The sequence below is a fragment of the Pholcus phalangioides genome, unplaced genomic scaffold (genome assembly GCF_987345545.1).
Source record: "Pholcus phalangioides strain wild (caught in Gottingen) unplaced genomic scaffold, Ppha-v1.0 ptg000017l_1, whole genome shotgun sequence".
Lineage (NCBI taxonomy): Eukaryota > Metazoa > Arthropoda > Arachnida > Araneae > Pholcidae > Pholcus > Pholcus phalangioides.
In genome coordinates this window covers 45,785,464-45,923,164 of record NW_028301610.1, presented here as the reverse complement: position 1 = coordinate 45,923,164, position 137,701 = coordinate 45,785,464, and the positions used below count along the sequence as shown (strand labels likewise).

The following is a 137,701-nucleotide window of genomic DNA, read 5'->3' as shown; positions in this document are numbered from 1 at the left end:
AACTGCGTGTATACTTTTTGCTTTATTTTTCACCCGTAACACCCTATCCAGAAAATGTGTGTGTCGAGTCTAATGAGAAAGAAGTTTCTGTTTCTTTTTTTGGGTACGACATCATGGCTTTTTCTATACAACAAATTTTATTTTAGACTTGGAAATGCAGTGAAATTTTTACTTTGGCATTTACATTTTTTTGCCCGGTTGATTTGAAAGGATTTAAAAGTAAAATTATTTGAAGTTTTTTTTTCTTTTTGTTCCAAATGTCTTTTCAGAAACAAACTCGGGGAAGAGGGACAAAAGTTTCGTTGGAGGCGGGGATTTGATGATATGACGTTATTGTTGTCATGGCAACTCGTAGTTTTTTTAATGATTATCTTCCGGACAGTTCTGCCTCGTAAGGATTTCCTTCCCTTCGAATAATGTTTTTAATGGGATACATACCGCAAAGTATTTCAGCGAATATTGCAATCGGAACGTGGAACTTTCCTGTCCTGTGGGCCCAAGGAGAGACAGGACAACAATGTTCTATAATTGGAAGTTAGAGGACGGGGGACCATATGAAAATCTAGATTCTTTTATTTTGGGACACACCGTATTTTTAATTTCAAAACTGGTACAGAATGATTGCTGAATACATTTTGACCTCTGCGACGAACGGTTGACGAGACAAAAGCCGGATTAAGACTTACAGGACACCCTGTACATATATAAGACTATATATTAAATTATATTTATATATTCATGCCGTGATGAGTTGGAGAGTTGTTTTCTTCAGAGCTAAATCTTTTATAGCAGCATAAGAAAAGTTATTTTAACCATATAATCAAAATATTAAAGGCATCAATTCCTAAAATAATAAATAAATAAAAATCAACGTCGGTTCTTTTGAGAATCTGAATTCTATTATATTATTATTTTGGAATAAAAAAAAAACAAAAACAAAGGACGGTCTCAAAATTCAATTAAAAATGTCTGGAACAAGACAAAACACTGTCTGTGTTTGGGATAGAAAGATATACGGATGTGTTGTTAGCGTGTGTGTGTTTTTTTTGGAGTGGGTTGGGCAAGTTGGGTTGAGCCCAAGCCCAATATTACGATGTCTATTGCCCGCTATTACCTTGCTGCAGGGGGTCTCTAAATGCAGTTGTCTTTTAGCGGGAATACAATAAAAAAAAAAAAAAAGGATCAAAAAGGACTTTTTCGTATTTCAAGATGGGAAAATCATTATTATTATGGAATATAGGGTTTCTAAGCTTATTATATTCTTTCTCGGCAAACAATCGACGAAGATTTGGAGTCGTATAATTGAATTTTTAATTGAATATTTGGCATGGCGTTTTGTTTATTTTTTTAGTTTCACGTTCTTGTTTTGGAAACGTTTGTCCAATTTTATTTTTTTTAATTTTAATTTTTTTCCCCACTTCTTCCTCTCCATCAATAATTCAATAGACATAAAATGTGACCGGTTCTTTTCACATAATGATTCAAGGTCTTATGTTATAATATCTAGACGGGATTCTTTTCTTTGTGGATGTATGCTAGAATCGTAATGGGATTTGCCTGAATATGGTGGAATCGACAAGGAAGAATCGGTGGTCGTAAATACTATATATTTTGAAAATATATCACGTGGCTCCTACATAATCCCGAAATGATTATTTCGAAACTTCAAGATCTGGGTCTGATTTTCGCAAGACCAAAAGTGAGAGATTTGTTCAAGGTCTCTATTGTTTGGGGACTTTAATTTAAACAACATATATATATATATATATATATATATATATACATACACGCTGACTAACCAAACTTCTTTGATACTTGTCGGGGGGGGGCTTCCCCACAATGCATGTTTTTTCCAGGGCACCCTCAAGTCATAGTCGAGGCCTTCTTAACTCGTTTACTGTCTTGATTTATTTGTGAGAACTGTATATACAGGATGTGTGTGTCTTGTAAGTGCTAATGTGGCCTTTATATCATCAACCGTTCGTCGTAGAGGTATAGTTTCAATTTAAAAAATGCTCAAAAGGCGTTCAAAAACTACCCTGCACCAGTAGTGAGAGTGAAAATACAGTCTCTACTAAGGGCAAAAAAAAAATCAAAGTTTCTAAGTGCAATATTCGCTGAGATATTCGAATTTAAAAATCGGAGAAAAGTTCGGAAAGGACGGCGTAAATGAGGGAAGGAGCGTTGCGTGTGTCCGTTAGTTTATGCTGTTCTTTCATATTTTCTCTCCAATTTTTTTATCTCAAATATCTTATACAAATACAAATACAACGCCACAACAGGCAAATGCCCAACGAGATGGCTGATAAAAAGATGCCCATAGAAATATGGATGTCATATATTTCAAAAATACCCAATTAAAAATGCAATTAACACAAATTATAAACAATATATACACATGTGATAAAAATTATACAATGCCCATAAAGAATACTTATGGTTGTCTTATTCTAAGAATGGATAGCTTCTCGATTTACCCCAACATGTTTATCGTATTTCTTTTTAAACGTGTAAATTGTGTTACAATTTACTACCTCCGGGGGTAAGCTAATCCATTTATAAACAACCCTATTAGAGAAAAATTCCCTGCGACACCATAACCTTGCATTGTCCCTCACCAATCGATACTGGTGTCCCCATGTAAAAGCCGTCGATTGGCGGTGTACTAAAAGTACATTGTCCATCCTATTCATCCCATTGAAAATTTTGAACACTTCGATCATATCTCCTCGACACCTGCGTTCATCCAATGTAAACATATTCAAAAAATGAAATCTCTTTTCAAAACTCAAGCCCCGTGTGCCAATAAGGATACGCGTAGCTTTCTCTGCACCCCTTCAATCAAGTCTATGTCCCTCTGTAGGTATGGTCTCCAAAACCTTACAGCATACTCCAGTCCAGGACGAACTAAGCCTCGAAAAAGCGGAAGAATGACTTTAGGAGAACGCGAAGAGACCTTTTTGAAAATGAGACCAAGCATTCTATTCGCTATTTTGACCACCGCTGAACAATGTTCAGAAAACCTAAGCCGCTCGTCAATGAGAATTCCCAAATCGGTGACCCTAGTTGCATCCGGGATAGTGACACCATTCAACTCGTAAGAGAACCGTGGGTTGTTCGAACCAAAATGAGCGACCATGCACTTATCAACGTTAAAGGTCCTGCAACATTCATTTGCCCATGCTGCAATCCTGTTTAAGTTGGTCTGGAGCAACTCCCTTTCATTCCCGATTACCCCCATTAGCTTCACATCATCTGCGAATTTGCTAGTAATCCCATCGATACCCTGATCGAGTTTATCGATAAAAAGTGAAAAAAGTATGGGACCAAGGACACTTCCCTGAGGAACTCCACTTGCGACGTCTGTCCAACCAGAGAATTCCCCGTTCACCATAACTCGTTGCGACCTATCTTTTAACCACGATTCTATCCAATTCAGCAAGTTGCCCCCAATTCCAATCTCGTGTAAACGCTTCAAGAGTTTGCCATGTTGGACCCCGATCGAATGCCTTCTGGAAATCAAGGTAAAAAACGTCGATATTTTTGCTCCTACCCAAAGCCTTAGTCACGTGATCATAGAAGCAAAGGAGGTTAGTTACACATGACTTCCCCTTCCTGAACCCATGCTGATTATCCGACAATACATTATTCTCGTCTAGCCACTTCACAAACTTCCTTTTGATGATAATTTCCAAAATTTTCGAGAGGGAGCTCGTCAAACTCACTGGACGATAATTTGACACCGCTTCTCTACTACCCTTCTTAAATATCGGAACAACGTTAGCAAAATCTTAGCAAATATTGCACTCAGAAACATGAATTTTTTTCTGTTGGCCTCAGGAGATATAGGGGAACAACTTTCTAATTGCAAGTTAGAGAATAAGAAGACCGTATAAAAATTTAGATATTTCATTTTATCACACACTATTCTCACTCTCAAAACTGTTAAAGGGTAATTTTTGAACGCCTTTTGAGCATTTTTTGAATTGGAATCATATCTTTTTGACGGAGGTTGATGAGATAAAGGCCGCATTAGCACTTGCAGGGCACCCTGTATAGTGCAGTGTTTCCCAACGTTGTTCAGCCCATGGCCCGATTCAGACCATATTTTCTTCTCGTAATCCACCCTACCCTCATCCATTTATTATCATCATTTATAACAAACAAAAATAAATAAGATCGATTTCTGAAACCCTGGGTCAGGCATAGATCCAGAAGGTGGGTGATAATCTCTTCTAAGAGCCGAATTATAGAGCCTGGAAGGGATTCAGACTATGGGACTTTAGGATAAACCCGATTTTTTTATCCTTCCAAAGCTGCAAGACATTGTTAACCAAAGGAAATGCTCAAGACCATACTTCCCGCTTTTAAAGAAACTGTCCCATTTTGGTGCAGAGTACTTTCACCATTCTTAATTATACCAGAGAACTTTTCCCCATTACAGCTCTTTCTGATGAGACATTGTATTTTCCTCTTTTAATTATTCCCAAATCTCCAACATAGAGTTGAACCTTGTTAACGCAAAAATATCTACTCTTAGGTGCCCAGGACCAGGAACTAGGGTAGTGGGGGGGGGGGGTTTACTCTCTGGTGTTCTAGGCCCTGGACAAGTAAATACTGCTAATAAAACAAGTAAGTCTACTATCCGAATTCTTTCTTTGCCTTTATTTGACAACTCTTGAAAATTACTGGGGGCGGGGGCACAAGAATGCACACCACTTGTTCCTTGTGATAGAGTATATTCTTGTTTCTGATATTTATTACAGCCCCGGGTTTTCTATATCTCTTCCCTCAAGTTTTCTAAACATCTTCGTTGTTAAGATATGACTCAAAAGAGTGATAGCGCCAGTGCCTTATGAATTTTTATTAATCAAACATTTATGTATCTGAACAAAAGCCTAGGCTGCCTCCCGGATTCACCGCACCCATTGCATCCCTGCTTAAGCTGCCACTGCGTATTCATATACACCCAATGGCCAAAAAATAGGAGTACTCTACTACTCACCACTAATATCGTGTGAGACCTCTGGCTTTAATGACAGCTGACATGGCCCCCACATCCTATAGCGAGGTCCCTAGGCTACTTCACCAAACACCAACTCTGGCCATATTGCAATTTGCTGCCACTAACGAGATGGGTGGTCGTCTCAAGCTCGTTAGGGAAAATATCTTATCTGTATCCTCCCTCGGGTTTGAACCTGGTACTGTGATGTCAACCTTCATGGTGGTAGACGAGCATCTTACCACCACGTCAATCGGGCAGGTCCCCAAGCTGGGATCTTCGTGGGCACCCCCCCCCCGGTCAGACTTTCCATAGGCGCTTCTGTAGTTAATGTATAACGTGAAAAAGCAAAAAATGATGAGAATTGTCCCGGGCCCCAGTGTTAGAGCTCTGTCAGCCGGCCCTTGCGGGGGACATGGCCTCAGATATTCTTCTAGGCATGGACTTTACAAGTTACTGAAACCGATGAGGAGGAATATCAGCCTATGCTAACGAAATGGCAGCTCCTAATTCCCTCTGATTAGAAGGTGGTGTTTCTGAGATTTTAACAGACCTTTTAACTTTGTCCCACAAATGCTCAATTGGGTTGAGATCGGGTGACTGAGGGAGGCCATTGAAGCAATTGAAAATATGAATAATGTTCAAACCAAATCCGAGATAATTCCAGCTCTGTTGGAGAGTGCATTATCCTACTGGAAATAGCCATCATCATAAGGAAAGATTATGGCCATAAACGGATGCACATAGTCAGCAACGATATGGAGGTAGGCAATGGCATTGAAGTATGTTTCCAATGAAGAGTATACCAGGAAAAAATGCTCCGCAGACCGTGATTTTGCCTTCACCCGCTTGAAAGTTGTCATGTGGCATGCTGGATCCATGGCTTCGTGCTATTTGCACCACACACGGATCCTGCCATCAACGTCACATGGAGAAGAAATCTTGACTCGCCAGATCAGACAAACTTCTTCCATTCATCAAGTGTCGAATTTCGGCGTTTTCTAGCCCACAAAAGCCGTTTCCTTCGGTTTTGCAGCGAAATCAAAGGGACTCTTGTTGTGGTCGCTGGCTATTAAAACCATTTCGTTTTGAGATCCGTCTTGTAGAGCGTACGGACATGCTTTGCGATGATCCTGAGTTGTATTGCGCTGCGGTTTGTTGCGTTGTAGCACTTTGTTGCTGCACACAATGCGTGCCAGTCACCTGGCACCTCTTTCGTTCACAAGCGATTTCTGTCCACTACTCCGCTTTCCGCTAGAAATTTTTTGGCTTAGCTGCCATTCTTTGAAGACTCGAGATACTGTTTCTATCTCGAGGTTAGCGCCTCGAGCCAAAAAGGTTTACACCTTCGGAGATACTGGAACCACCCCTTCTGACACCCACAATCATACCGCGTTCAAAGTCACTCAAATCTCTTGTTTTCCCCATGAACAGGCAAATCGCAACGTTAACTGGTACTTCTGACCAGGAGAAAGCTTTTTATCAGCAAATCCAGTTTATTACGTCAGCGCACGTGCCGCACGGACGAGTCGAAGTTTGAGTGAGAGTTGTTCCTAATTTTTTGGCCACTGAGTGTATTCGTGCCGTCTTAAGAGCATCATAGGTTCCCAGGCCAAGTGATTTTTCTAAGCCTTACTTGACAAATTCTCGAAAAATTGAACTACTTCACATTTTCCTGAGGCCTCCGGGAGGACCCATGCGTTAAGACGGCGCTGGTATTTACCCATGATAATTGAAGAAACAAGTAATGGAAATAACACGTGTATACCAACATGCTTGAAAAGGGGCCCTTTAACCCGTCGAAGGAGTGTTCAAAAATATTTTCCTCAGCCGGGGGGGGGGGGCGGTTGATTTAGAAAAATAGGTTTTCTAACATTCAAATAAAGCTGTTAGAGGGCACCACACAAAAGAATTTATTTTATTGATTTGCATGTGAACAAACTTTAGTTACAGGAAGATGAAAATTTTTTATTTTTCTCATTTTCATCTAAAAAAAATGTGATCAATATAACCTGTGTGTGTGTGGACAAAACTTATAAATTTTTCACCTATATACACTCTTATTTTCTAAAATCATAACGCCAAGAAAACAATTTTTTATCGATAATTTCTATACATATTTTTCAAAATTTTTAGGTGGTTCCACATGCGTAAACCACCGCCCTTTTAGAGCTAAGAAGTATGAAATTTTCTTGTTTTGCTAAGGTATCATACCATATACATAATCAACCCATGACCTGAGCTAAATGTGGCCCTCGGAGTCATTGGCGTACCCAAAGGGGAGGGGGGGAGGGTTCCCAGCCAAAATTATAGTGTTATTTTGCAGGAAAAAACGTAAACCCCACCCTCAGAAGGAAAAAAAAATCTGAAACCCCACTCGAGAAAACTCTGCGTGCGACCGATGTAATCAATAGGTGAACCAATGCCGGTATATGGTCGGGATTACACTATAAAAGTTTTATAAAAGTTCGTTTATAAAACTTGAAAAATGCAACCAATAGGCGGATCAGTTGAGTTCGCTCGAATGTAACAGATGTGTTTATTGGTTGAATTTTTCAAGTTTTATAAAAGAATTTTTATCAAAGTTTTATGGTGTAATACCAGCCTAAGGTCGGTATTACACTGCAAAAGTTTGATAAAAGTCATTTTATAAAACATGAAAAATTCAAAATTCAACCAATAAGCTTATCGGTTGCATTTGCTCGAATGTAACCTCTGAGTTTTATTGGTTGGATTCTTTAAGTTTTATAAGAGCGATTTTATCAAACTTTTATAATGTAATACTGGCTTTTGGCAGAATAAGATATCAGAGAATATTTTTCTAAGCACACGCTTCATTTATTATAATTATATACTTATATATATATATTAATATATAATACATTATAAATATATAATTATATACTTATATATAATTATATATATATATTATAATTATATATAATTATACATTACAAATGAGAGAAAGCGGGGAGGACTTTCATAACACATCTCCATTAGTAGAGATAACGCATGAAGCCTCTTTATTGTTCTACATAATTTTGTTTCGGTGATTGACGTAATTGTAGCTTCAAAATTACAAAGTTTAAAAAAATGTTTTTTTTTGCAAAACATTTCTGTAGCTTTTTCATTGAAAAATTTTGTTTGATTTAATATTTTTATTAATTAAGAATTTTAATAAATTTGACATCTTATTTGTTAGAATTGAGCAAAGGAAAGAAATGTCAATCAAAATGTTACTATCACTTTTTGAATTTGCCATAATTGTACGTATGGAATTTATCCTTCAAAATTTTTAAAAAACACAGATCTTTGATTCTTATCTTTTGTTTTTAGTCTATATTATCCATAAGTACATGTACCCATAGGCGGAGATAGACTTGAAAGTCTGAGGATGAAACACGACGATTGCTGGGGGGCATGATGATGTCAATTCGCATATACACTGCTCAAAACAATTAGGGGAGCACATGGTTTTAACAAAATTACGCAAAGATGTATACCGATAAGTAACATAAAATGAATCATCCATAATTTAAAGCCTAGCAGGAAACGGAAGAAGAAAACTTCATATGCAAATCAAAGTTCATGACGTCAAAAACCAGAAAAAGGAGATAAGGGCAGAAATCGGGATGTTGCAGAAACGTCTGTTTTACTGCCGTAACTGTGAAATTCGATTGCGCAGTATTTTTTTTTGAGACAAGGTGACTTGAGGATGTCTCAACAACGTGATTTACCGGAATCCACGGCATGGCGTGTTATAGGCAGACTGGAATCCGGGCAAACACAATTTAGTGTCGCGGACGCTGTTGGAGTCGCCAGAAGTGTTGTTGCAAGGCTGTGGAATCGATTCAAAGAAACAGGAAATGTTAGACGTCAACCAGGGCAAGGTCGGCCACGCGCCACTACAACAACTGATGACCGGTATGTACGGTTAACAGCCCGTCGAAACAGAACAGAGAATGCTACGCAGCTGCAAAGACGGTTGCTCTTGGCAACAGGACGAAGGGTGTCCAGCCAAACAGTACGTAATCGGCTTCATGAGGGAGGGCTCTATGCACGTAGGCCAATGGTCTGCATTTTGTTGACCCCACGCCACCGTGCGGCCCGAAGAAGATGGGCTGCTGAACATCGAGATTGGGAGCAACATGATTGGAGCCAAGTGCTGTTTACAGACGAGTCCCGATTCAGTCTGGAGTGTGACACTCGACGTGTTCTGGTATGGAGGGACAGGGGCACTCGAAATAACCCCGCATTCGTTCGTGAAAGGTCACAATACAGATGAGCTGGTTGGATGGTATGGGGTGGAATGAGCATAGGCGGACGTACGGACCTGCATATCATTCGGAATGGCACTTTGACGGCCCGAAGGTATGCAGACGAGATACTGCGACCTCATGTCATCCCTTACGCTGGAGCCATTGGAGATTCCTTTGTTTTCCAGGATGATAATGCCCGACCGCATAGAGCTCGTCTGGTGGAGAACATGCTTGAAGCTGAAACAATACAGCGTATGGAATGGCCAGCGTGCTTTCCTGACCTGAATCCAATCGAGCATGTTTACGACGCATTGCTGCGCGACCAAGGCCGCCTGTTACTGTCCGAGACTTGCAGATTGCACTTCTTGAGGAGTGGAACAGTATTCCCCAAAGTCTGATCGATAACCTCATCGCATCCATGGCAAACAGGTGTGCAGCAGTCTTAGCTGTTCGAGGAGACCACACGCCCTATTAAAACTCATGCATCATGTCTAAACAGTACTTTTTTTTATCGTTTACATGTAACCAAATTGTTGCCCTAAATCATCTTTTCATGTTTTTTAAATATTTTCAAAGAATTAAAGCTTAATTCCAAATTTTTTTACGTCTTTTTTCTGTATTGCGCATTGATACGCGTGTACTACCCATTGTATGCCAATACGTGGCTGTCTCGCACAGTTTTCTTCACTTTTTTGCTTGCTTCTCTAATTGTTTTGAGCAGTGTACATTAGATCAGTCGGCTTTACCTTTGACGCTGGGGGGGGGGATTTTCGGTTGATTACTATCATCGGGGGTACTTTTCCCGATACATTTTCGAGTTCGTTTGCAATCTAAATATCTGGTGGCATTTTTTTTACTTCTCTATGGTAGATCAAACAACACAGTTGATTCACTTATGATCCATATCATATGGACCATATGCGGGTATATCTGTAGATTGCACGTTTTAAGTTCATGTCCTTATTCTGTAGAACTTGGCTTACTCGGTATTTTCTCGTCGCGGGGCTAACCGGGCACGCCTCGGGGGACTTTCAAGTGCCGAAAGGGACTTGTGACAATTAGATCTGGTTGCAGTTTACGACAGCAAGTATGCAAATATTGGAAGGCAGGTATTTTTAGCTAGATGGGGGCTAGGAAAAATCGCTTTGCCTGGGGGCCTATCAAGAGCATACACAGGATCGACCTTTCAAAGGGCACAAGGAATCTTTCCAGAGAAATTTTGAGTTAGAAACTACAAAAAAGCATTTTAAATTAACAGATATTGATTTGGTAACATGTAAAGGTATTTCATTTCGATACTTTAATTCTTTTTACAAAAACATTTTAAATTGACATTTGGGAGGTACGGGGGCCCCTACCTGCATAAGCCTCTAGAGCCTATAATACTGTTAAGAATGCCCTTGTCTTACTTTATGAAAAATTTGTGACATCCTATTCCAAAAACTCAGCATTAACGTGAACCATTAAGCAAAAGTTATGCTTAATAATTATTAATTTAATGTTATTTTGCTATTAGTTTGCAATACTACTAGTTTCTCTAGATTTGAAGATTTCAATATCGTTGCTGTGCAAAAGCATGGTCTCATCTTCGTCAGAGAATTTTTTTTCTTCAAGATACACTTTTTTTCATTACCAATATGATCGTTGAGGATTTTCTACCAAATGGTTGATACTGTGAAAAAATTGTAATTTGATAACATTTTGTGGTGCCCCTTTTCAGGGGCGTAGCCAGAAATTTCGTTCTGGGTGGGGGGGGGGGCCAAAGTGATAGAACAGTAGATTTGGCTATCTTTTCCCCTTTTTTCGGTCATTTTCTCACATTTCGGGGGGGGGGGCAGACCCCACCAAGTCCCCCTCGCTACGCCCTTGCTCTTTCTCTCCCGATGCCCTAAGCACGTGTTTATTTTGCTTAATGTTTAATCCGGCCCTGGCTACAAAGGCAACAAACCTCTCTCCTCAGAGCTATCTATGCATGAGCTAGCTGTTAAAATCTTCGTATGATCAGCGAAAATGATCATCATCTTCGGATAAGTTGCCCTATGGTGGAAGTGTCAGCAATTGTGAGCTTTGGTCTGTCCATGTACGGTATCGTTCAGCACACACGAGCTCTAAGGAGCGAGGTTCGTTGCCTTTGTAGCGTAGTGGTCTATCGCGCTCATCCGGTAAGGGAGAGATATGGGTTCGATTCCCCGCAAAGACAGTTGAATTTTCTTTCCTGAATCATCCTCGCATCAGCCAGCTGTTGAAACCTTCCGAATTGTTTCCCTTGTCTTTTCTAATAGGGAACAAAGGGCATCTGCATTGGTAATTTCCATAATCTTTCATCTATCCAATAATTTCACGTGGTCTTGCGATATATTTAATGTGTCATGCAACTTTTTTCTGTTTCAAGAATTTGGTCAAGAAAAAAAACAACGTAACGACATATATTGTTGGAGTGATTGAAAAAATTACCCATTTCTGAGTTTTTGCCCCCTTGCCCTGTTAAGCTTCCAGCGTTCCTGCGTTATCTGGTGATATGATACCATATCAACTTGATCCAATATGCAGAAGAATGAAATTATGCACTGTTTTTGATGAGTAGTTTGGGAATGCATATATTTTCAGTTTTATAATAATATTAGTTTACTAAAAAAAAAATGGAACAGAAACCAATAAATTCTGCAAAAAATACAGATGAAACAACAATTTACATTGAGATTTTTCATATATATTTATTCATATAGAAATGTTATGGGATTTCAAGTCCCTCGTTTTTTTTGTACAACATTTACTTTCGAAACTGTACAGCTGTCTTATAACAAAATCTTTGTCTACAGCTATAATCTATGATATTTACATAATATATAAATAGGGAGGGGCGGGAAAGACTGGCATACACAAGGAGATACAGCGCTTCCTAATAGGCACAGTTATGTGATACGTCCATATAGTTTCACTCTCTCATTCGTCTAGAGGCATTCAACAGAACAAAAAATGTGGTAGGTATTTGAACAACGAAAGTGTCAATGATTTACAAGAAAAATCTTATTAAGGAAACAATTAAATAATTAAGAAGTAGAATAATGACTTATGAATAGCAACACATCACATTTTTTAAAAGTATTGACAAAAACAAAGTAATTTAGAGAAAATTAAATACACAAAATAAAAGCGTGAGGCAAACAGAACCGGTATCACTCAAACAATAACAATATAACAGTTATCGCTTTAGGGAAAAAAATGACATTTTAATAAACACACATCTTGTTTTTCCTTTGAATTTAAATGGAAATTTGTGAAGGGGGGAGGGAAAGCAAAAATTGTGAAAACATCATAACATTGTCAAATGAAATATCTAAAAATGTATTGCTTAGTATAGCGCACTGTTTGTGCAGAAATTGGAGGTAATATTTGACCTCAATGACTTGGATGCAGGAAGCCATATTTATACAACAATATGATTTGAAGTTTATGGAGAGGGAGAGAGGTATTAGATTTGTACTTTGGTAAACAGTTTTCTGTACATAGGTTACATTGGGAAGAGTATCCAAAGTTACTAACAGATTTACTGAAAATGATAGGCATTTTTTTTACATGCTTCATTCATAAAAAACATTTTCATACTATCAATTTGCATATAATAGAGTATCGTCCTTTCTTAACAATGTAGTAGATAAGTAAAGAGAGTATATTTTCCTAGCAAGCTGATAATATATTAATCATAGATTATTTGAAACTTTTGTTACCCATGTTTGAAAACTGAGAAATTTTTTTTTTAAAAATGAAGTTCGGGTACTGGATGCACCCAAAGGCTTAAATAACATCATGCATAACAAAACTAAATTGTGAAACACAAGAAAAAATACCTCAACAAAAGTATTAAAAACTTTCTTAAAAACATGATATTCACATGTAGTTTAAACAAGGCAAAGTCAGCTAAAATAAATGACATAAACAAAACAAAAAAAAATGTATAGGAACTGAAATAGTCATATTTTTCATGACGATATAGTTGTCCGGAAAATTTCACTATAATTATGGAACTGTTTGTTAGGAGATGCATTAAAAAAATTACATTTGATTGCATCAGGAACAGCCCACCATACTCCTCACATAAATTATAAATACCAATGTACACATACCATTTTCTCATTTAACTTCAGGCTATGATATGTGTTTGCTGGATTTATATTAGATTATGTGTGAGTATAGAGTATATTTTCATTATTCTGCATAACATCTTTCATAATAAATACATGACTATAACAGTCATTAATGGGAAGTATTTCAGATAAGATTTTTTAAAGTGATGCTGAAGTATATATATATATATAATAAATATATAATTTGACCTAATAAAGACTTGAGTAATTTTCAGTTTTAACAATTTGAATATAACTTATTCTTTCACAGAGTTTGACACACCTGGAGAATACAACAATCAAGTTTATTATATATATTTCTTTTATCAGAACCTCATTCAACATGCAATAAATATAATAAATGAACTTTGAGGAGATTAAACTCAAAATTCAGTACTTTAATGCACATATAATTAAAAAAATATTTAACTCTTTTGAGTATTGAATTCACATCTTATGATCAAGAAAATAAATTATCAAAAAATAAAAAAAATCACAACAAAATATATCTTACCCTATCATCAGAGTTCAAAGTATTATTTGAAGTATTTTCAAAGTATTTATGGTATTTAACACAAATGCAGCGCAGACAAAACATAAAAAAAAAAAAATATATAAATATATTTTACTTCACTGAGTGCTATATCTGCATCCTACAACTCAAGAAATACAGTATCAAAACTATGCGACAGTAAAATATAGTTTACCCCATCAAGTAAAATTGAAAGCATATAGTGAAAGTATAAATTAAAATATTTCATTTAAATGCAATGAGATAAGTTATTGATTTATAACACACGCTTTGCAGATATATTAAAGTTATTCTTTATGCTGCAAACATAAAAATTAAATGCCAAAAGTTAAAGAGTAGAAATATTGAGGAAAAAAATCCCTATTAAAAAGTGAGATGAAACAAAGAGAGAGTAAAATTTAGTTGATCTCTACTAGAGAAAGTATATACTACTACATTCAAAAAGTTCTGAAGATTATTTTATTACTGAAGAATGAATACAGGTAGAACCTGTTTATTTGGTGTTTCCATCAAAGTAATTACCCTGTGCTATTATGCATTTTTGTCATCGTTCATACAAAGATGCAAATGTAGATTGCAAGCCATTTTTGTCACACCCACCAGTGCCTTCATTGCTGTTTGCTGCACTTCTTTGGAACCTGAGAATCATTACCTTCTAAGCAAATTCTTTATCCGAGGGAAAAGGAAAAAGTGACATATGGGGCAAGATCAGGGGAATAAGCTGGTTGTAGAAGTGTTGTAATATGATGGTTTGACAGGTAATCTGACCGCAGGATGGATCTGTGAGGAGCCACGTTGTTGTAGTGGAGCACTCATGACTTGGCCTTCCAAAGATCTGGTCAAACATAATATTCCAATGCTTTCACAATCAACGTATTCTCCCTGATCTTGCCCCATGTAACATTTTCCTTGGATAAAGAATTTGCTGCTTAAGGGGCAACGTTTCTCAGGTTTCAAAAATGTGCAGCAAGCAGCGACACAGGCACTAGAGAGTGGGATAAAAGGAGGCTTGCAATTTGAATTTACATCTTTGTATGAACAATAGCAAAAATTCATAATTGCACAGGGTAGTTACTTGGAAGGAAACACTAAATAGTTATAAACAGGATCGCTCTATCTGTACTCATTCTTCCATAATAATAATAAAATAAGTATAAGTCTCAACATTTTTGAATGTAGTAAGTAGGCTATATGTTAAATCAAACATGAGACAAAAGACAAAACAAATTTTATGGCAATAATGCTAAATATACTGACCGCAACAAACTGTCACACAAAATAGCAAACATTCAGTAATTCGGCTAAACTGAACTAATAGCACAGATAGTTATTTTAAAAATAAATGCTTCCTTTTCCAGTTCAAAGTAAATAAAAAATTATGTTAATTTTGTTTAATGCTGAAAGGAATAGAAGAGCTAAGAAAAGCTCATAACACTGCTCAAACATAAGTGGGGAGGGGAAGGGTCATATAAATTGGAATAAGGGGAAATACCTAATTAGAGAGATTCTACAGAAGCTACTGTTAAACTCAAAACTGAACAACAATAGTTTTAACAGCAAATGTAGATTGCAAAACATATTCATCATACAATCATTCACTAGCTTCTGTGTACAAACTGGCAAAAAAAAGTTTAACATACAAAAAAAAGTTGCACAAAACAATTTACCACATAAACAAACTGAACATTTAAAAAACTGCACACCTAATTGGCTTGCCAGGTACATTAGAAAAAAATGTGAGCAGCCTTCTACAAGAAGAGGAAATGTACACAAATAGAGTAATTCCCATTAGTATGACTTCAAATCCAAGACACAGAACCCACAGGCATTGATTGCATCTATTCTTGCGAATTAGAGAAGTATAAAGCATTTTTTTTTTATATCAAGAATGCTTGACAACAAGACACACAGCATTTTACAAGTAGTACAAAAAGGAGAACCATTTCAAGTATCAAAACATTTTTTTCCCTTTGTGTAACAATGCAAAAATGAGATATGTTGCGCATTTGAGGAAAATGTGACATGCGGAAGACTTTGTTTACCAAATAGACAGTGATGAGATAGAGTTCTTCATTTACACACTTCCAGTATTATGAAAGTTAAGGCAAAATAATATTACTTAATGTTAGCAAGCATATAAAATTAATATGAATTGATGTGGAATGTGTTTCAGCTTTTTTGTGGTATAAAGGCTCAGGATCATAAATTATAGTAGCGCTAAGCTCTCAAAACAGCAGGCTTCTCCCTTAAAGTTGCGATTCAAACAGGTGGTGATAAAAAGAAAAGAAAGCTCCTGTTAAGTGGTGGCAGTAAACACTATTTGCACTTAAGTCATTCCAATATGTACAGTAGAAATTTTTTGTTACCAAATATATTTTCAATGTCACACTGTACAAATGTTTTTTTTTTCCTTTTTTTTTCATAAATAAAATATAAATACTCTATAACAACAAATATCTATTCAATGATATCTCTTGGAAAACATGACATAAAGCAAGTGCATCATTTCCAGGGTTCATCATCAACATGTGCATAAATTTACAAAAGTGTAGAAGAAGGCACTCACAACAACAAGGCATTTCAAAAGCCTGGGCCATAAGAATGAGCGAACAATTGGCATGTCTTAGGTTTCAAGAAAAATTTTCTATGAGGCTTTGACTATATGTGACCAGTAATATAACTACATAAAATGCTCGCTACAATGATATATTTAGCATCACATCATGAAAATAGAAATATCTTACAGGCAAACTGTACATGCTTTACACATCTGGATTCAAAAAAGTTTATGCTTCAACCCATTCACAATTCAGCTGCTCGAACTGTAAATCACAGAATACTTATGATATGAAAATGTATGAAATAATTTTTTTCCTTCATAATCATGATGTGGCTATCTCACTGCAAAAGCATCATTTTCTTTCCCTTGAACTGCCAAAACAACCTAATAGTTTCCAATAGTGACAAAAAAGTATTTAATTATGAAGATTTTTTTATATTTCTTGTAAAAAATGATCATTCACATTTTGTATAAAAGTACTTATATGTACAAGATACTCTGAAATCATTGCCCAATGCACTCTCATTGAAAGGTTTCACATCTTCACTTATTTTAGGTTGAAATAATTGCACCTTCATTTATTTTCTATAATGCATTGTGCGTTTTAATTTTTGAACATCAAAATTACACTTGATTTTTTTCTTCCTAAAAAAATCCTGTTAACACCATAGCAAATGATATTGCTTAAAAAAGCAAATATTGGTCATCTCAGTGCTCTTCTATTAGTAACTATAAGTCAAAAATTCACACTGAAGAGAGTTTATTATAATTTACAAAGATATAGAGATGTTCATCAACTTATATGAAAAAAATTAGGGTTCTTTTTGGCACAGAAAGTAAAATGTGCAAAACACCTTGAATTAATTATGTTTTAAGATTTTTCTAGTATTCCACTAAAATATCAAGTGTTTGGGCAATTTAAGAAAATCCACTCACAAATTCATATTTGTCTAATCCACTATTCATATTTACTATTAAAGAGTTTTATTTAGATAACTATTAATTTATGACATTTGAATTACTAGATTTTTTCAAATTATGACATTTGAAGCATCCCTGATTTGAAGCAATGAAAAGCCACATCACAAAATATTCAGCAAAAATAATAAATGCTTCTTTCAAATATTTGTGGAGAATAAAGTCATTAAAAAAAACTAAAAAAATGTTGACAATGAAAAGAGGTTGATTGTGTTTATCAAGATCCAACAAACATTCAAAGGTGGTTTAAAAAGGAATACAGGCGCATATTTCTTTAAAATATATTAAAAAAATCAGGTGAGCGGAATCATGAAAGATTCATGCACATTTTGTGACAATTAGATAAGTCTGGCTATCTCAAATTAATATCCATCATGGATAGATAAGGAATAAAATTTTGAATGTTACAGTTTCACATATAGCATTGATCTTGGCCATTTTCTCCTTGGTGCATATCAGTTAAAATGTTATGGTAAAGTGATCAATGGGTCATAGAATATGTTGTAACAGAAGTGAAACAAAAATGAGAGTTAAAATACATCAGCTTCCAAATATCTATATAAGCCATCATATTTTACCAATCATTAACGTGCAATGGGATAGTTCTTTGAATTAAAACATATGAAATTAGCTCTTAAAAAATTAAATATAGGCACTTTACACAACTTTCTCAATCAAAATTTTCTGAAAAATTTTTCCTGTTGAGATACCCAGATAGCAAAAACATATTTCAGTGTGAGAATTTTTTGCAAATTTTATTACTTGTGGTGTTAATATATTTTTCTTATTCAATTACTCACGAAAAACTATCATTTTCAATAAATTTGCAGCTGATTTCTTTCAGAAGGCAAAGAGCAATGAGGACATGCAAGAGAGAACCAATTTTATGTTATAACTGCCATAATGATCAATTCAGAACCCAATCACCATTCATTCTCTTCTCACAGATTCTTAGACTTATTTGAAACATAGTTAACCAGTCAATTAGGAATCCAAGCATGCTTTGGACTCGTTCATCCAATTCATGAATTTCACTTGGCACCTATCTCATACTGCTTTGGAAGCAGCTTGCTGATGGCACAAAGGCACTAAGCTCGACTAGTGGCTACAACAACTGAAGAAGCTACAGTTTCTTGACATAGATTTGCACATTATGCAATAATCCTGCAGCTTCCTTGGCAACTCGCGCCATCTGGAACGAAGTATGCAACAGATAAGCATACTTTTGGACCAGATAATGAGACTAATACCACCTTCATCGTAGAGAAGGGTTGGTCACCTGTTCACCATGAATATCACTTCCAGCCAGCAAGGACAGGATGTAATAAACTGTCTTGAGTACTTTGATGTACCCCAACCCTTGGCAAAACTGACACGGATGGCGTGTGGATCAAATGGTCCTTGCTCTGGATCTTGCATGAGCTTGTTATATCTACTTTTCTCATAGTCAAAGATCTTGATAGAAAAACCTGGCAGTATTTTATACACTGTTAGCCGGCGTGTGTTGGGAGGATCTAAAGTTGGCGAGTTAACAAAAACAGGATACTCTGATCTGTTGTACAACCAAACCTCACGGTCGTCTTGGCACAGAGATATTCCGTGACCAATCTTCATGCGAGTCTGTTGAACAGACATATTGTCAGTGTAGCGCCCTTGAGCTAAAGTTCCAAGGCACATGCCATCTCCATGAGGTAGATCAGCAAACACGTTCACACACGGATCGAAAACAGGAAACAGCCGACCAACTCTTGTGGACAACTCCCAATAAGCTATATTACACCAGGGCATAGACGATCTTCTGCTATCTTCCGAGTCACACCCTAAAAAATACAACAAAAACCTGAATATTAGTATTACAGTTAAATATGCATATTATTGTTGCATCAAATAAAATCGAATAATTTTTTAAAAAGAAAACAAAATTATAGAATAATTTTTTTGAAGTATTCATATAAGGCAACTGAATTCATGACAAGTTGAATCAGAGAGAAAAAGCAGAAAATGAAACCACCTCCTCTCATCAAAAAAGTGGCCCTTAACTAATTTTTGTCACTCTTCCAATTTACGACCAAATTGTAAAATTTTTATATAAAATATAGTTACTTTATACAACACTAGCTACAATTCCTGGTGCTGTCTAGATTTTTTACAATTACTGGGAGGATTGAAAAAATGATAAACCATTACAAAGGAATAAACTATTATACATAATATTGAGAGTATAATATGTATATAGTATAATATGAAACTATTATACAGCATTAAGGAGTGACAAACTATTGTAAAGGCATATGAATGTCTAAAACACAATGCTAGGGAACCACAGTAACCAAAGTAAACATTCCAAAAGTGATTGTTGAGGCTCAGATACCATTGTTGCCGACAGTTTTTGCCTAGCTCTGATGAACTTTTAAAGTGGCCTATCATTAGAGTTGGGTCCCGTTTGGTATATATGCAAAATTTGACAATGATAGATCTAAAATTGTATATTTGTACAGAGAACACACACAGACAGAAAATCAATTTTATATATATAGATATTTGAGAAATTTAAACAGAAGTTACATTTTCCTTCTTATTAATCACAATTTTAATTAATACAACTCGATTTCACTCAATTATAATTAGTCATTATAATTTTATAAAACGAGACAAAAAATTGGAATTTTTTGTTAAATTTATTTTTGCTGACAGAAAATAAAAAACCTGATTAAAAAAATAGGATAAAAAATGATTAAGGTAGAGCATGTAAAAGTATTTTCTTTTGATATTTTAATTTTTAATAAGAATATTTTAAAATATTAATAACTTTTGGTTGTTTTGGGGGGTGTGACCCCCATGAACGCTTATGACAGAAGTGGGTCCTTTAATGGAGGAAAATTCCATATTCCGCCAGATGAAAGCGACAATTTAGAACACACGGTGGATTTCAAGTATTCCACTTTTTCTTTTGACGTCCTGGGATATTCTGAGGGGGGCCATGAATGAAAATCAAGTGGAAGGTGAGCTATTACGGGCATTTAATGGGACTACATACAGCTGTGAAAAAAAATTCCATGTGTAGAGAAATAAAACTTTTAAATAAATATAGTTGGAAAAAGTGTGACTAATCTCACAATCCAGCAGAACTGTCCATAGACCTAAGGCCATCGTAACCCATGTGCCCATCTAGGCAAGGCCTAAGGTACTCACATCCACAGGGAACCACAACCACTACTAATACTGTGAATTTTGAGTGTAAGTATGCTAATATATAAACTGTTACTTCCAGTTAAGTACAGGGTACCAGAACGTTGCTTTGCCTTGAGGCTCATGATGTTGAGATGAGATGGTCCTGCATAAAATCTCCGCGAGGGGGAAGCTCACTGATCCTTAGCCCAGGGGTCTGGGGAATGATCGTATTTATAAAATTCTTGTTTACTACATATTTACTGAAAAAATCAATCCAATAAAGGGTCTCGCTCATGGATGAGGGTCGGGGAGGGTGTGCTAGACAACAAACACACGGGCGAAAAAAAAAAAAAAAACTGCTGTAGAGAGCTTTTACTGTATAACACAGCGTTTCTTAACCTTTCTGGTCCCAAGCACCAGCAAAATGTCTGAAGCAATTCCACGTACCACTTCTGTCCCGTATTACGGGACATTCTTTCATTTTTTTAAAGTTGTTTTGAATTCGTTTACTACAATCGTAAATAATTACAGCGTTTTCATAACTTATATCTTATTATGATACATAATTTTATTGCTATAAATACAAATATTCATCTCACATATTTGTCACAAGTTCAACGTTTTTCCCCAATTTTTCAGCGATTTTAACCACAATTGGGGATTTTGCCGACTTATACGGCACTTTTTTTTATAATTCGTGACGTCTCGTATTTTAACGTATTTAAAGCCCCTTTCACAGGAGCACTAAAGGATACGGGCGTTCGCCCGCATCTTTAGTTTGAAATTCGTGCATAAAAATTATTTTTTTCGCAATTTTTGTGATTTTTCTCCTTCACCCCTGATTCAGAGAGAGTGCCCATAGGCAGCCTAGAGCCACTCTTTGGTGGTTTAATCTAGAGCCCCATAGAATGGGTATAAAGATGCCTTCAGTTCGATCCTCACGAGTAGTCGATGAGAGAAAATATCTTAAAATATTTTCACACACACACACAAAAGATTTTGAAAAAAAAATCTAAGATCTGTCTTTTTGGAAAATATGAAAGAAAAATTCCAAAAACATCCAATGATGTTCAAAAAAAAAAAAAAAAAAAATCAGGAGATATCAGACTTTGCAAGTAGAAAAAGGGAGGAGGGATGGAAAATTTCAAAATGTCTGTGCTTAGAAATATTCACATCACAATTTTGTCTTAGTCGGTAGACTGAATATCGAGTAAAATATATATGTAGGTATCGGGGGGAGGGGGGGGGGGGCACCAAAACTATTCAAGTGCTTAGGGCCTTCAAACGTCTTAATCCGGTGGTGAGTGAACGCCGTACGTGGATAACGTTGTTTAATAAAAGTATTTTTTTTTAAGTTTAAAAAAATTAACATTAAAAATTTAAAAAATAAAAAAAAATAAATATTGAAAATAATTTTATAAATATTTATATTTTTTAAATAATTTTAAATATTTAAAAAGAAAAAAAATTAAAATTTTTTAATTAAATTTAAAAGTTATTCAAGAATAATAATGAATTACAGAACGGCTTATAATTTTGGTCCCGTCAGTGGCCGTTGTTGTCAGGTTTTATTGTAGAAAATTGTAAAGCATGGACTAAAGGCAGTTAAAGTTGCTATATCTCCATCTCAGAAGGAAACGGGGGGATAGACGTATGTGGGTATGTCATATTGATGACCAGGGACCTTCATATGGTGTTTTTAAGGGTATTTATGACAAATATATATATATAATTAAAAAAATTCCGTGCAAAATCATCTTTAAAAGTAGCCAAGGATGCAGACGAATTCGACCCGCATCCGCGTCATGTGAATAGCTCCGAATAACCTAATGTACAAAACTTGTATGCGCGGATGCGGAGCCCGCACTTAGGTTTTGACACATGCGGATGACGTCCGGACCCGCATAAACACTTCGAAGTTGCGGGCGAATTTCGCCCTCGTCTGTGAAAGGTTCAGTATATACGGATTGTTAAAACTTCTTCCGGACCCGCGTCCGCTCCGTGTGAAAGGGACCTAAGATTCCAGTGCCCCTTATTTTTCTCAATGAAATATGGCCATCCTGGCGCTTGAATGTTTTTTTCGACAAATACATTTTCGTTTACTGCGACTTGCACCAGCCATCTACCCCCCCCCCCCAAACTTAGCAGTAATTAGCAAATTTGTCGTAAATGAATTTTTTTGGCTACAATTAGTGATATCCCGCATTTAGGATCGCAATTTCCTCAATTACGAAATAAATATTAAATATGTATTGATATAGAATTTTTATTTGAAAACATATGGATATTACTAATATCAATTAGAAAACAGTTGCATAATTTTCAACGTTCAGTTGGGTTGAACTATCAAGTCTGTCTGCGGCCCACCTATGTCATCGTCGCGGACCATAGGTTGAGAAACGCTGTTATAGCGCGAGTATTTTTTTTTTCAAATTCCCATGACGTCCTATTCGACGTAGTGTCCATTTTCTTTCCACTTCACCATTGCATCTAAACAGAAAATTAAACCGGTTTGTTCTATGACGATGAAATTCCTGCCTTTCCCTTTTCATTGCCAACTTGGAGTAGGTACCACATATAAATGCACTTGGCAAAAAAAACAAAAAAAGACCACCATCTAATCTAGAATCACAAAGGAAAAACAACGTTTTTTGATGAAGTCTGATGTCCACGAAGATTTACCAACAGTCGACGTCAAAAGCGTCCGCAAAAGTAATCTCTAATGCGTGAGTGCGTTTGTGCATTGTATCCATATACAGTGACACCTCGGCTAACGAACGTAATTCTGGAACGAATCACGTTCATTAGCCGAAACGATTTCCCATAGGTTTCTTTGATTCTTTCCAGGTACTGCCCAAAATTTAAAGATAAGTTTGTTTTTTTTTTAAAAAAAGCCAAACAAACGCTATGAAAAAGACAAAAACTGACTAAAGGCTAAAATGAACAGCTTCAAAATTGGATAAATAAAAGCCTATAGGTAGATGAGAGATACTGAATATCTTTCTATTTTACACTAATGTACACAGCCTGGTGTTGACACAACCCAGTCGAGATCGTAGTTGTCCCAATCCAGTTGTGATTTGGCCAGCTCATTTCTGTGTCTGATACATATACTGTAGATGGAGAAGATAAGCTCCTAGAATGCTTAGACTGTTCAGTTTGATGCTAAGAGTTTTACTGTAGAAACGTAGGCTCTTTTTTTTCACAATGCATTTTCTATTAGTTGAATCTTTCATTTTACATGAGATGATTCAAATACTTTCTGAAAGAGAAATAGAGGTACGTCTGGACAGGGCCACAACAGGGGGGGGGGAGAGGAGAGCAGTCGGGTCTGGGGCACCGGGCGCTAGACTAGAAAGGCGCCGAATTCATCCTTTAATTGCTCCTTCTACAGTACACGAGGGCGCCAAAATGCTTGCTCGACCCGGCTGACAAAATATCGTTGCGGCACTGCGTCTGGAAAAAGATTTCGAAATTGACATGAGTTAATGGAGCTCGAGTGACAGTAATTCTGATGATGATTGGAGCAAAAATTCAGCTCACAGCGCGGCTTTGTTAGTTTAGCACGAGCATCCATAATTATCAACAGAAACGTTCGTTAGCCGAGAGAAAATATCGTGAAAAAAAATCTTCGTCGGCTGAGTCGTTCGTTAGCCGAGGCATCACTGTGTACAGTCTTTTTCGTTTTATTCATCCAATACCGACACACACGAACACAATCTTTCAAGGCTATTTCTCGAGAGTTCCCATTCCATTCCATAACAGAGGTTTTTCTAACTCCAAAAACTTGAAACGAAACACCACGCTCGTCATCATGAATCATTGCAAGTAAGTATCATCATGTGAAGATAAAAAAAAAAAAATCGAGATGAATGGGATTCAAGTACGTATAATAACAACACTCGCAATGTAAAAATTGAGGGATGCACGTGGCAGTTTCCAAGGTGATGTTTTCCCCAGCAGCGCCTAATAATAAGACGCCAGACGGAACGGCGTCGGTCACCATCGCCTTAGCAACGGCCGATGGGTCACATGATCGACTGTCGACCACCCCGGTGTGATGTTGATGATCATCACAATGCCGGCCGAAGGCCAGGCGGTCGGTTGAGAGAAACAGGAACTGCAATATGCTAATTCGTGTTGTCCAATGACTCGATAGACACACACAGAGCAGCGGCAGCAACTCTAATGAGCTTCTCCAACTGCATGCGTAACCGAGGCCACAAGGTGGGTGCGAGGGCCACAAGGTAGTCAAATTTCTCTCCGCTCTTTTTCGCGCGCTTAAAATAATTTTATCACTGAAAAGACAGAAAAACAGCACCATTACGGCTAGCTGTTTATCGTCGATGAGTATTGCAAACAGTTTTACATTTATTGGGAGAAATGGAAACAATTTTGCTCACAACGGGAGCCCCCGTTTCTCTTCTATAGCAGTGTTCATCAAAAAGTGTGCGTTCCCAATCTTCGTTGGGGGTGTCGCGACGAGCTGGAAATATTGATGTGCGTGCCTATTTGTACTTTGAAGTGGTTCTTTTATGAATGCAAAATATTTATTAAACTATTCTGGGGAGCCGCAGACGAATCATGAATAGGGCGAGATGTTGAGAACCACTGTTTTGCAGTTTCGAGGCAATGTGTGCAGGGCCGCAACTACGGGGGAGCACGCGGGTCTGGTGACCCGGGTGCTGGACCAGAATGGGCACCGAATTCACCTTTCAACTGCTTCTTCTACATGGCAAGGGGAGCCAAAATGCTGGTTTGCCCCGGGTGATAAAGCATCTAGTTGCCGCCCTGAATGTGCGGCTATTGCGTCTTTCAATCAACACTCATCAGAGAACTCTTGGTCAAACCCCCAAACCTCGTGTTGCTATATCCACACTGGCATTTTAATGGGTCACTCTGGCCCATAGTCAAACAAGAGCCCAAAATTTGGATGATACTGTTTTATGATTTTATATACATATAAATTGAGCTAAAGCGGCCCCAAAATTTTTGGTTCCCGGGTCAACGAACTCATTGAGATAGCTCTGTATAGCTACCAGACACATCTTCATCTCATTTAAAAAAATTTATACTTCTACTGAAACATTTCCCGTGGAACCCTAGCAATTTTTTGTGGATCCCCGGGAATCCATCGGCCACTTTTTTTGAAAAACTGTTCTAAAATAACGACTCTGTTTTCTTCTGGTAAAATACTAGTTGTGATTTGTTTTCGACAGGTCTCCAACCTTATGGCGACAACACGAGATGGCCATAAAATCCAAAAGCGATAATTTCGACGGAATTAAGCAGGGTTTTCCATCACATAATACAGGGCCGTAACTAGAGGGGGCGGGGGGGGGGGCAACTGCCCCGGGCGAAAAAATTTAGGGGGTGGCAGTTTTAGGTGGAAACAAAGACGACCATTACAAAATTATCGGATTTTAAAGTTGTGTGGGGCACAACATACCACTATGACGCACACACACTTCTGGAACAATTCACCCCAGAGAAGAGCTAAAACGGTTATAAATTATCCAATGGAGATAGATCGTAGTCGAGTTACATGAAGTGTATGCTTGTCGTTAGAGAAGAGGACAAATCCCATATGATAACTCTTATCAAGGCTGGTCAGCCAGGGCAAGCATACATTTTTTAATTTTTAACATTTTTTTATGGAATTTTTCTCTTCAGCTACCTCATTGGGCAGTTAGCCTGTTGTGGCATTTGTATTTGTTGAAGAATGAATTCGGCTTAGGACACATCTTACACCTCACCCGGTCAAGGCCCACTTTCGGGAACCTGAGCCAATAATCTATAATAATCCGTGAAATACGGGACATCGCCAATTGTCATCAAAAACATTGTCAGAAGTAGGCGCAATCACACACAAATCGTAATTAAAATTCCATAAAAAAATTGAGGACAAAACGTGAAACCTGACAGATATAGGGATGAATATTATTCATAATTTTTGACCATACATCATAATATAATTTATACATTATAATTTATAATATAATTTATATTATGAAAACGCTGTGTGTGTGTTCAAGGCTTTGGTAAATATTACAAATTCAAATAAATATCGTTGAAAAAACGGGACACAAATGTATAAAAAAAAAACCAAACAACAAAAAATACAAGAATGTCTCGTAATACGGGACACAAGTAGTTCTTAAAATTATTTCTAAAGCCGAGATTACACTATAAAAGTTCGATAAAAGTCCTTTTATAAAACTTAGGAAAAACAACCAATAATCGTATCAATTACATTCACTCCAATGTAACCAATGCGCTTATTGGTGGCATTTTTCAAGTTTCATAAAAGAACCTTTATCACACTTTTATAGCGTAATCCCGACCTAAAACAGAAATTTTACTGGTCCTTATTTTCAGAAAGGCAGAGAAACATTGCTTTATCGGGAATCGGGAATCAGTAATTATTGAGCGGAGAAAGTTTGACTGTACTATGCTAGTACGGTAGTAGCAGGATCTCATATCGAGCACTTTTGGCGAGCAACAGGGTGAAGACGCCCGATATATTGAAAGTCCAAATATTGCCGAAGTCTCTCTCTCTCTCTCGTAAGCGACAATAATCTCATTACCACAGTGAAATATGCATAGTAAGTAAATAATAATAATATATCACGTGAAAAACGATCTTTTTTTTTTGCTGTGGCAAAAAAAAAAGGAACTCGCAGTTGAGGACAAAACACACACTAAACACTGTCCTAGATTTTTGCTCGCAGGCAAACTCGTGAGGGAGTCCGCCTGGCGGGCTCTCTCTCTTTCTCTCTCATAACAGACAGACCAACCATCATGTATAACACAGACAGCAAAGAAACAAGTCGTCACAGCAAAGGAGAAAGTCAAGAAAGAGCAAAGAAGAAGTAAAAAAAAAACACTTTATCAGGGCTGTCAGGACGTCGTCGTCTACCATCATAAAATAAAGGCAAGCGGTTCCGAACCCGAACACCCCCCCCCACCGCCTCTTTCTTTGGCAGCTCTTATTATATACTATGTACCAGGATGAACAAAAAAGGAAATCCAAACCCCCACAAAATGCTGCCTTCACAACTCGAACTTTGATGTCCATAAATTAAGCAAAATAAGTTTGTTGCTGGAAAAGATTAATGAAAAACATTGACTTTTTTTCAATCCGCGGACACTTTCCCTTCCCCCCACCCTGGTGGCCCCCCCCGGGATGTTCTGGGGGGGGGGGGGGCACGGGTGGGAATAATTAAAAAGGCAGCCGTGACAAGAGTGATTAAGGCAGTGGTTCTCGAACTTACGTCACCCGCGCACCTCTCATGTGCCCAATGTAGGGTACATCTGCAGTTCCCCAGAACACTTTAGTACAAGGGCGCGCTCAACCTTTGGGAGAGCGGGCCACTTTAGTGTCTATAAATGAGCTGTGGATCCAGAACTGTGACACGGGTCATTAGTGATTTTGTAAATATGCTGCGTGTCACTCTAGTGATTTTGTAAATATGCTGCGTGTCACTCTAGTGATTTTGTAAATATGCTGCGTGTCACTCTAGTGATCTGTAAATATGCTGCGTGTCACTCTAGTGATCTGTAAATGTGCCGTGGGATCACTCGAGTGATATGTAAATATGCCGCGGGCCACACAAGTGATCTGTAAATATGCCGCTTAGTACATTTTAACAAAATTAGGATTAAAGTCATTGGTCGTGGGTTGAGCATTGGCGATGGTTGAGCTTTAGCAGATATTTTCCCTCATAGAAGAACCACTTTAAGCATAAATAATCACACAAATTAATGCCTCCCCACCTCACGGCGACGCCCCTATAAGCCGCGACGCTCCTTTTGAGAAACACTGGATTAAGGGCTGGGTGGGTGGTCTCAACTGTTTTCTAGTTTCGTTTTAACTGGTTCTTGAACTCTATTTCTTTAGTTAACTCTGAAAATATATATATTTACTTCATCAATTTTGAATTTCTATTAATTCTGAAATATCTATCTTTGATTCTAAATTTTCATCAATTTTTGCTTGATTTGTACATATTTTTTGTGTATTTATTTTCCAGCATTTCTGCATAAATGTGATATGATTTATTTGGATGCTTGACCTTCTAAAAATACAGTATTAGTATATAAAATCGGTTATAAAAGGCATGCCCACATCCTGCAAAAGGGCCCAAAGCTGATGACAATTGCATTCTCAACGGGATAAGTTCGGCGGCAGAGTACTGGCATTCATTGATGAAAATTGGCGATGTCCCGTATTTTGCCGTTCATTTCAGATCACAGTTTCCCGTATTTATCTCAATGAAATATTCAACCACATGGTCATGATGATTGAAAAATTTAGAAAATAAATTAGTATAATGGGTTTTCTGTTCATGTATTTTTGCCATGTATGTTGAAATATACACGGGAACATAGAGGGTTAATGAAGGTGTAATTTTTATTTGAACCCATAAGGATATTACTGAGTAATTTTTCCATTCCGTTAGAATTAAAAGTATCAGATCTGTCTGTGGACCACTTGTGTGTGTGTGTCATCATCGTGAATCAGCACTGGTCCATGGACCATAGGTTGAGAAACGTTGAGTTAAAATAAAATGAATTCTCATCAGAGAAATCCCATATTATTCAATCACGTGCCCCCTCCCCTCCCCAGGAAGAGACAAAGCAGAACTCAGGGCCCTTGGTCAATATCCAAATAAAGTGGATTCTTCCAGGATAAATAATGATATTATAGGCAACAAACCCACAAAGAACGCAAGGGCGGATCGGAGTGAGAAAAGAAATACACGGAGTTCTTGGTTCTTTAGCTTTTAGCTTCGAAAGGAATGCATCTACGGGGAGGGACAGCATTCGCATACCTTTAGCCCCCCCCCCCCTCCCCAACTTTACCTGAAAAAAAAGGGGGGCTCGGAACGTAAATTTCCAAGAGACAGGAGAGTGAAAGAGAGAGAAATGCAAGAAGACAGGCAGGCACCCTGAAAAATTCCAAAGGGTAAGGGGCTGATTCGCGTCCTTGAAAACTCCCGTGGTCGGTTGAGGTGCCACGATGGAGAGTGCACACCATACAAGTACTCGTGAAGAATAATGGTGAATCCCTCAGGTACCTGAAGGCGGGTACCAGATCGAATTTGAATGCAAAACGATTACACGGATGGACTTGGTGAATTGAAAAGGGTGTTGAATTCAAAATAAATTCTTATGGATAACGAGAACGTATATGAGCGAAGCTAAGACTAATAAATATGTACTAATTCAGTTATTACGACATCTCAGCCATAGGCAGTTCCAGAACCCCTTCATAAAAAAAAAATAGATATGTATAATTGGCATGGGCGAGAGGGTGGAGGTGGGCATTCACCCCCGTTCACCATACACGCCTTCGGTGGTTCGCCCCCTCGTTCGAAGAGCATGTATTTGCTTATGCTCTCAGCTACGGGTCTCTGTTTACCAGGGGTTCTTAACCTCTTTTTCAGTCTCGACCCATAACCGACATCATGATCAAATTTTAATTCCAGATTTTTTATTGAATATTTCTGATTGGTTTTCCAAATTAGTGAAACTCTCTAGTGTAAAATTTTTTCACCAATTCTGAAATTCTCATTTTTTTTTCCCAATGATTCATTATTTGAAATCTATATTTCATTTGTTTTGAATTTTCACTAATTCTGAAAGTCTTTCATTCATTTTTTTTACATCCACTTTGAAATTATTTATTTGAAAATCAAATTCTTATTTCTTTCATTATTTTGAATTTTTCCGGTAATTATCTGTATAATCCGGAAATTATTTATTTCAGTAAATCCGAAAGTGTTAGTTTAAAGATCAAATTCAACGCTGTATTGTATGTCAAAATGCCTTTAAAAAAATTAATTAATTTGGGTCGATATATTTACTAAGACCATTTGAGTTAGGTACACATATATGTACCTCAGGTCTTAATTCGGAAAAAGAATCATTGCATAAAAACCGTTTAAAACCGTTAAAAAAAAAGAAGGTACGCATAAAAAAATTATGCGTGCTATAAAAAATGGGGGGTCCCGAAAACTTTTCGGGGCCCCGGGGTCCCTGAACTTTCAAGACGTCCCACTCTACACAAAAAATAACATTCGTCCCGCCCATAACGGTTCGAAATTCTCGGGACGGGCAAACAATAGCCAAACTCCAGTCGAGGAATACAATGTAAGCGAACGAGAGAAAAGTGTCTCTAAAATAAAAAAAATAAATAAAATTGACATCACGAAAATGAAGGATGTATTTTTTTCTTTCACTCTTTCCCACCGAAAACAATACAATGAGGAAAAAAAAACAGGTCACAGAGAATATTGGCGCCTACATTTACAACATTTCCGACCTCAAACTCTCTCGCCCTCGACGCCGTGGCGTCAAAGTAACAACTTGGAAGTTCTTCGGCTTCAGAGGCTTCATCATATCATCATCAACCCCAACAGCGAAAAAGATCGGGCCGTAACCGAAACTGGAAAATGAATGGAAGGAAAAAAAAAAAGAGCAAAAAAAAAAAAAATATATATATATATATAACATGAAAAAACACCACGTCTCTTCGCAATGAGAAACACGGCTGTCGCCGGTATAGCGAGAACCAGCGCCGTTTGGTCGCCAATGGACGAAGAAGTTGGCCGCCGAACAATACACACACACACACACGCATGATATAATCATTTATAAATTTCCACCGAAGTTATGCGACATGGCGGTGGCATTTTCAGTAGCGAGAAAAAACAATTTCTAGTTAGGATCTCTGACCATTCCCCGGAGATGGTCACCACAACGGACATACCGGAGACGTTTACAAAACCAAATACGACCAGAGAGAGTGTATCTACTTCCCCCAATTAATAATCAAAGTCACAAAAGAAAATGATTACTAGAGACCGGTAATTTGGGCACTAAAAATTGTCGAGAAAAAAGACAGGGTAAAAGGCACTGAAGATGATTAAAATAAACACTATGAAAATTAGGGCTGGTTGGATTAATCGATAAATTGTAGATGGCAGGTAAAATTTTCAGTTGAGTTAATCGACTCGATCAATCCAATTGACCCTTTAATTGGCAAGCACAGAAAAATTTTAAGGGGTTTACTAAGCAAATGAGGTACTCTGAATGCTATTACATGGCGTAAACTTTTTATTGTCAATATTAAAAAAAAATGAGATGTTGCACTTCAGGGAACACACCGATATGGTTTACGCAGATTTGAATAGTTCAAAAATGTCATTTATTGTTTGCCAATTTACTTTTATATCATTGTTGAAGAATGCAGAGCAATATGTCTCTTCCACACATTGTATTTCCTACAGAAATACAAAGACCAAAAATCGTTCTTGCTTGGCTTGTCAAGAAATATGGAGACGCGTACCTTTGCTGGTAATTATGGAAAAAAAGAAAAAAAAAACTTCATGAACAACTCACAAGCAAAAATCGAATGTTTAAGAGTTGCTTAGAAGCATCAACGTCGAAACGAGCTCAATATATACAATGCCTTTACTCGAAAAATATGAGAAAACCATGTTGTGCTTGAGAGCATTACGGTCGAATATAGGGTTAAAATTTTTATTGAAAGTTTGTAATTTAATTTGATTTAAACGAAATCGATTAGATGTCTTGAATTATGTTCTTATACATAACATTTATATAAATGACTATATTTAAGAACGTTTTAAATATAGTCTATATATTAAATAGTAAAAATCCCCTTGGTTGTTTTGCTTTTGTATGAGAATGTTTTATTTTTTGTTAAATATTTAAAATAAATAAATATTCTTAACAAATTTTTCGGCATGGGCAAACACAAGTCGATTCAACGAAAACAGGTGATGATTATAGTTTCAAAATCGAGTTTGATGGGAGTTCAAGAAAAAAGTTCGAGAAGACAAGACAAAAATTTATTATTTTCCCTATGAACAGCATATATTCGTATTCTGAAGCATCAGCAATACCATTTGCGAGAAATTTCTAGGGAAAACAAGCAATAGAGAGTATGAAGATCGAAAATAGTTTCGAAATCAGTGACTGATTTGGAATCACTTTTTTTCTGAAACAACGAAATCCAAATGAAGAAATTCGAGGATTCGACAAATATGTTAAGCATATTAAATTGCTTCTTGCGGGCAGCCTTAATTTCTTTTAATCTACTTCTATATATATTTGTTTATATCTAGTGAATAACTGCGTGAGGGAGAAATGAATAAAATATATTATTATATTATCGATTATATAATACGTACGTAGTTACAAATACTAAATTTGTTATAGATGATTAGCATTTGAAAATATTCGATTAAAATTTGAATAATCAGTCAATTAATCTATTAAAAAATAATGATTGACGATTAGAAATTCTAACCGATTCCCAGCCTTAATAAAAAGGCGTTTATAATTAATTGGAAAAGATAAAAAAAATAACTAAATACCAACATATATATGACTCCGAAAACTAGCTAAAATAACTGCCTGCACTTACTCTGTCTACTGCTCAATAATAGCTTATAATAACTGCATTATTAGTCAAGTTAAGTTGATATTATCATGCAAAAAAAATGTGTTTGTGGTGTCTGTATTGGATCAGTGGTGATTTAATCCAATATTGGATACGTAATTAGCCAACATAAAAATAATGTTAGCTAAAATCAAAGATAAATAATTATATTGAAATTATAACGCTATGGATTTATTTCAAAAACATATTTTCATAATAACAAGTTTCTCAGAATTTTCAAATGTTACGCTTTATATTCGGTTCAGACTGCATCGTTTTGAAAGAAGGTCTCTCAACTTCGACGGAGAAGGTTTTTGCATAACGAAAAGCAAATTACAGTATTATGTTTGTTTTCAGTGCATTTATGGTGTGAAAAAGTAAAATGAAAATACAGGGTGCTTCAAAAAGAATCACGCGATTTGAAATGTGCATATTACGAAAAATTTTGAACATAGACACTTAACATCAGTTTTATATTACATGGCTAACCATAAAGTTTTTTACAAACCAAATTAAAGGTGCTCAATATGTCCACTTTGGGATGCACGGCGTATGTCCATACGGTAGTCAAATTCGTCCCAAACTTTTGCGAACATGTTTGCATCGACTGCGAGTGGATTTCTGTAGACTACGTGCGAAATTTTGTCGGATGCGCTTCACATTTTTGTCTGACATGCGGGGACGGACAGGGTATTTCCCTTTACACAGACAACCCGTGTCTCGGAATTGTTTATACCATTGCCTAATGCTCTGAGCGGTAGGAAGTTCAACATCAGGGTATTGTCGACGAAAAGCACGTTGAACAGTTGTTACGGACTCACACTTCGCGAAGCTTAGAACACGCATCGATTTCTGTTGTGCAGTCGCCACCTTGACAAACACTGAAGTGGCGGCCGAAGGAAGAGCGTTAGCGCTACCTGTTGGCAACTGCGTCAAACTCGAGATTCCCCTTTTTCTACCTATACATTAATCGATCGAAACGGATTAAAAGCTGAATAGTTATTTTTTTAAAATCAAATGATTCTTTTTGAAACACCCTGTATATATAACATAGGCTCCAGAACTACAGCACTGTTACCCTCCCGCAAAATGGGAACCATGATATTAACTGTTGGACAGTGAAACAACTCTGAGGATATATAGTCGCCGGTCAGAGCTACCTACAATGCTGTTTAATGTGCGAGAGTGAGAGCAAGACACGTGTGAAGCATGCGGAGAAATAAAACTTACTATTCACATTCCTAGCTTTACTTATAAAAATTTATAACACTATGTATAGCAGAAATGAATTTTTTTTATCACTTCTATGCCTGACAACAAGTTTCATCAGATGACTATCTCTATAGGCCGCTACACATTAGTCTAACGTTACGTGGTCCCGCGTCACGTCAGAGTAGTGTGTAGCCGCCTGCAGGCTCTTACGCCCATTTGCGTGTAAAATGGGGTCGGGGGAACTTTGGGTATCTGATAAGAATTAATACTACGAATCGGAAGATTTTAAAAAGAGCAATTCTTTTATTGTTATAAATCAGGGTTGTCTTCAACCTTTATTGAGTCGCTAGCACTGCTTATGCCCATCATCAAACGAGGAGCACTTTTACGGCATCTTTGACATAAGTATGCCTGAAATTTGCATAATTGTAATACTTGGATGCAATTTTTACAGGATGTTTAATTGAAGCTTTGATGAAGTGCTCGCGAGCACGAAATCGGACATGAGCATAGAGAACTCTTGGTGATTCGGGGAGCACCATGAGAGATTTTCACGAGCAACAGATTGAAGACGCTGTTCTAAATGCTCAACATATCTAAGTTCTGTAGAATATGGCCTCTAAAAATGACGGATAAATATAAAACAATGTCGAAATAGCCATTCATTGCTGAAAAATTCTAATCGATTACCAGCGTTTATAATTAACTGGAAAAGATAAAAAAAATAACTAAATACCAACATATCGAAAGTCCGAAAAATAGCTAAAATAATTGCCTGCACTTACTCCGTCTACTGTTTAATAATAGTTTATACATAATAACTGCAGACATTTTTACAAATTTTGCCTGCACTTCCGAGCTTTGCTGTTTGCATTACTCAAAAATCGCATATATCGGGGATTCTTAATTGACCCAGGGGTCGTATGACCAGAACATGAGTCTCGGGAGCTTTTGTGATGGGTCGTAAATATCCAATGACAATTCTGTTACTAATCCACTGGTTCCACTAATTTCCAAAACCAAACATTTTATTGGTGAAGAATTTTTAAATTCAAAATAGACCCATGGGTCTTAGCATAGGTGGAACTATAAGGGGAGGGGGCAACGAGGGCAATTTCCTAAGGCGGAAAATTTTAGGAGAAACAAAAAAAAAAAAAACACCGTAACAAAATCATCGAATTTCACAGTGGAAGGGGCGTCAAAATTCGTCCCACCCCAACCGAGAAAAATCGCAGTTACTGCCCTGGATCTTGAGTCGTGAAGTTGGTCGTGTTGTTCATTTAAGGGTCACGGCTAAACAATGTTAAGAACCCCTAGTCTATATGCTCCGAAACAATTTGATAGAGAATGATAACATTCGTCAAATGTGCATGATCAAAGAAAAATTCATGCCGGCTTTCTGGAAATCGTGGAGAATCTTTATCATTCAGTCCAATCGGTCCATTCAAAAAGAAATCCAAACGAATTAGACGGCGTCTCTTAGACGGCATTCAAGCGGTTTATTTGTGAGGAGGGGGGGGGGGGGAGAGCAAATTTTCTTTTGAAAGTGCGTCACTGGACCGCTCTGGTCTGTTTTTGCGAAAGCCGGAAAAAACGAGTTGTGTTTATAAACACAAGCACCGGCTAACTAAAAAGACTAACCACACGGGGATAACAAGAATTTGGTGAGCTGTTTGGGCATGCCGAGATACTAAAAAATAAATAGAACTAAATTATTTTTATAGCCGTTGAAATGATCGCAACCCTTTGAGAACTATAAATTTTTCAATTTTAAGCATAAACACAGTGCTACCCTTCAGCTAATATATACTGTGTGTGTAGTACCGCCGATACATCCTTTCACTATTCTGGCGTTCCAATTAATGTGGCAGTCTGGTGAGTTATAGTTTCGTGAGCAAACACACATGGCACAAATACGTCACGCCGCTTCGGTTAATACTATTAACCATCAAAAGATACGCCGCAAAACCACGTGTTTCTGTCAAGCATAGAACACTTTGACAAAACGCGGAAGACTACCTTGAACACGATTAACGTTGATGGCGAATTTATACAGGGTAAATTTTGATCAAATGTTTAATCGTCTCTCAAAAGATTTTTTCCGTCCAACTAAATAAATATTGTTTTATTTCAGGAAATGCAAGAATAATGAATAAAAACATGGAAAGTTCTTGAAAGAGTGTGAAAAATAAATACTCCTTGAAGAACGCTTGTTTGGCCGAAATTTAAATATTGTGTATATATATATATACAGTAAAACCTCTCTTTTGCGGACACTGGTGGGACAAAAAATTCGTCTGTAAAATAGGGGTGACCGTTAATCAGGGGTTTGAAATGCATACTTTTATTATACAAGAGGAAATTATTATCTGGCCGTAAAAGAAGTGTGACCGTTAAGAGGGGTTTCACCATAATAGATATAAAAATGACAATGACATCGACAGACAAAACCACTTCACCCGACAAGAAAAAATACTTTACACTTACGTAGGATAAACTATTGGAGCGATTAACCCTGTCATATACAGGGTGTGCAAAAAGTCCGTAGAAACTTTAAAAATGAATAAAAAACGGAAAAATAACCGAAATAAAAAACGGTTTGTAGGGTTAGCATCGCTAGGTCACGGGAATTTTTTTAAGAGAGGAAAACCCCCCCAAAAAACAGCCGATAGGTGGCACTGGTTCAAGCGACTTCGGTAGAAATATGCAAATGAGACGGTCATAAGAACTAGCGCTCCTAATCCACAACCCGTTCACCGTTGTAAACCGTGCACGTGAACCTGCTGCACTCCGCCGGTGCTGGATTTGTGACTCGCCTGCAATGTGTTATCCCCTGTGGTGTTGGTCATGTGGAACACATACTACTGTAATAAACGATTTGGAGGCATTCTGTTCTTTATTTGCGTTATCTTTTCTTGTGCACGTCAGCGCCACCTATCGGCTGTTTTTTTCCTGTCTTAAAAAATTTCAAAAAATTTCCCGTGACCTAGCGATGCTAACCCTGCAAACCGTTTTTTTACTTCGGTTATTTTTCCGGTTTTTATGAATTTTTAAAGTTTCTACGGACTTTTTGCCCACCCTGTATGTTCATGCGGCTTGAAACTGAAATTAAAATATACGGAGTCTCCAATAATATACGGTGGATCCCGCCTATAAAGCTACTTCTTAGAATGTTTTTCTGCTTAGTACGACTTATTTTCGTGATCTCAACTCCTACTAATACTCATCGAGATTTCCCGTTTTATTCGTTTTTCCGCTTACAACGTTTTTATGACAATTTTTTGAAAAACGTTATAAGCGGGATTCACTATACTTGAAGAGTGCTGCTTGGCATGTGCTAGGCCATAATTTCCCAAACTTCTTGTTCCATCGCCCCCTCATCAGAATTTTTTTTTCTCTCATCGCCCCCAAACTCAAGTGAACCCATAGGATCCTATGTTAAATCCGTAGCTTCTATCGGCCCCCGGACCATCCCATCGCTCACAAGGGGGCGATATTTCCCACTTTGGGAGAACACTGTGCTAGACTGATAAACAAAACTTTTTTACATTTTTTCGATTAGTCCGCTATTACGACAGCCCCCCGTTCTGACTTCAAATGAACTGATGAATCTTACACTATGCCATTTTGCTGGACGATAGATTTTTCATAATAAAAAACTGCTTCGCCCTGAAACGCATCTCGCCGGCTCTCATACGACCACCTATTAAAAATAACTAGTCTAAACTAGCGCGCCCGTAAATATATGCATTTGTGTGTGTGTGTGGGGGGGGGGGGGGTACTATCATTCTATTCAGTTTAGAAACACAGCGGAAATAAAAGTTATTTTTGTCAGTTTTTCTCCCAGAAAATGAGCGCTAAGTTTGAGTTAATAAATATGTCACTAAGAAACAAACTTCAAACAAGTTTTTACCGAATCGTTCTACAAGTTTTCATAATCGGAAATGTACAGCGGAAACCATACACGTAATCAGTGTAATTGTACACACAAACACCAGACGCCATTCATAGGTCAACATCCATCGGTGGTTTCGAAGCATCGGAATCTAAATCTGGTGCAACGAGAGAGAAAACAAGGTCTTCGGCAAAGCAGCCGAAAAGGGGACCTCCACTTAAAACCTTAGTAAACTGCTGATAGAAATGCAGCTAATAAGAAAGTCAAGCCGCTATCGCTGAACTCTAAAATAAAGAAAGAAAGAAAAGAAAAGCCACAATAAACAGGAGGTGGTGATGCAAGCAATTACCAAGATAACAACTGCCTTCTTGTGTTTCGCAAACAGTAATTTTTACTAGTGCTATTCTTTTATAATACACCACAATGAATTGTTTCTCGCGAAAAATTTTCAACGAATGACCTTATCCTATCATCATCATCCTAATGGAGCAAAATATACGCATTTCAATTCCGCTAGAATTCTCTCAGAAACGAGAATCAAGCATGACTGCAGATTATTTTCACTTGTCAAGCAGCCGTTGATGGAATCTTTATTATATCAAATAATATATGAGAGCTAATCTTATGTCATTGACGATCCACACGTTAAAATTTGCAAAACGTATACATTTGCCTACCCAAAATACATGAATGAAACCTCACTCCTCACTGCGACTCTTATTGGACTTAATTTTAGGACTGAAAAATTTTTTAGTGTTGGGTTTCCTGAAGTATTCTTAATGGGCTTCCAAAAAAAGTTCCGTTGAAAAGATGACGGCAATGTTTCGTTAAATATGAAAAAAAAAAAAATTTTAAATATATCGCGCACCTCTTCTCGATCACGAGGCACTTCAGTGGCTTTATAAGCTGGGTTCACACTCGTAGAATTCCGCAGCGCAAAAACCGGTTTTGGTTTGCAGTTACGCAAAAAACGACCAGTAAAATTGCCCGGGCTGTGCTAGCTACACCTCAAAACCGGTTTTTGTGCTGCGGAGTTCTGTGTGTGTGGACAAGGAATTGAATGTGAACGTCACACACTGGTTGAAAAACACAGTTCTGTGTGTTACCAACGTTCAATATACTATAATTTCACCCTAGAAACATATCTCGTGGTAACCCCCTCCCCCAGCCCCAGTTGATCCGGCGGTCCCCTCAAACACCACGGCACATCATTTTGAAACCACTGATTGACAGTACATATCATAAATTTTTTTTCCGTCAGTTATAGATCGAATTTGTTTAATTGAGTTGTATATTAGGGATGCCAAAGCCACCTCTGGTTGAAACTACCTTCCAACTGGAACTGGTCCGGCAGAAGATGATGGTCCTGAGATGGTATAAAATTTTCATTTATCCAAAATAGAACATTGAAAATTTTGAACTTCTTTATTTCGTTGCGAATCTTGAGCCAAGATTCTTAGCTAAACTCACTGAAGTGGCCATCCCTTACCAAGACATTAAGCCGTCTCTACTATCGTACTTTTTCCTCATAAAAAAGGCCCTAAGCAACCATAAGCAAGCATATAAATAATTTACTGAGCACGGCTCCAAACTTCAGACACATACTGTGTGCAGAACTGTAATTAATAATTAAGATTTCAGTTTACGCAAGAATTAATAAAAAAAGATACACACTATTTTTCAACGAGTAAATTAGGCAGTAATTTATAAATATTATTGAATTTTCCAGCAACATCGTCCAGACCAGTTTTACCGAATGGGCTATATCTCATCCCAGGAGGGAGGATATGGCCTATATGAACCTACAGGTACAATATAGGATCGCTGAGGAAAATAAATGTTGGAATACTCTGATCTAGACATAAAGCATGTGTCGTCACGTCATGACGCGTCCTTTCTCATTGTCAGCGTGTAAAAAAAATAAAAAACAAAACACCTTTCGAATTTTGAGAGGTTTCAACCACGAGAGATCCCCCACGAGGAAGTCCGACTACACTCCATTTCTGAAGTCACGAAATCAATAGAATTTTCTCTTCGAATTCTTAATCTAATGCGATGACAAAAATTCTATTCGACTTCAACGATTTTGCAACACCACAGATCGTCATTCATTTTGACTGTCACCTGTTACCATACCATAAATTTCCAGTCACCACCTTTCATTAAACACATTAGAGAGAAATCGAAGAGAAAAAAAACCATTTTCAAGCACTCACACTCAAAAAAAGAAGAAAGAAATCCAGAAAATATCAATACGATGATTTTTGCCACGAGAAATCCCACACATCCAAGAAGTAAACAATACCTCATCAAGGTAAGAAACATACACACACACAACGGTGGAATTTTTTTCCACGACACATGCAACATTGGTGCCACCTGGCGGTATCGATCTTTCACACATCCACGAACTTTCTATTTTCTTGTCGTTAAGAAGAAAAAAAAAAAATGCAGCTCAGGATTACGACATCGGATCCAGCCAAGGCTAAAGCGTCGGCGCTTTTTTCTCTTATTATCATAAGCGGTGTTGAGAATTAACCCCTACATAAACCATAATCAAGTGTTGCAGAGTTTCCAGAGGAGAAAAAAAACATGATCCTGAGGGAAAGTGTGCGTGTGAGGAGATGCTAAACGAAAACACACGCTTGCATACAAACACACGCGCCTCAACAGAACCAAAAAAAGAGCAAAAAGGATAGGACCTATCACTTGATATACACATGGATAGCCCAACGCTGTCGTGAGCACAAGCACGTATACACTTAAGAAGCGAAAGTCTTCCATCTCATGAAAGACGGGATTCATGCCAGTTCATCTACACGTTCAAGAAGTCTTCGGAAATATCCCACCACCCTTCTCATTCCACCACTTACACAAGAGACTTTTATTTTTTGCTTTTTTTACGTAAAACCAAGCAATTTGGTAAACTATATATATATATATATATATATATATATATATATATATATATATGATATTTATATAGAACACCAACAGAGTGACGCGTACTTTCAATTGATAAACTTCCGCGTTTATTGATCTATAAACTATATGAGAAGACGGAACTCACGAACAGTGCCTAGCACAGGGCCGCAAAACGGGATTAAAATACATCAAATACTTTTTTCCTTTTGACTGTAACTGCTTAACAAGTCCTTACTGGAAATTCAGATGTATCCTGAAAAATATGACGTTTCATCAACAAACATGCACACAGATTGGGCCTCCTAGGCGATGGTTTTTGATACGGACCCGAGCCAGCACTATGTGACTCCTACATAGTGTGCGATTTTCTATTAATTTATAGTAAAAAAAATAAATGAAGTGTGTGGATATGAGGTTGATCCCCCCCGTAGACAGTGCCGTTTTAACGCATGGGCCCGGAGGCCTTAAGAGAAGGGAGGGGGGGGGGGCTCAGAAAAAGAGAGTTAGTTGAATTTTTCAGGTAGGGCCTCAGAAAACAGAGAATTAGTTGAATTTTTCAGGTAGGGCCTCAGAAAACAGAAAATTAGTTGAATTTTTCAGGTAGGGCCTCAGAAAAATCACTTGGCCCGGGGGCCCATTATGCTCTTAAGACGGCCCTGCCTGTAGACTAGAGTCCTATCGAAATAACTCGTGCTGGCCTTACATATTTACACGTGGTACTATGATTTTCGAGAGTACATATGTAAAGAGATTAACCAGAGCCATCTTAACGTATGGGCTCATCTGAGCATGGTTTTGCGATCCCATGGCAATAGGGGGCCTACTTGACGAGATTCGAAAATCATAGCACCGGATCTCATCCGATGGTGGTTCCTTTTAAAAAAAGTAGTAAATTTTTTTTCCCACCATATTTTACTTAAAAACTTTTTCTTTACATCTATATTTTTTATCACAGCGCTCTCTATGTGGCCCCCTTTTTAAACCCTTTAAAACCTTTCGTGGCACCCCTTTCACTTTAGTTTCACCCGTGGCTTCTTAAAAGGGTGCCATACAATGTCCTCCATCATCGGAAGTCAGTGATGGTAATCTCGACGAGCAAAATTTGGCCGAGCAACTGACAACATCAACTCAAGGGCTAAAAAAAACTGCAATCAGAAAAATCTCAAGAGAAAATTAAGTTCACGTTTGAAAAATCGGAGGAAAGATGCACCTGCACCAGGGGCGGCTCGTAATGATGGCGCGCCCCTCCCCAAGAGAATTTCCACGCATCAGTTTGATGCCCTAAGTTATCTGAATGTTAATTTAATGTCTAAAAACTGATACACATCCCGTGGGTTTTATTACTGTTTGATTGAAAAAATATTCAGAAGCGAAATGTTGTTTCCAATTTGCAGGAGAATAATATAGAACTTTCAGCAAGAGATTCTACTAAACGGCATGTTCAGCTCATATTTTCGGCGAAATGAAAATTTCTCGACATTTGCGGAAATTTTGAGTTCATCAAACAAAAAAAAATTATTTTTTAATTATATATGCAGTTTAATAATTTACTAAGGGTGCTTGACTACATATTTTCACCGATAGCTGGCAGCACATTTAACATAGTGTGTGTGAAAAATTTATTCGAAAAAGAAATTTTTGAGGGAAATTTTCCTCGAATAAATATCGATAAGGTGATAAAAAGTAAAAAAAAGTAATAATTCATTAATTCGAAAAACACAAACGATTTAGTTTGCACACAAGGACAGGATTTTATTAAATAACAAAAATTTGTTGTAACAATAGTTACCTTTATTGCCGACAGGTGACAAAAATTAAAAATGTTTTTTACACCGTCATCTGTAAGTAATAATTGTAACTACTGTGGCGGTGAAATTTGAATTTTTTTGAAAATTTTTTTTATTAAATTTTATTTAAAAAATTCATGCCTTTTCGTGAATAAACGTTAGGATATCATCCGCGTATATAATGATTGTATATAATGAATAAAAATATGTCGGTTTTAGACTAATTTTATTCAAATTTTTGAATAATTCCCTGGATGAGCACTCATTTTGCAATTATTCGTGAAAAAATCCAGTCCTTAATCCTTCTCTACACACACATGCACTACACACACATGCACTACACAACTCACGCACACGCACAAACTTGTCTTTCCCCTTCACATACCACCCCTGGTGATTTGTAAGTCACCAGGCAGCCTGCGAGGGTTGGGCAGATGTGTCAATCCCGTAAAAATTTTCCACGTCCAGTTTTGTGGACTTGCGGAGTGGATCTCCTGACTTTGACAAAAGCTCTGGAAAAATTCTATTTAGTGAGCAGCCGGAAGCAGCCTGGTCTTACTGACCTACATTAAATACACCTTCCTAATCTGTTTACTAGCCCGTCTGTAAGCAGCTCCGAGAGCTGGGCATGAAGGCAAACATTTGAGTCTGGTCTAAGACTATTTACGCAATCATTACACTTCACTCATAGTTCGATAAATTTATGGCAGATGGCAGCACTATAGCAAGCATTATACAAATACAAATCTAAATTACACAGAAACAAACCACGTTAGCTTCAGAACACGGACACGCACATTCCAACATGTACCAATTCGTTAGAAGTTTCGCAGAGGAATATAGATGAGGTGCATGTATGGTTTAGTAGTAGTAGCTATTTACGCAATTTTCTTCTGCGTTTATGGCCCGCCATGCCATAGCAAGCAATCATACTGGGTGCGGCTTATATACTGGAGTTTTATTCCTGGTGCAGCCCGCGACACTGCACCTGACCATTATGTTGGCTCTCGAACAGAGAGAAGTTGGTCACCCCTGACGTATATCATAGAGATGTAACACCAAAAGTTTACACCATCACCAGAGCCGCAACTAGAGGGTGGGGCAGGAGAATCTGGGCGCTGAATTTACTGCTTTGCCGTTCAAAATTATGGGGAGGGGCGTAAAAATGGACACCGGCCCCGGGCAACAGAGGGCATTTCAATTCCTAGTTGCGGCCCCGACCATCACGAATTCTTCACACTTTCGATGAGAGAACGCTAGTCTAACTGAAAAATACTGCCTTAGATCTAAATATACACACCAGGAGCGACCCCCCAGCCGAGACCAAAACCCAAAGATCCAACCAAACTCCACAGCTTAAACCAACTACCAGGAAGTCTAGCAGACAGACGGACTAAATTAAGCCGATTTTAATTCCGTCAATTACCAAACAGATCACTAACCACGAAGAACAATCGTTTTTTTTTTTCCGTGGGGGGACAAGAAAGCCACTTCGGCTCCGGACTTCCGGGAGAGGACAAAGACACGGGGGTTGCTGTGATGCTGCCTCACTTTCCACAAATTCGGATAGACGACGCGACCAGACAGACTCCTTTCCTTTCCCAACAATTATCTATAATTCGCGTCTTTCCACTCGAGAATCGGGACGACGATCCGGCGCCCCAGCAAGGAAACACACAGCAACAAACAAAATATACAAAAAAAAAAAAAACCCTAAAAAAACTTTCTCCATTGAACTTTTGTTTCTGAGCCTCTGGGCTAAGATGGAAAAACCTCAAGACCAATAAGCTGAAGAAAACTATGCTAACCACTCCCTCTGTGTGTGTGTGTGTCTCTCTCTCTTCTCCTTGAGCAAAAAAAAAAAACAAACCATCTTTCTTATTTCTTGAGCCATGGTTTCTTCGCCCCTCCTTCCACTCGGCGATCCTACGACCCAAATCTCAAGGAAAAAGTCTATTGCTGTTGCTGCTGGTCCAAGCCAAGCACCATATTTCGCTTGGTTTTCCTTTCTTTTCTCTCCACCATCTTTCTTCTTCTTGACTGCATACACTTCACTATATAGCAACTTCTTACTTATAACTTCTCTCCTACAACTGAACTAGCCGGTGGATAATTTCTTAGCATCGCCACCCGCAGTTTCCCACTCTTTCCATCTACGGCTCTGTGTGTGTGTGTGTACATGCACGCACATACACCAACCTCGCTTGTTTACTACTATTACTACTACCACCACCACCCCCCAGGCAGCATAGACAGCAAATGAGAAAAAGAGAGAGAGAAGCAAAAAAGGCCGAGTCCGTCCAACAGGCGCCAGTGAGGCCTAGGAGAAGGGAATTCTGGGATAGGACCAAAATACGACGTCGTCCTTACTTACATACATAACGTTCCTTCACTACTTTTCTTTCCTAATCCGTCCTTATACGTTTTCTCAAGAAGTCACTCCACGCGATACCACGAGCAGTTTAAAAAAAAAAAAACCACACTCAGGCTACTTGTAAACACGGCCAGGGCCGTGCGAACGAGTTCGGCCCATAGGCGTAAACTTTTATTGGGACCACGGGCCCGAGCCCTCTTAACATTTTGCCACCATCTCCAAGGAAATATTGGGTGTGAGACCCCCCCCCCCCAAAAAAGCAGATACAGGTTCCTCATACAAGGGGGAGGCGAATTACCGAGGGTTTGGAAAGCGAATCGCCCCCCCCCCCGTATTGTCAACCTGGGACCATATGGACCCCTTGTTATCCTGGGATATTTCAAGGGGGGAAATCTAGTGCATAGTTCCCCAAACTTTTTGTGCCATCGCCCCCTTCTTCAGAATTTTTTTTCTCATCGCCCCCCGACTCAAGTGAAACCATAGGATCCTATGTTACACTCGTAGTTTCTATCGCCCCCTGGACCTTTCCATCACCCACCAGGGGGCGATATTGCCCACTATGGGAAACACTGATCTAGTGGAAGAGGAGCCATGGCAGTTGCTTGAGCCCTCCCCCCCCCCCCAAAAAAAAACTATGAAAATATAATCAGATGTGAAGAAATAAAGCTTTTTTAAATCAGGGGGTGCTCAACATTTTCATATATATCTGCGTTTCTCAACCTTTTAAGGACCAGTGAAATGTCTGCAATATTTCGACGGACCACTGTGACAAAATGACCCGTATTTTACAAAACATTCCTGTCTCGTAAAATACGGGTGTGGCTGGACTGATTTTATTTACGCAATTGTCCCGTTTTTTCAACGAAGCTGATTTTAGTATGTTACCTTTACCAAAACTATAAATGCACCTATATAATTTTCACAATATAGAAAATATGGTATGTGATATAATGTGTTAAGACTACAAATCCAGTATAAATATCTCACAGATTTGTCATATATTTCAGCATTTTTTTTCCGGGAACTGTGCATTTCAACTATAATTCACTGCAATTTCCAGTATTGCAGTGCCCCTTATTCGTCTCCCACATGTAATTTTTTTAGCAATTTTAACAATAATTGGTGATTTTGCCAACTGATAGCAATATTTTTGTGACAATTGGCGATGTTCTGAATTTCGCCGTATTCGAGATCCCAATTTTTCGTATTTTTCCTGAACGGAATGTGATCACTAAGTTTTAACGTGTTTTCGAGAAATATATTTTTTACAGTGATTTGCACTAGCTCCATAATTTCAATAATTTTCAGCAATAATTGACAATTTTATTCGGAATTGCATGTTGTGGCGGCAATTGGTGATACATATTCTGTATTTAGGATCACTAATTCCTGTATTTTTCCGATGAAATATGGTCGCCCAACGTATGAGGGTTTAGTTTTTTTATCTGAACAAATGATAATATTACCAATATCAATTTCACAATAAGGATAATTTATCATTGAAGTAGAATTAAATTGTGAAATCTGGCTGCGGACCATCTGTACTATTGTCACAGACCACCTCTGGTCCGCTGAATATAGGTTGAGAAACGCTGATATAATAACAACTAACAACAATGAGTAAATTGTTTTCTCATCTAAGCTCAGGGACCAGTGGCAGTTTTATGGGACGGGGTAATCGGGGTAATTACCTCCTCTCCCCCCCAGACGAAGAAAACCCCACACTGATGGGCATAGTCCATCACTATGGCCACTCGCCCACCACAGCGAGAAATATGAAAGCTGTGTTTCCAGTTAAGTATTGGGCCCCGAGAACATCACTTTGCCCGGAAGCCCTATGATGTTGTGATGGCAATGCATAGAATGCCCGCAAATGGGGGGGGGGGAGCTCATTAAAATCTAGACAATGAGTCCAATGATAGAACTTGTTTACATAAACTTTGTTTCAGTAAAATCAATCCAGCAAGTAGTTAGATAGGGTCTCGCTACTGCATTATGTCGAGAAGTCCAAGGATAACACGGAAGGGGATGGGGGGGGGGGCGCACAAGAACGAAATATGATCGAAAAGGGAGCCATGGGCGAAAAAAGGTTAAGGAAACACTGCAGTACTGTACCACAGCCAAAAACCACCAGTCATCGTTTCATGAGAGTCTAGTCCACCAAGGTACAACATGATTACGTTAGGGCAGTGTTTCTCAAAGTGTGCGTCGCGGCTCCTAGGGTCGTCACCAACCTTTCTTAAGAGCGTCGTGGTGAGCTGGAGATATTGATTTGTGTACATATTTATGCTTTCAAGTGGTTCTCTTATAAGTGAAAATATCGACTAAGCTATTCTGGGAAGCCGCAAATACATCAAAAATTCTGCAAAGGAGCCGCGGCGAACAAAACTACTGCGCGCGTTAGGGGTTACACACACACTCGTAACACACATTCCAGCAGGTACCGATTCGTTAAAAATTCCGCAGAGGAATGTGTACGAGGCGCATTGCACAGTGAAATATAAGTAGTAGTACAATGATACCTCAATAACGGACACCTCAATTAGCGTACATTTTTAACGAGTGGGGGAGGGGGGCGCCTCAATGAATTTCGCTTGTTAACGGGAACTCCCCCGTTAGCGAACAAAAATTTCGGTCTCATGGTGTCCGTTATCGAGAGGTTCCACTGCAGTAGTACATCAAGGATAGTAGAACATTCAGCGGAACGAAAAACGTACTGGTTATCAGGAACCAAACAACAAACAGCGACAGCCAAGGTATCATAATAATAAAAGAAGCCGCCGCAATGGCCAGAAGGGCCCCCCCGAATACTGGGATGGATAGATGGATGGGTGGCGCAATGGCACGAAACTGGGGGGGGGAATGGGAATATTTCGACCCCCGGGGGGTCGGGGTCATCATTTAACGATCTTTCCGTTTTGGAATTTTTTTTTAACCCCTCCCCAGTGCTCTCTCTCTCTCTCTCTCACCGTCCATCGACAAACTTCCAGCATGGACAGAAAAGAAAAAAGCGGCACGGGTAGCTAAAAAGGCAGGCAGCTACGTAAAAGAAAAAATAAACAGCAAGCCCATCCTGCCCAAAGCTTGTTGGCTAGTGGAAAAACTACAATGTTATTAAAAAACGCACACACGCACACACACACACACACGTATATATACGCTACATACAGCAAGCACCTTGAAAAACAGCCACTAGGCCAGAAATGCCAAAACCGGTTAATAAGAACGAAAACACCATTCAGAGCCTATTCTAAGGAGGGAGGATGAAGAAGAAAACAATTTTCTTTTTTGCTTATATTATTATTTTTTTTTTTTTTGCGTACCAGCATACAAACATCACCAATTTCTATTAATTGGGGAAACTTTCCATTGTTGACTGACAGCCTATTTTGGCTCCTATCACGATGCGCCAAAGTTTTTCGAACGAGCCATCGCGATCGTAGTAGGGCGACTGTACATCGGCTAAGATAACAAACTGCGTCCATTGTTAAATCGATTATTTTTACTATTCTCCGCAGCCACCCCACACGGTCTAAACACAAAAGAAATATTCATGGGTTACGGCAGTAGTTTTAAGTCGGGGCCCACACCTGCCGTACTACACGATTCTGAGATACGCAAAAACCGATTTTGGAGGGGGGGGGGGTGGCTACGCGAAATCGACAATTAAAATAGCCCGCGCTGTGCTATCAACACCTCAAAAGCGGATTTTCTGCGGGTTGAAGTTGTGCAGCGTTGCGGGTGTGGATCCAGCTTTACGTTCACCCGTGGCGCCCTTATGGAAACAATAATTGCAAGTCCGGTGAAATCCGATTTTCTTCCGCAACTGAAATGACACTGAATGAATGAACACACAAATGAAACGAAGTCCTTGAAAATTTGTCATCACCTCTTGAAGCCGTGACAAACACTTTAAAAGAACTACCGAATTATGAGGGCACAAAGACATCCGGCGTGTATTTTAGACAATGGTTTTAAAGAGGTGTTTCGTAGGCCCATGCCCCGGTGTTCACAAGGGGTAGAGGGACCACGGGATGCACTTCAGAACAAAGCAATGGGAGTGAACATTAGCGAGTGGCTATGACAGAGCGGGGAATCTTGATTCCTAGAGGCAAAAAGCATTGGAGACAGAGGTGATGTGGGTGATTGAGAATCCTCAATAATTTTAAGCACGGGGTCGAGCAGCCCAAGAATTAATTGAGAAATAAAAATCTCCCATCATAATGCTCAGGCCACATGTGCGCGAGCATCCAATGGTTTAAAACGCTACTGACTTCCCTGGGTTCATTGAAAAAACATCGTTCTCAAAGAAATTTTCTACACGTTTCATGAATTAGATCAGTGTTTTTTATAATTGACACTTTTCCGAGAATTTCTTGGTCAAACACTAAAGAAAACAAGGACCCCAGCATGCCCCCACCCCCATCCTGGAGTAGGGCCCTAGGCTGGGATCTTTCACGGGCCTCTTTATGATGGGTTTATAGCGTGAAAAAACAATAAATAACAAAAGTTTTCCCGGGCCCCAGGGCTGGAGTCTTGCCAGCCCACTCCTTATGGGGGCATGGACCCCAGGACTATACCATACATTTGTTCACTATATTTTCATTCAAATTTCTACTTTGCTTTAAAACAAATCCCGCAAAAGCCCCTTACCCTGGGTGTCCGCGAACCATTTTTAAACCACAGACTGACCCACGAGTGAGACCTTATACCTTTATAACTTCATTCAAATATAATGTAGACGTCTATTCAGTATATCTAAGTTAATATATAAAAATATCGAATTTAATGCAGTTTATTACGGATCAGATGTCTTTTTTCCACTAAAAAGCAGTTGATGCACCATACAGAGTCACGACAGAATTGAATAAATCCTCAATGTCCGAACTAACCAAACCCTACCATTCGTCATCACAAAGAGAAACTTGAAGACTTTCCCCCAAAAGAATAAAAAGTTGGAAAAAGAGGGAATCTCACAATGTACTTCACCCCGCAAAAAGAGTCCATAATAATAAACCATTCTTCAACAGAATGGAGAATTTCTGTCGGGGTGGGGAGAGATTTAACAAAAAGAATTCATCCTCCTCAACGTCAAGAGCTTCAACAAGAGATTTTAGTATGGGGGGGGGGGGGTGAAGAGATTTCTGGTAGATGGTTGTCCGAGTCCAGACAAGTGTCCTCCATGAACGAAGATTACACGAACTGCCCAGTAAAAACCCAGACATACCTTTCCTTCAGAACAATTAGCGTCAGACGCTGTCTGGAGGCGTTGTCTTTTCTCCGACCCCATATGTGCTGTAAATCTTAACTTTTCGATCAATAAGCGTTAAGTTTTACTAAGCGATGAACACAAACTTTATTGGCTGTTGTTGAATGCTCCTCTTTGTTTCGTCACTGCAATCACGATACAAAAAATGTGCATAATCTCTGCAGGAACTTTTAATAATGGATACAACACTAGAGATAGAAAAAAAAGTCAAAACTGATTAACCTACACTCACGCACGCTCATTGATGGCGCCCGATTCAACCCACCACCGGCCATAACCTTGCCAAAAATATTGAAGACGAATGTTAATTAGGTTGGACAGAAGCGACCGACGATTCCGTGAACTCTGTAAATTAACAATCACGGCATTAACTAAAAATCAGTGAAATCTTAAAATCATACTCGACTTTATATTAACAGTTTTTATCACCTCATTTCAACAGTTATTTTCTCTTGTATAAAAACTAAAACCAAATGGATACGAAAATGAAAGATCCTCCTCTCTAAGCTGAAGATTGTTAGAATTCGGTCCATGAGTAATTTGTTGACCGCGAAAATGGATGCGTGTCAAAGCAGGGATGTTGGGAGGGAAAGACAAGACGGCTAGGTTCTACCAAAATCGTAGACAACAACGGACGACGGCGACAGTGTTCGCCTGTTGGCTTCCTGGTCACGCAATCGCCGTGGCAACAACAGTCAAATACCGATTCACCCGCCGCCTATCGCTAGAATTCAACTGACAGAATGGAACATTCGCATTGACATTCTACGTCCGAAGGAAAGCAAAAAAAAAAAAAAGAAAAGAAAAAAGGAAAACCACCTTGGACATTCCCGGAAGAGTGAATGACGCGGAAATAGCGGAATATACGGCCATTATGTCTCCGAAAAATTCCGAAATTTATATGTCGTCAAGACACAAACAACCAATCCGGCACCAATCAAAATATTTTAGATTTGTTTCTTTATACCAGTGCTTCTCAAAGTGTGCGCCACGGCTCTTAGAGGTGCCGCCAACCTTTGTGAGGGGCGTCGCGGTGAGCTGGAGATATTGAAGTGTGTGCCTATTTATGATTCGAAGTTGTTTTGTTATGAATGCACAATATCTATAAAAATATTGGGCAGCAGCAGATGAACCATGAATAGGGCAAAGGAGATGCGGGTGACAGTTTCAGAACCACTGCTCTATACTCGCAAGAATGATATTTTCAAATGTTAAATTTCGATTCTGATCTATCTACACAGACGGTGCCGATGAAATAGTGGCAGATACGGACACTAAAGTGCATCATCAAATCCATAGCCAGAGGTTCTCAAATTTTTGTGACCCGCCGCTTCCTTACCCTACTCATCGTTTATCCGCGGCTCCTCAGAATAGTTTAATAGATATTGTGCATTCATAAAAGATCCACTTAAAAGCACGAACAGTCACATAAATCAATATTGCCAGCTCACCACGACATCCCTAGGAGCCGCGACACACACTTTGGGAAACACTGGCATAAACGGATGATAATTGTTCCGTGCGATGCACCCCTCTCTGTTTATGAATGTTTTCCTCCCACGAAAAGGGACCTTGTAATAATACAATTTTTTCACTGAGCAAGGGAGGGGCGATCGCCCCTTTCGCCCTCCTCCTGTTCGTCTGTGATCCATAGGCTTGATGAATTTCTAGCAAGCATTAGATCCAAGAAACGACTTGATTAAATGTGTCTTGGTGACTTCTAGAAAAAGTATTTATTGACTGTTATACAATAAATAATTTACTGACTTAAAGCAAGTGAAACTAAATTACCAGAAATTTCATAAGGACAGACGGCTTCTTGCAACCACAGTTTGTATCCTAGTCAAGAGAAAGAAAAAAAAACTCGGAAAGGTTGAGGGAATTCGTCCTCAAGCGCCACCGCACCGGTGCCAATTATGGTGAACCAGAGATTATTTTAACGATCAAGAATTGTCGGACCAAACACTCGAGTGAACAAATTCGATATCATGGTAGGACACCCGTGTTTTATGAAGACAAACCGAACGTCAGACGCGTCAATGACGTCAGGATGCTATGACTCTTCCTCTTCCAGCTTATCATTACTTGGTGATGACATCTCGTTCCATCCAGTCTTCAGCTCGGTGATATATCATCAAAAAAAAGAAAATAAAAAAAAAAGCAACGTTCGTCTCTCTCACGGGAATAACCGCTCGTCTCATGATCAAGAACCCAAGCCGGAGGAAAAGTTTTTAAAGACGAGCACAAATACACACATCCTGGCTGACTGAAAACTTCAAACCCCCCCCCCCCCTCCCTCCCTCCCTCAGTTATTGTTGTTCACTGTACCTTACACGAGACCCGTCAGTGAACAAATAAACGATCTGCGGAACCGAAAGGTAAGAAGGAAAAAAAAAAAAAAACCATCCGAAGACCTCCTCCCATACTTTTCCTCCATCAAACCGTGGCGGCAGAAGCAAATCTTAAAAAGTAAGAAAAGGAAGCCAGAGGTTGTTTCCGTTTAAAGGGAGGAGGAAGGTTGCTTGGCTTTTGATGGAGCACGTCTTCTCAACCCCGAAAAACTAGATCTCATCATCAAAACTGAATCTTGGTTGGTAGAAGAACCGAGCAACAGCTTATGAGTGTGAGGGGCGGGCACCGAGCAAATGACAGGGGTTCACCAATGTGTTTTTTTTTTTGTTTTTTTTTTTTAAATTTCGTTCCTTTCTTCAGCACATACAAGATGGTATGTCAAAAAAACACCAAAGCCTTTTGGTTCCCTCTCGCGACTCAACATCTACAAGTAAGAAAGCATAAGAAACTCAATATTTTAAGGGTGTCTTTTTTCACTACAACACAGATTACAGCAGAATATTCAACTTCCTGAACAAGATTTTTCTACTCATATGTCGAGAATTTGGTTCTCTTGGGGAATTTTTGAGATTTTGATTATATTAACGAAAAGATTATATCATTGGTCGGAACAAAACGGGATCCTTCCTGAATCTCAGGGCGCATTCCGTAAGAACCCGCTGGCAAAGTTTTTGCGCCTTTTGTTGACCTAAAAGTCAAGCTTTCGATTCTGTTAATCGAAGCATTTTATGGTGGAAGCTCTCTGACCTGGGAATAAACCATAAAATAATTAAAATTTACGATCTGCTTTTTAATGATGCCCGTGCAAAAGTAAGAAGCACTCTTGGGTTAACAGATCCTTTTCCTGCAGATCCTAACAGATCCTTTGCAGGGAACCTGCCTCTCCCTTCTCTTTTCCTTTTGTTTTTAGCTGACATTGAAAAATCTTTTTGTCAACCTCATGTTCTCATGGCATCTCAATTAACAACTCCACTGAACTCCACATCCTCCTGTACGCAGATGATATTGTGATACTGGGTGATTCAAAAATACAGTTGCAAAAAAAAAAAAAAAATCAATCTTCTTGACTCATATTTTAAATCTAATCACCGTACTGCTAATTTAAACAAAAAAATCACTGTATTCAGAAAGTTTGGCCGTCTCGCAAAAAATGCCAACTTTTTCTGGGGTAACGTAAAACTCGGAATAACCTGTTGTTATGTCTATCTTGGCCTCCCTTTTTCATCTTCCGGAAAATTTTCATTAGCAGCTAAAGGGGTCATACGAGTTTTCTGAAAAAGTTATTAAATATAAGCAAATATTGTCCTGGTTATCTTATTAGACGTGAGCTTGGTCGCCGCCCAATTGCCACTGAAATGTTTAACCAACTCATCACGTATTGACTTAGGATTCTAAAAATGGATGAAAACCGTCTACCAAAAATTTGTTTTCTCAAACTCTGCCGGCACACAGACTCAGAAAACTGGACAAATTCATTCAAGTCCCTTTTGAATAACTGCGGTCGATCTGATATCTGGTGCCATCCCCTCGTTACCTCACTCCAGTAGTTTTAACATCTCTTACTAATAACTTTATTGATATCTCTCTCCAAGAAGACAGATCTCGACTGTCCGCTTCAACATTATTCCATTTCGCCGATAATTTTGAATTTACGCTGTCCCTGCCATCTTCTCTTCTATCTCCCCTTGGAGGTTCATAGGAATATGGCCAGGTTTCGCTTTGCATAAATTTAACCCTGATGAACCTTGTCAGTTTTGCAATCAACTAAATAGCCACAATGATCTTTATTACTTGCTTAAGGAATGCACATTCTTTGCCCTTCAAAGACATACTCATATTTTAAATATTTCCATGCACCCAGGTGTGTAACATTATTTTTCTAACTTTATTTATCCATCAATCTATTTATTTGAATTCGAGACTATATTATGCATGTATATTCTTTGTGTTTAAACTTTATGCATTTGTTTCTGTTTTGTGTGTATTTCCAATAATTTAATTACAATATTTGTACTTGCCATCCACTGGTGTATTGATAGGCACGATTGTGCAAATCATTAAAGTTTCACAGTTTCATTTTCGAAATCCTCGAATATCATGCGACAACAAAACTTTGCCCATTTTGTAAACTCCCTTATAAGACCTTGGCAGCTTTTGTCGTTCAAAATAATCCTTGTACACAAATAGGGTTCTCTACAATCACAGTGTGCACAGTATGCAACCATGATATCAAGGATCTTAGCGTAGATTAATTTGATATGAAATCGACGTCCCAGTTCAAAAAATCAACACCTCAGAAAATTTCATTTTTGAGTTATGCACGAAATGAGAACGGCGAAAAATGCCTCTACACATATTACAAAACAATTCCCAACTTTGCTTACACGCTCCCTACTGTAATTAAATCTGTGAGAGTGATTCCCATTCAGTTTCATACAAAGTGAATCTTTAATATGCAGATATCACAAAACATAGAATTTTGGGTTGTCTTTTTGAACTGGGACGTCGAAATGACTCCTAAGAGACCATTGACAACACCACACTTGCGGATATGGTCCAATCTGCCTTAATATAATTTCTAGATAGTCTTCGCGTTCGAAAACTGGACATATGTTCTCAGCGAAACATGTTTCATCCGCAACAGAATCGGGGAAATATAAAACGAGTGCAGCACTGGCCCTCCAACCAGGGCCGCAACTGGGGGGAGCAGGCGGGTCTCATGCCCCGGGCACTGGACCAGAGAGGGCGCAAATTTTATTCTCAAACCTCTTCTTCAACATTACAAGGGGACGCCAAAATGCGCACTTGCCCCGGGTGACCAAACATCTAGTTACGGCTCTGCCTCCAACGAGAGCGAAAGGTCCTGACAGGGCTCAAACCTGGAGGAGGGCAGAAATCAACCTTAATTTTTTCTCATTTTTATCGCAATCCTTATAGGTTTCCCGCTAAATGTTCTGGCCGGGAGATCCTGCTTCAGGATGTGGTGATCTTGGATATACCCGACCCGGTAGAAACCAGGCGCGGATCTATAAGAAAGAGATGGGGAGGGGACAAAATTGCCCTCCCAAGTGCCGAATATTATTGGTAAAATTGGTCTTTACCGAAAAATACGGGATGATCAGACAAACCTACACAATAAGTCGCCCGTTTCGGCACATCGCCCTGTATCCGCATCTGGTTCGAAAATTTTTACGAACGCGACACTCTTGGGAATGAGATCAGAATTTTAAATGTCTCCCGTCAACTCTGCTCGATTTGGATTCAACAGCACATTGTTATAACACGCCGGTTAATAATCGTAGTAAAGGAGAAGAAAACAGCTCAAATTCATAATAGTTTAAAAAAAAGTGGAGGGATTAAGAATTCGTGTTGAGCTTTAAACAAATACAGTACCTTACAAGAGTTAAGTAGATAGTTGCCATTTAAGTTTTAAACTAAAATGGTAAAAAATACACGAAATAAAAATTTTAGGATTTTTCTTTCCGAAACTAAACAGTTCAAATGATATATTATTATTTTTTAATGCAACTTCAAAAAATTTTGGTTGAGATACTCTACTTATTTCATTATATTTTTCCACAATAAGATCAATCATTCAATGATGAATATATATAATTGCTGACAAGTCAAAAAACATAGAATATGTAATAGACATACCGATGGAACAAACGAGTCCAGCCAAGGACCTTTCTACCTTGTTTGACTTGATTTCATGATCAACTTACCTTTAAGGAATGAGTTTGTAGTCCACATTTTTGCACATGAAATTTTCTAATATTTTGATGATGAATCGCTACATTTATATAACCTTCCATAAACAGAAGGTTAATCAAAAACAGACTTACCCAAACTCCTCAAATACAATAGTTTAAAGAAGGAAGACTTTAATCCACAAAACTAAATTAAAAAAAGAACCACCTTCGAAACAACATTCAACGTTCCCACCACCTAATTTTCCACATTACATTTCTGAATTTCATCTTGGAATATTTAACAGCCGATTTTCGGCTTGTACAGTATATAAAAGCACTTACCGAAAGCGTAGTAGGAAGAACCACAAGTCTCTTGCGAAACAGGTTCACAGGGAGGTCCAGCTAAAATTTAAAACAAAAAATGTATAAGTCTAAAGTCTAGGGTCATTAGATGGATATGCATTTATTCTGGTCCAAACCATATTTAAATTGCCTTCCTGTTCCTTAAAGGGCCACAAACAAACACAAATTAGATTATACAGTAGAACCCCCTGGATAACGGACACCCACGGGACCAAAACTTTTGTCCGCTAATGGGGAGTGTCCGCTATTCGGAAGGGACGATATACAGTATAACCTCGTTTATACGACTTTCACATTTATACGACATTTGGCTTCGGTCGCAATTGGTTCCAATTATTAAGTGTAAAAATGATACAACGGTGGTTATGCATAATCACCAATCATCTCGATATAAGAAAAGTTTGATTAAATTTCGCTACATTTATCATTTTTACCGGTGATTATGCACATTTCCCACACAGTCTGATAAATATGGAAAAATTTATAACTTTTTTTCTCTTCGTTAAAACCATTAATTATTTTTACCCGTACATGATACGTGCACTACACATATTTTGCAATAAAAATTAAATTAAATTAAAATACGTGTAAAGAAGAAATAAACGTTCTAACAACATTATCAGTCTTGTAATGTTAGCTATCTTCACACGTACCAACATGGGCAAACAAAACTAACATTACCATTCGGAATCGGCATCCTGGACCATAGTTATGTTCAGTTAATCAAGTAATTAATTGACGGATTATCATATTCACCAATACGAGCTTGGGATTATACATAATAACCGTTGAATATGATAAATTCTCGATTTATGGACAAAACTTCACAAATTAGAGTTTGGAAAAGAAAATTAGTTTGTCTAATTTTACTGTCCGCTATCGAAAGTGTCCGCTAACGGGGAGTGAAATACATTAAAGCTCTATTCCACAGAACCGGGGATCCGCAAAGTGTCCGCTAACGGGGAGTGTTCGTTAAGGGAGATTCTACGGTAAATCGATACAAACACCCAAGAGAAAAAGGATCCAGGAACTTTTGAGATTAAAAGAGCTATCGACTATCTATTAGGACCTAATAACCATGTCGTCCCGAAAGTTCTGAGTGATTTAGTAGATTATATTGTAGATTGAATATTTTAGGTACAAATTCCATTTTTTTAGTCTCAATGGGATAACATCTAGGGATTTGTCGATCCCCGATATATAGGGTGTTCAATATTCATGACCAAAAGTCGAATTTTAAACAATTCTTGTTATGATTATTACTTTTTCACATGCTCAAATTTGTAGATAATATAATGAAGAGAGATGATGCTTTTCTCACTTTTTTCAAATTTAATACTATTCCATACTGAGCATCATTCTGTGAAGGGTTCCATGGCCTTCATCGCGACACAAGGAGTTCGTGAAACACAAAAGATTAAAAACTCCTGGTTTGTCTAGAACAGCGATTCTCAACCTTTTTTGACTCGCGGAGCCCTTTTCAGTAAAAAAATTATATGGCGGAGCCCCGTAGAGGCCCATTTCTGAATTATTCATCAAAGTTACTGATTTATTTTTACTATTTGAAAATACTTATAATCATTTTTTTTAATTTTACTGGTTTTTTTTATTTTCCTCAAGCGGCCGCGGAGCCCCCGGACAGTGCACAAGGAGCCCCAAGGGCTCCACGGAGCACCAGTTGAGAACCGCTGGTCTAGAAGATGTGGACTGAATGAGTGACCTGTTATAGTGGATATCGAAGAAAACACGATATTGACCACTCGAAATTTATCTCTCAGTCCGCAGTTCACAAATATTTCGTAAGATCGGTAAAGAGGAAAACTGTATGGACATCAATGTGTGTGTGTGTGGTGTATATATATATATATATATATATATATATATATATATATATATATATATATATATATAACAAGCTTTTGAAACGCACCGTACTTTGATGGAGTTTTACCCCCATAAACGAGCTAAATTTTACAAGACGAAATTTTGAAAAGTAGTTTAAAGTTTCGGGGAAAAAATTGAGTATATATATATATAATTCGAACAATAAAGGTATGGTCTTAGCACTTTTCCTTCGCTGAAAAAACAAGAAAAATACTAACAACTTTCGGAAAGAACTAATATTATCTCAAATTGAATTTTCGATGGAAAAGTGTGAGTAGGTGTGTACATAGAAAAGGTGTGCACATAGAAAAGGTGTGCACATAGAAAAGTGCCTTTATCCTGAGATAACTCACGAACCGTTGATCCTGGAAGCATACTTCTAATTGGAAAAAATATCCAAATAAAACGTGTAGACCTCAGATACGTCATTCATATTGCAAGGGGTTGTATAGTTATTACAATAAAAAATTAACTTTTTATTGGGTCACCCTGTTCTAAACCTAATTAGAAAGTTGTTGCTTTGTCTCTTCTGAGCCCAACGAAAAAAAAATTCCATGTTTTTAAGTGCAATACTCGCTGACATATTTGAATATTCGAAAATTGCTGCAATATTCGCTGACATATTTGAATATTCGAAAATTGCTGCAATATTCGCTGATATATTTGAATATTCGAAAATTTCTGAAAATGGGGGAAAGAACAGCATATGAATGAGGTTGTCTGTTAATTTATGCTGTTCTTTCCTTCATTTTCAGTGATTTTCGAATTCAAATATCCAACCGAATGTTGCACTTAATAACATGGATGTTTTGTTGTTTTTAGGCTCAGGAGAGACAGGACAACAACTTTCTAACTGGGTTTTTTAGGACAGGATGGCCAAATAAAAAGTTATTTCTTTCGATTTTAATAACTTTAAAACCCTCTGCAATATGAATGGCGTATATGAGATCTACACGTTATTTGGATACTTTTTCCAACTGAGAGTATGCTTCTAGGATCAACGATTCACGAGTTATTCCAGTATAAAGAGATTTTCCTATGCTCCCTGTGAATACACCCATTATCAAGGGCATTTGAAGAATAGCATTTCATCAAAACAAAAAGAGCATTTTCAAATATGGAATGAAGGGTGTTTTTGAATAAAAGAGTTATGCCGCCACGTTTGAGGTAAAAAAAATAATAATAATAATAAAGGGCTTAAAATCAGAGCTTCGGAGTACGTTTTGCTAATTTTAGATATAGACCGCGAAGACGGTTGAAGAAGGTTTTAGTGTAGCATTACTTACACCATCATTTTCGTCTTCTTCAAGTAGTTCTCTACTGAAAATATTCATTTTATTCTTTTTAAAAGGGATTTTCAACATGCAGTTTGCCTGCAGAAAGACGCGTGTTTATTTTTTCTTCAATATGACAAAAACATGCAAAATATTGCTATATATCTAAATTTCCAAAAATAGAGATTGTTCCCTTGTATGCAGGAAGTGTACGATCTCTGGTTTAGATTTGTTACTAGGATTATTAATATCCCAATCAAAATATCTTACCTTCGGCAGTCATTACTTCCTGGGGAAGCCGACTGTACGGTGGAGGTGGAGAATCTGGAAGAAAAATAACACTTATATATATAAGAATATACAAATCAACCTTTGGAAAAAATTTTCAAAACAACATGCATAGGAAATTGATGACCTTTCTAGATACATAGGTCATTTTTTTTACATTGAATGGCTGGACATCAGCAAGTTTCAACATTTTCAATATTCATGGCCCATCTGAAATTATTTCTAAAATTATGCGGCATCTAAAAATAATATTCTGGTCGTAGTGCTAATATTGGCTGCCGTTATTTTCATCAAAACCACTTGATTGTATCAGAACTTTGTGAAAAGTCTACCCGTAATCGAACTCACGCCATATGCATATATTGGATAACAGAGAAACGGGCCCGACAAACATTTTCTTAAAATGATTTAAGTACTAATATTTTTTATACTGTTTCGGTTAGTAGATTAGATTTCAAGCATCTTTTGCTACCAAAGAAAAAGTGAAGAAAAGAGCTCGGCTCGACGACTCGTTTCAATCGGCTTCGTGTGTTAAGTTTGGCTCTAAAGTGCTCCCATCATCTTTCGTTAGTGTTGGTATTTTAAGTGCGGCCCAAGACACAATTCTTTATTTACTCTTTTTATTTTTTGTTTTTCAGGGGCCGTTCAAGTATTACGTCAGCAAATTTTTAGCCAATTTTGACCCCCACCCCTTGTCAGCAAAACTCTGAACCCCCTTGCCAGCAAAATTTCGTCTCATCAGTTCTGCCCCCTATTTCCTAACGCACATTGGTGGGATCGGAGACGTACGCGGGGGAAGCCCCCCCCCCCCACCTATCAAAAATTTATTTTTTTTAATGCAAAAAATATTTTTTTTTAAATTAAAATTTCGGAAGAAAATACCTTTACATGTGTTATTATAATCAATTTCTGTTAATTTCAATGCTATTTGAAGAACTCAAAATTCCTTTCCAAGAAATTCATTGCGACCCACCCTCTAAGCCATATATGGTAAACCCTTGGCCCGCAGACCAAATGTGGTTCTGGGGGTTATCTGATGTGGCCTGCTCCCTGAAACCTAATTTTGTAAAAATGACCTAAGTGGCATATTTACAGATTGCTTAAGTTACCTGTGACACAACTTCGGAGCATTTAAGCGGCCCGTGGCACGTTTTCAGATCATTGAAGTAGGCTCATGGAACATTCACATATCACTTAAGTAACCAGCGACAAAGTTCCACAAATTTTAAGCGATCCGTGACACATTTAGAGATCCCTTGAGTAACATGTGGCACAGTTTTAGAGTTCTTAAGCGGGCCCCAGTGAGGTTCTACATCACCCAAGTTACGCGCGGCCCATTCCCAGTTTACTAAAGTGATCCGTAATTACGGATCACGTGAGTGATGTGTGACACAGTTTCAGAGCAGTAAAGCGACAAGAACACATTTTGGATTCGCGAAACATTTAGAGATCACTAGAGTGGGGCTCTGTAGGGGACTTATCAATAGGGAGAATGTTAGTTCAGGTGCTCACCGACTATCGAAAGGTTTTTCTCGTTTTTGGCACACCGAGTAAGATGCCATTAAGAAATATTTCATATTTTCATAAAGGGTGGTTGATGACGTAAGCATCATCCAACCCCCCCCCCCCCGTGTCATCAAAAGTCAGCAAATCGGAACCCCCATGGATGCTGACGTAATACTTGAATGACCCCTTCAATGCTGCCCATAAAGCCCAAAACGTTAAACAATCCGGCTCTCTCTGTAAGGCATTTACTGATAGTTTTTTTTTTCATTACTCGGTTCGATTTCTAGAATGTCATCTCGAAAAATGGTATGAAATAATAACAATTGTGTTTAAACAATTTTAAAACATACGGACATGTATTACATATGATTGTTATTCAATGATTTATTTTTTTTTTTTTTTGGAATTCCGTGCTTATTACGGCAGCTTAAAAAAATAACTCGAGACTTTTCGAGACGCAACCGATAAGGATTCGAGATTATAAGGGAAAATGTCATTTTTAACTCTTATTAAGAGAAATAGTGGTCAGTCTTTAAGTGTGGAGATTCACGACAGTGAATTTTTCGCGCTAGGTTGCTAGAACATTGTTATCGTAAGTGCTAGGTTGAACGACCTCGGCCAATTGTCCTTGAACCCTGATACGGCGGCTGGATAGTGTGTAGTCAACACAGGACATTCATTAGCATAATATCTCTTCCACGATGGTTTTGTCTCTTTTTATTCTTCCTTTACTTCATTCTTCAAGGCTATAATTTCCAATGATTTCCGAAAAAATCATTCAGATATCACCCCCCCCCCCCCACATGGGAGGCTGACAAAACTGTAGCAGCCCCCCCCCCCCCCCCCCGAGAAGAATTTTATAATATTTTTTACACTGAAATGTAAATTTACTAGAAAGGGGCTCTAACACGATATGCCGTGAAATAGTCCAGAGGTACAGCGAGATATTTTAGGGATAAAATTATATCGCGGAAATAATAAGATAGCGATTCCCAACCAGTGTGCACCGAGATCGATGGAATGGAAAGGACGGAGCACAATATAGCAAAACCTAGTGAGGCCCGAGATCTGTTCGGATTTAATGGGATTAATCTTTTTTAACTTTTCAGAAATACCCCTTGAGAATACCAATTATTACAAAATACAAATTACCTTCGGAAATACCTATTTCTTAAAGAGATATACAGTAGATACACATTAACCTGCAGAATGGACGAGCAAAAACATACATGGACAGCGGAATCGTCTAAACGCAAAGGGCTAACCCAGAAACGGCCTAGGAAGTGCTCTTCGTGCACAATCATAACATCAATTGTATCTGACATGTAGGAGGCCCCAGGTGCATTTCTCAGCTATTGGGCGTCCATGATGCTTTGAAGACGAAGCCTTGATGCATTACGGGGCCCCAGTGGCCTTGGACCCATGATATCCAAGATGACCCTGCACACGGGGTGGGTTCTTTTCTCCCATTCTCTTCTTGCTTCCCCCATTTTGAATCAGCTGGAATCATATTCTCCTCATGGAAAGCTCCAGGAGGCTGGCTAATCCGGGGACCTAATGGAAATGTAGGGGATTTTCTCAGGGGGAAATAAGATAAATCTTATTGGGTACAACAGAAACGGCGACATGACCGCAGAAAAAATTGCTACCGCAGGGAGTCCCACATCAAGGGGTTAGCGCACCAACCTCTCGATGAGTATAGAAACAAGCCTGCCGTTCGGAATCGGCAATAAATTGTAGGTCCCGGGGTCTAATTAGCCCTCGTGTGCAGAAATGACCGTGGTGAGACAAAAATGATCAATGATACCATTTCCTTCCTTAATTGTGAACTCTAGTATACTTTTGTTCAGCGAGTTAATTTTTTTGTTTCCATATTCTTTCAGCCTTTCTGGACACTCTGTAATTATGTACACTTTCTAAGATGCCGATTGCCTACCAAATCTCTTCGAGTTGGGGCCCCAAGGGAAAATGAATTTTTACCTTTCCCCCCTTGTTCGAGCCCTGCAGCCCCCCCCCCCACTATGTGGAGACCATGTCCTCCATAGAAAAACTTGAAACACTCAATGTCATGGCTTCAAAAAATGGAAATTCAAAGCTGGAGATACTCTGTTCGTTTCGTGGCATACTCTGTGGAACAGGAGGAGTTGTTTCTGTAGGGCCCAAATAAAATAAAATAAAAAGCTGGAGATGCCACGACTCTTTATTTCCAATTCTGTGTATATGATTCTCAGTCATAGCATCCCTCCTAATATAGCCTGGAGCCGGGCCCATAGCTTGGAATCTTTGGCGGGCCTCTATGGAAAATATATAGAACAACAGACAACAGGATACATTACGCACCCCTTAGTGGGGGCCATGCTATGGACCACTGATAAAGAACTCGATAGATCTAGAACAGTATTTTTTTCTCACCCATGGCCCCCTTTACACCACATTTTCTTCTCGTAGCCGCCTATGTTATCTAGAGCTCCCAGAGCGAGACCCTTTCTATATTCATTTTTTCAATAAATTTATAGCAAACATAAAATTTCATATAAATAAGGTCTCCGGACATAGAACCATCTTAACACATAGGCAGTGTTGCCAACTTGGTTATTTTCCAACTAGATCTGGTCTGTTTTTCGACCACATTTAGTTGAAAAAAAAATCCTATCTAGTTGTTTTTCTTGTTGTTTTTTAGTCTTTTTCAAAAAAATTTCCTGTGTACTAGTAATCCATTATTAAATAACGTGAAAATACGGGAATGTCCAGGGGACAAAATACGGAACGTATGGTCATCTGAATGATGACTGCAATTCTTGGTTGTTTAACAGCCCACTTTCTAGTTCTTTTTGATGAAGAATCTAGTTGGAAAATTTGACTGTTGACAACACTACGCATGGGCCCATCGGCATGACGTGGGGGCCCATATGATCAGTCTGGTACTATGATTTTGGAGAATGAGTATGTAAATGTGTAGGCTGTAACTTCCAGCTATATATGGGGCCCCATAACATCCCATTACCCGGGAGCCAGGGACTTAAGCAGGATCGCCATTTTTAGGAGAGCGCATCGGGTTTGGGGAAGGGCGCAAGGAATCTCTTCCGCAGCGATTTTGAGTTACTATTCGATAATACAGTGAAACCTCGCTACAACGATACTCGATATAACGATAAATCCCTCTGCAACAATATTTTTTTAAATCTTGTTTGGAATAGCCTATCTAGCAATGTTTCTTAACCTTTTTTGTCCATCGCTCCCTATGGCCATATTTTTTTCTCGTGACCCCCTTGTCTTAGACAGGGCCTCCTCCACATAACAGAGCGAGACCCTTCTTATTATTGGATTGATTTTTTGAACAAATTGGTATTAACGAAGAATTTCATGAGTAAGGTCGACCCCCGACTTGGTGAGGGTTTTCGTGGGGGGGGGGCGGTTCTATGCAGTGCCATCTCACCTCCCTGGGCCCTCGGGCAAAAAAAAAACAGCTTAAATATTTACTTATTCTCGCAAACCACGGTACCAGAGCTGACCATGTAGATCCCTCTACTGATATCAGGGCCATGCCTAGATTGGCCCGTTTTAAGATGGTCCTAGTTCTATGCAGGGCCGTTTCAGTAGTATATATATATATATATATATCATTCCCCCCCCCCCACTTCCTGGGAATACTTGTGTACAAATTTACATTCTAATTCTAGAAAAAATATAGTATCAAATCTCATTATAGTGGGGGTCCTTCAACGCACTCAACAAGGAGCTGTGAATGAGTGGGACCATGTGTTAAGACGGCCCTTACTCTATGGGCAGTTCTGCTTCATTTGAAAGCAGTCACACTTTTTCCTCACCATACTTTACTTGAAGCTCAATTTCTTTATATCTGATTTTTTTAGAGCTAAGCAGCCCGTCATGGCTCACTCCCCTCGACTTGATGACCCATGGGCCCCCTCAAAGTATCTCAGGACCGCAAGGGGGGGGGGCCATATGGCCTATATAGTATAATGTTAAACTGTTCTCGATGCAATGATATCCTTTACTACGAAAAATACCTCTATATAAGGATATTTTTTATACATTTTGAAATCTCTCTTCTACAACGATATTTTTTTATATTTCACTCTCTCAAAATCACCTTCAACACATTTTTGAATTCTTAACCAGTTTTTGGTCTTTCCAGAACTCTACGTGTTGTACACACAAAATTTTCTGATTTCAAATGACAGTGTCTTTTTAACATAGAAAGTACAGCCCGGACAAGTCGACAAAACATCATTTACAGAGTTTTCAAAGCAAAATCTGCTTGATAATTTTTTGACGAAAACTCTGGATGAAAGAGAAATATAATTTGAAATCTAGCCCAAACAACACACCAAAAATTCGTTCTTCCGATTTTTCGAGTTTCAGTTTTTCTGACCTCACAGAACTTTTCCCTGACTTCTATCAAATATTTGCATATTTTTCTGACTTTAGCAAGCATTTTACATTTTCCCTGATTTTTGAAAACATTTTACATTTTCCCACACTTTTGGGCAAATATTTTAAATTTTCCCTCACTTTTGCAAATATTTTACATTTTCCCTCACTTTTGCGAATATTTTACATTTTCCCTCACTTTTGCAAATATTTTATATTTTCCCTCACTTTTGCGAATATTTTACATTTTCGCTGACTTTCTCCGGTCATTTTTAATTTCCCCGACATTCCAGGTCTTGAACTTAGGCCCCTGATTACGCGCGTCCCTGATTTAAGAATGTTTATTTTGAGAACTACGAAATCATTCTTAGCTCCTAAATTTAGATGGCGCCTTTTTTTTTACCTGTCAAGCCCTGCATCCACGCAGAGCCACAACTAGAGGGGGAAGCATGCGGATCTGGCGACCCGGGCGCTGAACTAAAAGGAGCGACAAATTCACCCTTGAACTACTCCTTCTGCACTACACGAGGGCGCGAAAATTCTTGCTTGCCCCGAGTGAAAAATTATCCAGCTGCGGCCCTGCATCCACATACCCAAAAAAAAGTTTAAAAAAATTCACGACGAGGGGCCCTCATATCACCAAAACTATCCAAAAAAAATATTCTTGATCCACTACCAAACATGACGGGGGGGAGGGGGGCAAGACATAAATCGCGTCCTGTCACTGATTACAACGACGACCCCCCCCAAAAAAACCATTCATCCTTCCTTCCATCTTTTCCTGCACTCTATGATGTCCACAACAGTCTAATAACCATAACAACATTTAAAAAAAAATACCACAATCAAAAAGGACATCAAGGCAAGCAAAACATGATGTTTTACTTGGCCACCAACCACAGAGAGAGAAAGAGAGAGAGTCACAACGAGAGAGAGATTCCTCCTCCCTTATAAACATATTCCCAAACAAAAATACAAAATAAAATTTAAAAAAACCCTCCCAGACATTGCAAATAATAATAAAAATCAGCAACTGTTGGTTCTAACAAAAAACAAGGACACAAAATTTTCTAATTTTTCTCATGACAGTGTCTTAGAATGGTGGACATAGAAAGGATATAAAGTCCCCGACAAGTCGACAAAACATTATTTATAAGGTTCATCCCCCGCAAAATCTGCTTGAAGATCATTTTCCCTGACAAAAACTTCGGAAGAAAGATAAATATAATTTAAAATCCTAACCTACAAAAATTTTTTTTCTCGATTTTTCGAGTTTGGTTTTTTTCCCTTCACAGAACTTTTCCCTGACTTTTATCAAATATTCACATATTCCCCTGACTTTTATCAAATACAGTCGATCCCGCTTATAACGTTCTCACTAACAACGTTTTCCCGCTTAGTACGAATCATTTTCGTGTTCCCAACTCTAACAAAAAAAAAAATTCCCATTAAGATTTCCCGTTTAAAGCGTTTTCCCGCGTACAACGTTTTTTCATGACGATTTTTTAAAAATGTTATAAGCGGGATCCACTGTATTGACATATTCCCCTGACTTTTGCAAATATTATACTTTTTCCCCGACTTTTTTCGGTCATTTTTCATTTCCCTGACTTTCCGGGTCGCAGATTTAGAACCCTGATTTAGGGATCGTTTATTTTGAGAACCGAATCATTCTTGGCTCTTGAATTTAGCTAGAGCCCTTTTTTTGTTATTTGTCATGCTATGCATCCACACAGAGCCGCAACTAGTGGGGAACATGCGGGTCTGATGCCCCTTGTGCTGGACTAAAGGGGGGCGCCAAATTCACTCTTTCATTGCTCCATCTATATATAGCGCCAGAATTCTGCGAAATAAATGGTCGCATTAAATTGGGGTTCAACTGTAAATCTAGTTGCAGCCCTGCATCCACCTACCCAAAAATTGCACGACGAGGGGCTCTTATGTTGCCAACACGAGGTATGGGACGAATAGTGATTTAGCCGAATATCAATTTTCTTAAGATTCAAGCCAATTATAAATAAAATTCGTGTTTTTAATTGAAAATAAAGTTATTGGTAATTTTAAATGATTAATATTGAATTTTATTTATGCAAATTTATTATTTAAACAAATATAAAAAAAACTGGTAATTGAATGGCTTATATTATTGTCATGATACTGATAATCAAATTTCAATAATATATTGTATTTTAATATTACTTAAAGAATCAATTTTTTTTTTCCAACACTTGTCACAATTTTACATCTAATCAAGAAAATGTCAACCATTATTTACTCTCAACTAGCAATGCATCATAAAATTTACGACTTATTTTGTTATTTTTCCTCTTTAGATGTTTTTTGCCCCTTTTGATTCTTTCAGTAACATCCATACGTACATCCTTCAGTAATGAACTTGACCTCTGTAGTTCATGCTTACTTCCACCCAGTCGGCCCGGGGGCCTCAAGCGAAGAGGGGCCTCAGAAAAATCAATTGGCCCGGGAGCCCATGATACTCTCAAAACGGCCCTGCTTCCACCTTATTGCGGTAAGATTCTATTTTCAATTTCATATTATCTTTATTCTAGAAATTCACCCTGACATAACCTCTTTCACAGAAAGGGATCTACACCACACAATAGAATATCTTAATTTCCAATTTGTGGGAAAAATTCCAATTAATATAATTTTAATAAGTTGCAATAAATTTGTACTTAGATTAATACAGATATTCGGCGGAACACCTAAGCATTATTCGAAGGTACAAAATTAGTAGAATGAGAGAAAGGCGACAAAATTTGTATAAGCCTCAATAAATCCGCCTCTGCTCAGACAACATAGGACTAATTCAATGAGTGACTTAGAGAGTATGCAAGCACATGAGTGAGTAAAAGAGTGACTTAGAGCATGAGCTGGCATGTGAATGACTGAACGAGTGACCTACAAAGTGAGCGCCCTAGAGCATGTGCAAGTATGTGAGTGACCAAAACAGTGTGCAAGCATGCGAGTGACCAAAACAGTGTGCAAGCATGCGAGTGACCAAAACAGTGTGCAAGCATGCGAGTGACCAAAACAGTGTGCAAGCATGCGCGTGGTGGTAAGATTCTCGTCTACCGCCGTGAAGGTTAGCGTCAGGGTCCCAGGTTAAAACCTGGGGAGGATATAGATAAGATATTTTCCCTAACAAGCTTGAGGCGACAACCGACAGCGCCTTCATTTCCAACCCATCTCATTAATCGCAGTAAACTGCAATATAGCGATATGACCAGAGTTGGTGTTTGGTGTAGAAGTATGCGAGTGACCAAAGCAGAGTGCAAGCATGTGAATGACTACAAGAGTGACTTTAGAGACACTGGTGTACTTGCGGGGGCAAGCGAGTAATAGTATAGGGTGGCGAGTTCGGGAAAACAGTAGTCAAGAAGATTAGACTAGAATGGGAGAAGGGCGGCAAAATTCATGTAGCCCACAGGCAGAAAAACCATAAATGCGCTTCTGTTTATATGTTCTTTGCCAGTTTTGTCTCTTTCAGTAGCTTAATACGTATCTTATATGTCTAGATACATCTTTCAGTAGTGAACTTGACTTGTGTAATTTACGCGCACTTCTACCTTATTTTAATAGGATTTTATTTCCAGTTTCATGTTTTCCTTATTCTAGAGATTCACCCTGGCATAACCTTTTTCGGAGGGGGAATATACACCATACAATAAAATATAACCATTAATTTTTTTTAATTTATGAGAAAAATTCCGATTAATATAATTTTTTAGAATTAGTTTGATGTGTACTTAGATTTACACAGATATTCGGCAAAAGGGCAGACCGAATACCGAATAGCAACCGAATATTTGTCCCTCTATAGCCAACACTATAAACATTTCTTGATCCACCACCAAACATGACGGGGCAAGACATAAATCGCGTCCTGTCACCGATTACACCGACGAAATATCAACCAAAAAAAAACAAAAAAACATTTCTCTCCTTCGATCTTTTCCTCCACAACACGCTAATAACGATAACAATATTTAAAAAAAAAACAAACCACAATCAAAAAGGACATCAAGGCACGCAAAACATGATGGGTTACTTGGCCACACACACCAACCACATGGAAAGAGAGAGTCACAACAAAAAAAAACCGAGAGATTCTCCTTTTTTATAAACATACTAACTATAATACCCGGCGCTGCCGGGGGTTTCTGCAATGAAGCTTTTTTGGATCACGTGATATCTCTCTCTTTCTTTGAGGGACATACAAACCATGTTTAAGTTGACCAATATGGCGCTTTCCTGCGCGACTAATGAAAGAAACAAATCTAGATTTGTTTGGCCGCTGTGGTGGTCGAGTGGTTATAGTGCCGGACTCGTGATGCGAGGATCCGGGTTCGAACCCCACAGTGGTGGTCGGCTGAAGTTGGTTTTCTGTGGTTCCCAACTTCAAGGCGCAAATGCGAGCCAATCTCCCCGTTAAAAAGTCTCGCCACAGAGAGCAACAGTCCTACAACGGTAAATCATTCACCCATAACACTTCACTCATAGTTAGTAAAAAACTGGGGGCAGATGACGGCACTACACATAACAAGCATTACACAGAAACAAACTTTACGTCAGGTTGCACTACATGTACACGCACATTCCCGCATGTACCGATTCGTTGGGGGGTTCCGTGGGGTGGGGGGGGTGCAGGTGGGGGTGTAGCAGTAGTAGGTAGGGGCTCGGGGATCCATGATGTTCTTAAGTCAGCCACCTCGGTGGGCAATTTGCCTGTTGTGGCGTTGTATTTGTATTTGTAGATTTAAAGAAACGTAGAAATGAATATACAGGGTGTTTCAAAAATAATCATCCGATTTTTAAAAAAAATCATAACTATTCAGCGTTTAACCCGTTCTGATCGAATAATGTATAGGTAGAAAGAGGGAAAACTCGAGTTTCAAGAAGTTGACGACAGGTAGCGCTAACGCTCTTTCTGCAGCCGCCACTTCAGTGTTTGTCAATATTAGCCTTTCTCACAGTTAGAAACCGATTCGGATGACTTCATTTTCCAGTAGGACGGGGCACCACCACACAGGAGCTTAGGTGTTCGAGAATTTTTGAACAATCGTATTCCTAAACGATGGATCGGCCGTACGGGACCTGACGATTCAGTTAAACATCACTGGCCTCCAAGATCGCCGGACTTCACAGTGTGAGATTTCTTCTTGTGGGGGTTTATGAAAGACTACGTTCATGTGCCTCCCAGCACTTTTAACATTGATTTTTTTATGGGGAATCGTCCTTTGCCTGGCCCTTATGCTGATTATGACGTCTATTCAAAAAGACTCATTACTGGGAGGATTGAAAATAAGGCAAACCATTATAAAGGCATAAACTATTATACATATATATACTGGCAACATTAAAGAAGTGACAAACCATTGTAAAGGCATATACACATCTGAAAGGCATTGCTAGGGAACCACAGTAACTAAAATAAACATTCTAAAAGTTGAGGCCTAGAAACCATTGTTGCCCGACAGTTTTTTTGCCAATTTCGGTCATTTGCCCTGCTCTGGCAAACTTTTATTCCCTGACCAAAACTCCGGGTGGAAGAAAAATTTAATTTAAAATCGTAACCCACACAAATTTTTCGAGTTTGTTTTTCCTCCTTCACTGAGCCTTTCTCTGAGTTTTATCAAATATTTGCATATTTTCTTGACTTTCGCAAATATTTCACATTTTCCCTGACTTTTTCCGGTGATTTTTCATTTTCCTGACTTTTCCAGGTCGCAGATTTAGACCCTGATTTAGGGCCATTTATTTTGAGAACAAAACCATTCTTGGCTCCTAAGAAATTTGGCTGGCGCCTAATTTTTTTTATTAGTCATCAAGCCCTCCATCCACACAGAGCCGCAACTAGTGAGGAGCAAGCGGGTCTGGCGTCCCGGGCGCTGAACAAAACGGGGCGCCAAATCCAGCCTTTAGCTGCTCCGTCAACGGCCGGAACTAGAGGGGGCACGGGGACAAATGCACCGGGCGGCAAAATTTAGGGGGGGGACAGCAGTTTTAGGCGTTAAAAAGAACACCGTTTCAAAACTATCGAATTTTTAAAGTTGTGGGTGCGGGGGGAGAGGCGGAAAAAATCCCGGTTACGCACGGGCCTGCCTTCTGCATTACTCGAAGGCCCCAAAACGCGCTAGCCCAGGGTGACAACAGTGCCGTCTTAACGCATGGGGCCGACCCGGGGGCCTCAAGACAAGAGAGGGGCCTCGCAAAAATGAGATCTCGATGAAACTTTCGAGAATTTGCAATATAAAGGGCCTCAGAAAAAAAAATAATTGACCCGGGAGCCCACGATGCTCCTAAGACGACCCTGGGTGACAAAACATCTAGTCGCGATCCTGCATCCACATACCCGAAGAAAAGTAAAAATTTCACGGACGGAAGGGGGGGGGGGCAGGGGGGCACCCTTTACTTCGCCAACACTACCCAACATTTCTGGATCCGCCACCAAACATGACGGGGGCAAGCCATAAATCGCGTCCTGTCACTGATTACAACGACGAAAAATACCAACCAAAAAAAAAAAAAAAAAATACTAATAAAACATTTCTCTCTCTCTCTCTCGTCCTTCCTACCATCTTTCCCTCCACAACACTCTAATAACGATAACAATATTAAAAAAACAAAACAAAAACGCCACAATCAAAAAGGACATCAAGGCACGCAAAACATGATGGGTTACTTGGCCACCAACCACAGATATAGTAGAGAGAGAGAGTCACAACGAGAGAGAGATTCCTCCTCCCTTATAAACATATTCCCAAACAAAAAAATACAAAATAAAATCAAAAAACAAAAAAAACAACAACGTCCCAGACATTGCAAATAATAATAATAATAAAAAAATCGGCAACTTTGTTGGTCCTAACAAAAAAAAAAAAACACAACAAGAAGGAAAAGGAGACACACAAGATGGTGGAAAAAGAGTCAAGTAATGATCTGTTATGTGGAAAAAGAGGCAGTTTTTATTTTATTTTCGTTAATACATATTCCATTCCACGAGAGAGAGAGAGAGAGAGAGAGAAAAAAGAACGCTACTAAGTTATTTTATTATTATTATTTTATTTAGTTGCGAGTAGTAGAAGTTCACCTCTAATTGGCTGGCGGCGCGGCGCCCAGATAAGGGCAGGCTGGCGCCATAACCATAATTGCTCGGCCCCCAACCGTCGGCTCCCATTGGCGGCTTCAAGGCTCTCGTGGCGACACACAGTCGCGCCGGCGGCAGACACACAACCAGGTGATCGCTCTCCAGACACCAGCAGCTACCTAAATACTTTACGACACATTTTTTTTTTTTTTTTTTCCATCATCATCCCTCCGATCGCATCTTACCGGCTTCTTTGTTTTTTTTTTTACCTTTCGGTATGTATTATTAATGTTCTCGTGGGGGCCCCCGGTGGCTCGGAGTTTTTTGTTTTGTTTTTTTTCCTGGGGCCCTCGATTTTGTGTTTTTTTTTTTCGCCCCCCAGTGGAGAGAATTCGTGAAGTTTTGATTATTTGCGATTCTTTTTTTTTATTTTATTTTATTGGGTAGTAGGAAATGATTTCGTAATCCACGGGGGAAGTGATTTCGGCATTGACAGGAAATTCGAAAGTTACGGAATATAGTTTCAGAATTGATGAAAGAAGTAATTTTGGAATTAGTGGGAATTCAAAAATCATGAGAGAAATAATATTTCAGAATTGGAGAAAATTGTGAAAGAAGCAATTTCGGAATTGGAGAAAATTCACGCAAATTGTGAAAGAAGCAATTTCGGAATTGGAGAAAATTCACGCAAATTGTGAAAGAAGCAATTTCGGAATTGGAGAAAATTCACGAAAATTGTGAAAGAAGCAATTTCGGAATTGGTGAAAATTCGAAAATCATGAAACAGTTTCTGAATTGATGGAAAAAATAGTTTTGGAATTGGTCGGAGTTCAAAAATTACATGAATTCGATATTCATGTAATTTTTAATTAAATTGGAATAGTTTCAGAATTGATGAAAGAAGCAATTTTGGAATTAGTGGGGATTCAAAAATCATGAGAAAAATAATATTTCAGAATTAGAGAAAATTCACGAAAATTGTGAAAGAAGCAATTTCGGAATTGGTGAAAATTCGAAAATCATGAAACAGTTTCTGAATTGATGGAAAAAAATAGTTTTGGAGTTAGTAGAAGTTCAAAAATTACATGAAAGAAATCATTTCAGAATTGGTGAAAGAAATAATTTCAGAATTGGTGAAAGAAATAATTTCAGAATTAGTGAAAATTGATAAATCGTGAACGAAGTACGTAATTTTCAGAATTGGTGAAAATTCGAAAATTACGAAATGGTTCCTGAATTTATGGAAGAAATAATTACTCTCTCTCTTTCTTTGGAATCGGTGAAAATTCGAAATTTTTGAGAACAAAATAATTACGGAATTATCTACAGAAATAATTTCGGAATTGGTTAAAATTCGAAAATTATGAAATAGTTGCAGAATCGATGGAAGAAATAATTTTGAAATTAGTGGAAATCAACAAAATTGCAAAAAATATAGTTTTGGAATAGGAGGAAATATTCGAAAATCATGAAAGAAGTAATTTTGAAATTAATTTTGGGATTCACAAATTTTTAGGAAATAATTTTAAAATTAGTGACAAAGCCAAGTGATCCGCTCTCCGGACACCAGTTGTTCGTGGGGGGGGCGGGGGGGGCACCCGGTAGCTTGAAAGGCTCCGTTTTTTCTGGGGGCCCACGATTTTGTGGGGTTTTTCCCGGAGAAATGATATTCGAATTGAGAGAAAAGATTTTTCAAAATTGGTGAGAATTCAAAAATTGATATTAATTATAATTAAATGTATCACAATATAATGATATAATTATAATTAAATTGGTGAAGGAAATTAATTTCGGGGTTGGTGGAAATTGAAAAATTGTGAATGATATAATTTTTCGGAATTGGTGAAAATTCAAAAATTATTTTCAGAATTGATGAAATATATATAATATATATTTTGAAAATTAGTGGGAATTCAAAAATTACGAGAGAAATAATTTGGAAATCGGCGAGAACTCGAAAATTGGGAAAAAAATTAGTTTCGGGATCAGTGGGAATTCCAAAACTGAAAGAAATAATCTCAAAATAGGTGCAATTTCTCGGAATTGATGGAAGAAATAATTTCAGAATTGATGGAAGGAATAATTTCAGAATTGATGGAAGGAATAATTTCAGAATTGATGGAAGGAATAATTTCAGAATTGATGGAAGGAATAATTTCAGAATTGATGGAAGGAATAATTTCAGAATTGATGGAAGGAATAATTTCAGAATTGATGGAAGAAATAATTTTTGTTTGGAATTGAAGTGGGAATTCACAAAAATTTGAAAGAAGTAATTCCGGGATTGGTGGGATTTTGAAAATTGTGAAAGAAGTAATTTCGGAATTGGTGAAAATTCGAAAATTATCAGTTTCAGAATTGATGAAAGAAATTATTTTTTGAAATTAGTGGGAATTCACAAAATTGTAAAAAATAATTTCGGAAATATCGAAAGAAATAATTTCGGAATTGGTTGAAATTGGAAAAATTCTGAAAAATTTCTGAATTGATGAAAGAAATAATTTTAGGATAAGTGGGATATCGAAAATTGTGAAAGAAGTATTTTCGGAATTAGTTGGAATAATTTTGGGATTAGCCGGGGAAAGAAATGATTTCAGAACTAGTGAAATAAATAAATTCTGAATTGCTAAAAATTCGAAAATTATGAAATAGTTTCAAAATTGATGAAAGAAATAATTTTCGAATTAGTGGGAATTCGAAATTAGTGAAAAAAATAATTTCGAGATTGGCGAGAATTCGAAAATTGTGAAAGATGTTTTGAAATCAGCGGGAAATTCGAATACTGAAAAAAAGAGATCATTTTGAAATTGGCGGGAAATTCGAATACTGAGAAAGATAGTTTTGAAATTGGCGGGAAATTCGAATACTGAGAAAGATAGTTTTGAAATTGGCGGGAAATTCGAATACTGAGAAAGAGATCATTTTGAAATTGGCGGGGAATTCGAAAATTCTGAAAGATAATTTCGGAATCGGCGGTATTCGAAAACTGAAAGAAATATTTTCGGGATAAATAAAAGCTTCGGTCCCTCAGTCTCCCACAAGTGGGTGCAAGGCCGGGTTTAGGAATTTCGTGGCCTACTATATCAATATAGGCCTACAGACTGTCGGAACTATAGTCTTGAGGCTCAGACACATTGACCTTCAACATTTTCTATTATTTGAACTATAAATTTAACAGAAAATCAAGAAAGGGCCACTAAGTTGGTTGATAAAGCATATTAGACTGGCATTTTTTATATGGCATTCAAAATTTCAAGATCAGCGCCGGCCGAAGTGGGGGGGGGGGCATGATTACATGACACACAATTGCCGAAAATACATAATAAATTAATAAGTCTATATCGCCGCCTGTGCAGGCCCCCCCCCCCTAACAGCCCCAATTTTATAAATTCGGCAACACATAAAAGTTATACATCACTTGCAATGCACAGAAATGCTGAAAAATACTTACAAGCAAAAATAACAAAAATTCAAATGAAAGTCTACAATAATTTTTGGGCCCAGGGCCTAGGTCCCGTTTGCCCATCCGTCAAGATGCCACCGCCTATCCTTATGTGACACAACAATCATTTACCAACTGAGAAAAAAAGGAAAGAACCCTTCTAGTCTTAGATGATAATAGAAGTTATTAAATTTGTTTCCTAATATGGGTCCCTAAAACAATTACAATAATTAATTAATATAAGCTAATTAAGGTGGGAAAACCTTCATTTTTAATTGATTTCCACTTTTTCCATCCAGTTAAAAAAATCATAATTAGCAGCATATGATTTATTTGTCCTGTTTTGACAGTCAATATATTGTGCAACAGATTATACTGTATATTGATGAAAATTGGGGCCCCTCGAAGGGGCCTAAGCCCCCATTCTGAGCACTATGACAAAGCTTCAAGTTATTCAACTGTCAAACATCTTGCATGTTAAAAAAACATTGAGTAACCAGTCTTGAACAAAATTTTGATACTCTCTCGTCAGTTAGTTTAGTTATAATTAACTTACTTATAATTTAAAATTGATCAATAATGATAAATTTTGTTCTTTAGAATTTAATTTTAAGTCTTATAGAACATAATTGGCTAAATTAAATTATCTTGGAAATGGCAACAAACTTAAAAGACATTAAATATTTGACTAAAGTTTCTCCTGAAAAATACTAATTAATTTAAATATAGAATGAAAGATTTTTTTTTAATTTAATTATCAAATATATTACTTAATTATGCAAATCAAAATAATGCATGACACCTCCCCCCCCCCCCAATACTTGATAGAAGTCCCTAGACCAAAATTTTTAAGGTCCCTAATATTGATATATTCTGATAAAATTATAGTGTAAAAAATCAAAGTATACAAGGTCCATCCTTGTGGGGTCCTTGTCAGTCTCTTCCCTATGGGGCCCATGATCCAATTAAAATATTAAGGATATTAGATTAATTTTTATCAATTTTTATGGCTAGTTTCTATCATTTAAATAATTTCAAGTTTCCTAAGTGTTTCGATATTAATGATTTATTAGAAACTAAATATGGACATGGACTCCTACATGTGGTGGACGCTGTCAGAATCTTTTTTCACTAAAATTGGCTAAGGGATAGATAGCCCAGATAGCCTCAATGATAATGGGGCTCCTTAGACCCAAAATGAAAAGAATAATAGATCATAACTGATTGGTTTCTTTTTCTAAACGGCCCAATAAACACTGCCTGTTTATAGCATTGGCAAATGGGGCACGTGCCCATGGTTCAAAAAATTTCAGGGCTCCAAAAATGGCTGCCTTTTGAATTTCAGACACGGGCCCATATGCCGCCCTCTTCCTGCATCGCCTCTACCTCGACGAACACTATTTATATAAGGGCCCCATAAATTCATAATTTGCCCAGGGCCCGAACTTATGAGAAATAGGCCCTGCCAATATAATCAGTTGCTAGATCAAAAAAAACGAATAGAGATGAGATGAATCTCATTTTCATCACTAAAATTAGCGAGTGGGCCCCCCGGATAGGTCTGCCTCAATGATGATGGGAGCTCCTTGGGACCACATAAATACAGAGAATAATAGTTACACTTGATTAGTTTCTATTCTTAAGCGGCCCAATAAATAGTGTTTGTTTCGCGCATGGGAAACGGGACACGTGCCCAGGGTTCACAATATTTCTGGCCCCAAAATTGACTGCCTTTTGTATTTTTAGGCACGGGCCCACGTGCCTGTCCCTTCCTCCCGCATACGCCTCTACCTCAAAGAACACCATACACAGTGAAACCTCGCAATAACGACACTCGATAGAACGATAAATCCCTCTACAACGATATGTTTTCAAGTCTTGTTTGAAAATGTCAAAGTTATTTTATCAATACGGCTCAGAGGCGTCATGAAAATGAGATCTGGTTTAAATTTTCGAGTGAAAGCATGTAAATTGGTAGGCAAGAATTTCTAGCCACAGGGGTAGAGACCTCAAAAAAAGTCACTTTGCCCGTGGCCCATGATGCTCTTGAGACGGCCCTGCCGCAGAGTATCGTTATATAGAGGTTTCTCTGTAGAAGGATCCCAAAAATTCGCAAAGGAACAGGCCCTGCCAATAAAATGAAAACAAACGAATAGAAAATACTTACCAGGCCTGCAGAGCCTACTCCAATGGTACGGGTTACAACAAACGTAAATTCTGTCGTTGTCCGAGGTTTCACACAAGTGGCCTAACCTCCTCAATTCGTGAGGCTGCCGAAGATCCGGCCACCTCCACAGCTGGCAATACATAATGTGAGGCGAACAAGTCGGAGCGGTCCTTCGGCCTAGCCGCAGGTCTCCTTTAGGCACTAGAATGCAGGGACCAGGCTCTTCGGAGCCCCGCGTCTCCACGGCCTGCAGCAGGGCCTCGAGCTGGCCTTCTTTTAAACGTTTCAAAATACTGTGCATAATCGTTTTACTATTATTGTCCGAGTCGTCTTCCAGCGAACGTGCGGCTTCATCGTTTACTATCCTCAGTCTGGACAGGCGTTTTATCAGCCCACTTCGTTTAGAGCGGAACATGAACGAACAACATAATTTATGGCGTTCCTCCACCGTCGAGGGGACATCCAGGCCCGTGGCTGAGTGGCTGAACCCGGCTACATCCGACGGTGAGTATCCCGGCGGGTAACAAACGAATCCACACTCCGGACAACTGACCGTGTCGACGGCGGCTGCGGTGACCACCACGGCTTTCTCTGGTTCCGTCTTTGAGAGAGTGGTGGACGTCCTCCTCTCCCCGCCGGTAGCAGCTAAGACTTGGACGTCGTCGTCGTCGTCGATGGAAGAAGATGAAGCTGCTTCGAGAACACCAATCCTACTACTACCAGAAGCCGTGCCAAGATCCAAACAAACGAACTGAACGACAGCACATTTTGCATTTTTCCCGTGCACGGTTGAGAGCGGCTCGTTCCAATGCAAAACAGCGCAAGCATCCAAATAAAATAACACTCATGTGTTGTCGTTGTGTGTTGAGAGTAAAATATATTATATACCACTTTATAGGAAGGGAACGACACTCTTTCCTTTTTTTTTTTTAACACTGCAGTAACGTCGTGGCGAACGTATCCATGAATATGGACAGCACTGATGAAGTTTAGTGTGTGTGTGTCGTTAACTGCACGCCTACCGATACGGCGACACTCTGATACAACAGATTACACAGGAGGACGGACGGACGGACGCCGTCACTCACAACGCTCCGACTCCAAATAACATTCACACACACTCACACACACACGCGCAGTCTTCCAGACTCGCCGACTGCCCATTCAAAAAACAGATTACAACTATTTCGTGAAGATTTCGCCAACTTTTCTCGCCGGTGTTCTTACGTTCGCCAAGGTCGCCAGGGTTTCTTTCTTTTTTTTTTCAAAAAGAAATTGACTTCCAGCGTGTGTGTGAATACTAAAATATTACATAGCGGTGTTTATTATTTTTCGTCCATGGCCCCTTTTAGACGATATTTTCTTATCGTGGACCCCGGTCTTTTCTGGGGCCTCTTTCTCTCATCCAGAAGCGAGGCCCATAGAGCTGAAAAAGCTCCAGCCCGGGGCCCCGAGATGATTTTTTTCTTTTTTTTTCTACTGTAAATTCGCTATGGAGAGAGAGGGGGGGGGCATGAAAACCTGATTAGGGGCACTGGCAGCAGGGCCCCTTGGCTGGGACCTTTGACCGGCCCTTCTATAGTGAATTTATAAAAACCAAAAAATGATAAGAATCGTTTGGTGCCCGGCCTCAAAGCAATGCCGTCTTAAAGTATGAACCCATCCGGGCACGGCCCGGGAGCCTCACAAAAATGAGATCCAATTGAAATTTTTGAGAATTTGCCTGGTAGCGCCTCAAAAAGATCACTTGGCCCAGGGGGCCCATGATGCTCTTGAGACGGCCCCCTTTTCAGGACCCCTTTTTGTCTCTTAGAGGGTCCCGTGAAAAGTCCGGCCTGAGGCCCCGAAAAAGAGCTCAGCTTACGGCTCTGATGCAGGATGTGGCCATGGCGAGACCCATGGGATTCAAAAGGCTCCAGCTCAGAGCCCGGGGACGATTCTTGTCATTTTTTGTTTTTTTCCTACTGTGAATTCGCTATGGAAAACACGTGAAAAATCTGGTTAGGGGGCCTGGCAAGGCCACCCGCAACTAGATACTTCGTCAGTCAGGCCAAGCATGCATTTTGCGCCTTGTGTAATGTAGGAGCAAGCAATAAAAAGATTAGTTTGGCATCCCACTTAATCCCGGGACACGAGACCCAACTTGTGCCCCCCCCCCCCCAGTTGTTGCCCTGGATGCTGATGCTGGATGGGAGAGGTGACCATGGCAAGACCCTTACTATTTACTGAATTGATTTTTTGATGAAATTTATGGTGATAACTATATTTTCTTCTGGTGACCAGGGCCCCCTTCTCTTCATCCAGAGCAGTGAACCATGGCTCTCTTTGGAATATATTTTATTCTCGTGGGTCCCTGTGTCTTTTCCATGGCCCTCCCTTCATTCAGAAGCGAGAGCCATGGAAACTGACAGTGTCCAGCGTGGGGTCCTGGGACAATTCTTGTCATTTTTCCCCACCATGCAGGGCCCATGAAAAATCTAGCTAGGGACCCTTCAGCAGGATATGGGCGTCACAGCGAAACCCTTACTAAATTGATCAAATTTGTGGTGATAACTCTATTTTGTTTTCGTGGTCCTCTGTCTTTCCCAAGCATAAACGTGTACAGGGGGGCGAGAACCCGTTCCCGTTCAGTGAAAAAGCAGTATTGACATAGGCGAAGGGCTCCCCCCCCCCCGTTTACTATACGCACCCTAGGTGATTCGTTCCCCCCCCCCCCCGTTAGAGGAGTCTGCATTCGCTTATGTTTCCAGGGCCTCTTCCCCTCATTCATGGTCTCAACATGGGCTGCGCTGACATGGCTCCAGCCCGAGGGCCCTCATCAATTTCTCATCATTTTTTGTTTTTGCGCACTCTAAATTCACAATAGAGGGTACCGTCAAGAGTTTGCTGCAGGATAGGGTGGGTCATGGCATGACTCATGGGACTGTCAAGGCTCCAGCCTAGGAATCCCGAGACGATTCTTATCATGTTTTGCTTTTCCCCACTGTGAATTCACTGTGTAGGGGGGCCCATGAAAAATCTAGCTAGGGGCCCTGCTGCCGGATGTGGGAAACCATGGCGAGACCCTCGCTATCTACTGAATCGATTTTTTGATTAAATTTGTGGCGATAACTATATTTTCTTGTGCCGTGGCTTCCTTCCCTCATGCAGACGCGAGACCTCTGAGGCTGAAAAGGCTCCAGCCCGGGGTTCCAATATGATTCTTGTCATTTTTTTCCTACTGTGCATTCACTATAGAGGAGCCCATGGAAAATCTGGTTAGAGGCCCTGCTGCAGGATGTGGGAGCCATGACCAGGGCCTATTTCTCTCATGGGCAAACGGGGCACGTACCCAAGGCACAAAAATTTTTGGGGCCCAACCGGATACCAAAATTGGCATCTTCTTTCAGTATTTTAGTTTTTCACAAAAATATTAATAAATAATTTTAATTTTTGATCGTCTTCGGATGGGGGCATGGGGCCCTCTATGCCCCTCTACCCCTGTGTACGCCTCTACCTCAAAGAATGCTATATATAAAAGGTTCTCAAAAAGTCGTGTTTGCCTGAGACCCGAACCAGGGCCGGAACTAGAGGGGAGGCTAGGTGGGCAACTGCCCCAGACGGAAAAATTTAGGGACGGCAATTTTAGGGGGGAACAAAGAACACCGTGTTAGAAATTATCGAATTTTAAAGTTGTGGGGGTGGCAAAATAATATTTGCCCCGGCGGCAAAAATCCTAGTTACGGCCCTGACCCGAACTTATCAGGAACAGGCCCTGGGCATGGTGAGACCTAATATTTACTGAACTGATGCTTTGTTTAAATTTATGGTCATGACTATATTTTATTCTCGTAGCCCTGTCTTTTCGAGGGCTAGTTTTTCCTCATCCAGAACCGAGAGCCATGGGACTGACAGACATGCCCACATTCCTGTAGCAGGGCCCCTAGGCTGGGATCTTAAATGGGTCCCTCTATAGCGAATTTGTAGCGTGACAAAACAAAAAAATTAGAAGAATCATCCTGACCCCCCGACTGGAGCCCCGTCTGCCCACCCTTGGGGGGGGGGCAATGTGACAGGGCTCTAGTATTTTTATTTGAAATAAAAAAAATATTGAAAAAATATTTAATTATACAAATTATATATTTTTTGTATAGCGTCGATGCTTGGGACTCCCCATTGGAAAGCCCTATATTACCAACATCCCTTTAACACGGGTGGGTCTGACAGGGCTTCAGTCTGATGGCCCAGGATGATCGAGATCTTTTTTCCCACTATTAATTCCCTATGGAAGTCTGGTCTGGGGGCCCACTAAAGAGATCTCAGTCTAATAACTCCTACTGTGGGGGCCATAGTTGAGACGGTTCTATCTTCCCACGGGGCCCCATCTCAGGTTTTTTTGGTTGTCCCCTTATATTCACTTTATGGTAAATTTATATAGTGTAAAACAATTGAAAGAATTCAATTTAACAAAAATATTTATAACTATATTTTTATTTTATATTAACGTAACGATTGGGACTCATTAGGATGACGCTAATGCCACCATGGCCTCCACGAGGGTAAGGTTGATAGAGCTCCAGAGTATGGGGAAGCTCCCCGGGACGATTCTTTTAATTTCACTCACTATATATCTGGCCAGGAGGCCCGCCTATATTTAGGTGGATGCTCGGGACTCATTAGGGAGCCGTATCACCACCATGGCTCCCACATGTGTGGGGCTGACAAGGCTCCAGCCTTGGGGGCCCGGGATGATTCTACAATCATTTTCTTGTTTTTCACAATATAAACTCTCTATAGGCCTGGGGGCTCTTCTGCAGGACGTAGGGCAGGGGTTCTTAACCTATGGCTCACGGGAATCCTTAACCTATGGGTCGCACATATCCATTTACCATCCAGTTGTATATTCATTCTTACATTTGTTGCGCCAGCAGTTTCAGAGGCGTCGTAACGATTTTGGTGGCCTGGATTGGGGGACCCAGACATTTTTCGGACCCCCTTGAGCCATATTATTATATATTTTTGAGGGGGACTAGTCGCTATTACAGAATGCACAAGAATGAGAAATATCTATTCAAAGAAAGGACACACTAAAGAGGGAGAGGAGAGAGAGAGAGAAATGAATGTATAAATTTTTTCTCATAATTGATAAAAATTTGAAATTAATGAAAGAAATAATAATGAAAGAAATGAATGAAAATTGATGAAAGAAATGAATGAAAATTGATGAAAGAAATGAATGAAAATTGATGAAAGAAATGAATGAAAATTAGTGAAAGAAATGAATGAAAATTGATGAAAGAAATGGATGAAAATTAGTGAAAGAAATGAATGAAAATTGATGAAAGAAATGGATGAAAATTGTTGAAAGAAATGAATGAAAATTAGTGAAAGAAATGAATGAAATTGATGAAAGAAGTGGATGAAAATTGGTGAAAGAAATGAATGAAAATTAATAAAAGAAATGGATGAAAAATAATAAAAGAAATGAATAAAAATTAATAAAAGAAATGGATGAAAAATAATAAAAGAAATGAATGAAAATTAATAAAAGAAATGAATGAAAATTAATGAAAGAAATGAAGGCAAATGTTTTAATGAAATCAAGTAATAACTGAAAATGTCTTAATGAAAGAAAGAAATAACTGAAAATTAATGAAAGAAAGAAATAACTGAAAATTAATGAAAGAAAGAAATAACTGAAAATTAATGAAAGAAAGAAATAACTGAAAATTAATGAAAGAAAACTAAAAATTAATGAAAGAAAACTAAAAACTAATGAAAGAAAACTAAAAATTAATGAAAGAAAACTAAAAACTAATGAAAGAAAACTAAAAACTAATGAAAGAGAAATAACTGGAAATGTTTTAATGAAAGGAAGAGATAATTGAAATATTTTAATGTGAAAGAAAAAATAACCGAAAGCCAAAGAAAGAAAGCAATAATTGGAAAGTAATGAAAGGAACGACTAAAAAATAATGAGAGAGAGAAAAATAAATTTGGGATAAATCTGTCAGAGTAATTTATGACCAATGTTTCATTCAGGACCCTTGGCTCAGGCCCTGTAGGTCCACCTGTTAACACGCCACTGAATGGTTTTGCCAATTTTCAAAACCAAGAATTTTGTTAGAGTTAATGAATGGAAAAAATTCTAGAGTTAATGAATGGAAAAAAATCTATAATTGATGAAAGAAAAAATGTCAGAATTACTGAAAGAAAGAAATTCTATAATTAATGAATGGAAAAAATTTTATAATTAATGAATGGAAAAAATTCTATAATTAATGAAAGAAAAAAATGTCAGAATTATTGAAAGAAAAAAATGTCAGAATTATTGAAAGAAAAAAATTATAGGATTAATGAAAGAAATAGTTCCAGAATGAAATGTTCGAAGCTCAGCCTTCTTGTTTACTACGAAAACAAATGTATTTTTGACATATATATATTTTTCATTTCTATTACCGTAAGTGCTGGGGGGGGGGGGCGCCTATAAACGCGGGGCCCCGTGCGACCGCACCTGTCGCACACCCCCGTAAGGGCGGACCTAGTGAGAAACATGGTACGGACAAATAATTTCTCGTTAATGAAATCAATAAGATTGCGAAAGAATTTCTTTTGTCTCTCGGGAATCTTTCGTTGTTTACAACCATTCTCTCATTCCGATGCCAATTAATATTCAGTCGCCAAGATGGTGATTTGAGGCCAAATTTGGCGAGACGGAACCCGCCTCTTTTCTTGCCTGTCGCCTCCGGAAAGATTCCGGGCAACAGCGGCGCGCCGAGATTAAAGAATAATCAGACTTACCGGCGCTAAGCATGCGGTTGAGTGTCACGGCGGTGAATGCTAAAGACAGCTCAAGAAAATTATTATTTGCTCAAAAAAAAAAACACCCAAATGGCCATGACGAACGAGACTGGGACTTGCGACAACAATTTCTGTGGTGCCTTACCGACTTCCAGACCCGCCGAAATGATGGAGGCCACCACCCCCCACACACACACACACTATCAGAGAAATATCAGTTTGACTTATTCCACAGATACTCAACCTATGGCTAAGGCGGCCCTTACCAGACGAGGGGCCCAGTGCAAAATAATAGGGGGGGGGGGACCCAGAGACGTGTTCTTATAATATCTGAGAGCCCTGATTAGGAAAACTCAGAAAAAATGGAAATTATGAAAATTCAGAAAAATGGAAATTGTGAAAATTCAGGAAAATGGAAATTATGAAAATTCAGAAAAATGGAAATTGTGAAAATTCAGAAAAATGGAAATTATGAAAATTCAGGAAAATGAAAATTGTGAAAATTCAGAATAAAAGAAAGAAATAATTCCAGAATTGAGGAAAATTCAGAATTTATATGCAAGAATAATTGAATTCCACTATTATTTCTTTCTAGATGAAAATTCAGATTTCCATAATGGATGAGAATTCAGGATTCCAGAATGGATGAGAATTCAGGATTCCAGAATGAATGAGAATTCGGGATTCCAGAATGAATGAGAATTCGGGATTCCAGAATGAATGAAAATTCAGAGCTTATGAAATAATGTATTACCACCGCAAGTGCGGAGCCCTCCCCGCAAAAAACGTGGGCCCAGTGCGGACGCACCCGTCGCACACCCCTGGTTCTGCCTGTGGCCCACGGGCTAATGTGACCAGCCACCTCAAACCTAATTTTGTAAAAATGAACTATGCGCGGTATAATTTTACAGATCACTCATGTGAATCGCGGCATATCCACAGATCACGTAAGTGACTCGCGGTGCAGTTTCGCATCACTTATATGACCCGTAGCACATTTAAAAGCTCACTTATGTAGCCTGTGGCTCATTTAAAGCTCACTTATGAAGCCTGTGGCTCATTTAAAGCTCACTTATGAGGCCTGTGGCTCATTTAAAGCTCACTTTTGTAACCTGCATTTCCAGATTCTTGTGGCCCGCGAGACGTTTTTAAACCAATGAAAGGGCCTATACTCTTGTATAGGTTGAGCTCCCTTGACTTATTCCATCAAATGCGAAGACCCTCTTAGATCAGGGGTGCACAACCTCCGGCCAGCGGGCCAAATGCGGCCCGTGAAAGTTGTTCCTGTAGAAAAGTATCAATACACATAACACGATAAATACCTAAGCTGACCATATTTCTTTCATAAAAGTACAGAATACCACTAAAAAAGTTGTCGAGGCAAGTAAAATTGCCAATGACAGCCAAAATAATTGTCAAAGGCTTGTAAAGTTTCCACCTATTGCTAAAATTGCTGAAAAAACACCAAACGCGGGAAATGATGGGTACTGCAACTCTGCAAGTCAAAACTTAATTCGCTAAAAAAACATATAGCCTATGTTTGACAAATATCAGATCAATATATTTATTTGATTATAGTTAATCATGATGGTGTCATAATTATTATATTGAAATTTATAGGTTAGGAAAATAGCCCCCCCCCTTAATTCTTTGATCACCAAAAATTCAACTGAGCCTTGTTAAAAATGGAGGAAAAAACATGACATTTTTTAAAAACTTTCAGATGGCCAAAATTACGAGAATATTCCGTAAAATACGGGTCACGTGATCTCTTTTTATATAGCCATTTCTGGCCCGCGAGCTGCAGAAATACGGCATATCCAGCGGACTGAAAAGGTTGTGCACCACTGTTTTAGGTTATTGTTAGACAGAGGCGCCAACATGAAGAAAACATTGGGGGGGGGGGTGAATCGTCATTCGTCCCGTTTTTACGGGACTCGAGCCCTTACGCAGGAGGCGGAATGGTGCGTTCCATTGTATATTCATGATTTTTTTTGAGGGGGCGGGGGGGGCTCAAATGACCTCAGTCCCCCCAGGGCCGTCATTTCAACTTTTTCCAGGAGTGGGAGGGGGGGGGGGGCAAAGCACATGTACTCAATGTATGTATATATATATACATATACCATTTTTAGTGTATTTTCAAAAGCCGGGGGACCCCGCCCCCTATAAATGACGGGCCTGCCTCAGTCCCCACGTTCTAGCGCTTATGTTATTAGGTTATTATTATGCAGTGGGTGCTCAGGAGCAACAGGGTGAAAACGAATGCTCTACATCAGTGTTTTTCAACCGCTGAGCCGCGACTCGACCCTGACATCAGTCAAATGCGGACCGTGAGTGGTTCACTGTTTCATTAATTTCCATTTGTTGCTAATTAGTCGTGTGCATGACCGGGTCTTCCACTCACAATAAAGAAATCCACCGTGCCACGAGCTTCCAAAGGTTGAGAACCACTGGTCTATATCAGGAACTCTCAACCTATGGGTCCCAAGCAGTTGCTTAGTCAGGCGGGCAAGCCAACGCCATCTATAGCTAGATAAAGGAGACTAGATATGTAGTTATAGGAGGTGTTGGGCAAGCACGCATTTTGGGGCCCCCTTATAATGTTGAAGGAGCGGATAAAAAATGAAATTTGCGCCCTTGCTCCGGGCACCTGACCCACCTGCCCCCCCCCTTCCCCATTGTCGCCTTGGTTGCAGGTACTCCTGATATGGGTCCATAGGCGTACCCAGAATTTTATCGAGGGGGGTTTTCAGATTTTTTCCTTCTGAGGGGGGTTTACGTTTTTTCTGCAAAATAAAACTATAATCTTGGCTCAGGAGGGGGGTTGGAACCCCAAAACCCCCCTTTGCGTACGCCAATGTATGGGTCGTAACGATCCACTTACAATCGGGCTCATAGGTATCTGAACCTGAGGTCTGAGGCGCTATTTCAGTCCCCCTCCAATAAATTTTGCGAGGGGGTTGAGCCCCTAATAATTAATTAATTAAAATACAATGCGACGCAACCCCCCCCCCCCACAGAGGAAAAGGGGGCTTGTGAGTCCCGTATATACGGGATAACTGTAAGACCAGTCATGATCCAGGCTCTGTCCCAAGAGCGATATAAGCCTATTACCCCGAGGGGATGGACCACGCTGGGGAATATACGGGATGACTGGCAACTTTCAGCCCCGTCAATGCCCCTTATCTGTAGGCTGACCATATTTCCTCGAGAGAAATACGGGACATTGCGTTTCCAAATACGGGAAAATACGGGACATCGCCAGTTATCGCCAAAAACAACGCCAAAACCAAACAAAATTGCCAAATATTGTTGAAATTACGGAAAAATCCCAATGGCGGGAAATGATGCAAATTGCAGTGGATTACAATGTATTCCACCAAAGACAAACGTTCAATCAAATGTGGGAGATTAATATTCTCATATATAGTTGAAATTATCGTAAAATAATTTATGAGTTGAAAAATAATGTCAATCTTTGACTTCAATAAAGAATAAAAATTCAAGTTGGCTTCGTGTAAAATACGGGTAAAACCGGGACACTTTTGCCAAAAAGTCGGGACGGCTAAAAAAACAGAAAATACCGGGACTGTCCCGGGAAATACGGGACGTATGGTCACCCTACTTATCTGGCTATTGATTCATTTATTGCACCACTGGTTCCAGGGCGTCTTGATAATTTCGGCAGCCTGAGCTGGGTCCCAGACATTTTTGGGGTCCAGCTTTGAGCTACAATTTTATATACGTATGTTACTGTAGGAAGTCGGCATTCAAAATAGCATAATATTATTACAGAATACACAGAAATGTCGACATGTTTTCCTTATAAAAATACGGGCACATTAAAAACCCTTAACCCTTACAACGGAAATCCCGAGATCTATCGCCGAACTAGATCTGGTTTACTTCGGTCATCCCGAAATATCTCGGGTTGTTAACACGCTTTTATTTCCAATGTGGCGGTTATAATGCGGATCAGGAACATTTTCAAAACCACTTAAAGGGTTAATAAAAATTCAGACATGATGAAAATTTAATATTAATGGAAGAACAAGATAAAATTTGATAATTATACGAATAACAAACGCAAATGCCACAACAGATGCCTATAGAAATATGGATGCCACAAATATAACCAAAATACAGCAACCCAATATAAAAGCACCGTATCACGGAAGAAAAAAACTATAACTAATACTATACAAGGTGTTCTGTTAGTGCTAATGCGGCCTTTGTCTCATCATTCGTTTGTCGTAGAGGTATGGTTTCGATTTAAAAAATGCTCAAAATATGTTCAGAAATTACTCTGCACCAGTTTTGAGAGTGAAAATACAGTGTATCACAAAATAAAAAAATCTAAATTTTTATACGATCCCCCCCTGTCTTCTAACTGTCCAATTAGAAAGCTGTCGCCCTGTCTTTTCTGAGTGTAACAAAAGAGATCCTGTATTTTTAACTGCAATATTCGCAGAGATATTCGAATTGAAAAATCGGAGAAAAGTTGGGAAAGGGCAGCATAAATGAGGGAAAATAGAATTGTGTCCGTTAGTTTTTGCTGTTATGTCCGAACTTTTCTCCGATTTTTTAATTAAAATATCTCGGTGAATATTGCAGTTAAAAACGGGGTTTTTTTTTGTCGGGCGCAGAAAAGGTAGGGCAACAACTATCTAATTGGATGTTAGACGACAAGGGCATCATATTTAAAAATTTAGATTTTTTTTAATTTTGTGACAATGTATTTTCATTCTCAAGACTGGTACAGAGTAATTTCTGAATACATTTTGAGCATGTTTTAAATTGGAATCATATCTCTACGACAAGCGACTGATGAGATAAAGACCGCATTAGCACTTACAGGACATCTGCACAATGCACTGGTTATAAAAAAGATTATGGTTGTCTTAATCTAAGTGCAGATAGCTTCTCAATTTATATCCCACTTCTTTTTAAAACGTGTCGATTACGTTAGAATTCACGACCCCCGGAGGTAAGCTTTTCCAAGACTATTAGAGGAAAACTCCCTGCGACACCACAACCTGGAATTGTCCCTTACTAAACGATACTGGTCCACCCCCCCCCCCCCTTGTCGACGCAGTTGATTGACGGTGTATTTATAACTCACGGTCCATCTTATTTGTTCCGTTGAAAATTGTAAACACTTCGATCGTATCCCCCCCCCCCGGCACCTGCGTTTTTCCAATGTAAACATATTCAAGAAATCGGGTCTTTCTTCATAGCTCAAGTCTTGTGTGTGCCAAGAACAGCACTCGTAGCTCTTCTCTGCACCCACTCAACCAAATCTATGCCCCTCTGTAGGTATGGCAGGGACGTAACTAGGATTTTGGCCACCCCCTCACAATTTTAAAATCCGATAATTTTATAACTGTGTTCTTTGTTCCCCCCTAAAACTGCCAACACCGAAATATTTCAGCCCGGGCAGTTACCCCCCTCCTGCCCGCCCCCTCTTTCTAGTTCCGGCTGTGAGGTCTGGTCTCGAAAACTTTACGGCCTACTCCAGCCTAGGACGAACTAAGCCTCGGAAAAGCGGAAGAACGTGTAGAAACCTTTTTAAGAATGAAACCGAGCATTCTACTCGCTTTTTTAAGCACTGCTGAATAATGTTCAGAAAACCTAAGCCGATCATCAATGAGGATTCATAAATCGGTGATCCTAGTTGCAACCGGGATAGTAATGCCATTCAACTTGTGAGTGGTTCGAGCCAAAATGAGCGACCATGCACTTATCAACACTAAAGGTCATGCTCCATTCATTATTCCATACTGCAATCATATTCAAGTTCATCTGGAGCATCTCCCTAGCGCTTGGATTCCTGACAACCCCATTACCTTCACATCATCTGCGAATTTCTAACAATCCCATCGGTACAATGATCGAGTTTATTGATAAAAACTGAAATAGAAGTATTTATCTGCCTAAGGACGCTTCCTTGAGGGGACTCCACTCTTCTTACCTGTCCAATCAGCAAATTTCCAGTTCACTATAACCCGTTGTGATCTATCTCTCATCCACACGATTCTATACAATTCAATAAGTTGCCTTCCAACAAATCCCAAAATCATGTAAGTGCTTCAAGAATTTACTATGTAGGACCCGATCGAATGCCTTCTGGAAATCTAGATGAACAACATCGACGTTTTTGTCATTTCCCAAAGCGTTAGTCACGTGATCATAGAAGCAAAGGAGATTGGTTTCACGTGACTTCCCCTTCCTAAATCCATGCTGGTTTTCCGACAATACGTTATTCTCATCTATCCACTTCCCAATTCCTTTTGAGAATGATTTATAAAATTTGCGAGAGTGGGTTCGTCAAACTCACTGGACGATATTTCGACTCGGTTTCTCTAATGGAAATAGTGATAGTGATTCGAGTATTAATGAAAAATAATTTCAAAATTATTCAAAAATAATTTCAAAATTAATCAAAAATAATTTCAAAATTAATCAAAAATAATTTCAAAATTAATCAAAAATAATTTCAAAATTAATCAAAAATAATTTCAAAATTAAAGAAACAGAGTTGAAAATTAATATGACAAAAAAGTAATTCCAGAAAACCCCTTGAAAAAGGTTAAGAACCCCTGCTACATGACATACATGCTCAACCAATAGTCCGCGTGCCAGTTATGGTCCTCGGATTCGTCTGATGATAAATAACTTAAGTGACCCGCTGTGCAGTTTCACATCACTTAAGTGACCGCGGCACAAATCCATATTACTTAAAGAACCCGCGGCATATTTACAGCAGTGCCATCCTAACGCATCAGTCCCGGGGCCTCAAGACAAGGGGGGGGGGGGCTCACAAAAATCAGATATGTTTGATATGTTCGAGAGTAAGCATCTAAATTTGCCAAGTAGGGTCTCATAAAAATCACTTCGTCATAGGCCCAGGGGTTCCATTTTATGCTCTTCTCTCTCTCTCTCAGATGGCTCTGATTTACAGATCACTTGAGTGACCCCCAACATAATTCCAGAGCACTTACAGTTACAAAGCACATTTACAGTTAAGTGATTCGCGGTGCAGCTTCACATCACTTGATTGGCCCGTGGCATATTCTCAGATCACTTGAGTGGCCGACACAGTTACAGATAACTCTGGTTATCCTCGGCGCAGTTCATCACTCGAGCAGCTTGGTGACACATTTATAGATTACTTAAGTGACCCGTGACCATGCCCCCCCCCCCCCACATCCTGCAGCAGGGCTCCTAGGCTGGGAACTTTGGCGGGCCCCCTGTTCAGACTTTTCATGGGCCCTCTATTGTGAATTTACCTCATGAAAGACAAAAAAATATTGAGAATCGTCTCGGGCCCCAGGGCTGGAGCCCTGTCAGCCCCACACTTGTGGGGGGCCCGCCTACGACATACTGTATTTACAAATCACTTAAGTGATCTGCGGCACAGTTTCAGAACATTTAAGCGGCCCTCGGTACAGTTCCACATCACTTGTTTGTTACCCACGACACACATTTACAGGTCACGCAAGGGACTTGCGGTACTGTTATAGATCAATGAAGTGGCCCACACTCTCCTAAAGGTTGAGCACTCTTGCTGTATATCAGTGTTTCTCAACCTTCGACTCTTCTCGAATTATATGGGCAAAATAGATCTGCGTAAAATACGGGACGATCCAACAATCCTACACAATAAATTGAACCTCCTGACACATCACCTGCGTGGCCGTCTTTATATTGTGGGTCCTCATGCAAAATGATGCTCTGGGACTTCCCATACTCGGCTGGAAGTAACAGATTACACATATTTACACACATTAGAAATCAGGCATCTTCAACCCGTTATTCCCGAGCACCCAGAGTGCTCAATGCTCGTGTCCGATTTCGTGCTCGCGAGCACTTGATCAATGTCCCACGGAAACATGTTGTACAAATTGCAATGAAGAATTGAAATCATCCTGATTTCATGCATTGGTGTATGTCAAACTTGCCGTAAGGATGCTCTTCTTTTGGTGATCTGCTCGCGAATATAAAAAGGTCGAAGACCTCTGTTTAAAATCATAGTGTAGTCCCATGGATACGAGGCCCATGCCACATAAGCCCATGGGTTAAGCTGGCCCTTATTCTATGGACTTCTGCTGGATTCTGAAAGTAGTCACAATGTCTGCTACCAATTTTTCATTTGAACGCTTCATTTCTTTACAGCTCTCTGTGGCCCCCTTTACCACTTGTCGTCATCTGATTTTCACACATGGCCCCCTCCCATCTTGGAATATCCCAGGACCGCGAGGAGGATATATTGCCCAGGTTGAGAACCACTGCTCTATATCAGTTTCTCAACCTGAGGTCATGTGCCCCCCCCCCCTGCGGTACTGCGATATTCTAAGAGGGGGCAATGGTTGAAAATCTAGTGAAAGGGGAGCCGTGACAGGCACTTAAGGGGATCTGAAAAAAAAATCAGATGTGAAGAAATAAGGTGTTTTAAAGAAATATGGTGGGGAGAAAGAGAGTGTTGAGACTATATTTTCAAAATCCAGCAGGACTTAAGAAGTATAAGTGCCTATAGAACCAAGGTCTTCTTAACTCATGGTCCATTCTGATATGGCCCAGAGGGGCATGGCCCTACATCCTGCTGGAGGACCCCTAGGCTGGGATCTTTTGTGCTTCATCCATGATGAATTTACAGTGTAAAGAAACAAAAAATAATAAGAGTCGTAAGAGCCATGTAAGTCCCATCTGTTGGGGGCAAGCTCAATGCTCAGGGACTTAAAGTGTAAGGCAGGGCCGAAACTAGCATTGTTACCTTCCGGGGCAAACATTATTTTGTCGCCCCCACAGCTTTAAAATTCGATAATTGGTGTGTAATGGTGTTCTTTCCCACCTAAAATTTCCGCCTCCTAAATTTTGCCCCCGGGTCAGTTGCCCCCCTCCCCCCACACGCTCCCCTCTAGTTACGGCCCTGTGTAAGGGAGGAAAAAATATTTGATACAATGTTTTTCGAGAATAAGTACCGTATGTGGTAGGTAGGTTCTCCCAGCCTCTGGTCGGGGGGCCCCCGATGCTGTTGAGATAGTCCTGTATAGAATCAGGGACATCTTAACGGGAGCCTATCTGGGTATGTTCCAGAGGCTTCATGTCTGTTTTAGGACTACGTGATGCACCACAATCTGGTACTATGATTTTCAAGACCAAGTTGTTACTTCTAGCTAAGTACGGGAAGGGGGGGGGGAGGGGGGAATCTAGAACATCATTTTGCACGAGGGCCCATGGTGGTAGCCTTCCTATGCATAGAACCTAACCTCCTCAAGAACCCTCATTGATGAATGAGGCGTCCGAAGATCGGCATTATTTAGGAAATTTTGTGTCATTATAAATTCACTCCAAAAACAAATTCAACTAAAATTCATGCGTAGAATTTTTAACTTTTTTTTAACAAAGTCGACGCAATGTTTAAATGCATGGGCCATAAAAACAGGGCCACCCTCAGACACCTTGTTTACTACAAAAAAAAAAAAATGTATTTGATATGTAGTAAAACCCCCTTAATAACAGACACCCTCAGATACGGTCACTCCTCTTTTACGGTCGAATAATAATTTTCCCATGTATAATAAACAGGGCCAGACATTTAGTATCCCGGTGCAAAAACAGTTTCCCGGCCCTCTTCAATATTAAGGGAGAGATATAATAGGCAGTGCCGTCTTAAAGCATGGGCCCACCTGGGCACGGCCCGGGGGCCTCACAAAAATGAGAACCGGTTTAAATTATCGAGAATTCGCCTAGTATGGTTGGTCCTCAGCAAAATCACTTGGCCCGGGGTCCACGATGCTCTTAAGACGGCCCTGGTAATGAGGGATTAGGCCCAGAGATTTTGCTTTATACATCCACCGAAATTCAATTTGAGGGGTGCTAAAAAAAACTTTCAAAGGAGGGGTTCCAAAAAGCAGGGCCGTCTTAACACATAGGCATACTGGATGGTGCAGGTGGTTAAGGAGCCTCACGTAACGAGACATGCAAAACAAAATATACTGAAGTGCCAAAAAAAGTCATGGGATACCTCTTAATATTGATGCATTTCGCCGGGTAAAAGGTCCCACACGATATTAAGAGGTATCCCGTGACTTTTGGCACTACAGTCATGGGATACCTCTTATTATCGTGTGGGACCTCCTTTTACCCGGCGAAAAGTGCAGCAATATTAAGAGGTATCCCATGACTTTTGGCACTGCAGTGTAATGTCAAATACATGAAATACGATTTTGAACAGGGGTGAGACTGACACTTCAAGTCTGATATGCCCAGGGAGTCTTTTTTTTTCCCGTGGACTCATGGCCTGTTCATCGGAAAGGCTGACGGGGCTATGGGGCCTTATATTTTTCCCATATATATATATTTAAAACCATAAATGTTCTCTTGAAATTCAATAGGAGAAAGCTAAAAATCTTTGCTTGGGGTCTTGTCAAAAATCAAGGCCCCATTCAAGAACGGCAGAGGGAGGGGCACGGATTCACTACCATATATGTGTGTCTGTAAATAAATCAACATATTTTTCATCACTAGAACAATGGAATTTCAAGTTCTGGCTTTTTATAAATCAGTTTTCGTGAAACATTATTCGTAATCAATGCAATAAAATCCATTTTTACGGCCCCTAATATATTGCGGCCCAGTGCGATCGCACGTGCTTAATTCCGGTTCTGATAATAAAGTATGCATTTCACACCCCTGATTTAGTCACCCCTCTTTTACGACAAATTTTGTTGTCCTATTGGTGTCCGCAAAAAAGAGGTTTTACTGTATGTATATTTTTTTACTCCTAACACTGAAAGTGCGAGGCCCGGTGTGAACGCAGCTGTCGCACACCCCTAAGGGCGGCTCTGCTAACAAATGAGATCTGGTTTCGAACAGTGGATATATAAATTGCAGGCCCGCAGCCAGAAATTTCGTTCGGGGTGGGGACCAGTGATAGAACAATAGATTTGGCCATCTTTTTCCCTTTTCTCACATTTCAGGGGATGCCCCCCCCCCCGCCGCTACGGCCTTGATAAATTGGTAGCCAGATTAAAAAAGGGTCCTAGAATATCACATATCACTTTATCACAGGCCTGTGATGATATTGACTCTTCTGAAGTGAACATCAACTTTTATCTAATTTTATGGTTTGTACTCAGTCTTGTGCTGAAAATTCCATAAAATATAACTGGAATTGCTACTGAACGGAAATATTTGAAGTCGATACCCGCCAAGTTAATACATAATTTTCTTGTGGAAAACCGAGAAAATTGGTATGTGCTGCCATCTATGAGATAAATACATTATCTCAACATGGTACTCTCTTATATTTAGTATAATTCTATTTAAAAAAATTTCAAATTTGAGTGACACCGTAAGCTATTATCAAGAATCAAAACACGGAATTTTGCTTGAATAATTTAAATACTGAAAATGCAACAATATCCACAAAATTATGCCTTTGAGTGATAAATATATGAACTTCCAGAAATCAAATTTTTTGATGTCTTGAAGTAATTTTAGTCTAATATGCAATATATATTGTAATTTCAATATATTTTCAATAAAAGTTTATAACTCAAATTAATATGAATTTCCAAAAGCATTAACATATTGAAGTTTGATCATTGGTGGAGATAGACTTGAAAGTCTGGAGGGTCACAATGATTACTGGGGGGGCCATGATGTCAATTCATATATATGCAAATACATTAGATCAGTCGGCTTTACCTTTGCGGTGCTGGGGGGGGGGGGGGCATTGCCCACCATGCCTTCCCGTATCTCCGCCAATGAGTTCGATACACACCACTGTACATCTAAAATTTGAGATGTGTTCTAGTTAACAGCTTCAGCGAATAATCACAAAATTCCAGACAACTTTTAATGTGGTTTAATGCAAGTATATAGTCAGTAAACTCATATTTTTTTGTTTTCAACTAGAGAAAAACATGTACACGAATAATACAACAAAAAAAAATAAGTACAAGTTACAATTGTAAGCATTATAATAAAATGAATTCATTAAAAAAAATGATACATTGATGAATAAACCTACAAAAAGAACTCAATGATGTCACCGCTGAACTATACAAATGATGATACTGAAAATGGAGACAGTAACGAAAAAAACAACAAAGGTTAAATAACAATAAAACATTATTTGGCATGTATAATCATGTTTTCCTACTTCTACGGATAAAATAATGCAACTTCACTCAAACTGTCTTAAAAAAATTATTTTCCAACAAAAAGTTGATGAATTAAAAATTGCTGTAATTATAGAAAGTAAGGTAACAGAAAGAAAATAATAATCAGCATTGATTATATGATAAATTAAAAGTATTTTAAGTAAAAAAGAAAGCATGAAGTGATTGTTAAAAAATATATAAAACAATTTTCATGACAATTTTTCATGAAAAATTAGCATTCGCAGAATGCACTGTTAATTAATGCTTGAATATATATATATATATGTATAGTATATATATCACAACACAAACAACTATTTATAATGAATCAACCTGCTATTATTTCTCCACTACTGACATAGCAATAAATATTTTTATAACTTCTACACTGAGCATTTCAGTAAATACACAATGTTTGATAGAACTATTCATGTGAGTATGACATTCATATAAAATATTTACCTAACCAGCAATCAAACAAGCAAATAATGACAGAGGTGTTAGATTTTTTTTTCATCATTTTGTGTAACAGTTCTGAAATCCCAATAAACATGCGCACAAATGCAAAACAATATATATATATTTATTTACATGTTTGCACACACACACACGTTAAATACATGGACACATGCAAAAAACACTAAAAGCTGTGTTACATTCAGGGGTTATGATTATACATTATATCCTCGCATAACAAAGATGGCATCAGCAGACCCTTAAAAATTGGCTCTGGGGCTACATATGTTTGCCCCAGCTTCTTAACGTGGTTATACATTAATAACGAACTCAACACAGTTACAGAACAATGCAACACTTGAAACTGATTTGTTTGCACAAGATAAGGTGATTAAAAGCATGTTTCTAGATTAAATGAAACTTATGGGGTATATAGATAAATATTAAGTTAAAAACACAACCTTCATATGAAACTGATAAAAGTTAATTTGAATGTTACACAAATCTTGCTCTAAAAACATAAAATAATATGCTCCAATACAAAAAGAGTCATATTTTCATCACAAATTATTTAAATTTTTTCATCTGAAAAATATAATCATGGAGCAGCGATTTTCAACAGGTGTGCCTTACATTTTGGTGCAAAAATAAAAGCAATCAATGCAACTGTATTCGTCAGATGTGTGACTTCATTGTCTGTTTTAATCATAATATTTATAACTACATGATATTAAGTTATATCATAAACACACATAGTTATAAAGCTCTTTATTTTAGACATGTCACATAACTTTATATTACACTTCCAGGCATGCAATATAATTTGCAGTTTAAGTATGCAAGATGGAAAAGAGTTGAAAATCACTGAGGTATTTTCAGTATTCAAAAAAAAATTGAACCTTTTTTTCACATGTAACGAGAGCAAAACTGTTATAGAACTATAAGCACAATGTGTGTTGAAATATAAAAAAATATCTATATCCAAAAAATGTTGTTGAATCCATGTTATCAATAATGCCAATACAATCATTACATAAAACTTATTGAAGCATGCCTCTCTTCCATATTCATTCCATTTTAACCAGGGTGCCTGCTGACAATCAACATTGTACCGAACGATGATGAAATTTTGCACCTGACAAGCAAATGAAAGATTGAATTTGCAAAATATGGTTTCTATTTGTCAGTGTTACTACATAGTAAATTTGGCAAACTTTTTTTCACATTTGGGTTGGGTCCATTTTGCTTTACATCTGATCAGTCAAATTGCTACAAATAAAATGTTAATGACCTTTAGAACAGGAATAGAATCAATTACAGTCGAGTACACTTATAACTTACTCTGGACATAACATTGTAATCCGATTTTTGGCCCAGTCACTTCCATATATTTTTCTACTCTATTGTTACTTAACCCTACTTAAAACATGCCCTGTGGATATAACATACCAAAAACCTCTCTTAACCTAGAAAATAATATGGATATAACATACTGCAAACAAAACCCTGGAAAAATGAAGCCAAAAACTGCCACCTATTTGTGCAACATTTTATTGTATGCAGGTGATATCTTGTTTTTTTTCTTCCCATAGAAAGCCATGGGAATGTTTATCATCACGAAAAATTTGTCAAAATGATTACATTAGCATTGCAATAGTCTACAGACAAAGTGCCACCTGTTAGTATTGAATATAACTATCCTAGCACAGAAGGTATGTGTTATTTAAAAAAATTCTATGTCTTTCTATGAAAACTGTGAGGAATATGCTCTCTTCAAGTTGTTTAATTTTCCTGGTAGTTTTGAATCCCTCAATACACAGCAGTGATAAAGGATTATGATCAGTAAAGGCAGAAATCTCTACCTATTGAAAGGACTGCAAAAGCATGTTGATTGTTGACAGGTAAAACTAATGAACATTTATGTTTTTTTTTTAAATTTATTGTATAAATGATGACAACTGTGAATGAAAACCATTCACATAAACTCAATAATACAGTGAAATCAATTTGAGAAAAAAATGTGTATGCATGTTCTATTTATCCTGTATGTGCTGCAATAAATTTTAAAAATCCCTCAGGGGCCATCAACCAAAAAAAAAAAACTATAGTCATTTGATTATTAAATTTATTTACGTGCTGCATAAAATGCTTATTTTGTCCAGGATGATCCCAATAAAGCACTTTAAGAATACAAAATATAACTGATATATTAGCTAATTTCAAGACCTACTACACTTCTCAAATCACCAAGGAGATATGCTATAAGCAAGCTCGACTGTACCCATATAAAAGGTCAGAAATTCAATATCGAAAATAACTTTTGCGTTTGATGCAGTTTGTAATTTATGTGTTTGAATATTATGTCTATGTAAATTGTTTTGGTCATTCTCAGATTTTATTTGGTATAAGCTAAACATAAAATATAATTATGTTTTTACCACACTAAATTAACGGCCCAGTTCAAAAAGCAACTTAAAATTCTATGTTTTCAGATATCTATTTCAAAGATTCTTTTTCATTGGAACTGAATGGGAATCAACTCAGATTTAATTACAGTAGGGAGTATATAAACTGAGTTAGGAGTTGTTGCAGTTTTACAATATGTAGAAGCATTTTCCACCATTGTCATGGCATGCGTTACTCAAAAATACAATTTTCTGAGTTGTCTTTTTTAAACTGAGCCGTCGACATGATTAAAACAACAGGTAGCATGTATTTACAGATCTTTTCATATCTTAATGAGGTATATAAAAAACAAAAGTACACAAAATTGGTTATAATGGCGACTGATCAAACAATTAAGTTCATGCCTCAAATAAGATGTAGGGATGGGACGAATAGTGATTTGGCCGAATACCGAGCGGAATATAAATCTTAAAATTCATAATTATAAATAAAATTTGTTTTTAATTGAAAATAAAATTATTGGTTATTTCAAATGATTGATAATGAATTTTAATCATGCAATTAATTGAAATAAAAAATAAAACCTAGTAATTGAAAGATTTTTATTGCCATGATGATTGCAATCAAAAACTATGAAATATTGTATTTTAATATTACTTACAGAATCAATTTATTTTCAACAATTTTAAATCTAATCAAGAAAATGTCAACCATTATTTACTGTGAACTAGTAATGCATCATAAAATTTATGACTTATTTTTCCTCTTTAGATGTTCTTTGCCCCTTGTGACTCTGTCATTAGCTCAATATATGTTTCTTGTCTAGAATATATGTTTCTAGATACATACATCCTTCAGTTAGTATTCTTTCATTAGCTCAATATATGTTTTCTTGTCTAGAATATTTGTTTCTAGACACATCCTTCAGTTAGTGAACTTGTGTAATTGCAGGATTCTATTTTCAGTTTCATGTTTTACATATCCAAGAAATTCAACCTAGCATAACCCTTTTCACAGAAAAGGATATCACCACACAATAAAATATTATCAGTGAATTTTTAATACATGTAAAGAATTCCAATTAATATAATTTTTTAAAATTAGTTTGTTGTGCTTAATTTACAGATATTCGGCTGAACGAATATTCGGTAAAAGGGCCAAATACCAGCCGAATATTTGTCCTATCCATAGTAAGATGTCCATATGGATATCCTACAGAGGATAGCCCAGAATGTTGACGAGATTCAGTTATAGAGAATAATGATTCATTTTCATGAATAAAAATGTCAGAACTTACATTGGCTCAAATTAATAAAATCATTTGATAATACAATAATGAAACAATAGTTTTATTATTGTGTAAATCATAAATACATTTATGGTCCATCTTATTTACCATACACATTGGACACATTATGGTCCAACTCTGTTTATATGTTAAAGTGCATGCCAAAAGACTAGCACTTACTCAAGTGTGTAAAATATTGGGAAAAAACTTATAGTGTTCCTATTTTGAACTTTTCACAAACTAATTTAGTAATTTTTCTTTCTTAAAACCAATCGATAAAAAAACAGTTTTCTTAAACAGTGACTGAGAGGGACGGTTTCATAAATTTATTAATCACCAACCCTTTCACTACTCATTATGAAAAAAATAACTATTATTTAAATTTTTTGGTTGGTCATATTAGTTCTGATTGAAGGCTGAAAAAAAAAAAATTCAAAAAATTATTCAGTTAAACAAATGAATTCACTGGGTACTTTTTCTTTATTGTAAGCACTAAATGCTTACAATAAAGAAAAAAAACTGATTCAAATATTTTGAATAATATATAATAATGAATATTTTACCACAAAGAAAGCCAGTAATTTGTTTTATACACTTGTTAGGCTGAAATTATAAAAGTTTGATAAAACTTCTTTTACAAAATTTGAAAAACCAATAAGTCTATTTATTACATTAACTCTAATGTTACCAATACACTTAGTGGTTGCATTTTTTAAGTTTTATAAAAGAAATTTTCTAAAACATTTAGTGTAATGCTGGCCTTTGGGATCATTTTGTAAAAGCAGTGTTTTACTGTATTAAACAAAAAAGTGTAATGCAGTAAATACTTTTACAGGTGCAAAACATCTGAATTTTATTAACTGAATATATTTTAAAAAACTTGTTCAACACTTGTGCTGTCATTTGGTAATCATAAAGTAGTTGATATAGTCTTTATACTTCAAAATACTATAACCCAACAAAGTATGTGAGAAATGTTACAGGTGTTAAAAAATTAGCGGTACTTTCAAAGCACCGTTGGTTGTGAAAGGGTTAACCTATTACCAGTTGATGCTCAATAATAATCAATATGCTGATCTTTTTTAATTAGTAGCCAATTATAAATTCTGTGAGCCAACAAATTTTATATAATTCAAATAAAATAATACTGAATGTATATTATTCAATAATTTAAATTTCAAAAAATTTATTACTTAACAGGGCTCAATGAATCCCAGTCATCACATGGCAACTAAAAAATTTGACATCAATGTCTATTATCTTCTATGTGTGATTACTAAATTGGAGTTTCAAAACACTACATTTTATTCAATTTATTTCAGCTAGTCTATAAACAAGAAAAGGAGTCACCAAGCCCTGAAGAATCAGAAAAGAGTTCTCAAGGGAGAAAAATTTTGGCTTCTAAGAAAATTGGCTGAAATTTTTTTTTTTTAATATTTCTCTTGCTCTGATTAAGTCATGATGCTTGCCAACATTTGCATTTTAAGCTTCTACCCCCCCCCCCCCAGTTTGCTTCAGTAAAACCTAAGTTTGAATGGCCTCCAGCCTTCCACCACAACCTATTTGTAAGCAAATAATAAATGTCTTATTTCTATATATTCAATAACCGTTTGCTCTTATATAGGCAGTTACAAATTGTTCGTTCAGCGGCAAATCTCCATCCACAACCATTGACTTTAGGAACATAGTGCCAATTATGAAATGGTTAAAATGCAAGTGTTTGTTTGTCAAATTTTTATACCTAAAACAATTTTTTAAACAGAATGTGTATTCTAAAATGTATTTATTACTAGAGAAATGTAAACCGTCCTGAGAAGTCACTTGAAATAAACTGCATAATTTTAAACATAATTTTCACCAAGATATTGAATATTTAAAATTGATATTTTGGCAACTTATGTTGTTGGTGACCTTGTATTGGCTTAAACATCTATGGTTATAGACTATATAAATCTGATAAGTCACTGTACTGGTTTTTATTTTAAATTATTTCATTGTTTAGGTATTAATATCATTCATTATCCAAAACAGGTTTTATTTTACTTTATTTCCTTCATTTGTTTATCTTTGCTTAGTTACTTTTATTAAAACTGTGAAACTCTGCAGGATATTTAGAGAATGAAAAAAAAATGCCACTCTGATTCCTACTTTCGTCATATGTCTGATACTTATCTTCTTGGACAAAAAAATTATTTAAAATTATAAAACAGTAATTATTCAATAAAATCAATTTTTTATTTACACATTACGAAATTTTTTTTACAATTTTAATTTACTTTGTGTACCATACTTCTGCAATTTATGAACCATGACCTCGATCATTGATGATAAATTATCTAAACTATAAAGCCAAATGTCTTGACATAAGCATACCCAGAATTTTCTCAATTCTTTTTCCAAAGAAGTTTTTCGTTTTCTTTTTGGGTTTAAAAATACAAAAAAAAACCCCATAGGATCCCCGTCCCCTACATCTGCATATACCAGTGTATTTTGATGAATATTACGTTAAAAATATGGAAATTTTTTGTGAATGATTCATCAGACTACCATTTAGACCCTAAAGAAGAAAATGTCGAAATCTGTGACATGTCACAGAATAATCAGTGCTACTGCAGAACAATCTGGAAGAATTTTAAGTGTAGAGAAAACACTATTATGGTGATTTTTACCGTAGAATATTTCCCGTCAGAAGAGGGCTTGTTGCAGAACAATGTAAAACATCCTGCTTTCGGGAATTTAGATTTCACTGATTAGATGTTTCAGCACATGGGATCTGAATGAAAAGTCATTTTTTCTCCCAGTATAAACCTTTAAAAAAGTTTGGCATTTTAAGTAACGACACATCATTCGAAAACATTTTGTAACTAGAAGTATGTCTCTCAAGTCCACAGTTGCAAAGGTAGTTCACAGCCTGGGCTGTCTTAAGAGTATCATGGGCCAAATGGTTTTTTTTTAGGCCCTACCTGGTAAATCCTAGAAAATTTCAACCGGATCTCATTTTTGTGAGGCCCCTCTACTCTTGAGGTGCCCGGGTGGGCCCATGCATTAAGACGGCACTGTTCACAGCAAGGCTGGACAAATCGCAAAAAAATATAAGCACCATAAAAAATTTTTAGGCACCAGAATTTCTACCAGATGAAAAAAAGATCCAAAATAATGCTTTTTTTTTACTTTTTCAGGACATAATGACCCTCTTTGATGTTGGCAGATATGCTGCAAAAAATTTCAAACATTTTGTGCTGCTTTCAGCCAGCAACTTAGAAACTACACAAAGAACATTTCAGGTGCAAATATCAATTTTTTAGTCGCCATGGTCACCTGGGATTTGTCCAGTCCTGGTTTACTGGACAACCACAATTTGGGACGATCAGTGTAAGATATAAAACTTTTTTTCCCATTCAGGGTTTAAACCACACCATTTGCAGATGGTGCAAGTAACAACAGTCTTTTGTTTCTGCAAAGGATTTGAATAATATTTCTGAATAGTCTGTTATCTGAAGATACAATTTTCTCCTTTTCCAGAGCAGTGTCTTTCCAAAGGTTATGCTGTTTCTTTTGATTACATCATTTTTAATAGATGTTTTACAGTATAAATATAATTTAACTGATATTAATGGTGCAAATTTCACCCTTTAACTTTGCCCTTCAACATTACAAGAGGACGCCAAAATATGTGTTTCCCCTGGCTGACAAAGCATCTAGTTGCTGCCCTGGTTGTTCCACATAAACTCATTTATCAGAAAAATGCCTCCCGTCAGATTTCTTGTTACCAATCTTCATTGCACTAAATGGTGACACCGGTTTAACTTGGTGAGAATAAGAAATTGAATTTGTCACACAACAAATATTTGTTCACCAATGTTGCTAAACAGCACACTAAATTGATTAACCTTCACCCTCTTTTTTGTTAATTAGCCAAATCGCTACAATTAATAAAAAGATAAGTAGAAACTGTTTCTGGGATTTTTTTTAACCACCTGGAATTTTCATTTGAACATTGAAATCTATGGTTTTGTAGTTTGATCAGAGGGCTAGGGCATTTCATGTATGTAAATTTCACAAACTTTGTTAATGTTACTCACAAGAAAGAGTTGGGAACTACTAGCCTTTAGAATCCCAGTTTTGTAAATAAACCAGTTTATGATTTATCAGGTCAAAGTCTGCAAATTTTCAATCCAAGCCACAATCACTAAACACAATGATTTTTTCATACCAATATGATTCTATCACAACAGAAATTTGAAATGCAGCAAAAGCCTAAAACAACTTACAGCTATTAAATACAGTTAAACCCAAATTTAACGAAAGGGACAAACATTTTCATTCATTGAGGAAATTGTCAGATCAGGGGTTAAGATGATTACAAATATACACACATGAAATTCATAAAATGTTTTTTACTAAATCAAGGGATTCGTTAAATCGGGGTTCTACTGTATAAAGATAAGAACATAGCAGAGCAGGTTTTCTGATTTGGAAAGTCAGCATCGGTACGGATTGTTTTTAGGTTTTTTTTTCACCAATCCCTAATGATTCAGACTTTCGGAATCGGAAAACCTGTCACATTATGTTCTTACCCTTACATAAGAATTTCAGCACATATTATAACAAATCTATACTGTTAAGTGTTTGCTTTCAGTACAAAAGAATATAATACTGATGTTTGATTGACCACCAAGAGTCAAAAATCAAACACATTTGCTTCCTTCAGTTTTAAATAAAGAGAATCATTTTTCTTGATGGCAAAAGTCAACGTTGACTTTTGATAATAGTCATGTGCAAGTTCCAAATTATTTATCACAGTGTCCAAAAGATGATCGCGTTCCAGAGAAGTTTCAGATTCCGATGACCTCAAGCATCTGAAATGAACATGAAAATGATAAAATGAAGGTTGGTAATGAACAAACATTCGGAGTTCACATCGAGGAATTCCATATTTATTTTTGATGGTGGTGGTTCCCTTTGCGAGTATGTTCTTCAAAAGCAATAGATGGTCGCCAGTCAGATCCCGCAGAGATCTTAATTCTTTGCTTCGTGCTAGTGCGATAACATGCAGTTCGCTAGTTTGCGACCCATTCCATTTAAGATCCGGCAATAGAACAAACCCTGTTTGTGGATCCAGATCTTCAAAGATTATTCTTTCGACTTCACTCCTGTGTTCGAGAATGTTGTAAACCCACTGCAAAGAAAACTGTTGCGAATCCAAGTGAGGCAGCACAATGTTCTGGTAGACTTCAGGAGTTTCTCTGACCACAAACAGCGGTTCGAAAAGGTATTTTTCGATATGTTTGTCGGTGGCTGGGTGAATTACAGTAGCTTTGATTCCATTCAGTTCTGGTCTAGGATATCCATTGTAGCTGGCATACACGTCATTGACGAAGATGTTTTTCAGTGTGGTGTGTTCCGTCAAGATACTTTTCGCAATGTTCTCGTTGAAAGCTTGTTTTTCGAGAATGACAACCACAGCACCTTCGACCGTTCGGAATTCTCCCTCGACGAAAATGATCTTGCGGGTGATGTCTTGACCAAGAACGCGCTTAAACTTGAAGTCTTTGAATGATTCGATTCTCAAAGAGATCGGTTCATCTTCTATTTCACTACGGCCATCTTCCTCCAACAATTTTCTCTTTTTAGCTCTTTTCTCCGCGTTCAGAGTTCGAGAAGACATATCAACGGCATTGTTGTTGTCGCCGTCCATTTTTGGCGCTGAAGAGCTGAGGACAATCTTTGAGAACTAAAACAAGGGGTTTTTTCAAAATGGTTATCTCCGCCCTAACAAAATTACGAAAGTCTGTTTCAAAAAAATTAAAAACCTATAAAAAGCCTATCTTTATATGCTACATAAATTTTGCTTCATAATAATATTTAGCATCATGAATTCTGATTTATAATTATTGCGTTTTACCTGTACCCAAATTTTCGTTTTTTAATGGTGCCCATACGATTTTGATGATGTAACAAATATTTTTATTGGCTAAAGGCCTCATTTGTCGATGCGTAAACCAATCGAAGTAGCTAACTGAAAATAGGTCCATTACAAATGCAGTTTTCGTTTTTCCGAGAAAGCTGTTTTGAGATAGGGCGCATCAGTGTGACGTCACGACCGGCAGCGCTGACAAACATGAGCAGAGCGAGATTATAAAGAAAAACACCATAAGGCTTTTTGGATCACGTGATATTTCCTTTCTTTTGAGGGACATGCAAGGTACCCAATATGGCGACTTCCTGTGCGATTCATGAAAGAAACAAATCTAAATTAAATAAACACAGAAATGAATCGTTTTTTCTTCTTTTTTAACAGGAGCTAGAAATTTCGAATTTTTTTTTTAATTTCAAGTTATCGATCTGCCTGTTTTTCCTTCAAAAAATGCTTAATCAAAGCTGCGGTTCTTCGATGTAATTTATATGGGCCCATAATTAATTTAAAAACATCCTAAACTATATGGATTGCTGCAATTGGATAATATAAGACAATACGGAGACATTAATTCTCATTTTCCCTCTCAAGCGAGAAAATGAGAGGGATATGATATAAATAAAAATTTGAAATCAATGCTATTGCATGAATATCCACCTCAAAAGGGGGTCTGGCTCATTATTTTGTACTGGATTTTCTAGGCTTCGTATCTCTAAGCAAGCTCAATATTTCGAAACAAAAATTCAATTCAATTATTAAAGTTATTGATGTGGTGGAAAACCCCACTTAATTTCCGCATTTCTACGCTAAAATCGGCAATTTTAACATTGATCTCTATGGGGATTATGCAGTATGCTAATTTCGCAAATGCACTGCTATTCCGCGATTACATGATTTCAGCCAATCACGTTTCTTCTTGGTTTACGATAATTCCCACTACCTTAATATCGTACGATCTGTTGTGCTTTCGGTCACAAGGTGGCTTCGTTATGTAATTACTGGAATGTACTCTGAAAGATTAATACTGTACGCCAAACAAAATTGTTCACTTTAATTGATGGTAGCGAATGATGTAGGTGGTAATAAATTACTGAAAAATTAAAAAATACGAAAATACTTGAATTACGAAAATCAAGATATGAAGATAAATGAGTTACTCAAATTATCGCAGAGGCTGAAGCAACGTGATTGGCAGTGTGGAAAAAATTACGAAAAAAATCATGTAATTGCGGAACAGCGGTGCATTTGTGAAATATGCCCCCGGGCTGGAGCTCAATTCCACCCTTGTGGGGCCATGGCCGTGTATACGGAACCCAAGCACGTACGTGGGAGGAGGTGGATTCGTTGCATTGTTGGAAGTGTTTCAAACCTGTGGACGCTTGTCTTTTAATTTTATATAGGAAGTTTTGATTCCTGAATCGATTCTGGAGGTACCCGGATCCATGCCACAAATTACCGTGGGTGCTAGAGAACCTACAGCACCCCCGGCTCGGATGCTATTGTTGCATTTCATATTCCTAAACTATTGGGAATATGGGGCTCAAATTGCCTAAGACCCAGGTTTCGGCACTTATGGATCCCACTGGAGAGTGTTGATTTAGGAAATTGATTTTACCTCTGCGTTATTCATCATTTTCCCCAAGGTTTCAAAAATGAATGAAAAAAAAGAAGACAATAATAGTTACGATTAATCAATAACGATACTGAAAATAATACACTATTATTGTAGAGTCAGATCTATAACAATCAGATTGTGAATAAATACGGAAACAATGATCCACTGAACTCACACAAGTGAGGAATTAGCAAAAAGTTTTCAAACCAATTCGAAACGGAAAAGAAGTGCGGTTATCGTCAACGTCATCTAAGGAGATTTATAAAAAAAAATTTGCTCGGGTACTGCGTAAATTCTATGGCTGACCTAATACTAAATGCTCCGTATCACTGTACATGCTATTCGCAAAACATTCCTCAGAAGAATTTCGAACGAATTATTGCATATTGAGAGGTTGGGTTACGAGATTCTGAAACTTATAAATGAGGAAGCATTCGCACGCAACTCAGGCAACAGCACTTATATATGTACACAACAGATGGCGCCACAACACAAAAAAGAACAAGAACTGTTTTCCGACCAAAACAGAGCCACTTTTGATATATTTAAGTATTTTTTTAGGGGTATATTCTATAACGGAAGATAGGCCTATTTATCAAACAATCGGGCATTGAGAGTCGTTTCACCAATTTTGTTTAGTTCTGTAAGGAAAAAGAAACCCCAAGGAACTTAACACACGGGGTCGACTAGGTCACAGCCGGGGGGGGGGGGAGGCTCGGTGGCGTAGAGACAAGGCTGTAGCGAGGGGTGCCCCCTGAAATGTCAGAAAATGACCGATATACATGGACATTGGTGTCTTGACGCATGGGCCCACCCGGGCATGGTCCGGGGCCTCAAGAGAAGAGGGAGGAGTCACAAAAATGAGAACCGGTTGAAATTTTCTAGAATTTACCCGGTAGAGCCTCATATATTTCTTGGCCCGGTGACTCATGATGTTCTTACGACGGCTCTGTATATGGAATAGCATGGTTAAGTCTTGTTTTGTCACTTAGCCTTCCCCCCCCCCGAATTGCCACTTGTCGCCTTCTTAAATTAATTTCTGGCTACGGCTTAGCTTAGGGAGACTCTTAAGTGATTTTGAAGTGCTACGTTTTTATTTAAACGTTGACTAGGGCCACAACTAAAAAAGGGGAAGGGGGGTCTGTTCCCTAGGCTGGAAGGGCGTTGAAAATGATTTTCTTTTCATTTTAAATTTTCGTTGAAAATTATTTTCTTTAAATCTTTTTCCGTTAAAAATTACGGGGAGGGGGGGGGGGGTGACCAAAATTTATACAGACACCTCTCCCCCCGAGTGACAGAGCAAATTTTTGTTTCTTGTTAATACTCAGTTTTTGGATTGATATATTTTGCTTTATTTCTGTAAAGTAAGCCCAGGGCTGTCTCAACAGCATCATAGGCCCCCCGGGTAAAACAACTTTTTCGGACGCCCTCATCCTACCTAGATGTAAATACCTGTGTGTGATTCCCAATTTGCATATTCACTCTCTACAAAATTTTAACCAGATGAAATTGTTATGAGGCTTTCCCGGCTCTCGAGGCTCCTGAGCCATGGCATCATAGAATTGGGGCAAAAATTTATACTTCTTTTAAACCCCCACCCCACCTAAAAATACCAGCTTGCCAATTTGCTTAGCAAATTGTAAGCAAATCTAATTGTCATGAGGGGCCATGCGTTAAAGTTGAAAGTAAAAGGTGGGGGGGGGGGGTACCAAAAGCATGCTTAGAGCTTCCATATGGGTTAATCCGGCCCTGTATGTATTATTACCTCTTAAAGTTTTTCCCATCTTTTTCTGAATCACCCTGCATTGGTGACAATTATTAAGACGGCTCGGGTCCATGGGCCGGATCCGAGTTTATGCCTATGGGGATCTTAGACACCGGAACCTGGGGTGTGAGGCACTAAGGCTATTTGAGCCCCCTCATAATACATTTTGTGAGGGAGCTGAGACAACACCCTCTAGGTGGTGGCTGAGCCCTACACTCCAATAATTAATGAATATACAAAGCAACGCCCCACCCCCTTTCACATGCGGTCTTGAATCCCGTATATAAGAGACAACTGTCAACTTTCATCTCGGCGCCTCTGATGGACGTATGGCCTCGAGTGAATCGCGAATCCACAAACTATTGAAAAATTTTATTTTTTCGCGGAACAGAACAATATAAACTAACGGACAAGATCATTATTCTATTCTTTTTCCGGTATTTAAAAATTCAAATATCTCAGCGAATATTGTACTTTGAAACATGCTATTTTTTTGGACTCAAGACAGACAGTACAACTTTCTCTCCAATTGGGTCACGGACAGGGTGACCAAATAAAAATGTAATTTTTTATATTTTAATAACAATATACAACTAACTCCTTGGAATAAAAGACGTATTCACCTAAAAAAACCATGTTGGATGAAATTTTATATTAAAGAAGTAAATAATATCTAAGGCAGAATATAAATGTGGATATTTCTACGTACACACTTCATTTATTTGAAAGCCCCCCCCCCCCCGAAGGGGGTGATGAAGTGAAAAGTTTGGAAACTATTTGTAGTCTTTTAAAAACAAACAAGATATTTCCTTCCATTGACTGCTTTATAGAATTTCCCGAACCGGCTTCAAAAGGAACCACTGAACTGGCATAGCCACAATATTATCTACAGGTACTTTATTTTTGGTTAATAACCATCATTGGGTACCTTTCCTTCTTATACATTTTCGAGTTCGCAATCTAGATCTAGCAGCATTTCTTTTGCTTCTAACAGTGGATCAAATAGTCCATCTTATTATCCATAAAGATCTGCACGCTCTGTATAAGTTCGTCCTTATTCTGTTAAAACTTGGCTTATTCGATGCCTTCTCAACGCATAGGATCACCCGGGTTGCCTTGAGGTCTTAGGTGCAGAGACATTATATCCTCGTGGCAATTAGATCTGGGTACAATTTTCGAGAGAATAAGTTGCAAATTGAAAGATAGGTATTTTTAGCTGGGTGGGGGGTCTCGGCTTCTTAGAAAAATCCCCTTGCCTTCCCAGGATTGACCTTTCGAGGGGTCACAAGGAATCTTTTCCAGAGGAATTTTGAGTAATTAACTTTCAGAAAAACATTTTAAATAAACAGAAATTGATTTAATAACATACAAAGGTATTTCCTTTCGATATTTTAATTTCTTGTCCAAAAAATTTCATTTTTTCAATCATGTTTTGGAGGGGGAGAGGGTTACGAGGCCTCCTAAGCCTTTACCTGCGTAAGCCTCTGGACTCTATGATGTTAATAAAAATACTCTGGGCTTACTTTAGGGGCCGTTCAAGTACTACGTCATCATCGATGGGGGGGGGGGTTTCCGATTTGCTGACTTTTGATGACAAGGGGGGGGGAGGGGGGTTTGGATTATGCTTACGTCATCAACCACCCTTTATGAAAATATGAGTTGGATTCATAGGGGCAGAGCTGATGGCGAAATTTTGCTGACAAGGGGGGGGGGGGTCAAAAATGGCTAAAAATTTGCTTACGTAATACTTGAACGGCTCCTTATGGAATTTTTGCGATATCTATCAAAAACTCTGCTTTAACGTGAACTCTTGCTTGCCATATTATTAGTTTCTCTGGATTTGAGATTTCAATATTATTGCTGCGGCCATAGCACATGCCTCTCATCTTGTGTCAAAGAGGAATATCAAGATACGATAATTTCCAATATGATCTTATGAGGATTTTCTACCCAATGGTTGATGCTGGGAAAAAATTGTACATTAACAAAAAAATACAATTCGATAACTTTTTACGGTGCCTCTTTTCTCTTGATGCCCTAAGCACATGCTTATTTTACTTAATGGTTAATCCGGCCTTGGTCAAACGTGTTTATAGGCGGAGATAGACTAAAGCCTGGGGAAAGGGCACGATCATTATTGCTGGGGGATGACACGACGATGATAATGCCAATTCATATATACACATAACGATCAGACGACTCCACCTTTGATGCTGGGGGAGGCAATGCCCCTCCCCCCGTATCTCTGCCCATGAACGTGTTATAAGTAAATGCGAAAGTCGTATAAACGTGGTTCCACTTTATATCATACCTCCCCATTAGCGGACAAAATTTTTGGTCCCATGGGTGTCCGTTATCAAGAGGTTCTACTGTATTTCTAACTCAAAACTTACACAATCGTTTAAGTCACGGCTTAACCCCCGAGGTCAAAATATAAAATTCTACAATAAGAAAAAGCAACTACCACATTTGTGGTATCAGGGTCATAAAGGCATATGAAATCAAAAGGCCTCAAAAACTGTTTTGGCTCAGGGTTCCCCGAATTTGTTACGACGGCCCTTTTAATGTATCAAATGCACAAAATATTACTATTAAATCTGGAGAGTATCTCACAGTTCTAAATACAGCAGTTCTTATTTCAGTGGCTCTTTTAACGTTTTTTTTAAATTTAATCATTTTTCCATGTAAAGTAGCTATTTCCTATAAAAATGGTCGGTGGGCCACAGCAAAAAGCTTGGACGGACACATTTGGCCCCGTGTGCCATAGGTCGACAAAATTTGTGTAACCCTAAATAAATTCGCCTCTGCCGAGAGAGTAAGGGACTAAATCAGTGAGTGACCTATAGAGTTTTCAAGCACGTGAGTGAGCAAAAAAGCGACTTAGAGTGTGTGCAAGAATGTGAATGACCAAAAGAGTAACCTACAGAGCGAAGGGCCAGATGATTGAGTGACCTAGAGCCAGGGTCACCTTAAGAGTATCATAGGCCCCCCCGGGCGAGTGATTTTTCTGAGACCCTCTACCTGGCCAATTCTTCAAAAATTCAACTACTTCTCGTTTTTTCCGAGGCCCCTTTTCTCTTGAAGCCCCCGGGCCGTGCCCGGGTGAGCCCATGCGTTAAGGCGGCACTGCCTAGAGCGTGTGCAAGCAAGTGAATGACCAAAAGAGTGATCTAGAGCATGTGTAAACGTATAAATGATCAAAAGAGTGACCTACAGAGCGAGGTACTAGGTGAGTGAGTGACCTTTACCTAGAGCATGTGCAAGCATGTGAATGACCAAAAGAGTGATCTAGAGCACATGTAAATGATCAAAAGGTGACCTATAAAGCTGGGAACCATATCAGTGTGCAAGCATGTGAGTGACATAGAGCTTGTGCAAGCATGTGAGTGACATAGAGCTTGTGCAAGCATGTCAGTAACCTAGAGCTTGTGCAAGCATGTCAGTGACCTAGAGCTTGGGCAAGTATGTAAGTGACCAAAACCATGTGCAAAAGCATGTGAGTGACCAAAACATTGTGCAAGCATGTGAGTGACTAAGAGTGATTTAGAGAGTGCGTGGCCATGGGAGTAACCAAAAGAGTGACTTAGAGACACAGGTGTACTTGTAGGACATGGGCGGAGATACGGGGGGGCGTTGCCATGCCCCCCCCCCAGCGTCAATAGTGGAGTTGACTCATCTAATGTATATATGTATATATAAATTGATATCATCATCACCCTGCCCCCCCAGACTTCCAAGTCTATCTCCGCCTATGTTGTAGGAGTGGGGAGAGATCAAGCGGGCCGAATTCGAGGCGCACGGGGTGGCGAATTCGAGGAAAGAGCAGCCAAGACAATTAAACTATAATAGGAAAAGGGCGGCAAAACCAGAAATGCGCCTCTGGGTGAAGGCCCCTGCCTTAGAACATTCAGAATACGCAAAAAAAATTTTTGACGGGGAAAAAAATTGATAATATTCAAAAAGTCCATCCCAAGTAGCACAAAGATATAGATCTATATCGTAAAATTTCAGTTTCCAATATTGATCTATATCGAGCCACGATATCGTTCTGGCTAAAAAAGGCATAGTCAGAGATAAATAGATCTATATCGTGAATGTGTGATATATGCAAATACTTCAAATTTCGGACGATAGATGGCGCTCTTTAAGAAAAAAAGTTGACCTCTGACCTTTTTTTCAGATGATAAATGAGATATTTATCATCTAGAATTCTAGAGGCAGATAATTGGAAAAATTTTAATTAAGGAAATTTATATATAATACAAAAAAAACACAAGAAAGACAAATTAATGTATTATGTAATATATTAATTTATTTAAAATTATTAATTTTTATACTAATAGAACAAAAAATACGCAACACAAAAAGTTAAAATCCTCAAAGTATGGTAAAAAATGAAAACATTAAAAAAAATGATAATTTTAAGAAAAACACACACATACAACAAAAACAAGAGCAAATTTTTCTAAATTAAAAATTATGTGCAATTATAAAGTGGCAATTAAAGTTACGGTGGATAAGTTCTTGCTCCTCCTAAAATACCAACATCTACGATGTAAAACATACACAGTAAGAATTCAATTAGAACTGATGAAATGATTTTGATATGTCAACACAATTAATCCTATTAAAATCAAAATTTCATATGAACAATTAATTGTTGAACATTGATTTCCATTCAAACAGAAAATTGTATACTTGACTAAATTTTCTCCAAACTTTTATTCGAAGGCAATATTTTTATTTGAAGGCACACAAAATATGTTGATATATTAGCATATTGTGTGTCTGATACATATATCTTTGTCAGGTTCAGGATATAGAGCTATGTCTCCTAAGATAGATCTATATCAGGTCGATATCGTGAATCTGATATAGATCTTTGTCAGGTTCACGATATAGATCTTTGTCAGGTTCACGATATAGATCTTTGTCAGGTTCACGATATAGATCTATATATTTCAAACTATATTAAAATAATTTATTGTTCCAAGTTGTTGTCCTTCAAAGTAAAGATTATTCACATGGAATCACAAATACATATTTAACTGAAAAATTAGACTTGATCAATTAATATCACAAATATCGACTTTGAAAATAGTGTCAATTCAGTTAGTGAATTATGAAAATTACCTGTGTCAATGTATTTGACGAAAATAACAAATTCAAAAAAACTCGACTAAAACCGAGAAAAAACCGGGACATTTTTTCAAAAAAGTCAGGATGGGCAGAAAAAAATCGGGAGTGTCGCGCCAAAATACGGGACGTATGGTCATATCATCAATATCTTAGTCAAATTGTTAGTAATTATTTATTTCACTAGATGGCGTTACACGTCTACCTCATATATCGCGGTTTTACGTTTTCCAATTTTCATTTATTCGCGACCCATTTGTTATTTTCACTGAGCTTATAAGTAAAGCTATATAAGTAAGTCATTGGTGTTAGAGACGGCCAAAGCGTATTAAAGACTATTATTAAAGCGTATCATTAATACGCTTTGGAGGCGGCCGTCTCAAGAGTATCATGGACCCCCGGGCCAATTGATTTTTCTGAGCCCCTACCAAACAAATTCTTGAAAATTTCCACCAGATCTCATTTTGTGAGGCTCCGGGGCCGTGCCTGGTTGGGCCCATGCCTTAAGACTGCACTGGTTAGAGAAAATCAATTTTTTTCCAGCTGGTCATGTACAAATATCTTCGAAAAACAATCGATGTATAAATATTAAATGAGTATTGTTTAAAGACGTAGTATATTTATTAATTAATTAAATATAGCACACTAGTAATATGAATTCCTAGCTTAGAGGAAATATATTTTGTTGTGATTGATCGACTTTTTGTGTGGAAAAAAAATCAAATAAAACATTGAAATATGTTTTTTATTAAATAATTCGCAGTCGTTTGATATTGGCAGAATTACTTTATTTCACCAAAATTTCTCAATTTTGAGGGGAAGGAAAAACAAACGAAGTTCACTAATTTCGTAAACTTTTGATAACAGATGGCGCTGTATGTATCACATATTTGCTATTTATATTTTAAAGTGTAAAACTTTGAAGGAAAGCCACCCAACTACATGTTTTCAATCATGGCCCCTCCTCATAGGCACCGGAGGCCACATTTGAGCCCCCACCTCCCAATAAATTTTGAGTTTCCCCTTTCAATAACTTCTGAAAAAACAATGCAATGCACACCCTCCTTCTGCGCATACGCTTGAATCCCGTACGTACGGGGTGATCAGTAACTTTCTGCCCCCCTCCGAATGTTTTCTTCATATCGGTGCCTCTTCCCCTCCCCACACATGCTGCAACAGGGCCCAGGGTCAACTTAAGAGCATCATGGGCAATCGCGCAGAGATATTTCAAGGCCCCTACCTGGCAAGAAATTTTCTGCCTATGAACTGATCAGTTGATAGGCAGAAAATGCAGCATGCTAAGACAACACTCACAGGGCCCCCTAGATGATATCTTTAACAATCCCTCAGGCCAGATTTTTCACGAGTCCCTCTATACTAAATTTATGACGTGAAAAAACAAAACAAAAAATTATAATAATCGTCCCGGTCCCCGGGTTGGAGCCCTGTCAGCCCCATCCTTGGGAGAGCCATGCTTTCAAACAAAGCCGTAGCGAGGGGGGACTTGGGGGGGAGGGTCTCGTCCTCCTCCGAAATGTGAGAAAATGACCAAAAAAAAAAGGAAAAAGATGGCCAAATCTATTGTTCTAACACTTTGGTTATCTCACCCCCCAAAATGAAAGTGATCCCCAAAATTTCTGGCTACGGGCCTGATTTCAACCCCACAATTACGACCTTCTTTATACATTACATCATCAGACAAAGGATGGGCCAACGAGGCCTGGGCTTCGGACCTTGGATCAAACATGTCCTCAATATATCTTCAATGTTTATTCTATAATTTTGATTACACTGAACAACAAATTTTGTCAAAGTTTCTACGTTCGAAATGACAATAGTCATCTCTTATGTAATTTATGTAATTGAGTGCACTGAATACGAATAGTATTCAGTGATTCTTCACTGAATTCAAGAAATTCATTCTTTTTTCTTTGAAATTTGGGCCGTCTTAAGCCCCCGGGCAAAGTGCTTTTTCTGAGGCAATTCCCGTCGAGAATTTCAACTATACCTCATTTTTCTGGGGCCCCCCCTCTTCTCTTGAGACTCCTGGGCCATGCTCGAGTGGGCCCATGCATCAAGACGGCATTGTTTGAAATTGCACATTTAATACACATATACAGTAATAATACAATACATTGACACACAACATAAGTGTACACCAAAGAGGAGCCCAAAAAATTTTGCTCCAGAATTTGGCTGCGAATATACGTGTTCCGATTCCAGATAGGGATAATTGGCTTAGTCTATAGCCGTTCGGAATCGCCATTAACTGCAGATTCCGGCTGACTCTGCCAGCGATAGATGACCGTGTAGAGACAGCTATAGAAAGTGACATGAGTCGAATTTCAAAAATGTTAGGGATATTTATTCTGATGGGTCTGCGAACTCATTAATTAAGACAGTGCTGATCTCGAACATATCGGTTTATCTTTACATCCAATAAATTATTAGATATACAGAAACAATGAAAACCATGTCCCAAATCTTTCTTTTCATAATAGGCAGTGGCCTCAAAATTTCATTTGATTTGTTTTAGCAATGAGATTCAAGGTTTTCCCACCAAGAGACATTTTTACAAATGTTGAAAAAGGGTTCCAGAAATTTTTGAATCCCCCTTGGCCCTGAACTCGTTAATTTATGGCCCTTATATTATGGACTTAATGAACGCATCGATGCAGCTTTAAACCATACGCTGAAATGCCAGCAAAACTTATATACCAGCCGGGCCGTAGTGCGCTTTCTCGGGGCCCCGGGGCAGATTTTTCCTTGGGGCCCCCCTCTTGAAAGGCTTATTATAAGGCAAAACAAATGTAAACTTTTGTGAGGTCCCCATTCGGTTCGACGCCCAGGGAGAGTGTTTCGGTTGCTCCAGCCTAGTTACGGCTCTGTATACCAGTCTATAATTCTTGGCAACTCTCCTACAGGCGCACGAAACTGTGAAAAGTGGATACTGTAGGCAATTTGTCACATGAATCCTGTATAGTGATCTACAGTTTTTGTTGTACTGTGAGCTGTGAGGTAGCATATGTCTGCTCCACAGTGCGTTGGAAGGCATTGAAATCTACTCGATAAGGTTGAGATTTTGGGACTTGGGTGCATGGTTCATGATTAAGTGAACTTAGACTTGCATGTTGGTGCGTTATCTACTTGAGGCGTTGACATGGAGATGGTTGTAAGTAAAAAAAAAATATTTTTGTTTTTTCGTGGCTATGATGTTAAAAATGTTTTAGTTTCTTTCCCCAACATGTTTTTTCATTCAAATAAAGTCTGGTTTACAATGTTCCGAAAACTGTTTTTTACTTCTGTAAAATTTGGTTTTTATGACTTACAACCTTTCCCATGTCAGCGCCTCAATTGGAAGAGGCAAATTACTTAGAATGAGAGAGAATGCCAACTGAATGCATTTCATGCCATCACTAGCCTGTACTATGCAGGGCCACAGCTAGATGCTAGGTCACCCGGGGCAAGCACGTATTTTAACGCCCCCTTGTAATGTTGAAGGAGAGGTTTCAGAATGAAATTTGCGCCCCCTTGGGTCCAGCGCCCGCGGCACGAGACCCGCCTGCTCCCCCCCCCCTAGTTGCGGCCCTGGTACTATGTCCTATTACCATTTGGGATCAGGGCCGCAACTAGATACTTTGTCAACCGTGCAAGCGCTCATTTTGGCACCCCGTGTAATGCAGTTAAAGGGAGAATTCGGCATCCTCTCTAGTCCATCAAGTCCAGCGCTCGGGGGAGCAGGCGGGTCTGGTGCCCCGAGCGCTAGTTGTGGACCTGTTTGGGATCCTTGGTTTTATGTGGTTCTCAGAGTCTCGTATCTGGCAAATGCAAACCCGCAACTTATAAGATTATGTACTGTAAATCGTTTCTAATAATCACGTGTCCAGTGGCGGTGTTGGTAAGCCCAGATGAGGTTCCGAGCTCTTAGATGTGCCATAAACAAGAGTATTTGAGCTGGGTTTGGGATATTGAAAGTCACATGTAGTGCTGCAACTAGATCATTTCTCACCCGGGGCAAGCCGGAATTTTGGCGTCCCTTGCATGTAGTGTAAGCAGTTAAAGAGTGAATTCGGCGCCCCTTCTGGTTAAGCGCCCGGGGCACCAGATCCGCCTGCTCCCCCCTAGTTGCGGCCCTGGTCACATGGAACATTGCAGAGTGTTTACATGAGGCATCAATATTAAAATTTGGTTATTTGACAAATTGTTTTGCCCTTCTATGAAGTGAAACGATTATTGTCAATACTAGAGAGCCTATAATCTGTCATCGTTAATTGTTAATACATCGGATTAGATCAGTGAATCTCAAACTTTTGTCACCCACGGCCCCCTTGCATGATTCATGGTTCATCCGTGGCTCCCCAGAATAGTTTGACACAAAACATTTACACACATAAAAGAACCACTTCAAAGCATGAATAGGCACGCAAATCAATATTTCCAGCTCGTTGAGACGCCCCGACAAAAGTTGATGACATCCTTAGGAGCCGCAACGCACACTTTGAGAAACACTGGATTAGATTGTTTCATTAGCTACTTCCACTTACGCGACAATTAGTGATGAGCTCAAAAGTTAAGATGGTAGTTGTAGAGCTCACACATCCTAGAGTAAGGTTCTACTCCAGAATTTTTGATGGGCTTCTTTTCCACTTCTTCCATTTGGATTTAACGGTAAATATATGAGACATATTTTAAAAATTAAATAAATCCCTGGGTAATATCAGTCTAGAAACTAGCAAGCCCCTTACCTTGTGGGGGGTCATGGTCATCGGAGCTTCATGAGTAGAGTACAGTAAAACCTCGCTACAGCAATACTCGATATAACGATAAATCCCTAGTCTTGCTTCCCCCCAAGCCTTGTTTGGAAATTTCTCTGTACTCGATATAACAATAATCCCTCTCAACTATATTTTTTCTTTTGTGTTTCGCAGAATATCGTTACAAAGAGATTTCACTGTAGTGTTGCTTATTAGGAATTCAGAATCTGAGAAAACCTAGAAAATCTATGTAAAAACCAGCACCAAAACAGAATCAAAAAATTCATCTAGGTCTTTTATGGTGTGACACTAAATAGCTACTACTAAACTACACACGCTGAATAGCTGTTAATGACACTCATTTCGCAGTTATGAGAAGGGTAAAACTCAACGGAATGTGTTGTAGAACGAGTATCATGGCTTAGGCACCCTATGTCCAAAAGTGGCAAGCTCCATGGTCTCCCCTACATCCTGCGGTAGGGCCCCTAGGCAGGGATTGTTGCCAGGTCCCGTGCCAGATTTTTCTCAGGCCCCTGAATAGTGACTTTATAGTGTAAAAACAAAAACACAATTTTCCCGGGCTCCCGGGCTGGAGCCCTGAAAGCCCTATTCTTGTGGGGGTCATGGCAGACTCCCTTTGTTTTTGGGTAAGTTCATAGTAATCACTTTTCCCCTCAGATCAAAACCTTGTCAATTAACCCTTTGTAAATCGAAACCTTGTACAAAGAAGATCTTAAGACTCTTGATATCGTAAAACGAATCTTAAACTTAACGATCAATAATATTCACTGACCATATTCAAGGTGCCCTTTAACGTAGAGGGAGAACGCCGTGCACCATGAACACATGTTCACCTCCGTTGATTGAAGGTGCACGAGTACTGCACTGAAATAGTAAAAAAAAAAGGTCGTAGAATCTTCTATAGTCTGTCTCGGGAAGGGGGAGAAGAATACAATATTCCTCTACCAGTATAGGCTATATAGGTAGGCAGGCCTACCCTTCGATGGGGGGAATAAATTCGAAAGGTATCTTCTCATCTACCTTTCACGCGAACGGCGCGTGTTGCGGCACGTGCCTTCGGAAGCAGAAAAGATTAAACATAGGTGCTTTTTTTTGAGGTCGTTTCTCCGGTGAACAGAGCACCATTTTTTTTTATACATCATTGTTAAAATCCTCTCTAACTATAACTAGAGTGGGGGGGGGGCCCATTCGGGGGGTATAAGGGACGTCTGGGTTTCCGTCTTTCACCTACCGTCAGGCAGCGTGCACTGCGTTGTATGTAACAATCTCTTTCCACTACAATAGACTACCTAAAATTTTGTATTGCCGGCTCCCCCCCCCCAGTCGATTCTGCTATAACGTTCGTCTTAAAACTGAGTATCGGGGCAAGGATAGGATGATGATGCATCTGCTGTACAAGTCGGGGAGAAGAGGAAATATACAGAAAAATCATATCTCACATCTGCCAGAGACACAAGCAGCAACGTGTGTGTGTGTGTGTATACTCTCATTGAATTTTGATTAGGCATGCTCAAGCACGTTGGTTTGGAAGTGAAATTATTCCCCCCCCCCTTTCTGGTGATTAGTAGGATCATTATTTACTCGTAGAGATGGGCATTGTGAGACGATTAACAGCCAGAGTCTATCCTATAATTCTATTCTAATTTGTATGGGAAAAGGCCTTGCTGTATTTTTGGACTATGTACTGTGACGTAAAGCTGATGTGACTTTTCCAGAGTCCGGCATTGGAGAGTAGAACTCTTACCAGGTCCGTGTTAAGAGCATTATGGCCCTCGGGCAAAGCAATTTTGTAGGCCCCCATACCTGACTAGAAACGCCTGCATGTCAATTCACATGCTCTCTCGAGAATTTTAACTATATCATATTTTTATGAGGCCCCTTCTGCACGCACTTTAGGCCCATAGGCGGAGATAGACTTGGAAGTCTGGGGGGGGGGCACAATGATGATGATGTCATTTTATATATACGCATATACATTAGATCTGTCGACTCCACCTTTGACGCTGGGGGGGGGGGGCAATGCCCCCACGGCCTCTTCCGTATCTCCGCCCATGTTTACGCCCCCGGACCGTGTCTGGGTGAGCCCAGAGCCCATGCGTTAAGACGGCACTGACTCTTACCAGTGTTTTCCACAAAACTATCTGCTGAGTGACTTGACCAATGTCTCTTTAATTGTGACTTTTTTTCCTTACAATATACAGGCTCCATCATAGGCGCCGGAACCCGGAAGCTGAGACTATTTAAGCCACCCCCAATATTTTGTGAAAAGGCTGAGCCTCCCAATAATTAATGAATATACAATGCAACGCGACCCACGCCCTCTTGCGTACGTGCTTCAGCTCCGTATATACGGGACGACCATCATCAGTCCCCCCTCAATGTTTTGTTCATGTCGGCGTCTCTGACCTCTACTATAGAGAGATCCTGATCAAAGATGAGTATTGAACTGTGCAAATTAGGTCACCTGTGACCTCTACTTAATATACATATTAGCAAGATAGGCATTTGCCTAGAGCCCTAGATTTAAAGAAATTATATTCACTGACTAAACAAATATATATAGCTTTGATCTGCGAGTAAAACAAGTTACATTATCAACAAAGTTATACACTCAACAGCTAACAGTAGGCTACTGCGCGTGAGCAGTCACTGAAATTAAATACATGGTGGTGTGAGCAGTAGGCCTACTACTTAGTACGTGTACTATCAGAAGTTTTCTAGATTTTGAACTAACAAACTACGGGGACATCCACTACACACTATATTTTGTTGAAACGAAAATACTATGCCAGCCGATTGCTGGCAGTTGGGTAAACAGTAATATTTATAACATTATCTGATACACTTTATTACCATAACCAAAGCGTAATTACTCAAGGAATATATATATATTTTTTTTTTGGGGGGGGGGGTCTCCTCTCTAATGCCTACTTTGTTACAGGCCGTTTCAAGCCGAAATCGAGCCCAGTATGTGGGGCCATTATTTAAATTATCCGGCAAAATATACATTAAATTTTGATTGTGGATTTCGTTGGACGGTCGTTTTTATGGACTCCAAGGCTATTTTGACCGAGATAGTTGTAATCTTAAATGGATAGGTTCGAAGTCGTTCAATGATTTTACGGGAATCCTCAGATTTTCTGAATCGAAGATCTGTGCAGTAACCACTCTTCATATGCAAAAAAAGAACTTAAAATGCATCAAGGACGTAGCCAGAGAAATTTATTTGGGAGATGGGGGAACCAAAGTGATAGAACAATAGATTTTGCCATGTTATTCAATAAAAATCAATCAGTCATTTTCAACATTTCGGCAGGGATCCAGACCCTCTGTTACCCCTAGTCAAGGCCTTGTGTTGTATTTACATCAGTTCCAACTAGTTTTATACAAAGATGCATCATCATCACCATTTGATGGAGGAAGCACCTCACAACAACTTGAAACTCATGCTGGAGTTGGAAATGTCCCGCAAAAAACTGATCATAGCCACTCTTTTAATGCGAATTCAATCCAGCTAAGACGTTCTTGTCCAGCCACATAAAATTAGGTTTGCATTTAAAATAGGTCCCGGTAGCGAAAGACAACCATGGTGTGACAGCCGCAAAGGCGGCATAAATCAAAGCTGAGTGAAAGTCTTAGATATCATAAATCTTTCATGAAATATGATCTTTTTAACTAGACCAAGAATTTATACTTCGTACGGTCACTCAGGCGTTTCAATGTCCAAGGCAAGATTCAAACCAGAATTTAGTAGGGCAAAATAGTGTACCCCTTGACCATAATAAACCTTAAAGCACTCGAAATAGTTTTAATAGTATTGTATTTAAGCTGATGTTTTTGGAGTGCAAGAGATTAGAAATACATAACCTCACAACTAAATGTTGTTTCAGCTCTTTGTCTGGGATTTTGACAGAGATTTCCCAAATTGGCACGTTTTAGTAACAAAATTGTGTGCTTGTATTTGCCATGTTTGTTCTCACCATTGCAAGTTTAGTGAAATTGTATATTTAGTAATTGTAATTTATGCAATCTCACCTGATACACCATACCAAGTGCTCAATCATACAAAGCCCTGTGAATCACTCGAACCCAGGCCTTCTTGCAAACCGGGCAAACCTTGCAAACCTTGCCCGGCAAGAGGGCCTGGGTTCGTAGTCCCGGCGGAGACGAGATGACTTTTCTTTCCGAGTTCACCTCGGCATAAAATCAGGAATTAAGGCATCCAAATCTATAACTTAATATATAAGGCTAAGAAAAAGCCGTCTATCCCAGAGTTATTGATATTTTTCACAAATGGTGGAACATCGCGTACCTTGAAATAATAAAGATCGCGTACCTTGGAACAGTATAAAACTTTGAATACCTTGAAATACTCAACTTACACTGACTTTAAATACGTCTTCTTTTGCGTTTAAAAATACAATTTATATTTAAAATTTTAGTTCTATATACTTCTCTCGCACAAAAACTTCAGCTGCAGCCATTTCTTGTCTTCCATCCACCTTTGGTTATTTCCATCTGGTCAAATTTGTTGGAAAAACATGAAGTTTTTTCCTTTCTACAAGTATAATGTAGAATAATAATTATATTTTTCATCTACATAAATACGTTCCTACCTCCATTATCGTTTCTTTTGTATATTTTGTCTATCAATAATGATATTTGTGTCATTACTTTGATATTTTTAATTTCAATATACATGATTTATATTAAAAATATTATTTTATTTTTCCAGTAATGTTTGAATTTTTTTGTCTATGTAATTTCACCCTGTTTCAAGGCATAACAGTGAATATTTCAAGGTACAAGACCCCTTGTAGTACCTTAGAACATTTTCACCCCATATTTCGCGATTACGGTAAGAAAGAAAAGTAATTTAAATTCGACATGTGGATGTTTCACAGAGTACATATACTAAAAATGAACTTGGTGAAATTTTACTAAAATAATTGACTGGGGGAAAAAAAACTTTGAAAAATAATGTTCCAAGGTATAACAGAGTCTCTCCTACAGTATTTTATTCACAAGGCTGCCGGAGGGAGAAGTCTGCTTCGACAACACTAATCATATTTAGAACCAGATGCGGAAAAAAGATGTTCAACGCGCGAAATTGAAATTCTAATTTATTATATCAGGGAATTATTCAAAGGTCGTGAGAGCACCGACTATCATCACACAACGATCTATCATCGCAAAAAGAGCACCTCTATCACAAGTCCGACTCATACTGAAATCGAAATAAAATGACACTAAGTTCAAGTACGAGCACAAAATCGGGCTTAAGCATCGAGCACTCTCTGGGATGGGGGGGGGGGGCCTTCAGTGATAATCTTTCACCGCTTTGCTCGCAAGCAACAGAGCCATCTTAACAGTCCCATAGACCACCCTGGTAAAGTGCCATTCTGTGGCCCCTACCTAGCGCTATAAGTACCTGTCTATCAATTAAAATAATACTCTCGAAAATCATAATGCCGAATCCCATTAACACGAGGCCCCCGGGAAGTGCCAAGGTAGTCCCCCATGCGTTAAGACATCATTACAAGCAACAGGTTTACATCAAGCATGCTCAACATTTTTGAGAGTGTGGACCACTTCATTCATTTGGGGACGTGTCGCGGGCGACTTCATTGGTTTGTAGAGGGTGTCGCGGGCTACTTAAGTGACCTGTAAATGTGCGGAGATAGACTTGGAAGTCTGGGGGGAGGGTACGATGATGATGATGATGATGTCAATTCTTATATACATATATACATTAGATCAGTCACCTCCACCTTTGACGCTGGGGGGGGGGGCAATTCTCCCCACGGCCCCTCCCCCGTATCTCCGCCCATGGCTACGGCCTGATTGAGTGATCTGGAATTTCTACTAAAGTAATCTGGAATTGGCATTCACAGCAAAACAGCCGCCATGTGGATAAGCGCTGTTTAACCAAACAATAATTTAGTTCATTTTTAAAAAATTAGTTTTTAGCTCGCGGACAACAGACTCCAAGGGCCACATTATATGGTGTCATGGGCTGTGCATGTGTGGTTTATAAGATATCAATACTTATGATGACAGAGTATGCGTGGGAAATTTTCTTGATATCATTAAATTTTTTTTTGAAAATTTTTAAATTTATAATCAATCTATTTAATACATTTCCCATTAACATTTGAGCACGTTTATGTTGACGCGAGTACTTCCACGACCTCCTAAATTACACATCTAGGTGATCGCGGTACGTCCCAGGATGAGGACTACCCCCCCCCCCCTCCCCTATAGTGAGCCTTTCTTTCTTTCTCTGTTGCAGGGGCAGGTGTCCCAACGGAAGCAAGGGGGGAATCCCAAGAACAAACAACACACACAAGCAAAGCGCACGCGTCTCGCCTTGCAATCGCCTCACTGGTGTGCGCGCAAGTATATGCGTACGTGTACAGTACCCTGCCATATAGTACACTCACTACCTGCAGCTGGTGCATTGAAGATACGCACGCTTCGATTTTTTTTTTAACCTCCCATTCGACACCAGGAACACCTCACTTTATTTTGGAAGCCGTTCAAGAGCCGGGAATGGGGGGGGGGACCCCCAATTCGTTGTTGCCCCTCCATCATACTTTCGATCCCTCCTTTTTCCACCAACAACCTTTTTTTTTTACTGCCCCAACTTGGTGATTGGGATAGTGGGAGTTGTTGTATCGCGATCATATACAGTACGCATATAGAGCCGTGGTGCTCGCACACGCATCTTTTATGGAAGCATGCATCACCTGCTCTGCGGATGGTGTGCAACAAAAAAATATACGGGGGGTGAACTAACGTTAATTTTTGCAGCTGCTAATACATCTAGAACCTATATCTCACTGGTATTGTTCAATACTCTAAAACCCTTCGGCCTCTAATATGGCTTCCTTTTTTTCATTCCACAGTACAAAAAATGATTTCTATCCGATATAGGATTCCGAGTTCCATTTTGATTAACTTCGATATAGAATGTGCCGTAGCGAATTCCTTAACATGGACTCAGACGAATCAACGAGGCCGTGATCAAACAATGGTCGTTCAAAGCTCAATCAGATTGGGTATCGATTGCTTGGCCGGTCATGTAACAAGGCTACGACTTTAGCTTTAGGGAAATTGAGCCTAAGATGGAGTTGACAGATAAAATGTTTTTTTAATAAAAACTGAAAATGAAGATTTAACCAGAGTTGTCTTAACGTGTGTGGCTTCCCTGAAAGATCTTCATTGCAATTCTGACCAATTGTCACAAATTTTTAGAGCAATTGTTCTCAAACTTCTTTCACCCGCGGCTTCCTTACCCAATTTAAGTGAATTTTTATTATTTTATTGCCACGTTTTTAAGACAAATAAATTCAATTGGTCGAATGGTCGACGCGTTTCCAGTAACAGGACAATTAAAACCAGGCAAAGTTACTCATTTTTTGTGATAATTTTATTATTTTATTTAATTTTTATTTACATTTTATGTTCATCCACGTCTCCCCAGAATTTTCAGTTACAAAAAACCACTTGAAAGCACAAATAGGTGATAATGCAAATGACTCCAGCTCTCCGCGATGCCTTTGACAAAAGTTGGCTATGCCTCTAGTAGCCGCGACGCACACTTTGAGAAGCACTGTTGTAGGGTCTCGAGTGAATTGTTTTGCCCAGAATCTTGAAAGTTTGATGAGCGGCCATGATAAGTCGTATCAAGACACTGTAATAACAATAAGACTTTCAGGCACAGCTGAAGAGAATCTCAAGTTATTGTTTCAATAAATGATAATGAAAAATAACGTCTTGATAAGCACTTCGTCATTCTCTAAGTGACGAAGGGAGCAACTATTTTTCTTCAGCAGAATCTGTATAAATAAACCATTTTACAAGAATCACACAATGCACATTAGTTATATATAGGGCTATATTTGCCACAACAAGAGTACACGTTTGCCAGGTGGTCAGATTGTATAGGTGGCTACTCTGCCAGGTTCTACTGTGTGAGGTGGAGCATCATCGGCATCTGTTATTTCTCACCACCTTTATGGAACAAAATTCATGTTCTCAATGAGAATTTCTTTCTATATCATGTAGGCCTACTATATTTAATGTTTTGACACAAAATTCCATCGATATCATCTGACTGGGGAACATGAATGTTCTAGTCCTTATATTTCAAGGTCTGACAGATTGATGGATGTCTGAAGGCATCGGGAATCTCCCAATCGTGAGTCTTTTTAACCAAATAATAGTCATGAAGAGACTAGATGAACCAAGTTGTTGTTAAGTTTAACTTGAAATGAGCCATAGGTTCACTCCCATTACCTCTCAATTGCAGGGTAACATGCGGAAATTGATCAATAATTGTAAACCTTAGAGTCTCTTCCATTCAACAACAAAAAAGGAACGACACTGTTATTACCTAGTTTTTGAAAATTTTATATATCCACCCAAAAGTTACCAAAACAAATAGCAGTATAGTTAAGCTAAACATGCAACGGATTTTTTGTCTTTGGAGGATGCATTTAGAGACTTGTTAAAGCTGGGCTTTTCCTCCTGCTGGCTCTGCACATGGATTGTCATCAAATCATGGGTGGATTCAATAGTTGTATTTCTCTTGTAGGTGGATATAATGTTTTCGTATTACTAATTAAGTTTTCGTTTCTGGAAATTTGTAATTCTCTGTATATTTACGAATCCACAGTAATAGGCAACGCCTAGCTTCATTATCGAGGACGCAGATTTTAGGAATTGTAAATGATAGTTTGTGATACCTTTCGTAGCGTTAGGGACTTGGACTAATTGAGGGATTAAACTCAAGGACTACTTCAGTAAAAACCTGTCATTTTAAACTAATTTACTCACGGCGACTGCCCTTACCATAATTATGGATAAAATCCAATATTGTAACAACACGAATGGCACCCCGATAGATTTATTTGTTTATTTTATAAACAAAAACAAGGGCCTGATTGACTGAATGTTATGAGGGAAACAGAAGCTCGATTGATTGACTGAATGTTTTAAAGAAAAAAAGAGGCTCTATTGATTTGATTGAATATTATAAACACAACACAGAGGTTTTCGGTTGATTGACTGAATATAAACAAAAGAGGCTCAATAATTAAATAGATATTAAAAGCAAAACGAAAAAAAAGCTCGTTTGATTGAATCTTCTGTACAAAACAGAAGATTGATTGATTGAATCTCATAAGCAAAAGAGCCTGGATTGAGTGAATCTTATGAACCTGTGGTTTTCTATCATGGATCCGCGAATTGTTAGGAGAGGTTTCGGGAGGGGGGGGGGGATCTGTAAGCTTGGATGAGAGAAAGAAAAAAAAAATTAACTTAATATTTTTACTTTATTGTGTTCTGGTTCCTGGTCTTAGTCTTCTTGGCACAAAGGGTCCGCGGAACACAAAAACTTGAGTACCCAAATAAGTTAAGCTCGAATGACTGAATCTTATAAACAAAAAAAATCGATTGACTGAATCTTAAACAAAATAGAAATTGATATGGATTCTTGTTCAAATATAAACTATTACATAAGACTATTTATCACTAAGGCCGGTATTACACTATAAAAGTTTAATAAAATCCCTATTATAAAACTTGAAAAATTCAGCCAATGAAGCTCATAGGTTACATTCGAGCAAATGCAACCCATTATCTTACTGGTTAAATTTTTAAAATTTTATAAAATAACTTTTAGAAAACTTTTATAGTGTATAATCACGGCCTAAGTAAATGTCATCTCTGTATACGATGTCTATGGAGTTTGATGACAGAAATTAACCGTTAATTGAATCAATGCACTTATCAAACACGTTTGAATGTTGAACTGCCAATTTGAGGGCAACACGTGTTTTCAAAAAAAAAAAAAAATATCAAAATTACGAGAGGAAGCGTGTTAAAACGCAATATACAAAAAATAGTAATGATAGTTTTGAGTCGTGCGACCGGCACGCGCAGTGACGTCACGAACTCCCTGTCGAGAGGCCTCCGTCACAACAGATGGTCTATGGGCCCGCGACGTAAACGGGTCCCTACAATAGCAGAAGAAAAGAAAAAAAAAATAACCCCATGTAACGGATTTTCGAAGTTTCCCCTCACTCACTCACACACAGATGGCCCTATTCTATTTGGAAAGCATTGTGATCCAAGTTAAAAACTTGTCCCCCCGGCAATCTCTTGTAGAGACTCTCTCTCTATGGCGTTAATATCAACATCACCTGGAACTTGTTAGCCGCCGATTCCACCGCATTGCATCGAGCAACAGGCTTTCATCTCACAAACACAACGTGCATATATATTTATGTACGATATATAAAGTGCCTCTAACGGTATTCAAAGCACCTCTCCGCGATTTTAGAGCTGGTTGCTGTGCTGTTATTGTCTATTTAGGAACTGATAATTGGTTCGAAATTATCAGTGAAAAAGAGATTTTCACTTTCTTTTAAAACTAATGAATTTTGTGATTAAATCGTATAAACAAAACAGTCAATGGCATTGCTTAGTATCCTCTTTGAACCTGAGACAAAACTTGTTATTAAAATATTTTTGATTGATTTGTGTTTATTGTACGTCAAAAAATGGCTTTTAAAAAAGAAAAAAAAATCAATTGATTGATTAATTAATTTGATCGATATATTTACTACAACCATTTGAGTTAAGTACACATGTGTACCTCTGGTCTTAACTTGAAAACAGAATCATTATAAAACCATTTAAAACCACCAGGGGATAAACAAAACAGTCAATGACATTGCTTGGACCTCATGAACAAAAATGTCAAGGGCATTGCTTGGATCTTATCAACAATACAGTCAATAACATTGCTTGAACCTTATAAACAAAACGGATGCTCTTATAATTGATTAGATCTGATAAACAAAACGGACGCTCCCATTGTCTGGATCTGGATCTTATAAACAAAACGGACGCTCTTATAATTGAGAGATTGGATCTTATAAACAAAGGGGACACTTTCACTATGGATTGGATCTTATAAACAGAACGGACTCTTTCATGATTGATTGTATGTTACGAACAAAACGGACGCTCTCATTAATTGTCTGGATCTTATGAACAAAACGGACGCTCTCATTAATTGTCTGGATCTTATGAACAAAACGGACGCTTTCATGATTGATTGGATCCTATAAACAAAACGCGGACGCTCTTAAAGTCCTAGAGAGTGTGTAAACATGGGAGTGAGCGAGGGATGAAAAGAGTTACCTATAGAGTGTGAAAGCATGTGAGTGACCAAAAAAGTAACCAAAAGACAGGGATATTTAAACGGGGAGGGGTCTATATAGGGTGCTAAATCTGAGGAATGAGTGGTTAAGAAAATTAGCCAAAATGGGTAAAGGACAGCAAAATATTTGTATAGCTCATATAGGCAGTAATACCATACTCCACCTCTGAGGACGCTCTTATAATTGATTGGATCTTATCATCAAAACAGATATAACTGACTGAATCTTATAAACAAATTGCTCGTATTTGCCCGAATGTTATATATATATAAAAAAGAGGCTTTTTTATAAACTCCCTTCTCGTATAATATAAACAAAACAAAGAGCCACGATCGACAGAACCTTGTAAACAAAAAACAAGATTTTGCTATTGAACCTAATTACAACAGACACTCAAATTAATGACTGGATGAGAGCGCAAAACAAAGGTGTTTCGTTAATCTAATTTTACGTATAAAATGGGAACTCGCGATCGACCGAATCCTAAAAACAAAACCGTAACTGACCGAATACCTCCAACAGAGACTCATAATTGACTGGAAATTATAGTCAGCTCACAATAAGTCGAACTCCGGTAACTCGAGAATCTGTTTATGTCGAAGTTTTCACTCAGCCCCAGAACTTTTTCCGCATTTTAGTGTTAAAATTTTCCCCTTAACTCGAAGTGTTCTTTCTTCAAGTCGAAGTTTTCGGGAATGAGAGAAATTTAAAAAATATTGTTTAGCAATATATATAGAACTTGGCATTTTGCAATCGAATTTAGCGGATTCATTTGTGTGCTTGCAAAAAGTGAATGACTTTCTCACGAGAGAAGAACAAAGAAAAGAGAGAGACAGTCGAAAATCACTGCATTTTTTGACGGAAAATAAATCTTGTATACGCTTTATTTATAATCCGTTTCATTTATACGAGTACCGTTTCCATAATGCAGTGTTAGTACGTCTAGTTTATTTCCATATATTCTTATTCACTATAATTTAAGTTATTCTAATTTAAGCACATTTATCTTTTCGAATTCCTTCATCTCCTGAAGTTTGACATGTTTTACTCTTAGGATATTCGTAAATAGCGCTGTTATTTTAATAGATCTTTCTTTTTTTTCCACTCTGAAATCAGAATTTCTGATAAGGCGAACTAACGATAACTCGAAGTTTTTTGTCGGCCGCTGCACATTCGACTTATGGAGATTTGACTGTATAAACAAGAAAGAGAGAGACCTTTGCTGTGACCGAGTCTTATAAGCAAAACGAAGATTCGTATAGTTCAGCGTTTCTCAACCTATGGTCCACAGGCAGACTTCATAAAATTATTCATCCGTTGTAATTGATATTAGTAATACCCATATTTGGGTTCAAATAAAATTATACCTACTTAGGTTATTAATTATAATACTTAGATTCACCATACATCATCGAGGAGATGCAGGAAATTGCGATATTAACCGCTTCACGTACAAGACTTTATCGGCAAATTTGGATTATCTCTATTTGGTGAATCGGCGATAAATCTTGTAACCTCGTCCTAACCTAACCGCACGTATGGAAAAGGAAGGGGAAAGGAAAGAAAATATAAAAGGAAAAAGTATAACAGATAAGGTAGATAAGAGTTTTTTTAGAGTCTATTTTCACCCTTTACATTATTTTTTTAGAGTCTATTTTCAATCATTAACAGGAGCTTGCTTAGCCCCTAAATGTTTTGTAACTGTGTTTAAAAATTTTAAATAAAGGAAATTTGAAATTTGAGTATAGAAAGAAAGGAGGGAAAGAAAAAGCAATTTCAGAGTTGATAGGGTTACTGTAAAGATTCGCGATGGTGAAGTGAGAGGAAAAAAAATACAGAGAACTTGTTTATTTATTCCATTGGCGTTTGGACGCAATATTATATCCGTGATAGTAAAGGGGTTAAATATACGGGATATCACTAAATTTTAGCAAAAATTGCAATTTATTGCTTTAAATGCAGTTTGCTAATTACTGCTAAAATTACTGAAGTGTGTGGGAATAAAGGGCTGCTACAAATCGCAGTTAACAAAAATGTACAGTGAGATATAGATGGCTTCTTTCTCAGCCGGAGATATCAAGGAAACAGTTATTTTCCGGATATTATACTGAGGTGAGCTCGGAAAGAAAAGTCATCACGTCTCCGCCGGGACTCGAACCCAGGCCTCTTGCATACCGGGCAAGCATGCTACCATCTACACCACTGGAGACACATATTGATATCTCTGGCTGAGAAAGAAGCCATCTATATCTCTCTAAACCGTCCCACCCGGGGGCCATTTCCTGAAGTTAAGAGAGGCTGCCAATGCCTCTACTTCAGCGACTCACGACACAGTGCGTGAAATTAGGAAGGCAGATTCATGTGTCTCCAGTGGTGTAGATGGTAGCATGCTTGCCCGGTATGCAAGAGGCCTGGGTTCGAGTCCCGGCGGAGACGTGATGACTTTTCTTTCCGAGCTCACCTCAGTATAATATCCGAAAAATGTACAGTATTTCACGAAAAAATATTCAAATGATTTGATGACCATATTTGATTGAGAAAAATATGGTAAACTGGGAGATTAAATAATAATCCGTAAAATACGAGACATCACCAATTGTCATCAAAAAACATTGTCAAATGCAGGCACAATCACCGATCGTAATCAAAATTGCTGTGAAATTGCAGAAAAAACGTTAAACCCGACAAATGTGTGCGATGAATATTTATATCTTTTTGCCATAATTATCATATAATTTATATTATGAAACGCTGTGTGTGTCTATTACGATTTAAGAAATTACTAAAAAATTCAAATAAGTATCGTTGGAAAAACGGGACAAATGTATAAAAAAATCAAAATAACGAAAATTACAGGTATGACCCTTAATACGGGACACAAGTATTCCGTCAATTTTTTTTCAGACATTTTAATGGTCCTTGCTTTCAGAAAGGTTGAGAAACACTGGTATAATTGAGCTGTAAGCGGTTTCCACACTATTAGGCCATGGTGTAAAGGCAGTTTCACCCACATCTGTGGCAGGCATCTTCTGATAGATTTCTACGACAAGCGAGAAAGACTTCGTACAAGCCTTCGTACGCAATTTTCGAACACAACAAGGCCTTTGTTCGACTGAAAATTATCAGAAAAGAGACGCTTGATCGATCGAATCTTATATACAATAGGGACTCATATAATTTACTGAAAAAAAATTAAAATTTCATTGGACTCAAATTTAAAAAAAAAACGGTAGATTGCGATTGATCCATTCTCACAAAGAAAATAAGAACATGCAATTTACCGAATACATAAAATACAACACTCTCATAATTGACTGGATGTTATAAAACCGAGGTGTTGGATTGACTGAATTTTAGAAACAAAAATCGAGGCTTAAAATAATTGATTAAATATTACAGAATAAAATTTTAAACACAGAAGCGTTTGATGGATCGAAATTCATGTACGAAAAGAGGCTCATATTGATAACTGGATTGGACGGCACAGGATTGACCTAATCTTGTCAACAATGCAAAGGTATTTCCTCTTGATATAATTTTATAAACAATGCAAAGGTGTTTCCTCTTGATATAATTTTATAAACAATGCGAAAGTATTTCCTTCACATAATTTATAAAAAATGTAAAGGCATTTCCTTGAGGATCAGTGTAGTGTCATTATAATTGAACTGACACTACTCAGCTTAATTATACTGACACTATTCCGACCTATGCATAGCCCGTTGTGGTGGACGTATTTCATCGAAATATGGTATGTAAGTTATTTGAACCATGAGAAAAAGATAATTGTGATGAAACCGCGCCACTTTTCACCTGGTGGTAAAAAATTTAACTATTTTTTTATTGAATCTTTCTTTTCCCCATGCTTCATATATCCCAGCGTTTCTCAACCTATGGTCCGCGACGATGGCGTAGGTGGTCCGCAGGTAGACTTGATAATTCAATTCTAACTGGATGGAAAACTAATCAATTGTTGTAATTGACATTATAGTAATGTCCATATATGGATTCACAAATAAAAATTATACCTTCATATTTAGGTTCATTATACCTCGTCAAGAAAAAAGCGGGAAATTGCGACCATAATTACTGGATATAATTAATTTGCAGCCCAAAAATGCAATTTATGACAAATTTGCTAATTACTGCAAAAAGGGGTGAAGGGTGGGGAAATGAAAGGTTGCTACAAAACAAAACTGACGGAAAAAACATTCAAATGACCTGACTACTGTAAAACACGGGACGTCGCCAATTGTCTTTAAAAACATTGCATAAGTCTGCAAAATCCCCAATTGTAGTTGAAATTGCTGAAAAATTGAGAAAAAATTATTTAACTTGACAATTTAAGATGAATATTTGTATTTGTACCCAAAATTATAATAAGTTATAAAAACGTTGTTTATTAACGATATTTTAGTGAACATTATAAATTTAAATAAACATCATTGAAAAAACGGAACATATGTATAAAAAGAAATTCAGAACCACTAGAAATACAGAAATGTCCCGTAATAGGGGACGCAAGTGGTCCGTCGAATTGTTTCAGACATTTTACTGGTCCTTGGGTTCAGAAAGGTTGAGAAATACTGCTATATACCAAATTTCATCGAAATACCTCTATTAGAATATGCACTACATGTCTGACTAGTGTCAGTTTATTTATAACCACCCTGTATATGAGTGTGAACGTACCCTACCGTTGGAGAAGAGAGCGAGGGAGGAGAGATAAGAGAAAGAGATAAAGTCGATATAGACGTGTTCTGAAAATGTCGCGCGACTTGTCGCTCGACTAAGTTCGCAATTTGTTGCGTGACTTTGTATGTGAGTGTGCCCATACCCTTAGCAGAGCCATTTAAACAAGTGTTTTCCGCAGTGTGTGATATCCAGGGACAGCTCTTGGGCCGTAGGGCGACACTCTGGAATGGTGCCAAATCCAAGATTAAAGGGCGAAAACATTTTATTGACCAAAAATATTAAGGAAAATTATTTGTGGACGCTTTGGGAGGGGTTCCAAATCAGGGTAAAGGGCGAAAACAATAGGAATTGCAGAGATAAATTGGAAGAGGGGTAAGCAGAGGGCGCCAAAAATGGGTCCCACACGGGTAGAGATTTTGTATCGAGCCGCCCCTGA

The 137,701-nt window shown here is 38.4% G+C and overlaps 1 protein-coding gene and 1 pseudogene across 2 annotated transcripts; both read right to left on the bottom strand.

Moving 5' to 3' along the window:
- Positions 1 to 16,337: 16,337 nt before the first annotated feature.
- LOC149073514 (SMAD family member 6-like) lies at positions 16,338 to 80,186 on the bottom strand. Its single transcript, XM_089246227.1, has 4 exons — positions 79,029 to 80,186; positions 60,396 to 60,449; positions 56,947 to 57,006; positions 16,338 to 19,275 (listed from the first exon to the last, which is right to left on the bottom strand). The coding sequence occupies exons 1-4, from the start codon at positions 79,441 to 79,443 to the stop codon at positions 18,731 to 18,733; spliced, it is 1,074 nt and encodes a 357-aa protein (XP_089102353.1). The 5' UTR covers positions 79,444 to 80,186; the 3' UTR covers positions 16,338 to 18,730.
- A 17,133-nt stretch (positions 80,187 to 97,319) lies between these two features.
- LOC149073513 (m7GpppX diphosphatase pseudogene) lies at positions 97,320 to 107,877 on the bottom strand (annotated as a pseudogene). The gene has a single exon (XR_016194338.1). The product of XR_016194338.1 is annotated as a m7GpppX diphosphatase pseudogene (transcript).
- Positions 107,878 to 137,701: the final 29,824 nt, after the last annotated feature.

What these genes read in the sequence shown, in the direction of transcription:
- LOC149073514 (XM_089246227.1), bottom strand. Translation starts at nt 79,443, where the DNA reads ATGTTCCGCTCTAAACGAAGTGGGCTGATAAAACGCCTGTCCAGACTG. An exon ending in GGAAGTAATGACTGCCGAAG is followed by an intron (nt 57,007 to 60,395) that starts GTAAGATATTTT and finishes TTTAAATTTTAG; the next exon opens with CTGGACCTCCCTGTGAACCT. An exon ending in TTCTTCCTACTACGCTTTCG is followed by an intron (nt 19,276 to 56,946) that starts GTAAGTGCTTTT and finishes TGTATTTTTTAG; the next exon opens with GGTGTGACTCGGAAGATAGC.